This window comes from Eschrichtius robustus, chromosome 4 (assembly GCF_028021215.1).
Source record: "Eschrichtius robustus isolate mEscRob2 chromosome 4, mEscRob2.pri, whole genome shotgun sequence".
Taxonomy (NCBI): domain Eukaryota; kingdom Metazoa; phylum Chordata; class Mammalia; order Artiodactyla; family Eschrichtiidae; genus Eschrichtius; species Eschrichtius robustus.
This window is the reverse complement of record NC_090827.1, coordinates 68901347-69045525: the sequence shown is the minus strand read 5'-3', so window position 1 is coordinate 69045525 and position 144179 is coordinate 68901347. Positions and strand designations below refer to the sequence as shown.

The window sequence follows — 144179 nt, the reverse complement described above, 5'->3', positions numbered from 1 at the left end:
GTTATTTGTAGTGAGGTGGATGGACCTAGAGTCTGTTATACAGAGTGAAGTAAGTCAGAAAGAGAAAAACAAATACCATATGCTAACACATATATATGGAATCTAAAAAAAAAAAAATGGTTCTGATGAACCTAGGGGCAAGACAGGAATAAAGACGCAGACGTAGAGAATGGACTTGAGGACACGGGAGGGGGGAAGGCTAAGCTGGGATGAAGTGAGAGAGTAACACTGACATATATACACTACCAAATGTAAAATAGATAGCTAGTGGGAAGCAGCTGCATGGCACAGGGATATCTGCTTGGTGCTTTGTGACCACCTAAAGGGGTGGCATAAAGAGGGTGGGAGGGAGACGCAAGAGGGAGGGGATATGGGGAAAGACGTATGCATATAGCTGATTCACTTTGTTATACAGCAGAAACTAACACGACATTGTAAAGCAATTATCCTCCAATAAAGATGTTAAAAAAAAAAAAAGAATGCACTACAATGGCAGGTAACGATATGGACGAAACTCACAAACCATGCTGAGACAAATAAACCAGAAATTTTCTTTAAAAAAAAAAAAAAAGACTGTCACTCACTCGTATTCTTTTCATATAATAACTGTGCTTAATAATATAAATTATTTTTTAATCTATTAGTCTATGAGCATATTAGTATTATCGTGATTCATAATATGTATTTTAGTTATAAAATTACTGTTAATAATTGACTCTAATAAAAAGTTTAATTCATAAAAATATATTAACTACAACATTCCATTGAAATGTAACACAGTTGTGTTGTAATTTAAAACCAATCTGAATTACAGATTTAATATATTCTTTATTTAAATGCAAACATTTTAATCATTTAACACATATGGGGAAATGATATCAAAATAAATTAAAACATTCCCAAAAAACTTATTCAGATAATCTGCGGTATAAGAAGACAATTCATATAGTAGATTGTGTGTGTATTTTTAAATCACAGGTTATCAAACAATACTTCCAGCAATTCTTGGGAATCTAAGATAGCCTTTATAAACACACACAAATTCATACCTTACAGTAATTCTTTTTTATTATCAGTTTAATCTTGGAGGTGATTAGGATAATTCCTACCTATATGTATACTGTATGCTTGGGACTCTTATTAGAACCCATTTTCCCCCAAGCTCATAAGCTTAAAGGGCAAGATAAATAAACAGATGATAAATGATAGATAGATAGCAGACAGGCATGTTTTTGAAATCATAAAATTTATATAATATCACCATGAAATGGTTTCAATATATGTCTAATGCATTTATGATCTCAACAAATATTGATTGCTAATATTAAAAATAATGTTAAAAGTCATCTTGATAAACCAGATAAATATTAGGACTACATTGGGAAATAACTCACTTGGTGAGGCAAAATAGGCTTTGAAACTAAACATATACAATGCAAATTAAAGGTTTGGGAATCCTGAATATATTTTTGACAGTTTATATCCAAAAAGTTCCTAATAAAGCAAAAAGCAAAAAATCTACTGGTGTAATGGGACTCAATTTCTGGCATTATTTAGAACCATCAGCTGAAGTTCTTAAGAATACAAACATTGAATCCTCACCCAATTATATTGTGATAAGGTGGATTGAATCAGGCTGCTATTACATGATTCTTTAGCAAACTTCTCAGGTGACAGTGTTCCATACTAAAATTTGGAGAAAAAATCATATATTTACAAATAATGTCACTTATGTAAATTTATATGCATAAATTTATAATATTTATACATAGATTAACAACTGTCTATAATCTTAGGTATTAAAATTTTAAGTATTGATTTCACTAACACACTGGAACTTCAAGTTAAGAACTTCCTCCTAACACTGAGATGGCTTATAAAAATCAATCAGGAATTTATATCAAAATGCAACAGTGATTATGATAAATGTAAACAGAGTCTGCTTCTATCCTCTGAAAGAGATTGTAGAGAATTGTTATAAATTCTTCCTTAAATGTTTGGTAGAAATCTCCAAAACCCGCCTGGGCCTTGTGTTTTCTGTTTTGGAAGATTATTACTTATTAATTCCATTTATTTAATAGATATAGCCCTATTAATATGACATTTCTTCTTGTGTGAGTTTTGGCAAATTGTGTCTTTCAAAGAATTGGTCCATTTCATCCAGGTTAACAAATCTGAGGGCAATGAGTTGTTCACAGTATTCTTTTATTATCCTTTTAATAGCCATGTATCCTTTTAATGTGACCTGTAGAGATGTTCCCTTCATTTCTGATGTTAGTAATTTATGTCCTTACTCTTTTTTTCTCATCTAGACTGGTAGAGGCGTATTGATTTTATTGGTCTTTTCAGAGTTCAGCTTTGGTTATATAGATTATAGAATACTTTTGAGTTGCTCAATACTGTGTTCAAAAGTTACTTTGAGTCAATCTTTGTTTTCTTCCTTCTTTAGAGTAGTTTTCTTATTCATTTGAAATACTATTTGTTTTATTTTCCGTTGATTTCCATTTAGGCCTCCATCCTGGTTGACTTTGTTTTTGTTGGAAGGAAGGGCTGTGGATGTAAAACGTCAACAAAATTACAGAAGTAAGAAAGAAACAAAGAAAGATACTCAGACAAGTGTCATTCCTTCTCAATTATTTCTATAACATCCTTAACACCCATTTCTTCCATCCATTCCCAACCATTCCTTTAAGTGACAGTCTGTTATTGGCAAAAGGAGAGACTGGTTAATAGACCAGTGTTACAGAATAGTGAGTCCAGAAGCAGGAACATATAGGCACACATACATGCATGTGCATGCACACACATATATTTGATCATTTGCGTTACTAGAAAGTTTCTGCTTGGGAATGGTAGGAAAATGATGCTTTTATTAAATTGTGCTAGGTCCATTGAATATCCTTACGGAATAAATCAGGGAACCTAATCTCTACATATATTAGTATAAAAAATTACAGATGATTGCAGCTCTAAGTGAGACAGATACAACAGTAAAATATTTAAAATATAAAATAGAAATATATCTTAATGATTTGAGTGAAGAAAAGCTACTTTCCACTATAAAAAGCACTAACCATATAAGATTGATAAATTTGATTTCTCAACATTTTTAACTTTTGATCATCATATATAATATGAGAGTATGAAAAAAGCAAGCCATTGATTAGGGAATTATATTTGTAAATCATACATTCACAAAAATACTGAAACCAGAATATTTAATGAACTTCCACAAATGAAAGTGAAAACAACTGAATGCCCTCACCCCTAGTCCATCATGGAAAGAAAATTTTAAAAATGCATTTTACAAAATAAGATATAAAATGGCCAATAAATATATACATATTTATATAAGTATACTAAAAATTGATAGGTATAAGAGAAATACAAATTAAATGCAGTATGACACATACAAATTAAATGATATATAACACAGAAAATTAAATAAAAAATCAGGATTTAGAAAGGATGCAGAGTAATTGTGCTTATATACAGTGAAATGGGAGTATAAGTTGCTATAATTACTTTGGATAATGATTGACCCTAGTTAGGAAAGCAGGACAGACTTTGTGAACCACAGTACAGAAATACCTCAAGTGGCCATTAACAGTAGAACAGATAAATTTTATACATTTTTACACTGAAATTTTATACCAAGAAAAATGACTAATTATTGCAACAATAAACAGTATGTTACATCTCTCAGAAAAATGAGCAAATGATGTCAGACACAAAATCTATTTCTGCATGATTCATTCTTTATAAAAAGTTCAGAAACAAGCAAATATAATACATGGTGATAGAAATGAAGAACAATTTGGAGGCAGGAAATGACATGATCGTGGTTTCTGATATGCAAGTAATATATTACATCTTGATATGTTGGATGGTTATTTTCATTCTAAAACTTCATTGAATATATACTAATGAATCATGGATTTTTCTTTAGGTATGTTATTGCTTCAACAGTTTATTTAAACATAAATTCATGAGATAAAACTAAATTAGGACTTAGATAATATAACTTTATATAAACTTAACAGGAATCAAATGAGGTTATAAAGTAGTGAGCTGAACAGTCAACTCAGAAAATTGTAAAAAGAACATCTCAGGAAATCTAAAATAAGGAGAAAGAAATATTAAAGAAAAAGGCCAAAATAAGTGAAATAGAGAAGAGAATAAGAAGTTTAATAAAACCAAATTATTTGAAAAGATTAGTAATGTAGAAATATCCTTGGCATAACCTAACAAGAAAAAATAGCTATAAATATGTGGTATAATTTGTACTATCATTCAATAGAAGAAAAAGAAAGATTTATTAGTATATGTTGCTGGGAAGAATGGCTGAAAATAGGAGGAAACCCAAACAAATAAAACCACTAAATCCTTTCAGAATACCACATATATAAGTGAAATGCATATGAATTAATGATAGATCCTAAATCTGAAAATCAATAAAAGAAAATGTAGGAGAATATTTCTATGATATAGATATGCAAAAGGGCTTCATAAATAATTCTTTATAACTGTCATGGCAAAAAAAAAATGAATTTAGTTACCACAAACAAGTATTTCTGTTTACTGAAGGACACAGTGAATAGAGTTAATGAACATATGACATATTGGAAGATAACTGTAATGTGTGAAAATGACAAGGGAGCAGTGACCAAAATGTATGAAAATAATCAAGTGACATAAAGACCACAGAATGAAATCAAATACATTATGGACTTAAAGTCTGCAACAAGCTAAAAATAATGTGAAACCATGATGAAACTAATTATTAATCAGAAAAATGTGAGAATGAGATATCACTTATGATGCTGAAAAAAAAGATTGAATGAAAAAATTAATGCCAACTGAGAGCACACAGCACAAATAGACATTTCCAGAAGCAGCTTTTAAGGATGCATTTCAGAGTAAAGGAAGATAACTCCTGAAAGATAATTTAAAAGGCAAGAAGGAATGAAGAAAGAATGAAATAGCATGCATCTATATTTATTTAAATGACTCAATGTATAAAATAACAATAAATTTATCTAATTTGGAAGTTTAACATTTGTTTAAAATTCTTGGCAATATTTCAAGTTTAAACCTTACAAAAGGAAGAGTGCAGAACATAAATTTCCAACCAGACGAGTATAAATGTCAAAGCAAATGAAAAATTTGAATAAAGAGAAATTAAGATAAACTTCAAATTTAAAATATAACTCATAAAAAAATATAGGCAAAAGTGCACAAAATTGAAAACAAAATAATTAAGATGATGGAAACAAGCCCAAATATATTAATAAGCACTACAATTGCAAACGGACTAAGTACAGAATGCAGAAAAGTGAAAATAATTGTTTACTGGAAAATAAAATCCAGCCGTGTGCTGGTTATCACAAGTACATACACCTAAAAATAAGAATCCTTAAATATCCATTTAAATGGATATTCTAGGCAGATATAAATGCAAATAAGTCTTACATGGCTATATTAATGTCATTAACATTTACTTCTCTACACAAAATATTATTAATAATGGACGGAGTACCAGGTAAGGGAAAAATAATTCAACAGGAAGAGAGAACAGTATATACTTGTATGCTCTTTACATGATTGTCTTAAATATTTATAAAGCAAAAATTAATTCAACTGCTGATATGGGTGAATAAATGCCTAACTGATTGGCTGTCCCTCATACAATAACTGAAAGTCTAGATTAAATACAAAAACAATTAGAACAACCTTAAGATTTTGGAGAGTGAACCAAAGCTGCCAATTTCTGGAAGGCTGTCAAAACTTTAAAGAAGGGTGGATGAAGAATGAGTGTTAATAGGTACTGGGGTTCTTTCTGGGATAATGAAAATATTCTAAATTTTGATGGTGGTTATGATTGTACAGCTGTGTCAATACACTAGAAACCACTGAATTATGTACTTTAAAAGGGTGAACATTATGGATTATGAATTGCAGTATAACTCAATAATACTGTTATACATATACAAAGAAATATTTGAAGACAGGATTGGCATAGGATGAATTTCTGTTTCCCTTTGATTTCTAGTCTGAAGTTAGGCCTCAGCCACAGCACTGTATGGGGCAGATAAAACTCTGGTATTTTACAGTCTTCTGGCCTAGACACTGCCCACATTTCTAGTAGATACCTGAAAGATACAAGCATGAAGCACACAACAATGAGCCTACTGAAGGGGAAAAAAGAAAAAAAAAAATAAAAAGGAACTAAGCTTTGAGCCAAATATCAACCAAGAATTAAGGAGAAATAAAGACATTTTCAGATGAAAGGAAATCAAGAGAATCTATCACCAGCAGATGTAGATTATAAAAATAGCTGAAGACATTCTTCAGATGAAGGGAAATCACATGAGGGAAAATCGAATCTTCTGGAACAAATGAAGAGCATCAGAAATAACATGTATTGTGGTAAATAGAAAATACTTGTTTTTTCCTCTTAGTTCCAATAACACTCATATATCCTTTCAAAGCAAATTTAATAGCATAATATACATATGGATGTAATACATATAACATAGGTGGCATAAAGGGTGGTCAGACTGGAAAATGTATCTGTAGAGTGGTAAGGTACCTATATTTCACATAAAGCAGAAAAATTTAACTATAAATACATTATGAAAATTTAAGGATGCATATTATAATCCCTAGGGCAATTAAGAAGGAGAAGAAGGAGAGGAAGGAGAGAAAGAAGAAGGAAGAACAAGGAAAAAAAGGAAGGGAGAAGCAGTAAATAGGTATAGTTAAAAAACAAACTAAAAAGAAATTCTAAAAAATATTAGTAATAATCACAAAAGAGGCAGAAAAGGAAGAACAGAAAAAAATAGAGGGAATAAAGAAAGGAAATTTTAAAATGGTAGTTGTAAATCTATTCATATCAATAATTACATTTACTCTTAAAACTATCGAAAAGGACATAAAATCAAGTTCCAACTAAATGCTGCGTATGTTAAATGCCCTTTAAGTATTAAAAATAGTTGTTTTCAAAACAAATAGGAAGGAAAATGTTATACAAACCAAAAGAATAAGAAGAATGAGATGGCAATATTAATATCAGATAAACTTTAACACAAAAAGTGTTTCCTGAGATAAAGAGGAACATTGTTTGTAATGATACAAGGAACAGTACTAAGACAAACTTAGAAAACTTAAACTGCTTCACTTCAAGTCCTATTATAAAATGATATTAATCAAGACAGAGTAGTATTAGCATAAATGTTGATAAATAGATCAGTAAGCTGTAATAGAGAGCTCAGAAATAGATCCTCACTTTTATGATTATCTGATTTTTAGAAAAGGCACCAAATCAATCCTATAGAGAAAGAAATGCCTTTTCAGCAATTGTGCTGGCATAATTGGATACCCACAAAGAATAAAACAAAACAAAATAAAACAAAACGTTGACTCTACCTTATACCATATACAAAAAAAAAAAAAAAATTGAGGGTAATTTAACTATAAATTAACTGTAAAGCTTTTAAAGAAAACATAAGGTCCTAGTGATTTGGAAATATGTAAAATTTATCTAGAAAAATTACAGAAGGAAATAATGCTTATTTTTCTTTTGTTTTAAATGATAAATTAGACCTCATCAAAATTAAAACCTTTTGGCTCATCAACCTACACTATTTGAGAAGTTTTAAATACAAGCCACATACTGGAATAAAATTATTTATAGATAATATATATGATAAATATTTACAGTACATAGTTATATGTACTATGATATATAATATTACTATACTATACATATATATAATACTGATATACAACATATACTTAGAATACTTAAAGTCAATATTATCAAAAGAAAGAATCTAGTCAAATAATAAGCAGTATTTTAACAGATATTTTATCAAGGATTCAAATGCCCTACAAGCACATGCAAAATTACTCAACATGATTAGACATCAGGCAATGTGAAGTAAGACCACAATGGAATACTACTTTACACTCACCAACATTACTAAATGTTGGTAAATTTCCAGTTGCTTCTGGAAATGTTATAGCTTGTTTGTGGGTGTGTAAAAATTTCCACATCTTTAGGAAACATTTTAACCATTTCTTATAAAACTAAATATTTAAATATTTCTTATAAAACTCACCCTATGACCCAGCAATTCCACTTTCAGGTAGTTACCCAAGAAAATGCAACATGCATTTCACAATAGCTTCATACTGCAATGTTCATAGAAGCTTTATTTTTAATAGCCAAAACCTGAAAACTTTGTCATCCATCTGTATGAGGTGGAGAGTGTGCTTACATGGAAAACACACAGCAAACTGAATGACTCTCAAAACCTTATGCTGACTGAGATCAACCTTTTACATAGAGCAAATACTGAATGTTTCCATTTATATGAAGTTTAACAAATGGCCATGTATGTAATAAATGGGTATAGCTAAATATAGTAAATCTAGGGGATGAGTATACATGTGCTCACTGTAAAATTCTTTCAAGTTTAATAAATGTTCGAATATTTTCAAAATAAAAATCTTATAAATTGGTAGAAAAAGAAACAAATTTACTATAAGAAGTAGATATTTCTATACCCATGGGTCATATAAGGATTGCCAAGCAGAGAAAACAGAATATTTGTTTAAATCTCATTAATCTTACTTTACCTATAAGCAGCATTTAACATTGACAAACACACCTCGTTGATAAATCAATACTTTTAACTTGGCTTTTAAGAAACACATGTGCTCTTTCTTTTCTAAAAAATTTAGCAAGCCCTTCATAATTTTCTTTGCTGAATCATCTTACGTTTTTGACAAACAATCATTGGAGTGTCCCAGAATCAAGATATTTTCTTCTCTCTTCTATTTACAAACATTATTTGGGTGCACTCATTTTGTCTCTTGCTATAAAATACTGTGTATATTTTTTCAGCTCACAGTTGTATATCTTTTGGCCATACAACACTTCTAAATTCCAGAGTTTTCCTACTCAATATCTCCATTTGGAAGTCTAATTTCATCCAAAACTTACAATATCCAAATACAGAGCCACTGGTATTTTCCAAAACATTCTATATATGCAGTCCTCCTTACTTAGTTCATTACAGTATCATCCTTCCAGTTGGCCAAACTAAAAAAAAAAAAAAAATCACTGTAGAGTCCTCCTCTTTCTTTTTCTCTCATACCCATTCCTACCTACTAGACTGTTCTATTAAATCTGTCTTCAAAATATATTCAGAGCCTGGCTACTTGTCTCAATCTCCATTTCTAGGACCCTAGTTCTAGTCACCATCATTTCTACCTGGATTTCTGCACTTGCCTCATGATTGCCTCTTTCCACTGAGTGTATTCTCAAAGAGCAGATAATCCCATTAAAACAGAAAGCAGAGCATGTCATAACTCACCATTTCACATGAGTAAAAGCCCAAATCTTACTACATGGTTTAGTTCCATGTCTCTTCTCTGACTTCATCTGCTTTTACCCTCACTCAGGTTTCATTACCTCATTCATGACACAAGGTCATGTTTGCTATTTCTCAAAACTGCCAGGGATATTCCCAAATAAGGGGATTTGTACTGTCTCTTCTGACTGGAAAGAATATCTGTTTGGCTCCCTCCCTCACATCTAAGACATCTGTGTACAGAAGTTGCCTTTCAATGAGGTCAAAGTTAATCAGGTTATACAGTGTTGCAAATGTTATGTAACGTTAATGATACACATTACCTCATGTTTCCCTCATGCAAGTTATCATCTCTAATTTCCATTTAATTATTTAGTTAGTATGTTGATCATTCCTTACCTGTCATTACAGAATTCAACTCATTAAAAGTTTTGTCAATTTTCTTCATTCACATTTTCCAAGCATAAAGGCCAAGGCTCAGGATATAGAAGGTACCAGTAAGTACTTCTTTCGTGACCAAGTTTAAACAGCATAATTTAGTGCGTCTGTGTATTAAAAAAATAAAATGAACAACTGAAGAATATGCATTCTTTTTAACATACAAAAGATATTTATATAATTTAAGAGCAAACTGGACCATTTAAGAAAGTTTGTAAACTTAAATCATTGATATCATGAAATAACATGCTCTGATAATAACAGAATTTAGATAGACATTAATAACGAAGAAAGATATATTTAGAACATAATTATACATTTGGAAACTTGTAAACACCATTGTAAATAACGCATGAGTTAAAGTATAGCAATCAAATTGTAAAATACTGTAAGCTATGCTATAAAAAAATTTACAGTTCTGAATACTATTTGTAAATATCTCATGATTCAAAGAACAAACAATAATCAAATTTTAAAATAATTTGAGCCCTTCCATGAGGAAAATGTATATTCTTGAGTGCTAATATCAAAAAATTTAGGAACACTAAAAATGTATTTTTAAATGTGCTTGTAGGAAGTTACAAAAAGAATGACAAAATTTAAAAGTGTGGCAGATTTTATTTTCTAAAGCTGGTTGAAGAAATATGTGCTCTTCCAACAATATGACTGACTCTTCTCCCAACAAAGGGAAGTGTGGTCTTCATTTGCTTCCCTTGAATCTCAACAGAAACTTGGGACTATTCATTTAAGCAGAGGATATTGGAATGATGCTGTCAAGTCTAAGGCTTGGTCATAAAAAGCTTAGACCTTCCACATGACTTCTCACTCTCTGATGATAGGTGCCATGGGATACCTGAGTGGACATGCAAAAAAGTCCAAATACTTTGAAGCCTCTATGCTAAAGAGGTAACATGTAGACACCACATAAAATAAATATGCCCAAGGAGCTTCAGCCTTACCGGCCCTTAGCTCTTTGAGTTTTCCCAGCACCAACCACCAGACTTGTAAACGAATATGTTTTGAGATGATTCCACGTCCTGGCCTTCAAACTGCAATAGGAGATGCCAAGTAGAGCAGAGACAAGTCTTCCCTGCTGTGTCCTGTCCAAATTTCTGGCTCACAGAATCTGTGAGCATAATAAATAGTTGACAACTTAGCTAAAACTGGAAACTATATTTTCCATATTCCTCTTTCATATATATTTCTAAGTTAGAGTTGACCAAAACAGGAAAATGAATAAGAATTAAAAGTTGGAAATAAAGAAGCATTACTTTCCAAAGACCTTAGGAGCAGGTCAGAGCTAGACATAGAGGTGCCTATTCTGGAGGACTCCAGAATCCAGGTGATCTTTCAGACTACTGGCCCCAGCAGCCAATTGTGGACCCAAGACAGCTGCCAAACCCTTCACTGAAGTTGAAAAATAGCAAATTCCACAGGTATCTCCACCAGATTTCCCTTCATGGTTTCACTTTGACAGCTAGACATGCGTGACTTCCAGGATTTCCCTTAAAGCTCAAATCTGCCCAACTGGTTCCGTGACTCAGGCTGTTATTGACAGTGATTGTACCTTATTACCAATTCCCATCATTCTTATTTCATTTAGACAATTTCACTCACATTTGTGTCAGTCCTAATTTCTACAGTAAACTCTTTAGCCCTATAACATTTTAAATAGTTATGTCCTAATTAAACACTGATTAATACAACCATGAATTTATCACCTATTATATAAAAAAATGTCTTTGGGAAATATAAACCTTTTTTTAATTCTCTAGCTTATATTAGATGCTACATCATTGGATAAGAGATCTTGAACATAAAAAAATTTGCAAAGCAAACAATGTATATTTAACCTTCAAGGATTTTCATACATCTAGAGTGGGGTTGGCAACCTTTTTTTGCAAAGGATGAGATAATATTTTAGAGTTTGTAGGCCTTATAGTCTCTGTTACAACTACTCAACTCTGCAGGTGCAGTGTTAAGTCAGCCATAGACAATACATAAAAAATGACTGTCCTATGTTCCAATAAAACTTTATTTACAAAACAACTGTTAACAGGCCAGACTTGGTCCACAGACCATAGTTTGCTGAACATGGTCTATGGAATTAGGTTGAAACAACTAAAAAGAGGAGAATCTGAGAATCTATTCTACTTTGGATTCTACTTAATTAACTTACAAAACTGCTATGTGCAAACCATATTTTATTACATGTTCCTACCTTAACCATTCATTACTTCCTAATTTCTATCACACATGCATTTTTCTTCTGACACTAAATATCTTAGATATTACACTTTGACTTTTGAAATGTACAGCTCATTTCCAATTAAAGTCTAATTCCACATATCAGTTGACAAATTACATAGACTTGAACTCTCACAATCTCTTGTGTATCAGCTCATTTTATGCTCCAAATATCCTCTCATATTTGTTACGGAAACATGGTAAATGTGTGGGATCCCCCATGGTAAAATGTCAAGGGAAATAGTGGTACATGAAATTTAAATTGATTAAGCCCCACAATACTGAACTTCAGCTTGTAAAACAAATGTGAGGATTTATTCCCTTTGCTCCTTGCAAATAATATAACACCTAAAGAGTGAAAAATAGAAAGAATAAATGAAACACTAGTTCAAAGAGCCTGAAGAACTTGTTAACATTCACATCTTGTGGAGTTTACCTCTTTTAGGCAATGTAATCTCAGATTTATTTGGTTACCCTCAGAAGAAAACAAATTACTGTGACATTCCTGAAACATCTGTAATTCTATCCACAGGCAGCTTAGAGCCTCTCCTTCATTAAGACTCTACATTCTGTAGCTGTTGTTGTCTGTTAAAGTCACAGTAAACATTTCTGACAGCCAGCTGTTTCTTTCTTATACCATAACTGAACTTCTTTTTTTCTCTTATATATATATATATATATATATATTTCTTATTAGTTATCTATTTTATACATATTAGTGTATATGTCTCAATCCCAATCTCCATAAATGAACTTCTTAAAGTAAATCATTAGTTGTATTAAATCCACACACATTTTTGTCACTCAAATGATAAAAATATTCATCTGCAAATATTACTAATGTGAATTTTGAGTAATATGACATGCTTCTCTGAGAGAAGAATTACATTTCGAATTAAAAAATCTATTCTTAATTGTACACAAAAGTTCAAATACTATTGAATATTTATGTCACTATGTTTTGACTTTGAACAGTGACTGATTAAGAAGATTTGTTTTTTCCCCTATGTGAAATGGCATTATTAGAAATGTTAAAGCACTGTCAGTCAACTATAGCTGTTGATTGTTCAGTTTACACTGAGCTTAAATTTTAGGCATTTAAAGTGAATGTCATCCTTTTTCCCAAGTAAATGATGATATTTTCATCTTTGATTTTAATTCAGGCAGGTATTTTTAACTGAGATACATGGACATATTTTGGTGTCCTTAAATCCCCTGAAATTGTATGCATGCTTGTGCATGTGATATTTTTCTGGTGAAAAAAAGTCTATAGATATTAGTAGATAAAAAATGGAACCAGGAACCAAAATGATCATTAACAGGAAAATGATTACTATGACATTAGAATAAAAAAATGTAACTTTTCCCCATTTTTTTCATATAATAATAACAACATATGTTTGAACTTTATTGTGAAAACTTAGACTCTAAAAATAATTCTGTTTCTGGATTTAAAGGCTTTAAATTAACACTTAAAACAATTTTCATATCACACGCAAAAAGGCATTGCCTAAGACTTAAAAGAAATGACAGCAGAATCAGTGCCTTTTGCTGAAATCAGTCAATAACTAACATTATGTGGCAAATATATTGTAAACCAGAATTTTTCACTGTGCTTCTAATAATGACATGTGGCCCTATGATATAGCAGAGCTATAAGAGCTTCTTTCAAGGTTTTGATGTAATCAGGCTTGGGTCTGTGCCAGGGCACCAACTGTTTTCTACTATATACCATTTGTAAAGTCCCAAACAAGTTTTTATTGGTTGCTTGATTTTGTTGTTTAGGCTTTCTCCTTCATTGAAATTTTAAACCACAAAATCATGTCTTTGGAGCATGTTCATCTAAAAAATCGGTCTGGGTTAGGCTAGAAGAGAGCTAGCAAATAGGGCATATTTCTAATTATCCTTACATAACATTCAAGTTAAAAATAAAATAGAAACCAGTTTCAGAAGAATGACTTAAAAGGAAGACACTTAACCTTCCTGATTCTTTAGTTTTATCATTTGTCAAATCTCTTTTAGCTTGAAACTGCTGTGATTTCAGTTTCAAGAAAAGTCTAGCAAATGAACCATGAAAAAACAATACTGCATTGATCAGGATAATGGATTGAAAAGGATGTAATGAGTATCGGTGATACCCTCTCAGTGGAATCAAGCTATTAAACACCTAAGGTCGATTTCAGCCATCAGCTACTCAGATATTTTCGCTTCAGCTACTAGGTAAATTTAATTGAGCAGAATCTGGGCCTGTGTACTTGACTCAGTAATGTACAGTGAAAACACTATGGTATAGTGTCTAATGCTAATGAGGCAGATAACCCATCTATTCCTCCAGGCTTATTGGATTGACCTAAGAACAATACTTGCTAAATATTATAATTGGTGGGATGATCCACTCTTCACTGCCATAGAGCAAGAGGAGAAATAGACCCCAGTGGAGGTGTATCAGAGACATGAATATTCTGAATTGAAATAAATATGTGAATGCTTCTAAACTGAGAGTCTGCTGAAAAAGAATAACACAACTTCTCTTATTTTTTAACTGTATTTAACACTTGGCTATTTATCCAGTATAAAAATGTATAGATATTTTAGTTCTGGAAGCTTTATCTTTTTGCTTATATGATCATACCAGAAGAATTGACCCCTCCTATTTCAGTGAAATGATACAAATAATTGCTCATATTTAGAAACATGATATTCAGCTACAACTGTCAGTATTTTAAAAGTAAGTTCAAGGATGCTAATGAGAAAGTTGCCTTCATCACATCATTTAAAAATAAACATGAGCAATTAAGATTAAGAAATACAAACAATACAAAACACCCAGGGAAAGTAATTATAAATGTAAGAGATAAAAATAACTACAGCATATTTCTCTGTGCAGTCATTTATGGTCAGTTAGAATGTGCTTTTAGATTACCTTTACTAGAAAAATTATAAGATTTTTTGTCTTAATATTAGTCTTTTTAGGAACTTTGCGAAATATGGTTTAATTTTGTGAGGTGGAAGGTATACACAGTAATCATATAAATGAGTATATAAATTGAACATCTAAACGGATTTACATTTAAAATCAGATTTATTTATTGAAGAAAAATGGCAGATCTAGAATGTGAGAAACAGAGAAGATTAAATTGATATTTTTCTGAGAGGAACTACCATTATAAAGAAGCCTTTGAAAAAATAAATGAATGACTTAGATTTTTAGGTGCTTTTGCTTTCTATTATGAGACGCAATCCTCTATTTTGTGCATTTTCAGGGAACCCGGAAAATATGTTGAATAATTTACAATAATATTTAGATATCTGATTTAAGAGTTTTTAAGTAGAAAACCATGAAAATTTTCTTTATGATTACATAATTTTGTTCAAATTACCAAGAGTATCATAAGATCTTGTTAGGAAAAAATACTTGATCTTTTAAAATAACTGATTTAGTTCAAAAGTCTCTATTTATGAGAAAATAGAGATGTAACAATTGTCTTATTAAAGGACAGTATTATTTAACTGAAATAAAAATTCTGCCTTCCATTTCAGTGATTTTCTCTAGTTTCAGGGGTTACCTGTGATTGAGAATCTAATGATTAGATAGGAAGTAGAAAGTGTTATAATCTAAAGCACAACACCCTTCAAATCCTGGCTAAATTGCCTTGATTCTTTTCATATAAGAAAAAACCAGCTTGAAGTACAAATATTTTTGACATAAAAATATTTATTTTCAAAACTTTCCTGTGCAGACAGCAAACCTTTTCATTCAACCCAGTGGACTTAGTTGTGTGGCTTACTAAGTTCTCTTGGCAGAGGAATGCAAGAACATGAACTTCGAAATTTTGAGGCTATAGAGATATTTATTATGTGCTGCATTGTAGTGTAGCTTCCAGACACTCCATTTGGTTAACTTAATACATAATCAATCTTTGGATATGTGAACTGAAGGTCCCAAGCACTCTGAGTTCAATAAATACTTTCTGTAACAACAAGTGGGCTGTGCATTCAGGCAAGACTTAAGACCAAAATAAAATGAATATAAATCATGAATAAAGATGATGCTTATTACATGATTTAGAAATAGAGTGTGGAGGTTAAGGTAAGAGATTAAAACTTGGCTAAGGCTCTGGAAATTTATCAATTGTCAGACTTAAGTGGGGATGAATGGAAAAGTAACTAGTATTATTGAGTTCCTATTATGTGGCAGGTGCATTATGCATATAATGTTTCACTTTATCTAATAATTAGTATCTTAATTCCCATTTTTATAAATAAGAAATCAAAGATATGTTTACTTTAAAGATTCCATGTGCTGATAACAATGAGGACACTTAAAATCCCATCTAGAGGTCAACTTGGAAGGTGTCAATTAAAGTCCTTCTGCAACTGAGCATGTTTGGGGAAGACAAAAATGACATTCCAATTTAAGAAGAGTTTTAAGTGAGTTTTCTTTAAATTCTCAAATACGTTTCTTCTTGGCAGGCCCATCCTTTCTTCTCCAAATAAAAATCAAATCTGAAGCACAAACTCTGTGTAAATTAAACATTCACTTTCCATGCAATGTTGAAAAAACTTGAAAATCTAGTATGTTATCTTTAGAGATTTTAGAAATTTACCCCCAAACTGGAAATATGAAAAAAATATTCTTCTGTTAAAATTATCTCAAAATTAAATAGGATTAGAAAGTACTCATAAATGTAAGATTTGAACATACAGAATCTCAAATGCAAATATTTATGTGTGTGTGAAATTATTAATTACAAAACCATGGATTTTCTATGTAGCTCTATTTAGAAGACTGATGGGGCCCAAATTTTATACAGTGGGCTCTCTGTATCTGCAGATGTGTAACTCGTGGATATGGAGGGCCAACTGTGAGGGACTTGAACATCAGAAGATTTTGATATCCAGGGGGATCTTGGATAAATTAGCAAAATTGATGGATGGCAAAATAAAAATATACATATTATAATAACCATTGTCCTTTTTGACTATTTTAATTTCAATAAGATTTTGGATGTGATAGTAATAAAACGTATACAACCTTGAAATGATGAAAAGACATTAAATTTTCAGCAGAGAAATGGAAACTATAAAATATAACTAAACGGAATTTTAAGATTTGAAAAACAAATACTTCAAGTTTAACAAATAATTTACTAGATGGGTCAAATGGCAAAATAGAGAACTGATGAAAGAGAGAGTACTTGGAAAGATAGATCAATGAGCATTGCTCAATCTGAAGAATGGAGAATAAAGATATTTTTAAAAAAATGAATCAAGACTCAAGGGCATATGAGACAATGTCAAATGATCTAGCATTCATGTCATAGTAGCCTTCAGCAGAGACTTCACAGAGAAGAAAAATGTATGACATCAACCAATTCCCAAATCTTATAAAAGGCAAATGCTCAATAAACAAGAAACGAACAAATATAAAAATACCAAGACATATTATAAACAAGCTGCTGAAAATTTTTTAAAATCCTGAAATCAGGCAGAGAAAAATAAAATATTACATATGGTAACAATAATATGAATTACAGTAGATTTATCACCAGAAACACGGGAGGTAGAAAAAAAGAACAACTTAAAAATATTTTCAAAAAATTATATGACATTCTACACACCAAACTGAAAAGAAAACAAAAGAAATGGTGAATATCTGGATACATATAAAGGACTAATGTTCTTCTTTTAAATAATTTAAAATACATATTACTATTTAACACAAAATTAGAACATTGGGGTTTTCACTTATGTAGATGAAATATATATGGCACCAATAACATAAAGGGGGGGAATAAAAGGACTTATATGACTTTTAAGTGTTGAAATAATAAAACAACTCTAAATAGATTGCAAAGGTTAGTTGTACATATTGTAATCCCTACCTATATGTAAAACAAAACAAAACAAACAAAACAAACAAATCAAAAAACCCACCAAATTTGGAACATTCCACTATATGAAAGCTGAGCGCTTGTTTGCTGCTTGGCAACAGATTCTTCTTCCATATTAGGGGAAACCTTTCCCATTTTCTGGGTACACAGTGAATTTCTTTGTATTGCGTAAGAGTGTGCATTACATGGCTTTTGGCCAGTCTCACCAATATATCTGTCCCTCCAGGAAGGGAATGGTATCTTCACCTGCATCACAAGAGGGGTACATGCTGTCCATCACCCTGAATCGACTATGGGGAGGGCCTGCTGGCTAGTGGGAGACCTGCATACACTACAAACACTGAATTGTTTTATTTATTTTCCTTTCTGTAAGTAAAACATTGCTCCACCAGTGACTTGTGAGTTGAGTCTTCCTTGGAGATTCCAAACCTGTAAAATATGCCGTGGACCTGTATCTGCAAGCACCTACTTCTGGAGGTTGGCATTATGACTTTTGCCATCTTCCACACCATGGGAATCCTCACTTGTGATTGGTAGTTTGGAACTTCCTGCTCAACAGGTAGAGTATCCCGTATATGTCTGTTAGATCTAGTTGGTTGCGTTGTTCAAGTACTCTATTTGCTTGCTGGTTGCTCTACTCATTATTTAAAATGTGATATTGAAACCTTTATTATTGTAGAAATGTCAATATCTCCCTTTAATTCTGTAACTTTTTGCTTCATATAATTTGATGGTTTATTATTAGGGACATAGGTGTTTATAATTGCTATGTCTTCTCAATATATTGAAACTTTTATTAATAGATGATGTCTCTTTTGTCTCTAGTAAAATTTTTGATTTAAAGTATATTTTGTCTTATATTAATATAGCCACGCCAGCAATGAATATCTTTTTCCAACATTTCCCTTTCTACCTATTTATGTCTTTGGGTCTAAAGTGAGACTCTTGTAGATAGCATATAGTTGGCTCATGTAATTTTTTTAAATCCATCCTACCAATATCATTCTTTTGTTGGAAAGTTTAATCAATGTATATTTAAATTACTTACTGATAAAGAAGGGCTTAATTTTGTCATTTTGCTATTTGTTTTCTATATGCCTTCTAACTTTTTTTGTCCCTCATTTCCTGCATTACTGTCTCTTTTATGTTCAGCTGATTTTTTCTAGTGGAACGTTTTAATTCCCTTCTAATTTCCTTTTGTGTATATTCTATAACTATATTTTTGGTTACCATGGGGATTACATTTAGCATCCTAACATTATAACACTCTAATTTGAATTTATACCAGCTTAATTTCAATAACACACAAAAACTCTGCTCATTTACAGCTCTGTCCCTACTCTTTTCACTTATTGATGCCACAAAATTACATCTTTGCACATTGTGTGTCCAAAATCATAAAGTAATAATTTTTAATGCATTAGTCTCTTAAATTATTTAGAAAACAAAACACGGAGTTATAAACCAAAGTTACAATAATACTAGCTTTTAGACCAATAACTTTGTAAGGTATTAGTCTCATATCATGTAGAAAACAAAAAATGGAGTCATAAACCATTGTTACAACAACGCTAGCTTTTATAATCGCCCATGTATTTTCCTTTACTGAAATGTTTATTTCTTCATATGGCTTTCTATTTACTGTCTGGTATCCTTTTATTACAACCTGCAGGAATCCCTTTAGAACTTCTTTCAGAATAAACCTAGCGATAACAAACTTCCTCAGCTTTGTTTATCTGGGAATGTCTTAATTTCTCCCTCATTTTTGAAGGATATATTTACCAGATATGAGATTCTTGCTTGGAAGTTTTTTCTTGTAGCACTTAAATATATCACCCACTGTCTTCTGGCTTTCAATGCTTCTGGTGAGAAAACTACTGAGGATCCTTTGTATGTGATGAATCACTTCTCTCTTGTTGCTTTCAATATTCTCTCTTTGTCTTTGTCTTTCCACAATTTGATTATAACATGTCTTGGTTTGAGCCTCTTTGAGGTCATCCTACATGGAGTTCATTGAACTTTTTGGATGTTTATATTCAGGTTTTTCACCATATTTTTGAATTAAATTTATGTGAAATGGTACTGCCTTTTCAAATGTATTTCATAATTCATATGACCAAAGACATTTCCATTTGTCTCTTAAAAATGTTCTCTTGATTTTTAAAATAGTCTTCTGTACTTCAGAGAAACCTTGTTATTCAGTGGGCTAAAAAGAGAACTAATCAATCTGAGACTATATAGTTTCTAATGAACATATTTTGCCAATAAAGACATGTGTGAAATCTACCTTTACATTTACACCATCATCCTTTGGGAGGAAAAAAAATAATCAACTACACTTCCATGAAATGGAAGACTTAAAAAGACTCAGAAAAATACACAATTCAGATAAAGCTCCCAAAATGAAATATGTTATTTTAATCTCTGGTAGACCAGAAACATCTATCCATAGATTTATTTAACCTTTCCGTTCCACATCACTGATTTCTGAAGGTAAATGTTTAATTGAAGTTTAATTTTATTTAATGCTGCCTAGACTTTCCATTCAATACCACAAACATTTAATAGTATTTTGGCAAATTTTAGTAATCTGTCTAGTATATCCCCAGCCCATTAGTTTATTTAATCTATCAAAACAAATCCTAAATGACTGTTCTCCTTTGTCTACTTTCATTTCTTTTGATGCTATAATTTTTTCGTGTGTTATTGTCTGTAGATTGTATATGTCAACAAGAGAAATAAAATTGTAATTACATTTTCAAAATATTTCTGAAAAATTACATTCCCAGTGTTTCTCAGGGGTAAATGTCTTGTCATCATGTTTTATAATGCACTATTCATAAATAATAGTGTAGAAGCAGTGTGATCATTCACTATACCTACTCTAGGAATGAGAAAATTAAAAAAATTTTTTCTCACATGCTATATGTTTTATAGTCCTTAGAACATAAAACTGCTTGCTTTGCTTTGCATTTCCCAGTAGCCTGTTGCACATGTACAGACGTAGTGTTCTTACATGAACTGAGTTCAAGTAGACAAAAGTGACCATTTTCTCTAAATACTTACTGAATGATAGTCCAATTGTCAGTCTTTTAAAACTGAGCTTTTCCCCATGTAGCAGTTGCCAGAAAAGATGTCATCTGAATCATACTATCGTAGAACAAAAACTGATTTCACATTAAGAACTCTAGATTCAACATTTCCAACTGAGAGAGAAAAAGAAAGGGAAAGAAAGAACCCTAAAATTGAGCTTTTATAAGTGTGTCATCTCTAGATTGAAACCTCTATAGTATTCTTGAATAATTACTCATCACTGCAGATGCACGGATGATTAAAACTTGATTCTTGACTTTAAGAAAAGCAGAGAGTATACTATCTATTAATGCAGGAAGATAATAAGTACATGTAATATGATATAAGATAGATAACCTGCTCTAATAGAGTATATTTGAGTATAACAGAGAATAGTAAGCATATTTGGGTGCCCAAAAGAAACAAAAACCAGAACCTGCCAGAAGAGAAGAGAAACAGAAAGGGTCAGGTTATGGAAAGTTTTATAGAGAAGCTGTCAATTCAGTTCATCTTTAAAGATGATTTCATAGCTTTATGAAATAAAATTTTTCCCCTTTCTGGATAAACACACATGTGTGTGCGTATACACACACACACGCTCTCTCTCTCTCTCTCTCTCTCTCTCTCACACACACACACACACACACACACACAGAGTTAATTGTAATGGAGATGAAGGCTGTTAAAAGTCAGATTAGACAAACACCTTCAAGGGACATTTTGAAAATTAGAATTTGGCCCAATACTGTTTGGTTGGCTCAGAAGCTAGTACTACCCGAAGGCAGAACGTTATTTTCACTTACATTTAAATTTAACTTAAATCCACATGTTAATTAAGTTGTAAGTGCTTAATAAATAGTGACAAGTAATTATAATCAGGGCCTTAACATTTAAAAGTATATATGTACCTATTCTTCTTCAATTAATCACAAGTGTGGAGAATCAGTTGGAGAAACAGCTATTTAAAACAAAATATGTTAAATAGCAAAATAGCTAAAAGAGTCATTTGCTTTCATTTTTTCTCTTGATGAAACTTTGTTGGGTAGTAATGAGGTTAGTTTATTTAGGGAGATTATATGTATTCAAATGCTGAAGGTGCACAAATGAATCAATAAACAGATTTTCTGGACCAACAGAGGATACACTGGTGAATAATGTGGAAATGTTCCAGTTGATACAAGGGCTTGGAGTGTGCAGAAATGAGAAGGTAGATTGTAATCAAGATCTGCTGCTGTTGTGGGATGACTTCAGGTACTGGGTTTAGAATCAGCTTAGCAGGATAATTTATAAAAACTGGAAAGTACTCTGAGAATAACATAGGTTATAGGTATGTAAAATAACTTTTTGCTCATGAAGTGAAAAGTCAAAGTGAAACTGCACAATGGTACCAACATAGAAAGTCACCAAATGCACATGATGTGCCTATTGCTGATGCTTATGAATTAAGTAGTTTGGAGAGATTTTCCAAATGAAAAATTCGTGGATACGGATATCTTTTTCCCCCTTGAATTCTAAACACAATTTGTGATGGGGTTTTTCATGACTATTAAGTAGTAATAGAAGACTATTTTAAAATCTATAATGATTACATTCTTTTTCTCATATACCCTGTAATTAATTTCAGGACAGTTAGGACCAGTTTACTAGTTTGTAATTTCCAAATTATCATCTTTATAGTATTGAAAGACTAACTTTAGTAAATGCTAAATATATTTTTAGTGTTTAATACTAATTTAAACACTAATTTGGTGTGAATTAGATTTAGTATTTATATTTAAATTTTCAAATCATAATTCCTATAGTATATAATATTTTACAGTAGCTTTATATCAGAACCATATCCTGATAAGGCCTATAAGATAGTTATAAGATAAATTTATTTGAGTAAATTAACATGTCTGTGTCTTGTAGAAGAAACTAAGTTATACAGAGGCAGATTATCTACATTGAGACAGATATTGAATGAGAAAAAGTATCCTACTATTTTGATTCCAGAAAATTGTTTATATCACTGACTTATGGTCTCTATTAGTTCTTATTTGGACTATATTTACAATGTCTTTGCCAAAGTTATTTAGTTTGTTATTTGTCCACATATTTAATATATATGAGGACACAATCTGAAGCCTTGTCTGTCTATCTTTAGCTCCATGACTTTAAATACAAAGCAAATAAATAGATATGCACATGATATTAGGGGAAGAGAGAAAGAAAATATAAAACTTACTGGAGAAGAAAAGATTTGGAAAAGAATTTCTAGAGACCATAAACCTTGAGCTGGATCTTGGGTATTAGAAAAACTTGGGATGAGATCAAGTGTATTACAAGCAGGGACAATGCATGAATGAAAGCAGACATATTGAAAATAGGATATTATGATTGAGGAACTATAAATGATTGTTCTGGCTGAGTAGGAATTGAGATAGTTATGGCCTGATTATGGAGAGACCTGTGTACCAATGTAATCAGCTTGCTTCTATACTTAACAATTGCTAAGAGAGTAGATCTTAAATGTCCTCACCACAAAAAACAAACAAAAAACCAATTAAAAAAAGCTTATGTGAGGTGATATATGTATTAACTAACCTTTCTGTGGTAATCATTTTGCAATACATATGTATATCCGATCACCATGTTGTATATCTTAACCTTACACAATGTTACATGCCAATTATAGCTCAATAAAACAAGAAAAAGTAAAAGAAAGAAACAAAAAACCCACAAAGCAACCAGCTTGGTCTTAATTTTAGTATTAATGGAGAACCACTTAATGGCTTTAAATAGGAGAGATATGTCCAGATTACCATTTGATGTAACTGACTCTATCCATTTTGTTGAAAAAATGTATATCAACTAGGAGTAGTTTCAAAAATGCCACAGAGTGTGAAAGTTAATAAACACAAAAGAATATAAGGAGAAGAACAATTTATGACATACTTTTAGGAAATAAGTTTTGAGATACATTTTGAACTAATATATTGTCTTGAATTTCTGCTTCTGATCTTTCTTTGTTAGTGTATAGAAATGCAACCGATTTCTGTGTATTAATTTTTCAACCTGCAACTTTACCAAATTCATTGATGAGCTCTAGTAGTTTTCTGGTAGCTTCTTTAGGATTTTCAATGTGTAGTATCATGTCATCCCCAAACAGTGACAGTTTAACTTCTTTTCCCATTTGGATTCCTTTTAGTTCTTTTTCTTCTCTGATTGCCATATCTAGGACTTCCAAAGCTATGTTGAATATAAGTGGCAAGAGTGGACGTCCTTGTCTTGTTCCTGATCTTAGAGGAAATGAAAGCTTTTTACCGTTGAGTATGTTAGCTGCAGGTTTGTCGTATATGGCCTTTATTATGTTGAGGTAAGTCTCTCTATGCCCACTTTCTGGAGAGTTTTTATCATAAATGTGTGTTGAATTTTGTCAAAAGCTTTTTCTGTAGCTATTGAGATGATCATATGGTTTTTAGTCTTCAGTTTGTTGATCTGGTGTATCACACTGATTGATTCTCAGATATTGAAAAATCCTTGCATCCCTGGGTTAAATCCCACTTGATCATGGTGTATGATCCTCTTAATGTACTGTTGGATTTGGATTGCTAGTATCTTGCTGAGGAATTTTGCAGTTTTGTTCATCAGTGATATTGGCCTGTAATTTTCTTTTTTTGTGGTATCTTTGTCTAGTTTTGGTATCAGGGTGATGGTGGCTTCATGGAATGAGTTAGGGAGTTTTCCTTCCTCTGCAATTTTTTGGAACAGTTTCAGAGGGATAGGTGTTAGCTCTTCTCTAAAGGTTTAATAGAATTTGCCTGTGAAGCCATCTGGTCCTGGACTTCTGTTTCTTGGGAGTTTTTTAATCACAGTTTCAATTTCAGTACTTATGATTGGTCTGCTCATATTTTCTATTTCTTTCTGGTTCAGTCTTGGGAGATTATACCTTTCTAAGAATTTGCCCATTTCTTTGTGGTTGTCCATTTTATTGGCATAGAGTTGTTGGTAGTAGTCTCTTATGATCCTTTGTATTTCTGTAATGTCAGTTGTAACTTCTCCTTTTTCATTTCTAATTTTATTGATTTGAGTCCTCTCCATTTTTTTCTTGATGAGTCTGGTTAAAGGTTTATCAATTTTGTCTTTTCAAAGAACCAGCTTTTAGTTTCATTGATCTTTGCTATTGTTTTCTTTGTCTCTATTTCATTTATTTCTGCTCTGATCTTTATTTCTTTTCTTCTACTAACTTTAGGTTTTGTTTGTTCTTCTTTCTCTAGTTGACTTATAATATATATGTGTATATATATATAGAGAGAGAGAGTCTATGAAAAAGTTGATTTCAGCTCTACTAATTACAGACAGTGTAATTGTGGACAAGTTACCTACCCTATATATCTGAGATTCTCAATGTCAGCTCTATTACCAGTTTTAACTGGGTAATACTTTATTGTACATATGTGGGGGGTGTTGGAGGAGGTGTATCTTGTGTATTGTAGAATGCTTAGCAGGACCTCTGGCGTCTACTCTCTAGGTGCCAGTAGTAACCTCCCAGTCATGGCAATCAAAAATGTCCCAAATATTGTAAAATATTTCCTGTGGGAGAAAAGCACCCTGTTGGTAAGCCACTGATGTATACCCTCTCAAAATTCAATGTCTTCAGTAATACTGTGAAGATTTGGAGCACATTAAATGAAAATATGTAGTTCCCGATTGTCAATAAATGTTAGCTATTCATGTTATTTTGATTTTTTCATAATAATGTTAATATATAGATGTGTTTTTTCTTTGTGAAATATATATCTATAAATTATAGAGGTATATATTTCACAAAGGATTACTTTATTATATATAAATTATGCATATATGTTTTTTCTACCTGTTTGAAAAATAAATTATGAATAAAGAAAGTTGTGATTATGTTAGGTTTTTGTGGGAAATGGAAGAATGAGAAGACGATTTACTCAAGTGGGTGGGTACAGCTCTGTGTTTTGAGATGATGGAGATGGCAAAGCCCCAAGAGGAAACAATAATTATCCTTGTGAAACTGGAAAACTCTGAATAATTCTATTAAATAAAGATATGCTAATTACATAATGGAAATAGGTAGTAAATATAGGTGTGTATTGAATAAATAATTAGGGAAATAAGAATATAGATGTTGGAGCTGGAAAAGAGATGCCAAGAAGAGAGAGGTTGTTACAGTTCTCTAGTTGATATAAACAATACTCCACATTGTTTTTTTGTTTTGTTTGTTTGTTTGTTTTTGCATCTTATCTAGACTGCAGGTGATTATGACCTACCGTCAAAGAAATGGAGCCTCAAAACTAAAAGAAACTCTGTTTTTACCTGTTCTCATTTGTTATTGGAAGGGGTAGCTATATGTATTATGGCTGGGAAATAAGAATTTCAGTGTCTTATTTACTTGGGGCTGCTATAACAAAATACCATAGACTGAGTACCTTAGGGGGGAAAAATATTTCTTCCAGTTCTAAAGGCTGGGATCAGGGTACCAGTGTCATAGGGTTCTGATCAAGATATTGAAAGGGATGAGGATGTCACATACAAAATTAGAAAACTGTGTGCAAAACTACATATAACAATATTAATCTTGCATGTTTTGAGTAAAAAGGAAAAAAAAAGAATAAATTACAGCAATTGTAAAATTAATCTATGTTAGAAGTCATACTAGTTTTAATTTTGGGGAGGTTAGTAACTACAAGGTAGCAAGAAGGGGGGCTTCTGGGATGCTGGAACATTCTGTTTCTGAAATAATCTGACTATATGCAGTTTGAAAAATTATACTTAGCATAATGTATACTTTTTGCTACATATTTTATGTACAGAGGTGAATTTTAATATAAAGTAAAATAAAAAAGATCTTTAAGAGAGTTCAGATTATAAAATGAAGAACATATACAGAAATTTAGCCATATAAAATCACTTGAAACATTCAATACATTTTATGTTGATCAGTTATTATTTAAACATAGGGAGTATGAGAAAATATGTGTGGAGATTACACTAGAGAAAAAATGCAGGAACCAGTCCATAAGGAATCTGTTGTGTTTAATAAAGTTGTTTAAAAATTTATAATCGATTATACTTGTTCATGGAAAATGATCTGGAAAGCATAAAACAGACAGGAAAAAGTTTTTTAATCATCCTAGCCTAAAATCATTGTGAATATTTTGATATCATTTGTGGTATTCTTGCTTTTATATTATGATTTCATATGTAAATAAATTTCTTTTGTCTTCTTTGGTAGGTTTATTTTTTTATTATTTTAGTTTTGTAAAATACCTACAGGATTATTGTTTACCTATTTTTACATTCTATTTTATTTAATCTTTCATATGAGGATTTAATTATGCCAATTAAAATTCCTAGAATATGTATTTTAAAGGCTACATATAACTCCATTATTTAGCTATAACATAAATTGATTTGTTGGATCCATTATCCATTCAGTCCACACCTGATATCTGCCTGAACATTATCATGCATACATATATACATTATCATGCCTGTCTCAATTGTTTCTAGATAAAATTCTTGATACTAAAATAGTGTTTGATGCACAGTGCTAAATTTGAATATAGTTGACCCTTGAACAACATGGGTTTGGGCTGCATGGGGTCCACTTATACAGGGATATTTTCAATAGTAGATACCAGAGTACTACACAGTCTGTACTTGGTTGAATCCAGGGATACAAAAGAATTGCAGATAAGGAGAACTAACCATAAGTTATATGCAGAGTAACCTCCACCTTGTTCAAAGGTCAACTGTGTATCATAATTTTAGGGTGTAATAAGTCTGATTGATTTTGGTGGGAAAATTACTGGAGATTTCTTTAGATCTAAAATCAGAATTTAAAATTTAATGAAGGTTGATGAATTTATTCTACCTCTGAACCTGCTGTAGCACTTTATGTACTCAGTGTGTCCAGCTTTTTATGTAGCAGTCTCATATGGCTAATAAGATCAGGACAGTTTATCTTGATGGTTACACTGTTCAGACAGGTCAGTACATATAAAATTGTTTGTGTGGGGGACTCACCAGAATTGTCTGGAGTGGTATCTTCCTCAAGACCAGTTTGTGTATCTGGAAAAATCAGGTTTTGTGTCCTTTCAGCCTTTTCAGACAGATGCATTTGTGCAGGCTCATAGGCTTTGATAAAGTCCTACATATTCTAACTGAGAATGTTGTTCTGGGGCATTTTTGGCAAATATAGGTATGTGAATGGGCATGGGAAGCTCTTACTAACCCTTCGAGGAGAGGTTATTGACACTGAAGTGGTTTTTGGTCTGCTTACTCAGGGCAATAAAGGGGCTTCTTAAATAAGACTTGAAATCTAGGCCCATCTTGCCCTCACTCCAATCCTTCCCTGTAATCTAGAATGTCCCATAGATGGTGGTGGGGATCCCGTAAATTTTCTTCTCTTTATAACAAAAGCAAAACCCAGAGCATTCATGACAACTAAATGTTTCTCCCCTTGGATATTACTGGATTCTTCTAAATGCACTCCAATGTCATCTCTTTACCCATAACAATTTGTCCAGATAAGAGATGGAATAATACATTTTAAAAAGCATATCAGATTGCATTATAATATTTATTTGCCCTGAATAAAATTTTTTCTTTCGGTTAGAATAAAATATAAATTCTCTACTATCCTCTTGGAAATTATCTTGATGCAATTTCATATGTGTCTCCTCCAACTCCTCGTTTTCTTGTATTCTATGACAAAATTGAATATTCTAAACTAATACATCAAAGTAACATAGATCTAGACTGGTCTAAGAGCCATGCATGACATGTCCTTTCAATACCTCTCCAAATCCAGGATAAATGACTCTTTCTCTTACTCAGTATGTTCCAACCACACTGGGTGACTTGCTGGTCTGCGAACACACCAAGGTTTTCCTGTCTCAGTGCCTTATATAAATCAGTTTTATTTGTCTAAAACATTGTTCCAGTAATCATTCACCTGGCTAAATACCCTAGAAGTGTCACTTGAAAGGTCACCCAATTAGAGAGAAAATTCACAATCTCACCATCTGACTCATCCTGCCCCTCATATTACTCAGTCAAATAATATGAAAATACGTCTTCTATATTCTTAAGAAAAAAAATCTGTTATGATTATATTCATTTTAAAAAATATTTCTGAGCATATTTTTCTTACATGTTTTAAGTACCATTATAGAACTACAGTTAAAAGCCAAAATCCCATTTTAGCAGGGAACTTCTGCCTCCAAAAATGCTTTTGTACATTTCCATGATCAAACCTCCTCTGAAGGAAGGCTAATTATAGGCTTCAATATGCACCTGGGTGAAAATTAACTTTTAAGCAGCCTTTAAAATAAACGGTTTTTAATTATTATCATTATGCAAAAGCTGCATAAATGCCTTTAATTGTACTTATAAAGTAACATTTGCTGTAATCACCTCTAATATCCAGGAGCAACTACAACAGTTATCTTTTCTTTTTTATTAAAATAAAAATATAAGTAACCCTCATTATTGATTCACAGGTCATTTTATTTTATGAGCACAAATGTTATAAATGAAGTACAACAACTGCTAAAATTTAACATGCATTGAACGATAGTTACTCAAAATTGAACTTAAAATATCTTGAAAATATGTTTAATTACTGGAAGATGATTAAAGGTCAATATACAAGATATTCAGCTATAATGTTGAATTTTATGATTTGATTACCCCTCAGTATTAGGCATAATATCTTTTCATAGAGAAATAAAATTGAACATGCACATTTATAAAATAAGAATATATTTCATTTATTTAAAAAAATTTGATGCTACCATATTTGTATTGTCTCTTTTAAGAAATGATATTGCTTAAAATTTCTGTGTCTCTGTCTGCGTATGAGTTAGAGAATAATTTTCCACAAAATTCTTGCTAAAAGACAAACTGTGTTGAGTCTATTTTTATTTAAACTTAGCCAGAAATTACAAAAATACACACATGCAAAAAAACCAAAAACACCTTTAAAGTAGTAGCTTGAGGGAGAAATGTTGAAGGGGTGGGGAAGAGAGGCAAGAGGCTGTGATAATACGGGGTGGTATAGCAGCTGATTCAACTTTTGTATTATTGTTTTTCTTTTGATTTCTCTCCCTCTCTAGCACTTTTTATAAGAAATGTATAAAAGATGAAGATGTGGTATTTTAAAAGCACTGTTTTCAGCTTTTATTTTTGGATAGAAAAAATATCATTCTAGACAATTATTTAAAAATTAACTATCAATGACTAAATTAATTTAACTATGATGCTTCTTTGTAATACTATATGTAATCACAAATCTAGTATCTGTCAGAAAATTCTAATGTTAATTTATTAAATCTTGAATGCTTATTTTCATAAAATTTAAATACATTATTAGCTACCATCCTAATATTTAAATTAATATTTAATTTAAATTGAAGATGCAAAACTATAGCTTGCCAGGCATCCTAATTGTTACATTAAATGATTTGGAGGCAGAAGCTAATATCTGTGACCTGTGATTTTATTTTTCCACTCCTGCTTAAGATTATTTCCAGTATTTGTTTGGAATGGGACCTTTTAAGTTCTACTTGGATGAGGGGTAGATTTATGTGAAAAACTCAATCCCTACTTGGTCCAGTCTACTTTGAGTAATTTCCTCCTGAAGACCCCTTAAACTGATTCATGTGTAAATATGTAGAAGAGTGTTACTAAACACAAAGTAAATGAATGGATAACTCAATCTATGAAGATATCATTGGACATTAATTCATATATCTATGCATTTTCCAGAAGAAAGATTCATAGTATATTTTTATATACCAACCAGTAATGGTATATTTTCAGTTTTTAAACTTTTGAGGGTTTTTTTTTTTTTTTGATTATTAATGGTATGTTCTGCAAAAATGATAGAAATGGAGAGCAAATGCATTCTAATATATTATCATGGAGAAATGGCCTGAGAGAAGACTGATCATGTGAACCAGGACATTTAATACAACCAGGGCAGATAATTTTTAACAGGCATATACAGGTTGAGGTAATATCCATTCCTTTATATCCCATGTAGCCCAAGGAATAAAAGAACAAAGGCTAACTTTAATATTGTCTTCATACATGTTTTAATTAATTTCAATTAATGCTACTAACAATTCATTTTATCTTTAAGAATTATGTTGTCTTTTAACTAAGTAAACTATCTAAAAAGCAAGGGCTGCATTATTTATTCCCTTTTCTAACCTCATCTACTGTTTGTCTACAGTTGACATATAGTTCCTTTAACAAATCTATCAATAAATAGAGTATGAAACTTTGAATGTTAAGTGGCAGTATTTTAGTACTGTTTCCCAGTTGATATGGCTGATCATAGCATTTAACTTGTTCCTTTCCCACACTACAAGACTTCTTTTGACCAATCCCATATGACTTTGATGATGATATCATGCATATACATACCTTATTTAAATTAGAAATAAGACCTATTTGTCTTTCTCCATTGAAAGCAGGGAATTTATGAGTTGCTAATATCATCATAATCTTTACATTGACATAAAAATCACAATTGTTGAAAATACACACAAAAGAACTTTAGAATTTGATAATGTAATTACATCTTACTTATAAGATGAGAGTAGTCACATTTTTCGGGAATATAGTATAATGAAACATATTTGGGATAGCCTATTACATCAACAAATAATTATGATTCCATGCTATTTTGCTGAATGAATATTAGTAAATTAAACTTTGTTGTTGTCTTCCCATGAGATATATTGATACTGTGCATTTGGGAATGATAAAGCTTTTAAATGGGTGCTTTTGTTATATCTTGAAAGTTGGTCACGTATATTAACAGTAAACACCCACAAAATGCATATAGACCTACCTTTACCAAGGATATTTTGTCATATATGTATATATCTAAATGCTTTAATGAGGATACATTGATGTATGTATATCCATCTATCATCTATCTATCCATCTGTTTATCTAGATACATTTATATCTGATAATTGGAAAGGCTCTAGAAATTAACCAATGTAAAGAATCCCAATTTAAATATGAATAAACTAAGATTTTAAAAAATATTTACCTAACATGTATTTAATTTTTGTAATATCATCCCTCTCCTTGTCAAAATATATATGCATATTTACATACACACTCATACACATACCACACTGGCTTTGAGAAGACATAAGAATTTAAAAATATGAAAATAAAGCAAAAAATCTTTCCACTCTAAATCTCAAAGTTCCAATGCACTCTCTCTTCATCATCACATATAATCCATTTGAAATATATATATATTTCTATATATATGCATATATAAACATGATGTATGTATAAATATAAATATATATTTCAATATAGTATATTCAAATGATTTAATAAGTAATGTCTAGAAAATATTTTGATTGTTATAATTTCAGAATGATATACATTGTATATGTTATGAATAAGATGCATGGCTAATTAAAAATATTTAACTTGTAATATAGGAAATTGAACTACTGACATAAGACATTTGATATTTCTCAATAACATATTGAACAATAAAAAAATTAAATTACTATCAAAATAATATGTAAAATTCAAGTGATTTAAATGTTACAACTTTTTAAAATATTTACTTTTTAGAATTCAGATATTCTAAATGGTCTTAAGCAAATAGTTATGAAATATTTAATGCAGTAAGAACATCTCATTCAAGGATCAGTCCCTTGCAAACATATTGGATGCTATTTACCATTAGTTATATCAATAATTTCTACTTTTCATTTACCTCAAGTTTATTACTCTGAATTCAGCTAGATTCTACCATTTTGTATTTTTACTCAAGCAAAAATACTGTTGTTTGTGAATTTCTGGAGCATAATAGGCATCTATCCTTTATCAAGTTTGATTTAGTGAGTTTATATACTGCTTTCTGTATATGAGAAAAGATCACTTATTTTTTCTTACAATATAAATGGAATCATTGCTGATTTCCTATGCATATAAGAACTGAATTTCTTCAGATAAATCTTATGTTTCTTTTGTGCCCACAAAGACATCTGGATACTCATCAGAAGTGTAAAAATCCCAACTAGAAGAAAAAAGAAATAATTATTCTTTATTTCTTATTTTTATTATGGATATAGCAAGCTATATTAGAAAAAAATCATATATAGTTCTTAAAATATTTCTCGTGTTGCATAGTTCTCTGTCAATTTTCTTTACTCATGTATATTGCCTAGCATCATATACATTCAATCAATATTTATTGCATAGCTGAATAAACATAAAAAGTATATAGATCAAAATAAATCTGTTTTTTACATCCCACTGCCACAAAATACTCCCAAATAAGGAATTTTAAAAAGTCCTTGAATTTCTCAATAATAGTTTTTCATATGTGTATAAAATACTTCTACACACACATACACACATACGACAAGCAACATTAATTTTAATCCACATTTTTGTACAGTGGAACAAAGAATTGATGAAAAGGATATAACACATATCCCTTTAATACATACAGTTCATTACAATTTAACTTCCTTGTCTGTTAAAATGACCAGTGTTCAAGATTACACACTCATGCTCCCAGCTTTCCCTTCACAGATGCATATGAACGCTTGAAGACACAGTACATGAAAGTCTGTGCACATGCACAAGAGAGAGTTTAAAATGAAGTGTATTATTATTATTACCACTTCTTTTTAACAAAATCTTGTTGCTTAGTATATTTGGACTACATTTTCTAGCTTGGATTAAGCCACAATTATATAGAGATGCATAGTAAATAATGTTCCAATATAATTTAATACTGCTAAAAAAATCCAAAATAAAAATAAAGGCAAAAAATCCCTTTACAAACATGCCTAATTTTAGTACTATAGCAATCTGTTCTCAGAAACCACTTCTCCTAAAGGTGTATCTACTTCAATTAAATGTCAGTAAACATAGATCTCACCTGGCAATGTTTGCGTCATGACTGTGAAACTAATCCATGATCCAATCTGTTAGATTAAAACATAAATTAACAAATATTTATAGTCAGTCTAGAAATTTGTTCACTTGTGACATTAAATAGGTGATTTAAAAACTAAACAGTAGGAAAATTCTAAGTAGAAATAAATTTCCTAAAGACAATAATTTCATTGTTAAATATAATAAAGTTATTAAACAATCCCATAATACAGTATCATATTCATAAGAAAATGAGACATTATTCCAAAAGTTTTGATAAAAATAAAATCCTGAAGCTTCTCAAGATGTTTTATATGATGATTATAAAATTTTCTTTAAATCTAGATAAATATATGCACATATATTCTATATTCTGCAGGGAAAATTGTGGTTGAACTATTCCAGTTTCCTATGCCTATAACTTAAATTGAAATCTATATCATCATCTATATCTCTGGCTATACCTATATCTACAGACAAAACATATACACATATTATCATATATATATTAATCTATAATACATGTAAGTACATAAATACATGTATTTAGTATATTATCAAATAAAGTTCAGTTATTTTCATACATAGCTAGCATACCTCATAGGTGTAGTTAGGACATGAAACCAGGAAAAACATCCACGTAAAGGGGTTATAATTTGGACTTGGAAAACAGGCATTATTTCCTTTTAAAAAGGAGAGTAAAATGTCAATGATGTTACATATTGCAAATTTGATCACATATTTATTGTATAATTCTAAATTCCCTAGAACAACTATATACCACATGAAATGTCATCATATATTTATAGAAACCTTTTTCACAAATTACTCAGAAGAGACCCAGTTTCAAATGTTATAACCTTTTGACTGAAATAGAATCCCTATCATTTTCTGTCCATGTCTACAGCTATGTTGCTGTAACATTACAGAATATCACCACAATAATCAATTGTTTAAGTTTTAAAATCAAACAATATATAGATATTACTTTATCAAAGTAGAGCAGCAGTATTGCATACTGAGATTCATAAGTGTGTTTTCACAATTGCATGCCTCTTCCTATTCTCCTTTTAGTGTCAAAGAATATATTTTTGGTTGAGATTATTAAATACCTCAAACCTCTTTCTATCAAATTAGTGAAAATCCAAAGGGAAGTTCATAATTATGTCATTTATATCAGAAAAGTATGAAAATCACTCATAAGAGGATTACAGTGAATATCAATAAGTTCATACTCAGAAATACCATATAAATTATTTCTGCTCAGTAATCAGGATTGTTATTTACAGCTCTCATTATACTTAGCATATTGTCACTTGATTTTTGTTAGTTACTTTTTGCCTTTCAAATTTTTTTGAGAAATATTTTGGATAACAAATTTATAATGATTTCAAGTTGAACTTTGAGCTGTGACATTTGTAAAAGTAAATATGAATTATAAAATTACTGTTTATTCTCCATAGCAAGATTTAATCAGATAACACATCAACTAAACTCTTTTAGTTGTAATTCTAAAGTCATAATGAAATGTCAGTATGTTGTTTTCAAAATTGTAACTATTGTTGAACTATCAAAGTGAAAAATATATTAGGCAATGTGCAGATTTCATGCATTGCTCATTTCAAGATAAGGATAAATATGTAAGCCATTTAACAGTACAGATTCTCTTGGTAACATTTATGTAAACACCTTTGTGTAGCATCCATATATTCATCAAAAGAAAGATAATTGAGGAACCTGCCCACGTTATGGTAACTGACTTTCAGATGCAGAATGTGCACACAAGGTAATTTGGGTTAAAGCCAGTTTATGACTGTTCAATTCCTGGAGGTAGTGGAATGGTCAGGATCCACAAACACACATTTCTTCCAGATGTGGTTTGCAGATTAAATAACCAATGTGTCTTGTGACACAGAAAAACCTAGTTTTCTTTCCCAGTTTTTGGACTTAAACTAGTTGTAAGACACTAAACTCATTGATGGAAGAACAGTCTGGGACCCCAGGGAGAAATACTGCAGCATGGAAATAACTGTATATATATATATATATATATATATATATATATATATATATATATATAAGGATTCTCACAATCATTCATTAGAATCACTTCACTAAACTATCTACGGTCATCTGTCTGGGGAACTGTATACTAGTGAGAGTAGACCATCCCTACATTTTAAGGACTGCTAAACACAGTTAGTCCACTGCTTCACAGGGGTTATTTCCCCAGACACTGAATGAATAATTGGGATATACATACTTTGTAGTTTGCATAATCCCATTGTGCATTGATTTATTGGCCTTTGGGGCAAGAGGTAGTGGGGAAATCCAAGTGGAAGCCTCTGAAATTGCACTCATTCTTTTGTAAATATAAACAATCTGCATCCCAGTGAGAGATTAGTGCTACATTTAAGATCTAACGTATGCTTGTATGATATTCTCCATTATATCTCCATTTAATTCACTTCTTTAGGTCCTGCAGAAGCCAGATGTATTTAGGAGGGTGATAGTGGAGTACTGCAAACTTGATCACACATTATCCACCATTGCAATTTATTACCAGATATGATATCTTTACTAAAGCAGATTAACCCAAACTTGGGTCTATGGATATAGCCACTGAATTGACAAATGTATTTTCCATCTCTAGTAGAAAGGGAGGCCAGAATAGTTTACTTTTCTTTAAAATGGGCAATAGCATAGAGTTTCCGTTTTTTGTTTTTTTTTTTTTTCTATAACTGTTTAATACTCCCACCCTTTGCTATAAAATAGCTCAAGACCCAGGTTGGTTGGGCATCTCACTGAAAATCACTAGATCAATAACATTATGCTATTCATACTGAATGAGTAAGAAGTGGCTAGTATGTTGGTGGCCTTACTATGACATGTGTGGTCCACAGAAGGGGTGTTGCTAATAAACAACAAACAAACAAAGATTTAGGGGCCAAATGATTGTGGGGCATCCTTTCCAAAACAGAGAAGATGTGTGGCAACTTGAAACCCATATCATTAAGAAGGAAGCAAAATGCCTTGTAGGCCTCTTCTAGTTTGGCAGGTATCATATTATACACCAGGGAAATCTCCTCTGAACTGCACACCATGGAGCACAAAAAGCTGTGAAAGTTTAGTAGGGAACAAGGCAGAAAATTGCAACAGGTTCAAGTTTTAGTGCAAGCACTCCTGCACTTGGACTTATAATCAGGTAGACTCTACATATTAAATTTATCAGTGGTGGAAAAAGTTAATGTGTGGAACTTATGGTTAGCTCCAATGGAATAATCACAATCCTGAACCTTGGTATTCTAGAGCAGGCCATGGCTTTGTAGCACAGAATTATATCTCTTTGACAAGATAGTCCTGGAATGCTATTGAATCCTGGTATAATTAAGACTCTACTCTAGGGACACCAAGTGACCATGTGGTCCTAACTGAGCACTATAAACTGAGTTCTGTTAGATGTACCAAGTCATAAGGTTAGGTAAGACTAGTAATAATTCATTGTAAGATAGAAGTGATATATTCAGAATGAAACATAAATAGGCAATAGGATACAAACAAGCTGCATTACCAGGCATCCAGACATGTCACACACCACTGTTGAGCCACCATGTCTCCTAACTCACATGCATGAAAACTTTAGGTATCCCTTCATGCCAGCTGAAAAGGAGGAAGACCTTGAGCTTAGTTCAGGGATGAGTTGGCTGGCATGTGGGAGGAAGCCAAAAATGCACAGCAGCTACAATAGAGTCACGTTTAGGGGTCACACCCTAAAAGACAGTAGTGAGGGCTAAATTCTCCCAGTGGGCAGAGTCTCTGTAGTTGAACAAAATACATCCAACCTACAATATACGTAAAATAACAGGCAGTGTCAAATGGACAACTAGTAAGGATTGCAAGACTGCCCATGAATATGAGTGGCTATGAAATATGAAGATATGTGTACCACATGTTAATGCCCAAAAGGGAGCATCAATGATGGAAGAGACAATAAAAAACAGGTAGAAAATTTGACTTAGCCAGTCACTGTCAGCCTGTTTCTGTAATGGATTACTTATTGCTAGTATGGGTGCATGAATGGAGTATGGTGGCAGGGATGGAAGCTATACTAGGCCTCAATAGCATGAGCTCCCACTTACCAGGGCAGATATAACTACTGCCGCTACCAAGTGTCCAAACTGCCACCAATAAAGAACACCAGTAAGACCGTAACAAGGCACCATTCTGCACAGATATGATCTAGTAACCTGATGGCAAGGTGATTTATTGAACACCTTCTATTTTGAAAGAGGCAGCAATTCATATTTGCAGGAAAAGACACATACTCTGTGAATGGATCTCCCTTTTCTTCCTTTAGGTCCTGAAGCAGTCCTATTATCTGAGGATTTACACAGTATTTGATCAATTAACACATCTCTTCCACAATACACTATTTTTTGTTGTTGTTTGTTTGTTTTAACATCTTTATTGGAGTATAAGTGCTTTACAATGGTGTGTTAGTTTCTGCTTTATAATAAAGTGAATCAGCTATACATATACATATATCCCCATATCTCCTCCTTCTTGCGACTCCCTCCCACCCTCCCTATCCCACCCCTCTAGGCGGTCACAAAGCACTGAGCTGATCTCCCTGTGCTATGCGGCTGCTTCCCACTAGCTATCTATTTTACATTTGGTAGTATATATAAGTCCATGCCACTCTCTCACTTCGTCCCAGCTTACACTTCCCCCTCCCCGTGTCCTCAAGTCCATTCTCTACATCTGCGTCTTTATTCCTGTCCTGCCCCTAGGTTCTTCATAACCATTTTTTTTTAATTCCATATATATGTGTTAGCATATGGTATTTGTTTTTCTCTTTCTGACTTACTTCACTCTGTATGACAGACTCTAGGTCCATCCACAATACACTGTTACTTTAAGAAATCCATTTTTCAAAAAGGAGGTACAGAAGTGGGCCCAAAACCAAAGGAACAATTTCTTATATCAAATACAGCATCATCAAAAAGTTGCCAACCTGATGGATTAATTGGCTAATCTGTTGATGGCACAGTTGAAATGCTGACTTAGGGGCAAAGTACACCTTTAAATCTATAAGATAAGGTTTATAGTTGAATGGGAATCTACCCACGTCCCATGACAGAAAATTCCCCACTTGGAAACAAGGATCTTAAAACCTGAAGACCCCAGTGTTGTGGGGAATGAATCACTACTCTTGGCAGAGTAATTGATCCTGATCATGAAAAGGAGGTAAACCTGCTGTTATACAGTGGGGTAAGAAGAGTATATTTTGCCTCTAGTATTTGGACATCTCTGGTATTCCCTTGACCCATGGACGGGGGCGACGTCCATGTCCTGATAAGGATCCTCAAGTGAGGGTCCATGTCATACCACAGATAATCCCTGAGATGTTAAATGTGTCAGTTGAGGGTGACGGGAATCTAGAAGTTTGTGGAGGAGGAAAATGGTGCAAATCAGTTGTTAGACCAAGGCCATGTGCAGCAGTGAAGGCTGTGTAATTTCCCACTAATATGTCTCTTTTAAATTTCTGCTGGTAGCAGAAAGCTTTCACCTATTATACCCTCTGAAAGGATGGCCTTGACAAAAGAGAACTGCCTTATCCTAGATAATGTCCCCATTCCCAGGGAGCCCCAAATCCAACCTACCTTTTCTCTAGTCATTCCAACTTAGGGTAACTCAGAAGGGTTATCCTAGTTTCAGATAACCCTAGAGAAATGACTGAGGCCACCCTTCAGACATCACAACTCAGTTTCCTACTAGGCACAATTCTTCCCTTTTTTTCAGTACTTTGTAATAAGTGTTTTAAAAATGTGTTCTACATCAAATTGTGTTTTCTGGGAAACCACATTTTGTGACATCTTGCTTAAACAGTCAATATAAAATGGTCCCCCAATCCATAATTCATGCCTAAAGCATATCTAAGGTACAGATATTACTACAAACTTCAATTAATATGTAAGTGGGGAAATAAATATCCAAGAGCAACAGAGACTCATTTAGACCTGACACAGGAACTGAGAGTTGGATAAGGATTTTATGTAAGGAAAAAGAGTGCACTGTGTATGTAGAAGAGGGTTTACTCTGAGAAAAGGTCTGAGACCTGAGGTTATCAGGACACTGGATACAGAGAACTGAAATGAAATGATTTTAGAGTAGTGAGTCCGGAGGTTTACATATTAGAAGGCACTGCTTCTAAGAAAGGAGAAAATGCTTTGGAGGCTTAGAGGGGAAGGGAAAGAAGGTAGTATTTCTGGGAATTAAGGAATTTAGAAAACAAAGGAGTGTACAGAGGATCAAAAGACACAATGAAACACCCCATCCCCTCCAGAGCACACTTTATTCTTTAGATACTTCACTTCAATCACCCCATCTGTAAAAACATTTGTTAATTCTCTTCAGGGACAATCTACACACTTGAACATAAGTTGATCAATATTCACATAAGGCTTCTATATGAATAAAAACGAAAGCCAGAATTTTTTCCAACTGATAAAAATAACTCCCCCAAAAATTAAAACAGAGAAAAATTTTAACGCACAGAAGCATTTGCAGATAACAAAGAACATAACCATTAAGAAATCCCAGAACTCAAAATAGGTATGGACAAAACAGGAACAAAAAAATAGTTGATTCTTCTCAAGAATTAAATTGTAGAAAAAGAAAAAAATCACATTACTAATATGGTACATATTTCAGTTTGCCTAAGGGTAGAGTGTTCAGTAGAATAGGGGATATTAAGTAGATGAACAAAAACAGTGAAAAAAAACCCCAAAAAGCTAAAAACAGAAAGTGATAGATATATAAAATAGAAGCAGATGTAACATGTGTGTAACGTAACCCCACCCTCTCCTCACAGTCCACAATGTAACAAAACAAATTTTCAACTATAATACAAGAAAACTTTCTAGAATTTAAAAAAAGACATGAGTCAACCTACTAGATGATACATCATGTCTCTGGGAAAATTGATCTGGAATTATCAAATCTAAGACACATCCTACAAAACTCTGTACAAAATTAATAGACTTTAGTGATAAAAAGTGTTCTGAGTCTAGAAGCAAAAGATCAAGCCAATTAATCAAGGAGGGAAGATTAGATTGGCTTCTGACTTGGCAAGAGCAACATACAAAGCAAGGTAAAGGGTGGAGTAAAAGCATACACACACACACACATAGAAAAGTCTTTCTCACATAAACATTTCCAAAGTTTGACTTTGAAAACATGATGATTTCAAATTTTCATTTTCAAATAATGACTGCATATTCCAGATAGATGAAGAAACTTGAGCAAAGTCACATTGTTAGAGGGTCAGGGTCAAGACTAAAAGTTGTGATATTCATAACTTTGGCAATGTTAGCATTTTTATAAAATTGTATTGTGTTCTGCTTCTATACTTAAAAAAATCAGACTCTCAGAAGTTTTTCATCTGGGCTTCACATACTTCCAAAGAGAAATCAGTAGATCTATGAATTTGGATTAGATAAAAATGGCATTTAACCTCTTAATAAAATGTAAGATTTACTTCAATACAAATGCAGACAACAAAACACAATACTATTTGCATTATTCTGTTAATTTTTTTCAGGCAGAGATATTTTCAAATAATATTACAGTTGTTTTAGATTTCCATATATATAATTTATGGTCATCAATATGGTACTGATCAAAGTGTTATGTAATGTAGGAATCAAAACATTTATGTTATTATATATATTACAGCTTTTTATGTGTTCACAAATATTCTAATATAATAAATTTCTTTTGTAATTTTATGTATTATAGGAAAAAATATTCTGGAAAGTGTTTCATATATTTCCCCAGCCTGCCAGAACTGTTTAAGACAAGAAAATGTTAAGAAATTCAGGTAGATGTTAAAACAAACTTGAAGAGACAGACACAGCTTTATATTTTCAACTAGATTGCTAAAAACATGAAATCCAAATGTTGACCATTGCTATCGGAAATTACAGTTAAATTATGTACAATGTACAATAAGCCATTGTGAATCCCTACCTATAATTTAACCTGAATGAGAGTATTGATTTACCAAAAATACCTTTAAATTATATAGACACTGTAAATTTTTTCAAATCTTTTGGCAAACCATTAAATTCAAAATGTTCTCCCAAACATTGCTATTTCGCTGCCATTGAATTTGTCAGAGAAAATTCACTTTTATTAGAAAAAGTTTAAGAAGTCATTTGAAATACAGTGGGATTGTAACATACTGTGCAAATTAGATGAAGAATTGAAAGTTAAGCTAAGAAATGTGGATATTCATCAAAGGATTTCATACTTCTTTACTTCTTAATCATGTTTGTTTCTGCATATATTTAAATGAGAGAGAGAGAGATTGTGTGTGTGTATGTGTTTGTATATGCACACTTCACTTTAGAGAAACCATAATTAGGGAATATAATATAGTTCAAATATTTTGAAAACTTAGGCATAAAAAGGCAATAATTGGGGAATACTAATCTTAAATGTTTCCAACTATTGCTTTAAAAAATAACAATTAGCATAATTCAATCTAGAGGAGATTAAAAAAAGTGACTAACCTGTGTGATTGGGATGAGCCAACACTACATTGATGAAATGATTTCCAGCTTCACAAATCTGCAAAACATTTCAACCTTTTCAGTGTGATATACTTGGGTCTCTTTTAAAAATACATTTTCAGATATACAAATATCCATGTAATATATTGATTCTAAAGATCCAAAAATATACTATTACTCTAATTGTAAGAAGAAGAAATTTTGTATTTTAACAATGAAAGAAGCTGTTGTGGACATATGTAGAATCAAAGGAATGAGTCACATTGAGGTAGAGATTTTGAAGGTATTCTTGATCCCTTTTGATAGTTATGTTCAAATTGCCTTGTTAATCAGGTCCTGTTGATTATCTGCTTTGTATTTGATACAATAGGTAAATTTTCACAGCATGAAGAGACAAGCCATATCACTGAAGATAGATTTGGCATAGGTTTATATATTCCAGGTTTACTAACACAGTAGCAACCCTTCCACTGCAAGGGTAGTAGTATGGTTCCTGACTGGTTTCAGCTCAGTTTAGAAAATGTATTGTAAGCAGTACTGCCCCACAAAGTCACTTGTTGCTTGTCTGTCACCTGACCTCTTAATCATGTACACTCCACTAGTTGTCCCTGTTTAGTAGACCACTATGAACCTCTAAGAAGCTTCAGGGTTAACAATATCTCCTGGGCTAATACTGTTTGAATTTGCAACATGTAGCCTCTGAAGATAGGACTGTTTCCTTTGTCTGTCATATACACCTTACCTGATTTAATGCAAAGTATGTATTCAATATATACATACTACGTTATTAATAGCAGGTTATGCTATCCAAAATATAAGCAACCCACAGATATTATCAAAATTGCTTTAGTTGTGAAGAACAAGATGGTCTAGATTTTAAAATTGCTATCGCACAACAGTATGAATATACATAACACTACTGAACTGTACACTAAAAATGGTTAAGATAGTAAATGTTATGCTATTTTTCTTTTTACCACAATTAAAAGTAAAAGAAGCCACTAGGTAAAGTGTTTTAAGTGAGAAAGAACATTAGAATGGTAAATGATAAAAATTCAAATAGACTTGTACCTGGTTGCATATGGGTGGCTTAAAGTAAATTTTAAAATATTCATTTGTGCTTGATTTTATAAAAACTTTATTGACTACTTGTTGCTTCACACTAGCATTCATTTGAAAGGTCATTCAATAGTCCACTGTCTTCTTCAGAGTTATCATTAGGTGGATAAATAAGAAATGTGAAATTTCCAGCTAACAGAATTGAAAAAAAATCACAGTTTTTACATGGAAAAAATCATCATTTAAAAAATGTTTTGATTCAGAATGTAATGAAAACATTTTTACTTCTTTCAGCACCCTTTGTACTCTCAGTTCGTTGAGATTACAATTTTATTTTTAATCAGTACACCTAAACATTTAACAATGTACAATGTGGGGAATGTTAAATTTTAATAAACCACAAAGGACTCTGGTTAATATATTAGAAGTGACATATCATGCATCACATTGTACTCCACAGATTTTTCTGAAAATATTCCTGATTAAATTCCACTGTTTGCAGATTGAAAGACATGATTGGATCAGAATATATAAAATTTCAGCAGTAAGATTCTTATTGTTTACTACTAGGCACAGTAGCCCCTCCCCCTTATCTGCAGTTTCACTTTCTGTGGTTTCAGTTACCCACGGTCAATTGAGGTCCAAAAATATTAAATGGAAAATTACAGAAATTAATTTATATGTTTTAAATTGCCCGCCATCCTGAGCAGCATGATGAAATCTCAGGCCATTCTAATCTGTTCTGACATTCTCTTGCTGTGCTTAATTTATAAATTAAACTTAGCCATAGGTATGTATGTTAAGAAAAAATACATGATATATATAGGGTTCAGTACTATATGAGGTTTCAGACATTCAATGAGAGCCTTGGAATGTATCCCCCACAGATAAGGGGAGATGACTGTATTGTGCCTCAGTCATATCATGTTGGCATTGTGGCAAATATGCCAGTGGCCAATGACCAAAACAAAGGTTCCAGGGAGACCAACTTGCAGGGAGATACATATCTTGCTCTTCCTAACAAGTTTCATCATGTTAAGCATTCTCTGCTTTAAATAGTGAAAATGATGTGTCTATAGAAAAACAAACAACAGCAGACAAATGCCCTAATATAGAATTTGTAGCCATCAATCAAGTAGTCAGGCTGTCATATTATCAGAGTAAAATACTTTTAGTTTCCATAGCAAAAACAAGTAACCTTTATTCTATGATCTCATAATATTTTTAGAGGATGACCATAATCTATCTTTTTTCTGCATATGTTATCCCTACATTTTTATATGCATTATTATTAATTATTTGCAGTTCTAATATCTTATAACTTTATCATTTAAGCAATGTGATAATCATTTTACTAATTTATATGAAACAGAATCTGCTAAAATGTTTCTAACACTCTTAAGCTTGAGTTTCAGCTATCTTTTCTCTATAATAATGATAATAACAATAATTATAATTTTGTTATATTTATTTTACCTTAATAAATATTTCAAGAATAAGGAAAATCTAGGCTAAATATATAATTACAAAAAGTTTCACCTGTAAAATATATCAACTCTTCTGATCTTGGGAAGTTAGTTTCTTTTCTTTTTTCTTTTTGGAGAGTTAGTTTCTACTTTAAGGGATAAGGTATATCACACACACTGAAATACTATTTGCTAATATAAGCCAATATTATACTGTCTCAGCATTCATTAAGTCATAACTTATGATAATTTATATTACTATGATCATAAAATTATAGAACTTTATTCTAATACCTAATCTCTACTCTTTTATTATGAAACCCACTTATATGTGATTCCATTTTTTAAAAAGGATAATATACATGTGTTTCAGAAGAAATATATTCAATATATTAATTATTGGTTTAACAGAAAGTACATGAATACCAGCCTATGATTATTTTTCATTAAGACAATTTTTTTAGAGCAGTGTGAAGTACACAGCAAAATTGAGGAGAAGTTAACAGAGATTTCTTACAGACTCCCTGCCAATACATGCATAACCTCCTTCATTATCAACACCCACCACCAGACTGGTACATTTGTTACATTTGATGAACCTACATTGACACATCATTATTAACCGATGTGCACAGTTTACATTACAGTTTGCTTGGTGTGAAACATTCTATGTTTGGACAAATGTATGACATTTATCCATCATTATGGTATCATACAGAGTATTGTCACTGCCTTAAAAATCCTCTGTACTCCTCCTGTTCATCCTTCTCCCTCCAACTTCTGGAAACCACTGATTTTTTTTTTTTTACTGTCACCAGAGCTTTGGCTATTCCAGAATATCATAGAGTTGGAATCATATAGTATATAAGCTTTTTAGATTGGTTTAAATATACATTTAAGGTTCCTTCATGCTTTTTTCATGGATTGATAGCTCTTTTTTTTTTTTAACACTGAATACTCTCCCATTGTCTGGATATACCACAGTTTATTTATCCATTCACCTACTGAAGGATATCTTTACTGCTTCCAAATTTTGCCAATTATGAATAAAGCTGCTGTAAACATCCCTGTGCAAGGTTTTGTATAGACATACGTTTTCAACTCCTCTGGGTAATACTAAGGAGCATGATTGCTGGGTCACATGGTAAGAGTTAAGTTTAGTTTTGTAAGATACGTCAGTCTTTTTAAAATGGCTGTGCCATTCTCATCAGCAGTGAATGATAGTTCTGTGTTTTGGATTTTGGCTATTCTATAGGTGTATAGTGGTATCATGTTGTTGTCTTAATTTGCATTTCCCTGATGACAAATGATGTGGAGCATCTTTTCATATGCTTATTTTCCATCTGTATATCTTCTTTTGTGAAATATTGGTTAAGGTCTTGGTCAATTTTTTAATCAAGTTGTTTGTCTTATTGTTGAGTTTTAAGAGGTTTTTTTAAAAAATATTTTGGATAACAGTATTTCATCAGACGTGTCTTTTGCAAATTATTTTCCCAGTGTATGCTTGTCTTCTCATTCTCTTGACATTGTCTTTGCAAAGCAGTGTTACATTTTAATAAATTACCTTACCACTTATTGCTTTCATGGATTGTGTTTTGGTGTTGTATTTGAAAAGTCATTGCTATACCTAAAATCATCTAGGTTTTCTCCTATGTTATCTTCTAAGGATGTTATAGTTTTGTGTTTCACATTTAGGTCTGTGATCCATTTTGAGTCAATTTTTGTGTTGAGTTTAATTTCTAGGTCTAGATTTGTTTTTTTTTTTTTTTTGGCATGTAAATGTCTAGTCATTTCAGCACCACTTATGACTGTCTTTGCTCCATTGTATTTTCTTTGCTTTAACCAATATACTTTTGAAAATGAAAAACTGAAGGATTTTAAATAAAATTTCAGACATCATATTTATATTATTGTATGATATGAATGATAAATTTTACTAGTTCTTTTAGTAATTTATTTTTTGCATGAGACTAATATTTTATTGCCTAAACTTTGCTATAGGAGAGGATATTTTCACTCATAAATTGCAACTCGAAGTCTGATTTGGAATTGATTTAATGTTTAAAAATAGTTTATTTTATTTCTCTGATCCATCTCATTACCACAATTTTGGGGATATCTGAATTTTTTTAATCCATAGAGCTTTCATGAAATATTGTATAACATAAGAGTGTGCACATATAGCATAACAATATAGTATAAGAATAGCACAATAGAGTAGAATTTTAAAAATAAATATTATTTAAAAAAAATAAATATATACTATGTAGTTAATTATTGTTAAAACACTTGTCATTATTTTGGGGATTCTTTTACATTAGCTTTGATATTATATATTTATATATAATTTATGATTATATATTTTGATAATTATATATCAAGATGACAATTTTTATGGTTATAGTAACTGCTGATTTTATTTTAAATCATTACTATAATTAAGAGTAAGTCAGTTTTAGCTGAAAAACAACAATAATTATAACAAATTATAATGAAATAGCAAAATATAATATGTATTAATTTTATATCATTAATTTCTTAAAACTAGTTTTCTAAATAAGTTATTTAAGAAGAAGTGAGTTCAAATTTAGGTATAAATGTTGATTCCTATTTATGTTATTATTTATGTCAGATATTTCAGGGGCTTTGAGAAGAAGTGAAAATGATGAGAAAACATAGTCCTAGATTTTAAGTCTGCAGTAAGGAGTAAATGTAAATCATTTTATTGGTATCTCTCAAGAGTTGGCAGAGGATCAGAAAAAAATTGTCATGACCAAATCTGAGCAAACTGCTGAAAATATTTAACTTTGGTACATTTTTTTTTCCCTTCATTCATCTCATCCACAAATACTAAATACTCACAAGCACTTCACTAGCCTTTCTGTGGTTTCCACAGCAGGGCCCCACTCTCCTCCACCCTTATTAAAAGCTATGATATATCATTCCCACAATCCTCTCCCCTAATCAAAAATTATTGTGCTATGTACAATGTCCTTTTCAGCTAAATGCTACCAGAGCAGGTGTGACTTCTTGATAAGAGCCTAATTTATTATTTCTCCAAGAGTATTTGCATTTTAATAATGAGAAAACAAACTCAACCTAAATGAGTGAATAACTAATTGTGAGAATGAGGACACAGAGGTAAAACCAGGGAGAAAAATTAATGTCACCACTTTTCAAACCATGTCTTATGCATTATTAGCTATTCCTCCCATTTTGTACATTATTGAAGACAGTACGAAAAGCAAGAAAAAAAATTTCTTTTCTGATGTAATGCTCAATGTACAAAGAATTGACAGTCAATTGCTTCTGGAGAGCAAAAATAAAGTTGAAAGAAAGAGTGGATAAAGGAAACAGGATTATTTTTTATGTAAAATATATATTGCTTTGCAATGGTAATTTTGGTGTTTTGTGGGTGAAGTTGGGTTCAGAAGATAATTAGGGGGGTCATAGAAATATGAAGAGCCTGGATTATAGTGTGTCTCAACAATATTTGCAGCAGAAAATCAAAATTACATCTAAAAGTTTTGGAGAGAGATATTCTAAAGTGCTTATAGAGTTGCATATATTTGACTTTTTCCTTGTAGATTTTGTGATACCAGAATATATTCAAGGGAAGTAAATTGTGTTGAAAGTCAAAAAGAATTTATACAAAAGGAGAGGTGATAAAATACTTCTTAGAACATAGTTTCAACATGTCAAAACTCACCAAAATCAAAGATTTTCCACAAAGAATCATTACCTAACTTTGGAATATATTATGTACACATTGTGAAGTGTCCTGTTTTGCTTGACATATTTTGTTTAGTGTATTAGGGAAATCAGAATATTAGTAGAAAGAAAATGGAGGGAGTAGAAGAAAAAGTTATAACTGTTAATTGTTAGTCCGCAAAAGGGATGATTCATCCATTAATAATTAACTATAATCATATTCAACACAGTGCTAACATATTTTCTTCTTACCAAGTGGTAATCTGGCTCTACATAACTACAGAAGCTAAACCAACTTTAATGAATAATACTTTTCTTCTTCTGTGTTGAAAGAGTGTATAGATCAATAAATGAAGAACATGATGTTTTGCAAACATAACATTTTATTAGCAAAAACATTAGCACTTGCAAATAGGATACACATTTTCCAGTTGAATTTTATATTATACAAGATTGACTCACGAATTTCCCCTTTGTTTCTTCTATATAATTGATTCTACTATATACTGGTAATTTTAATATAAAATAATTTAAAATAGATTGGACTTAAAAACAGTTTGCTTATTCTTTCTAAACTGTTTGCACATATGTATTTGTGATAAAACCTGAAACTCACACATATGTTTTCAGTTATTATGAATGAAAAATTTAACCTTGAACTATAGGGTGTTATGCTCATAATAATATGGTAGGAATCTTCAATTCAGGTGATTATATACAAGCTCAATAAACTCACTAGTTGTTATATTCTGTATTAGAATAAATTTCCTAAAATTCATATCTTACTATCATATTTTATTAGTAAAAGTTTAATGTGTCTTGCCTACATTAAGAAGTTCCAGGATTAGCAGGCCTTATTATTTTATTTACTTATTTTTATTCTTTTCCATTATAGTTTATTACAAGATATTGAATATATTTCCCTATGCCATACATTAGGGCCTTGTAGTTTATCTATTTTGTACACGATAGCTTGCATCTGCCAATCCCAAGCTCCTAATTTATCCCTTCCCCCACCCCACTCTCCCCTTTTGTAACCCTAAGTATGTTTTCTATGTCTGTGAGTCTGTTTCCGTTTTGTATCATATTTTAGATTCCACATAAAAGTGATATCATATGATATTTGTCTTTCTCTGTCTAACTTACTTCACTTAGTATGATAATCTCTAGGTCCATCCATGTTGCTGCAAATGGCACTATTTTATTTTTAATGACTGAGTGATATTCCATTATATATACCACATCTTTGTTATCCATTCATCTGTCAATAGACACTTAGGTTGCTTCCATGTCTTAGCTATTGTAAATAGTGCCACTGTGAACATTGGGTGCATGTATCTTTTTGAATTAGAGTTTTCTCCAGATACATGCCCAGGAGTGGCATTGTTGGATCATATGGTACCTCTATTTTTAGTTTTTTAAGGAACCTCCATACTGTTTTCCATAGTGGCTGCACTAATTTACATTCCTACGAACAGTGTAGGAGGGTTCCCTTTTCTCCACACCATCTCCAACATTTATTTGTAGACTTTTGAATGATTGCCATTCTGAATGGTGTGAGGTGATACATAATTGTAGTTTTCATTTGCGTTTCTTTAATAATTAGCAATGTTGAGCATCTTTTCATGTGCTTATTGGCCATCCGTATGTCTTCTTTGGAGAAATGTCTATTTAGGTCTTCTGCCCATTTTTTGATTGGGTTGTTTTTTGTTTTTGTTGCTGTTGTTATTGAGTTGTATGAGCTGTTTGTATATCTTGGAAATTAAGCCCTTGTCTGTTGCATCGTTTGCAAATATTTTCTCCCTGAACATAGGTTGTCTTTTCATTTGTTTATAGTTTCCTTCACTGTGCAAAAGCCTATAAGTTTGATTAGGTCCTATTTGTTTATTCTTGCTTTTATTTCTACTGCCTTGGGAGACTGACCTAAGAAAACTTTGCTACGAATTATGTCAGAGAATCTTTTGCCTATGTTCTCTTCTAGGAGTCTTGTGGTGTCATGTCTTATATTTAAGTCTTAAAGCCATTTTGAGTTTATTTTTGTGTGTGGTGTGAGGGAGTGTTCTAACTACAATGATTTACATGACGCTGTCCAGCTTTCCCAACACCAGTTGCCAAAGAGACTTTCTTTTCTCTATTATACATTCTTGCCTCCTTTGTCGAAGATTAATTGACTGTAGGTGTGGGAGCTTATTTCTGGGCTCTCTGTTCTGTTCCATTGATCCATATATCTGTTTTTGTGCCAGTACCATGCTGTTTTGATTACTGTAGCTTTGTAGTCTTGTCTGAAGTCTGGGAGGGTTATGCTAAGAGACCTTTTATATTTGTCATCACAATTTACAATTTTAACAGAGCCACAGTGGAACTTATGTTGCTTTGAAATGTGGAATTAAAGTTATTACGTTTACCTAGTACGTCTGTATTGGACATAGTCTATGCTACTATTAATTGGTATTTGTGTAGTTTGGTGCCTTGGCTCCTATAAGACAGCAACTGTGGTAAAGTTTTCCTATTTGCCTAATTCTTCTTGTTATTATTTAATAAATGTTTTCCAGTGGATAATGTATAAAATAGCACTGACTAATAAAGGCATGTATGAGGAGGAAGAACTAGTATGTTAATAAAAAGGGCAGAGTTTTAAAAAACATTTAGGGGAAAGTGTACATAACAAACTATTCGAATTTTGATTATTTCCAGTTATGTCTCTTTTCACTTTTTAAGAAAAATATTATAACTATTATGACATATAGTGTTTTAAAAAGTTACAATTTTTCTTAAAATTTTTCTTTCACACCAGAGCCATGGATTTATAACCGTATCACATTTGAAAAAAGGGAAGAAGTCAAGAATATTATATAAAATGGGAGCTGTGTAAATATTTACAATGAAATAAATGACAGTAAATGAGTTGCAAAAAAAAGTAGGAGATATCTTAAGGAGGAAAAATAAAACAATCAGATATTAATCTAAATACATATCTGAATAAATACCAAGTGTGTGGTTATTATTTTTTTCACTCATCAATTTATTCTTCCATTTGCTTACATTTACTGAGTAGTTAATATACAGAGAACATTAGACTTGGTTCAACATAGGTTAACAATGAAGGCATCAAAATAAATGAATTGCAAGATTGCTGACTATAAACAGTATACACACATGGAAAATTAAAAGGCAGTGATATATTTACAAACTATTTGCTTTAAAATTCTAAATAAAATAATTTGTAATTTATTCAAGCAAGTGGTGAGTACACTTGTACAATACTAGGTGCTAAAATGATAAAAGCATAACCTGCCCCTCTCACAGCCAACACAGTAGTGGATGTAATTAACTAAATTATTAATTCTATATACATATATATCTATGTGTATATACACACACATACACATAAAGGTTCATATGAGAGCTTTTTACAAAGTGTAGTGTATAATTTGTTCCTTGTATGAAATGGTGGGATATAAGTTGTTCAATACAAACTTCACAAAGGATCTTGTCATGTACGTGAATCATGGGTGCTTATCAATGTATCAGGGACAGGAATAGTGGGAGTTAATCTATCAAGGGCAAGAATGAGGGAAAACACGACTAAAGAATGAAATCATGGAGTTATATGGCATGTGGAGCTAAATATATATCTAAGAAAATAATTAATGCATTTCAGAAATAATAAAGAATCTTGTAGTCAGATTGGTTTGTATCAGATTCAGACAATGCATATGTGAAGTTAAATAGAATGATCTAAAGAACTGGACTGAGGACAATTAGTATAGAGCCCTGTTTCATTCACAAAAGTATACTTTGTTTTCATTCAGAATTACTTAACAATTACGCCAAAGTTTTCTGGATAATCATCAGGTAGACTTGTAAAACTTTCTGCTCTTAGCAGTTTGTAAGTTGGTAAATGTGCAGACAACTGGAAGAATTACTAAGTTTAATTTTTCCCCCAAATTTTACTATATTTCAAATAATTCTAATCATCCTTTATAGATGAGTAGAACATTATGATGAAAAGATTTAGAGAGCTAATGACTTGATTATGGGAAGTTATTTGATTTATTTCATTTAATGCCATTATGCATATAATATAAAAATAAACCATATTTTCTACATGACAAATCCTTAAATGCAATCTATTTGAATGCTTAATAATGTCACAATTAGAGCATGAATAGCAAATAATATAAATAATACATACCAGAAAATTGATAGCAGATACTGTGACTTGCCTGTTACCAAATGCTAGAAAGCAAAAGAAGATGTTATGTAAACACTCATTTTTTTGGATTGACAAACTATAGATATAATTCAGGAAAGATTTATTGGATATCACTACCCTCTAATAAAAAGTACTATGTGATATGTGATATGTACTATCTGACCTTTTGGAATGATACTTTTGCAATCTAAAGAGATGACAATATTTTGCTTTCTATATATACTTTTCTTCCAGTGACCTAATGATATTTAGAATATAAATGGAGTCTATTTATAATTTTTATTAGTAAACTCTTTGAAAGCAGATTTAATTTACCTTGTTCGTCATTTTAAAAGCATATTAGTATGACCTAGTGTGTAATTGCACTCAATAATGTCTCTTCTTTTTTAATGTTCAACAATAGAAAGAAAAATGCTAATAATAGTAATTTTTATTTTTGCATTGATGTTTTGCAACAGGCAATATTTTAAGTGTTTTATATATTTTCATCATAAAAACAAACACATGAAGCAAATATTATTGTTCTCACCTTACAGTAAAAAATTATACTTTATATAACTTGCCAAATCATATAAAGAGTAATGAACAAAATGGAATTTGAAACAGAGTTCTAAATTCACCTTGTTTATAGTGGAGAATTTGGAATATACAAAAATAATGAAAAATAAAATTATCTAATAAGCTCATTATCTGTATTAACAGTTGCATTTCTTCTAGTTTTATGTAAATTGCATTTATTTATATAAACACATCTACAAATAAAAATTAATATAATTACTCATTTTGAATCGGGTTTTTAACGTAAGAATATACTTAAAGACTTTTACGATATTATTAAATATTCGTTGTCAAAGGTATGGTAGAAACTACATCATAATGTATAATGTGGCTAGTCTTAAAACATTAAATATTATCCAATTGCTGCATAATTAGAATTACTTTAATTTTATAAATAATAGACAGTACTGTTTCAAACATCTTTCCATATAAATCTTTTATTTAAGTTCTATTTCCATGGGCTAGAAACTTAAGAGGGTAATATAGTTAAATTTTATATAAGTATTTATGCATAGATATATGTAAAACATGTACATGTATTGGAAGTTTTGTTTTTATAAAGTACATATATATTATTATAAAATAAAATATATTAATGGACACATTTTTGAAAGAGATAAAAGTGTAAAGGGAAAACAAAATTCATCCATGGAAAAGCAGTTAATATTCAGATTTTTCCCTTTGGAAATATACATATTTGTTATATACTTTTACCATATTTGATAGAATTATTTTATAATCACTTATTCCCTTAATATTATGTTATACATGTTTTGCCATATAATTAAACATTTTTCTCTAGCTAAATCATAATAATTAGCTGGTATTCATCCCTATAGACCATAATTTTTAAAAATTTGTATCTACTACTAGACTAAACTTCACTAATTCAACACCAGTTTTTAGAAATTTATATGGCAGGCTGTGTGATTGTGGAGAAATTAATTATAAATAAACACAAATGCAACCCTTATCTTAATAGAAATTATTTTCTGACAAGGAAACAAATACTCATCACATGCTAACAAATGGAAGCATGCAACTTTAATGTGTTACTGAGAAGGATCTATGCAATATTTAATATTCGAGCTAAAAAGAAGGATTTATTGTAATCAGGGAGATCAGGGAGAACTTTGCGTACATGACTGAACTTTTATCTAAAAAGATGAATAGATATTAACACAAGGATGAGAGGGTTCAGAACATTTCATGCATCAAGACTGTGAAGATATGCCTTGTTTTCATTTTTTAGTGAGAATAAATAATGATGTGATAAAAAGGTACTGGGCCAAAGAGTGTAATTTTAAAGTATTTTTATATTTATTTCCAAAAAAAGTTGCAGATAATATAATTTGAAACAAACTTTCTAGAAAAAAATGTTAGACACCATTAAAACTTCCTATAATGTTTTTATAATTTGTATAATATTTCAGATTTAGATAGGCAAAAATGTAGGTCATTTTTCCTTGAATGTTTCTGATACTAAATATTTTTCTATTAAACTTCCTGAACATATGCATTCCAGTTTATGGTTAATGGAATATTCTTGCCATTGGGCAGTCCAATTATGATAATATATTTTTCTTATTTATTTTAAATATTGTTCAAGTATGTAAAGTGACCTCCCTAATGGTATATGTGTTGGAAATACATACCAATATGTTGTTTTTCATTTAAGTACTTTGTGTGTGTAAATGTGCAGATGGTATTTATTTTGTGCAGTCAAATCTGTTGAGAACAGGGCTATAAAAAATGTGAAATTGTTAATGCAGAGAATACAGAAAGAGGTGAAAAAAAAACCCAGTTGATGTAAAGGGCAAAGCACAATGTAAATTATGACAACATAAAAATAACGGAAAATTAATTATCATATCTGTAGTAAGGACAAAATATCCCGAATTAAACACTTGAGTATGTAAGTCAAAAGAACATATACAAAGTGAAAGCACAGAAAAATATGATGAAAAAATTAAACACACATAAAAAATACAACCACTGTTTCTTTCTTTCTTCTAATTGTAAGGATGAAATGAAGGAAGATTACATTGTAAGCATTCAGGTTTTAAAGAACATTTTCAAGGGAAATAATTTAAAAATTGGCTCAACTATTCTACAACTTTTAAGTACCTGAACTTAACGCAGCATATAGTTTGAGTACAGTGTTTTAATATAAAGGAATTTTTAACTTGTTTAATTAGTATGTTTGTTTCATTTTCCTTAAATATGATTATTTAATAAGATTATAACTACTTGGCTAAAAAGCCTTGATGTGTACTGTTTACTCTTTTGTCACTTTGTCATAGTCTTTGCTGTAATGTTAGTATTTTTACTTTTAGATTCAATAGTTATTTAGGAATAGGTTTTTAAGTATCTAGTTTTAAAATTTTTGTTTAAAAATTTTTGTACTTATCTATGTTTTCAGGTTTAGTTCATCTCATCTAAAGATAATGTAGTTTGTACCTTTTTTTTTTCTTTTTGGATTCCACATATAAGCCTATTTACAAAACAGAAATAGAGTCACAGATGTAGAAAACATACTTATGGTTACCTAGGGGGAATGGGGGGAGGGATAAATTGGGAGATTGGGATTGACATATATACACTACTATATATAAAATACATAACTAATAAGAACATACTGTATAGCACAGGGAATTCTACTCAATACTCTGTAATGACCTATAAGGGAATAGAATCTAAAAAAGTGTGGATACAGGTATGTGTATAACTGATTCACTTTGCTGCACAGTGGAAACTAACACAACATTGTAAATCAACTATACTTCAATAAAATTAATTAAAAAAATAAAGATAGTGTAGTTTGTACTAGTTCTACTTTGAAGGAACAGCATTTACAATCTAATATATAATCAAAAATTTTAATCTATAAATTCTAATCAAAGAGTTATAAAAGGGGAAGAACAATCTTTAAAAATCTTAGGCAGAGATAATGAATGCAAGGATCGAACTTTTTGTAGCATTTAGCAGAAAAGTGAAATTCTAAGGAAAAAATAAAACCTAACAAATGTCATAATCACATGACAAATTAGATCCCATTATTTGCCTGCAATGTGGGCTAATTATCCTAGGCCCCCCACCACTATTGCTATAGACTAAATGGTGCCTCCCAACATTTAGATGTTGAAACCGCAACCTTCAATATAATGGTGTTTAGAGATGGAGCTTTTGGGAAGTAATTAAGTTTAGATGAGGTCATGAGGTTAAGGCCCTTTTGATGGGAATTAGTGTCCTTAATAGAAGAGATGCCAGAGAGCTTGCTTTCTCTCTCTCCACCACGTGAGCACACAGAAGGGAGCAATCTGCAAGTCAGGAAGAGAGTCCCCACCAGGGAACCCCATCTGCCAGCACCTTGATCTTGGACCTCCCAGACTCCACAATTGTTCCAGTTATTTGCTGGTTGTGAGTGAAATGAATAAGAGATGTGCAGTTATCAACCACCATCAGATGTCACTGACCATGATGTGCATCCGTTATTTATAGAGTGATATGTGGACTAAAGAGCTAGCTGCAAAATTTGTACTTTGTGCAATTGCAATTAGCATATGTGGTAACTGAATTTGAAGCATGGTTTTAGGGGCTGGTATTATTTAAATAAACCATAAAAACTGAAATCCATGCATATCAGAGCCATGCAAAGCATGCAGTGCCTGTAGATGATATTCACTCTCCACTTGGAATAGGTATTGTAATGCTCTATATATTTTCACATTGTTTGAGTCCTACTTACATCATATTCATTTAAGAGTCTTAAGCACAGTAAAAGTAAACTTTCAGAGCCTTATTTTCCTAATATATAGTGGGGAATATTAACACCTACATAATAATATTGTTTCTAATTACAAAAGAAATAGCAATTTTGCAGTTCTTGACAAACAATAAGTTTTCCATAAATATTTTGCATATATTAACACAGTTAACCTCTATTATTTTGTATCAGTTATAAGAATGTAGCATTTTTCAGAGGCTCCTCTTTTTAAACATACTATGGATAAAAAATATCTTTAAAAAAATTTTTCTGTTCATGTTCTAAAGTTAGAATGTACATCTTTTGTTAAAATATTTTTAAAAATCAGTTAGAGTTTTGTGAGATCAGGGAATTTTCTCCTTCAATATTCATAGTTAATTTGTTAGTATTTAGAAGAGTTAAAGTTCTGAACATTGCAATCATTTACTGTGATTGCTGAACTAGATTTGCTGATTTTGGCAAAAACCCTGAATAATGTAATTCTCTGTGTCAGTGCTTCAAGAAAAGATATTAATTTATTTTAATGTCTTTAAGGTTTATGTTATTTTATAAAATCTAAAATAAAGCTTGAATACATCATTTATATCCATTTATCTTCAAACTTTATAAACTAGAAATAGACCACAAAAAATAACTCTCAGTTAAATATGAAATGTCAACACATAACACTAGGGCTCTGCTGTGTGTGCCTTGTGAGCTGCAGTAAAAGCTGAGAAGAGAAAGGTCCACAGAAGATAAAAGAAATGGAATTCTTTGATCAGGACAGGTATGTTTCCCCCAAGATTAGGAATTGAGGATTTAGATTTGGTTCCAGTGTGCAGTTCACTAAATTGCTTCATCTGAGTCAAGGGACAAGATTTAATAAAGTTATAAATAGGGAACAATATGCCACAGGAAAAAAAGCCTCTATTTTTTTCTTTTGAAGTTATAATTAAAAGAATAATTTAATTATTTATTTTAAAAATCCTGATGGTTGTACATGATTATGTGATCATATGGCATGTTTCTTTTTCATCTTTCCTCTTTCATTTTACTATCTGTCATTTTGAAGGTTTATAATCAACTTACATTTTTTGCTAGAGTTTCTATGGAAAGAAAATAAATCAAAATATGTCAGTCAAATATGGTCTTTTAAGCCTACATAAAAATTTAATGGAGTATTATGAAAGCAATTTAAAATTGACATTTTTTTCATTATTTTCTTATTCCTTTATATGTTCCATGTCGTTCATCATCTCTATGTAGTTTAGAACAGAGTTTTGATGTTGGCAATTTAGTATGGGTATAGTTAAGAATAATTTCTACATACATGGTGGTGTATACCGTGGGTGATTAATGTAGTAGGCAATCCAAGAAGTGAATCCCCAATAAAAGGCACAACTCTACAAATAAAACAAAATAAAAGTTAGGGAATATATATATATAATATATATCGCATCATTTGAAGTCACCCCATACATTTATATGCCACACTGCAGCATTTTGGTATAAAAACTGTTATAAATTTTCTAAGCTAGTTAAATGGAATGCTTCTTCATTCAGTAAAGTAGCATTTTAAAAGTACCTATTTGATATCACTCAGAAAATGCATTTCTTTGCTCAACACTTGTCAATATAAATGAGTATTTAGGATATAGAGAAATGTAACAATGTATTGTATGAAGATTTTTCAAGAATAGCTTTTGTCTATCAAGTAGTAAATAGGAGTGAAGTAATAAAAATAATAAATAGCTATTTTCCAACAGTAAATGAATAAAAGAATGAATTATTTAATCATTAGTAGTAATGTTTCTTGATTGATTATAGAGGGAAATGGCCTGGTTTTAGGTGTACTAGGCTATGATGCTGATCTTACATGACGAATTTTAATACCTTCTCTCAAAAGAGAAGCTAGTCTAAATGATTTTTTGAGGTTTGTAAAAGTTCTAGAGTTTACTGTTTCATTATAATGACAACAGTAGAATGTCTGCTTGTTGAAATTTTTAGAAAACAGATATTTGCTAAAACTCAGGAATATTTTAGTAAAGAAATCATTCATTCTGAAACTAAATTTTAAATTGGAAAATAAAATAAATTTTAATTTGAATTGGAAAACTGAATTGCACCATGTTATCTAATGTACATTTCCATTTTAATGTTCCAGAACATTTCCCGTTTTCTTGATAGTTAACTGATGGTTAATAACGTTTGTATTTACCATTTTGGGGAAGAGCAAAGATATTGTCATTACACTGACACCCATCACAAGTATAGGATGTAGCATCATCATTTTAATCACACAAATGTATATTTATAAGAGGGTTTATATATGAGATTCTTCCTCTTCAAGTGGCACTTAATCTGAATTCAGTGCTAAGTATTTCCAAAATTAAAGGTGCCTAAAAGTATGTAACTTGTAACGTAAGGTCATGCCAAATATTTTATGTGATGTTATTGGTTGAGGGCAGCTCCAATGAACTAGATTGCTCAGGAAATGGCATTTCAGGGGCAGAATGTTCAAGATATACTGATACAGCTGAATAGAAAAATCTAAGCTTGAGAGAAATAAACATGATTTAATGATGATGCAGATGATCCAATACATAAAATTTCTCAATAACAATTAAAATTACAAAACATATCAGTTCCCACCTTTATCAAATTTTTCAAAGGTGTATGTCCTGCGGAAACCTTGTGAACAAATAAGGTTTCCAAAAGGTATCGGATATAGTGTATACAATGACAGAAGCAGGCCAAGCTAGAAAGAGAATAAAACACAAACACATTAAATTCCCTTCCAAAAATCTGGGTCGCCTTATACATAAGATGTTTTAATTTTTTTTTTTTTTTTAGTTTACTACAACTTTCTTTTTCTTATTTATTTTTATTTTGTATTTTATTATTTTTTTATGTGGACCATTTTTAAAGTCTTTATTGAATTTGTTACAATATTGCTTCTGCTTTATGTTTTGGTTTTCTGGCCTCGAGGCATGTGGAATCTCAGCTCCCTGACCAGGAACTGAACTCACATCCCCTACATTGGAAGGCAAAGTCTTAACCATTGGACCACCAGGGAAGTCCCTTTTTCTTATTTTTGAAGTTACATCTTTTTTTAAATTAATTTTTACTGGAGTATAGTTGATTTACAATGTTGTGTTAGTTTCTGCTGTATAGCAAAGTGAATCAGTTATACATATACATATATATTCACTCTTTATTAGATTCTTTTCCCATATAGATCATTACAGAGTATTGAATAGAGTTCCCTGTGCTATACAGTAGGTTCTTATTAGTTATCTATTTTATACATAGTAGTGTGTATATGTCAATGCCAATCTTTCAATTTATCCTTCCCCCACTTTTCCCCCTTGGTAATCATAAGTTTGTTTTCTACATCTGTGACTTCATTTCTGTTTTGTAAATAGGTTCATTTGTATGCTACAACTTTCTATTTATCAGGAAATATTGTTTCTGGTAACCAAAACGCAAGTTTTTTTGATATTTTTATTTTATTTATTCTAGAAAATTTCTAAATTTATTTAATAATAAAAGTACTGTAACAACAGTTTCTATAAATTTATTTCTGATGACTCTCATGATATTTCATAATAACAGTCATAAACTGTATGTTCACATCTGCCCAAGGAATATATATATCAATATAATAATTGTAAATATGCTCATATCAAAATGGCTTAAGATTGAAGCAGAAAATTTACAACTTTAAAAGTATTCAAAAGATACTTACAATGCATTTGACATTTTATAATATTCAAAATACTTTTTTCATTGTCTGATTGTCCTTTAGCAAGTACCATAGACTGAAAAAGTTCGAATTTCCTTTCCTATGGAGTCAGTGCAGCTTTTGTTTTGTTTAGTTTGTTTTATGTTTGGTCTTTGACTGCCTAACATATTGCAGTATTATGTGTTGCTTTGGTTGCTTTGTTTTTGTTGCTGTTCTAACGTATCACCTCTTCTTGTCATTTATATAACTAATATTTAAAAAGTAAATGTCAAATATGATTTATAGAAGCATGTTTTCTTGTTTATATTTAAAATATATTTCTATTAAAATACACACCTATTTTATTATAAATAAACCTGTAAAACTTCAAAAACTATAATTGTTATTCAAGAAAATCAATAAGAATCAAAGATTGTATACTTAAATGTATAAAGGTTAAGCATAAAAATAAGCATTTCATTTACAATATGTAAAATCAAACATTGAGTCTACACTGTAAGTTTATATTAAACACAATGAATTAATGATTTCTGGTATTAACAAGAATGACTTTAGGGAAAACAAATAATTAATCAAATAAAAACAAACCAACCTGGCTAAATCATTAGGGAATATATCATTATTCATTAATTCATAAAAATATAATTGTGCACCTATTATGGGAGAGACATGTTCTGTGTGATGTGTATATCTAAGAACAATAGACAAATTCTGAAAGAAGTGAGAAAACAAAGTGTAGATATTTGGGGACAGAGCTTTCTAGACAGTAAGAGAAGCAAAAACAAACATCCTGATATAGAAGTTTGCATGTGGGTTCAAAGGACTGGTAAGAGAATCAGCATCTCTCTTAACTTGTTGGTTCTTTTGCAGAATATTTATATAAATACCTGACTAGTAGAATTTTCCATTTTGTAAGAAAGCAGAAAAATTATCTTATGCCCAGCAATGTAGCAGAGAACTGAATGAGAAATTTTAATTTAAACTATGATGAAATTAGTTCACATATTTAATTTATATTACACCATTAGGGCATAGATATTAGCATAGCAGCTAGCTATGACTTAATATCTGGATATATACCACTTTGCACATTATTGGACTTTGCACTTACCAAGTTTGATTTCATTCCAAAATATTCTTTCTATTTAATTATGGTTGACTTCCCTTCAAACATCAACTCTTTCTCTTTCCAGTACTAAACTAATTGAACATCCATAAATAGGCTTGGGTCTCTTTTTTCCAAATGTAATATTTGAAAATATCTTATGTTTCATCAAGTAAGTTTCAAGGTATGAGGGCTGTGAAAGAAGACACTTTATAGAGCTGCAAGGGAGGCAGTGTACCAGGTTTCTGTTGAGGAAGAATATGAAGGCAATGTTCAGATAAAAGGTTGACGATATAAGAAATTTTGTGAACAGTGGACTTTGAATTTCAAAGGGCACAGTGGAAGGATTCCAGGAGTTGAGAAGGGCTCAGTAAAGGCAAAAAATAGAAGATTTTAGAGTTTTTTTAGATGGAGTGTGAGATATGAGGGATGACCTGACCTCTACTAGACACTTAAATTTCAAAAGTAGTTTATGTGTTTGTGTGTATCTCCTCTGAATGATTTAATATAAACTTAACATATTTGCTCCTTAGGAAGAATGTGGCACAGATACATTTATCACTGAGATGTTACAAAACATGCTGTGTTTGTGTTTAAGAATAATAACCAACTATCGGTCAATTCCTTTGAGAATGCTGCTGGGGAAAAAAAAAGTGTTCTTTTTTCATGCTGTGATATATATCTGGTACACATTATATATTTGATCTAAAAAATGAGGACAATTACATTCTCCTATGAACACTCCACCCCAGACTCTTTCTAAATGAATTGGGCATTCTCTTAACTTAAGAAAAAGAAAGGTAGGCTTTAACATTCCAAAAGGCCCTGAACAACTTGCCAGGTACTGACCTGACTATGATCCCTGAGATCCAATCTCCCCTTGCTTCTCTGTACCTCTGCTCTACTAGCTTTCTCTCTGCTCCTACAAAGCATCAAACTGCTATGTACCACAGATAATTTCCATATGAAGATTCCTCAGATTTACTAGTTAAAATCTGACATGTCCCTTCAGAAAACAAAGAAAAAAGTTCAAACATAACTTTCATAGAAAAGCCCATCTCAAAACTCACATCCAGATCAGGTTCCTCTGTTTTTATACTATAAAAGTGCCTAATGTAAAATAAATTTTCATGTAACTGGTTCATGTATTTATCCATTCAGAGCATTACTATTGAGTATTTTTTATAAATCAGGTAATGCGTTAAGCAGCAAAATTGACTGAACACCAAAAGACACCCATTATAGAAATTAAACTCTATAGAGGGAAGGACACAAATTACTATGTAAATATATAATTTTAAAGTAATAAGTTGTATAAAGGAAAAACATTTTAGTAACGTATTTCTCATTGAAGGAATAGGAATGGCTAATACTAAGTAATATTGAGCTCTATTTGAAGTTTGAAAAAAATAAAGAAGAGGGAGGCAGTGGAGGAAGGATGGAGGAAGAAGGATGGTGTGTAAGGGCATGGTAGGTATCAGGGCAAGAAGGGTGGTAATTGTGTGGCTGGAGTACAGAATTAAGAGTGAAGGAAAGACAAATCTGAGATGAGAAATCCAGGAGTCAAATTATTCTCTGTCTTCTAGCATCCTTATGACCTGAATTTTGCTTCTTAATTCACTTAGAGTTTAGTCATTTGCCCAGGTTCCTTTTTTTTTTTTTTTTTTTTTTAACAAATTGCTAACTCTACATGTCACTGTAGCATCTTGAATGATTATTCTTTCTCTTTAATTTGTTATTTGATATGAAGAGAGAGAGAGAGAAAGGGAGACTATTTTCACAATACGTGAAGAACTATAGTTATATATTCTGCTTTGATAACTGTCCTGGTTAAAAGTAAAATTTGATTTTGGAATTTTTAAAACCTTTTTCTTCCAGTTTATTAGTTCAGTCATTATTTCTTTTCTATGCAATGTTGCCCATGTTTTTAGAGAAGTATTAATATTTTGAGTCCTATATATGGCCTCTCAACTTTGTAATATTAAGGTTTTCTCTTGTTGATTGTAATCATAATTAATTGAAATTACCTCTGTTTAAGGTATACTTAAAGTGTTAAGTATATTAAGTAATAGTTCCTGTTTATAAACTTAAAAATTGGCATGCATACATTATTTCTTGTTATCTAAAATATATTACCCTAAAATTGAATCCACTATAATTGCGTTTACAAAAAATATTTATTAGCATAATATCTGTGTACTAGTTTGTCTCCTCCTTAATCTGTATGTTCCATGTATATGTATTACTTACTGTACCACTGGGTGACGTAATCTTCTAGAGCTCTCTTTCATGTCATATATATATGGGATCCTCAAATAAAAGAGGAGATATATTAGCAGAGGTCCTGTGTATTCAGCCAAAAATACCTAAAAAAAGAAGGTGATTTAGATTAAACAGTACATTTTATAGATATGATTAAGATTTACTTAGGACCATAATAAGCATGTCCACAGACTTAGCCTGCTACGTAAATTGGTGAAATGGACAGGTGAGCATCTATTCTTGAAAAAGAACTAAATTAAGTGCTATCGCAAATAGCAAGAAGTCTTCCTTGGAAGAATTAGCCAAGTGTTAAGGAAAAGGACAATCATAAATGGTTAATTTAACTAAAAATATTGAACATAATGATTTCTTCATAAATAGTACACAGGAATTTTTATTTAATCAAACAGTCATAAATGCATTTCTCATGTCTCTCCAGGCCCATACAAATGAATCTTCTGTGTTAACTGTCTTTGTCATTGAATGGAATGGGAAATAGTTTCTCTTTCTTTCTTTTAATCTTTTTATGGCCATGTCATTTTGAACTCAATTGATTTGACACTTATTCAGATTGAAATAATTTCTCTCTTTTGGAAATTTTAGATTAATTCTAATGAGTCTGAGTGAGTAGTTTTATAAGATTGACTTCTGAATTCTGGAGCTAAGTGGCAACCATGTATGTGGAGAGAGATATCCAATCTACAGAGAGACAATCATAAAAATTGGAAAGATAATTGAAAATGAGACCTTGTGATTGCAGAAAGATAATTGACTTGTTTTCTAATAGTTTTCTGAATCTGGTGACTGTCAGTTATTTGGTTTTGTTTTGATGCTAAAACCAGGTTAAAGTCACATTCTGAAAATTTCAGACAGAAAAGCGAAAATAATTTCCCCTACAGGTGTTCAAAGAGAAGAGAAAGAATACAAACATGACAATGATAAATTCGACTGCCATTACTACTTTGCTTTGTCTTTGCCAATTTTCCTCATTTTTCTAAGGTAGGAAACTTGAAGTTGTACATATTTTGCTCAAAAATACGGGTGTTCACATTGGTTATTAATTATGCTCTTATCTCTGGTGAGAATTTTGTGTAGTTACATGGTTAAGATATATGATATATGCACATACATATATAATTACATATATATGTATATATACACACATATAAATAGCTATTTATACATGCAGGTTTCTTCAGTTATACTTTTTCTAAATGATATTTATTATCTCATGAGGCAAGAAGGACGTTTATGTGAGGATAAGAACAGTGCAACATCCGATAAATTCAGTATTAAAGCAACATTTTTACTGAGAGAAGAGACTATATTAATTTATGGCATACAACATTCCTGATTATTCAGATATGGAATAAAAATGTTTACCATTTTTGAATGTCTGATAATAGAATCTAGTTAATAATACTCTAGAATAATTAGGATAGTGATTGTTTTATTACAACAAAAAGTTTAAAATATCTATTTCAATACCTCTGACCTAGTCAAGTCAAGTTTGAGCAAGTTCTATAGTAATATGTCAGAAATGAAAAGTGTTGTAAACAATAGTTAACCTGACCAAATGTCACTCTTTATTAAGTTATTAAAAATGTTATCACAAATATGAAACTTTTTTGGATCAGAGAAAATTAAACTACAATCTTATCTCCATCATCTCCTAAAAAAAATCAGGGGAGCCTGCTAGCTTACAATAATATGTTCTAGAAGACCCAGCATTTTATCACAAATATTGTTCATGCTGAAACTTGGGGGTTAAAAGAGTACCAAAGTATGAAGGATACATCCGGACCTGAAAGAACTGGAGGATAATAAGAAATAACTTTTAGACAATGCATCTTTCAAGCAAAATGTCTATTTGGGTGCAGATAGAAGGAATAGAGATGTTTGATTATATTTAGGAAGTAATCAGAAAATAGATTTAGAGTAAAGAAAAACAAGAGCCATGTAGAGAAATATTAATACAACAGACTTCTGAAACAGGAATTGCTCTTCTTCTACCACAAAAGAGAGTAAACAAAATAAACATACAAACATATATATTTACAGGTATACAGCCTAAGCAAAGCAGGTGAATTTACAAAGACTGGGAACTCCATAATCCAAAAGTTTAATAGAGATTCTATATTCAAAATAAGCAGATGCACTTTCTTTTTACTTTGAAGATATATACTACTTTTAAATTCCAATTTATTTCTAACATCAAGTTATTTTCATGCTTCTCCTTATAGAAAGTTCTCTGTTTTAAACTTAGGTGTTGCTTTAAATGTAAAATCCATTATTTCTACTAGGCAAGCTATATAATTGGGATTTTTGGAACTTCTGTGGAATATTCAAATTGGTATATGTCTAAATTGAAAAGGAAGAAGGCAATAAGCTGTTTAGAGAATATAAATTGAAACATTCAGCTGCAGTTGTTGTGAACTGATTAAGACCCTTGTACTCAGACTGCACTTAATGTATTTCATTCTCCCTTAAATTTATTTTTAGTCCTGTCATTATTAGGGTGGTGTTGGCTTTACTTATTTTCTAAAATAGCAATTGACAGTCAAAAGCAAAATAAATTGCACATTTCACAGTTGTTAGAAATTGCTGACAAAAATAAAGTAGTGCCAACCTTAATTTTCCAAAGATAGGAGAGCTACTAAGTAAAATTACAAAAACATTTCCCAGTAGTAATATCACTTTTTACTCAGTGAATACTATTGAAGCTAATATGATACTAGAAGGGTTTTTTTTTAAAGAAAAATTAACTATTATATGCATAACATATAATGGAGAATTCTATTCCCATGTTATTCAAACAAACCATCCTAATGAGATCAGCAAGAAAAATTGATCGAAATGTTTTTCATGCTCCAAAGAGCTACTGAGTCACTGAAGAATTAGAAGGTCAAGATGTTTTAAATGGAGCTCCAGAGTAGTGATTGACCTGGGATATGAAGCTTGGTAACAGCCTGATAAAAAGACCAAATCTTTTGAGGGTGCCTGAGAATGGAAGTACAAAAATTATTGCTTGGTATCTTTCAAAGACAGAGGTGGCTCTATAAAATCTCCAGGATTTGGGCTGGGATCTAAAAGAGTTACAATTTAGGAGTGAAGATGAGGCAGAAATAGATCTGTCTTCATAGATACTGAAGCTCAGTCTGAAATCATTTCAATCATGGATTGGAATGAGATGACCTGTACACAATAGTGCCATTAGTCCATCTGCAGAATGATAGATTATCTTTGAAAGACAATAACATCATCCTAGGCCTCAAGTTATCTTTAAATTTATTCACATAAATTCACTAAGTCAGAAATATGCAGGTATACAAGGAGTGAAGATATTGTGACCATAACCGAAGGACATTGAAAACAGGAGAACTAAAGATTCACATAACAGAATTATCAGTTAGATTTAGAAAACAATCTTTTAATGTTCAAAGAAAAATAAAAGGTTGAGAATTTAGGCAGATATTTGAAAACTCTGGAAAGAAAAGTATGAAAACATAATATGAATCCCAGAAGGAGAATACAAAGAGAATAATAGAGAATCAAAAGATGACAAGATTATGCTAATTTTTCAAATTAAATATATGTCAAACCGTAGACTCAGATAACACATAAACCCAAAGCAGGATAAATAAAACCACAATCATAACTATGTACACCATAATCAAACTTCTGATAATCAAACAAAAGTAGGATTTTAAATAAGCCAGGGAAAAGACTTGAGTACAGTAGACTTTTCAACAAAAACAGTGGGAGTCAGAAGTCAAAATAATGCAGTTCTGTGAAGTAAGGACAAAACTAACTGCCAACATGTATTTTTTTCTGCAAAAGTATTCTCTAAGAATAGAAGTTAAATAAGTTCAATAAATACATTTTAAGATGAACAAGAATTGAGAGAACTCATCAAAGACAGGACCAGAATAAAGCATTAAAAGTGTTTTTAAGGAAGAAGGATAATGATACCAGATGTAAGCTCAGTATTAGAAGGAAAAATGAAATTGCAGTAAAAAGGATAAATCTAAATAAAGATTGGCCCCATGATATTATAGTAGTGGATTTTAACTTTAAAGTATATAATTAAAATATATCACAGTAATAGAAAAGTCAAGAGGAGCCTAAATACCTTAAAGGTATTCAACTCTCTGTGAAGTATTTTCACATTAATAAACAAACAATTTTTATTAGTATTTAATATTTTAAAGATGCACATTGTAATCTCTTGGGTAATCACTAGAGTTAGTGAAAAATAAGATATAACTACCAAAATACCAGAGAGGCTAATAGAAAAGACAGTATGACAATTAATCCATATGGAGTAAGAAAAAAAAAGATTATAGGACACATGAGGCAAATTAAAAATAAACATTAATTTTGACAATTAAAAAATAGATAATTCTTTATAATAAAAAACTATGATTAAAACGTAAAATATGAAACTATTAAACTATTAGAAGAGCTCATAAAAGAAAAACTCCTGGGCCTAAGGCTAGGCAAAAGTTTCTTACATATGATAGTGAAGGCAAGATCCTTAAAAGAAAACATTACTAAATTAGGTTGCATTAAAATTGAAAACTTTTTGTACAGCAACTAAAGTCCTGTTAAGAGGGTGAAAAGATTAGTTAAAACTGAGAGAAAATATTTGCGAACCACGTATCAGACAAAGGACTTGTATGTAGAATATAAAAGTTCTCTTAAAACTCAGCAGTGGTCCCAGAGAAATAAAAAACTATGTTCATACCAACACCTACACTCAGATAGGTAGTAGCTTTATTTGTAACAGCAAAATACTGACAACCACTCAAATGTCTGTCAGTGGGTGAATAATTAAACAAACCCTGTTACATACATACAACTGAGTACCACTCACCAATAAAAAGAAGCTAAGTTTTGATATACATGCAACAGCCAGGATGGATCCCAAGGGCACTATGCTTAGAGAAAAATAAACGTCAATCAAAAAATATTTGATTCTGTTTATATAGCAATTGCCACATGACAGAAATATAGAGTTGAAAAACAGATTGGTCGTTGCCCCAGGATAGGAAAAAGAGTGTGTGAATACAGAGGGGTAATATGAGGGAGTTCCTCTGTGGGAATGAATAATTCTGTATCTGATTTTGGTGGTGGATACATGAATCTATGCAAGAGATAAATTGCATAGGACTATATACACACATGAATGAATATAAAAATGGTGAAAACTGAATAAGATCTTTAGTTAATAGGATTTATATGATGGGGATTATTATATTATTATAATAAGCCTTTCTCCTAAGTCTTCCAATAAGTTCCATGAGGCAAGAATTTTCTCAGTATTCTGTAACAAACTCTTATTTCATGAAAAATATTATTAAAATCTTAATTTTGACTTTGCTAAATTAAAGAGATTATTTCTCACAAAAAGAATACTTATGATAATGCTTTTATTGTAGGAGTACATTTTAATATTTTATGAATGTGCAAGAATGTTATGTGTGGTAAAATATTGCTTTTATTGTATAATTTGGTTGATATAAAATGGGTGTGATTGCAATATAATGTGTATATTTTTAGCATTTAATGGGACTGACTCATTTGTAGCAAAAGAGTGTGTGAACCATAGGGTTGATTTTACAATATCCAGACTATTTTCAGAGTTCTCTTTGTCACCTAAATGACTTTCTTCCCAAATAAGCTATAATTTTCTAGTACAATTGTCATAGAATTCTACCTTAGCACTTGTTCTCCTCAGTGCTTATCCAAATGCTGCAGCTGGAATTTCTTATGAACTCACAGTTATTGTCGCTCACTCTGATACTACTTCTGTAGACAGAATTCCCTTTTCATCATAGATGTGGACAAAGACTCTGTGAATATTTTAACCTTTGAAAATCAAAATCTGCTAGTCTAAAATCTCTTTTAGCAAAGGTCTGTAGATATCACATTTAAGCATTAAGCCCTTTGCTTATATGATGTATGTATTAGTAGATTGTTTTGTAAACATTATGATATACTTCACAAGGATTCAGGATACTATAAACTCAGTTTTTAGTGCAACAAATTAGTACTCAAAGGCCCAGAAAATCTTGGAAACTAAAGGAACCATTTAACCAAACACACTAAAATAATTATCTAAATACAGGAAGATAATGTATGTTAAAGGAGAAATTGCTGGAAAAGTAAAGCATGTGACAACATTTTGATTAATGAATGGAAACTGGAATTTCTCCTTTTGAGAATTAAATAACAATGTATAAATTATCCTGTGTCTGTAATAATTTTAAAAATTGATTGTTTAACTATAAAGGGAAAACTCAAAGCACTATGCTGGCAAAAGAAAGCCATTTTGAATAGAAAATATTAAAAGTAATCATATCACAAATATGAAATAGAATGTAATCAGAAAAAACTTTAAAAATCTGAACAATATAAAAATAGGTTTAATTTAATTGAATAATAGAATGATTGAACTAGTCAAAATTATTTATCAGATTAACTCCTTCACTGCCTGTCACTAAATATCACATAGCTTCATAGCTTCTTTCTACTGAAGATCCATCTATTCCGTTACTCATGAATACGTCAATACTTGTGAAGTAGTGTCAAGTATTTTATGTTTCTTATTCCTCCTGTTTTTTAATATGGTCTTCATTCTTCTAATGTTATTGGATTCAGTTGCCACCACTTTGAAAACACCTCCTTCAAGAAAGTCAAAAGAATGCCCCACCCCTGACAACACAAAGAAGGCTTACTACTTCACTCTCAGTCTTTAAAATGTCCTCCCCACTGCCTTGGAACATTTTTTATTGAATATTATCTCTCCCCTCTTTCCAAACAAATGGGTCTTCATTATCCCGAGGCTCTTAGAAAGAAAAGTTGAAGAAACACTATGTAACTGACAAAGCACAGGGAAAGCAGAAAGCCATCGGTCATAAGATAGAGTGACATTTAAAAAGGGATTTATCCTCCTTCTTTCAACCATGTATTTTCATTTCTCCAATTCTTGAATGGAAATTTGACCACTGATCATAGTAAGAATGGAAAATTTAAAATACCTTTAGTACAATATTTTGTTTCACTGTGAATTTATTTGACAGAAAATGTCCTCTATGTCAATAAATTACGTCAAAATGTGGGACATGTTTATTGCATTTCAAATCGATACTTACTGTAGTCCAACTGACTTGTTGACCTAGGTCTGTAAAATAAAGTGTGACAATGGAGGAAGATGCAACACTTTGAATGGTTATGTAGTCCTTCAAAAAGGGCCCACCTTAAACAACAAGGAAATATCATTTTAATACAATTTCAAGGCATAATGATAAATAATTTTAACGTGAAACCAGTGAAAGCTAAGGATGAATTTTACATAGAAATTGCAATTTACAGTAGATCTTTAAAGTAAGATAACATGAATAAACCCATTTTATAAAATATATCTGGCAAATTTTCAAATACACAGTGGTTTCCCAATGCTATTTAAACAAAGTACAGACTACCACTAGCTACTATCATATTGTGTTCTGAGAAAATGTAATATTAGGTGATATAATCAACTATGATACAAGGTATTTTTAAAGTATAATTTTGTGTGCCAGTAGATATACATATCAACTGTTCTATAAATGACTTTATTATAAGATAAATTATTTGGAGTAGAATGATTTTAAAAGTCATTGCAAAGCACCTGGGGATAGGCATGATTCACCTTTTTAAAAGATGGTTATGGGTGCTGTGTGGTAACTGGGAAGAAAGGGAGCAAGATTACTTAGGAGGAAGTCAAACTTCGTCAGTCAGGGTATGAGGTTTGTTTGGATTAAGATGGCACTGGTGGAAATGTTAAAATTTCATCAATCCCAGACGTATTTTGAACTTAGAGCAGGTTCAACTTGAGAGAAAAGGATTCAGTGAGATACAGGCAGTGCTTATATTTTTGACCTGAGCACTTAAGTGCATTGTAATCTCATTAACTGTCATGAAGAAGATTGAGGAAAGAGCGGGATTTGGGGTGAAAATGTAAATTCCGGTTAGGGTGTACTTAGTGTGTGGTATCTATTAGACCTGCAAGTGGGAGCTGTCAAGTAGGTAGTTGGGTAGCTCTGTAGATGATTTAAAAGTCATTAACAGTTAAAGCCATGGGGCATGATGAGATTATTCATGCATTCAGTTTGAAAAGAAAAGATGGAAACTAAGACTGAGATTTCTAGCACTCCAGGCTTTTGAAGTAAGAAGACATATATACCGCAAAGATTACTGAGAAGGAATTTCTCATTAAATAGGAAAAAAAACAGAACATGTACGGAAGATGTGTAAGGGAAATGTTCTTAAAAATAAACACTAGGTAAATCTGGCAAGTGTGTTCTGAAAAATATGTACAAAGATGTCCTTTTTAGCACTGTTTGTAATAGCAAAACATTGTAAAAAATCTTGTGTTCATAAATGAGATATGGATAACTAGATTCTGTTTTATTTAAACAATAGTATACTGTACAGAAAGAAAAATGAGTAGATTAGAGCTATATGTACCAACACGGATGTATCTCACAAGTATATTGCTATTAGTGTTGCTGTTGTTGTTTTTATTTATATTATAGTTTATGCTAATCTATTTGTGATTTATATTATCTCCAGTCGTGTACAAGTTTCATTTTATTCTCTATTATTGAAAGAAAGAGTAAGATGTTAATTTATGACTATCATTAGATGATTTTCAAAATCCAAGACATAGATTTACAATTACAATTATAGGTATTTTAACGTAAGATAAAAATATAAAATTGTTATATATTAATTTTGATAAATACAACATGAATATAATAGGCTATCACTTCCTGGATTAGGTTATGATATATGGCTTCAAAAGAGATCATCTAGGTGGGCCTGAGTTAATAACAAATTCTTTAAATCTGCATGAAGGAGTCAGAAAGAGGAATACAGAACTTCAATATATTCACACTAGTTTTACCGACCAGGGTTCTGGCCTCCTTAATCACTAGAAATTGATCAGAGGCCAGACGAGAAATTCAGGTGAGGTTTGATTGGGACCCCTGCTACAGCAGGGGGAAGAGAGAACAAACAAAAGATTTCCTTGCTTGCCCGCTCCCTGAGGTGGGGGCGTGCTTGTCCCTTATATGGGGTGAGGGTAGGGGTGTGTCCAGATATAGGGCCAGAGGGGTGGCTTAGGTGTTTTGCCCACCTCTTAGGTGGTGTTGTGTGCAGGGGGCATGCGTAGTACCCTGCTCTTGCTCCCGATCCCCCCGCGTTTGCTCCAGGCTCTTCAAAAGTAGCAGTTGGGTTTTTTGGTCTCTTTGTATCTTCCGTCCAGAATTTGTCCCAACTGCACATACATGAATTTATTTTTAGTCCCATACAGTTTATTTGTATTCTGTTGCTTGAGGAGAGGTGTGTCCAGGTGCAAGCATTGCAGCACTGCAGCAAAGGATCCCAGGCTCCAGCCTGTCTCACTAGGAAGAGTCACTGTACAATTGCTGGCTTAAATTTTCCAGTGGGAGAGGAATATGTGGGCCCAGGAGACCATGCCTAATGGAAGCCCATCCATCTACATGATACTTTGACCATTTAAGACCACTGAATTTTCTGCCTGAATTAACTCAAGTAATACATCTTTTGGGGGCATTTTCTCCCAAGAATGGGCCAGGCACTAAAGTGCATACTTCTAACCTTACGGGTTTGTCAAGGCTGTTGTATAATGGGTATGGATGGTTGGAGTCAGGGATGGGAAGAGAAGGACCAACTCTACCCATGCTTCAACTTTCTATTGAACAAATCTAATGGTTCTAAGAATTAGAAATTCAACCCTGTACTTCCAGGACATTATGAAGTATATTAATCGCAGTAATAAGAGAGAGCACATTTTAGTTACCAGTTTGTATGACAGATTTATTGCAATAATGACTGCAATTATTCACCATTACCATAACAACAGCATTTGCAATATAACTTTTAGTTCCTTCTATTAAGAGTTGGTGTCTATTTTCCCTCCCCTTGAATATAGTCTAGCCTAGTGTCTTGCTTTGATGAGTAGAATGTGGGACAAGGGATCATATCCCAGTTCTAAGCCTGAATCTCATGAATTCTTGAGTGCTTGTGCTCATTTATTTGCACCTCTGATGCCACCATGATAACAAGCCCAGAATATTCTGATGAAGCATAGAGCAGAGAGGAGTGACTGTAGTCGTGGCCATCCTAAAACGGTCAGTCTTCAACAATGCACCAGTTGACTGTAGCTATTTGAGTGAGATTAGCCAAGCAAAGCCAAGTCCAGCCCAGCTCAGCAGAAACACTGAGCTAAATAAACCTTTGCTATTTTTCACATAAAAATCAATCGCTCACTCTTTTATTTGTGTTTTAGCAGTCTTTTGTGTCAGGAAACTGTAAAGGACTCTAAATTCACATGGCGTCATTACTTATAGTGCAGTCATTCTGGCAAATATATTCTGGCAGCAACTATAATGTAAATATTCATGCCTTGCTTTGTTTTGGTGTTAAGTCTTTTTCCTTAATATTAATAGTTACAACTATGTTCAATGAAGCATCTACCGTGTACAAATCATTATAGCATTTTATAAACATAATTGTATTTAATACTTACAAACCTCCCCACCGCCCCCCACACACAAAAAAACATAAGTTAGGTTCTTTATTAGCTCTACTTTATAAAAGAAGACTCTAAACATAAGTAGAAGAGTCAGGTTTAAAATTCTGCATTACTGCAAATAACCTCTTCTTTGCACCATGTCCTGCTTGTATTACTAAATCCATTGATTCATTTTTAAAAATATGCCATCATATTCCTATCAAAGAACACTTGGAGAGTTATACTTTATTCAGATCACACCCTGGAACACTCAACCAGGTATATAAGTGAGGGGAAAGTAAAAAGTCACATTCACCAGAAAGGGTGAAGTAACAGAAATCCCCCAGTCCCATATAGTGTCCTTCAAATTGAAGTTACATTTGACATTGACGCCTGTGGCATTCTCAGTTTTCTTTATATAAGAGTCAAGTTCAGAAAACAAAACCACTATTTCATTTTATGTTATTTCAGTATCCGTGTGTTGAAAGGTATTTATGTGCCTGGCACACACTATGCCCTGCAGAGGCAAAAATAAACAAGACAATGATTCTCTTTTAAACTCTAGCCAGATGGGAATTTGTCTTGAACAACTGAGTTTGGAAAAATGTGAGACCTTAAGAAAGTGTGGCTGTTAAGAATGACATGGATTCCTATGTTTTCAACATAGAAGTCTCATAGAAAGATGGAATATTTAAGATAACAATGAAAACAACAGAATATCTTAGAGAAATCCAAGAAAATCATCATTTGTCCTTAAGTGAATGTGATATCTAAGAAATGATACCCTGAATATTAGGAAAAGCAAAAACTGCAGAAAAATAAAATGCAGTTCACGATTGAATGGAAAAATTTAGATACTGAAATTCCTTAATAGATGCCTCTTGTAGATTTACTATCATGGACCTGAACTGAGTATCCCTCCCAAATTTACATTCTATCCACAGCTTTTATTTAACAAGTCCAAATTTAAGGTCAAGTTGATGCAATGTCAAAAACAATGATTCTAAGCAGGGTTCGCTTTAGTGTGTATATTTATAAATTTTCTGAATGGAGAATAGGGTTTGAAATTTTGAAATACTTGAGAGTTATTAATGGATACAATACTTTTCCCTATAATTCATTCATTCTGTTCCTCCTTACCTCCCTTATTCTGCTTTTAAATAGAAAAAAAAGGAAACAGAGCTAAGCTGTATCCCTGAGAATATATTAGGAAGCAGTAGATTGCAGGAATATAGCAGTAAAAGCTTTTGAGACAGAAGGATGTTAGTTCAGATCCTGTCTCCAATACACACTGACAGTGAATGTGTGAAATTTATTTCTGTGAGACTAAAATTCCTTGCCCATAAGAGGGGAACACTACCTTTTTGGGAGGATCAAATGAGATAATATATTTAAAGTATTTATTACAATACCTGCCATTTAGTAAGTGATAAATAAATATTATCTATTGAGACAGCAAAGGGACTCTAAATTAAATAAATAGATTTGTGAAATTGGTTCTTACCACGTTCTAGCTGCAGGCCCACTCGAGAAGGGCACCACTTTGGACCTATTCAATGAAAAATAACATTTAATTGTAAGCACAGGTGTAAACACATTTTATTTACTTATTTTTTAAATAAATGTATGTATGTATTTATTTATTTATTTATTTATGGCTGCATTGGGTCTTCATTACTTCTTAGGGGCTTTCTCTAGTTGTGGTGAGAGCGGGCTACTCTTCGTTGAGGTGTGTGGGCTTCTAATTGCGGTGGCTTCTCTTGCAGAGCACAGGCTCTAGGTGTGCAGGCTTCAGTAGTTGTGGTACGTGGGCTCAGTAGTTGTGGCTTGCGGGCTCTGGAGAGCAGGCTCAGTAGTTGTAGCGCATGGGCTCTGTGGCATGCGGGATCTTCCCGGACCAGGGCTCGAACCGTGCCCCCTGCATTGGCAGGCGGATTCTTAACCACTGTGCCACCAGGAAGCCCTAAACACATTTTAAAAGCAATAGTTTCCATTGGAAGACAGATTAGATCTCAGGAAGTGAATAAAAATTATCATCCAGTGCCAGAAATGGAGATAGAGGTTATCCTTTGCAGGGTGCTGAGAAGCACTGTGGATAGTTCTGGAAGAAAGCATGATGGGAGCTTTAGGGGTGGTGTTTTTCTGCTTTTTGATCTGGGGACTTTTTAAGTAGTTGCATTCGATTTGTGGACATGTTCTAAAATAAGTGACCTATGACTTGTGTGCTTTTTGAAAATTATTCTTCAGAAAATAGTCTTAAACATCTTCATTTAAAACTGGAGAACTCTGACTTCATTTAAGATTTATTTAACATTAGCATATGAAATTGGGTTATTTTCTCTATCAGGAGTAAGGCACTCAATCAGAATAATATATACCATTGACTTTTAGTATTATGGGCATATTAATTATAGCAGAATCATCACTTTAGTATCTTCTACTTATACTACTATTAGTAATACATAGATTACTAAAAATTCTATCTGGTTAGGAAAATCAAAATACCTTTATTACACACTGCCATAAAAAAAAGTTGGTTCACAATTACCAGAATATAATTACTTTCTCTTAAAACGAATTCTATGTTACTATTTTAAAGTCTCTATTGAAAATTTAATTCTTAACTTTGAAGTACAATTTTAAGCACATTCAGTTAATAAAAAATAAATTAAAAGAGGAGTATCATCAAAAGAATATTCCACAGTTGTTATTTCATTCTTAAAACATTACTTTCTAAAGTGTCAGAGTAATTAATGATAACATGGCATAACTAGACTATTGGGATCAATTCTTTCTAAATTTACTGCAAAAAAGACAACTATACATGCAGGTTCTCATGGACAAAAAAACTCATAAGTCAAAACTTGTAATCACAAGTTAAAAGCTATTTAGGATTATATCTAAACAAAATTTAGTAATAGCGAGGCAAATGAGGAAGACAAACATTTAACTCTGACATTTGATTTTTTTTAATTAGAAAATATGCAGGTAAAGAGACTTTATTTTTGTTTTGTATTTACTAATAATTGTTATTATTTATATAGCCATTTGTTGTTCTGAAATGCATGTTAACATTATCTGTTGAAAAGTATTTATAAATAGCTACCTTTATTATTCATACTGAAAATCTGCTGCCAAAGAAGCATGATGGAAACAAATGCAAAAAGATGTCTACAGTTTTAATTGTTTCCGATTATGGATATTGAAGAAAAGACAAAACTTATGACATCCCATTTATATTTTACAAATAGTCATTGAGCACTTATGATTAGTGTGCATAAGCTGTCAAGTTCTGTCCATTTTAACAATATTCATGTAAGACATCATTTTCAATAGCACTTTATGATGCCTTTAATGGTGGAAATGCCAATGCAAAACTAACTCTATCATTCTAGGCAAAGAGATCTGTCTATGAACTAGATGAATCAATACTGGCTGAATCCACAATGATCAGTCAGAGGAGTTAGAAGCTCTGAACACCTTCAGGGAAAACCATGTCCTTCCAACTCTCTCAACAAGGATAAACTATAAATCTACTTATGAAATAAACCCGGCACTTAATTGTTCCGATCTTTGAACACTGTGTCCTAGTGAAAGAGAATTAATAACTGCCTATTAAAGCTATAGATTAGTTTCAGTCATCTTTTCAAAGAACAAAGCATACATTTCTGAAATGCTCTGATTGTTGGGGTGAGATGGAATAGGCTGGAAGAACAGCAGAGAAAAAGACAGTTTATAAAGGATAAAGGACCCATGTTGTACAAGGTTTTTTAGCATATATGAATGGTCTAGAATATTATTTATAATGCTGAGTACATTTGAACTTGGACAACTGGCTCACAGCTGAATTATGACTATGTAGTAGATCTAATGCATCTGCCGGTATCTTAAATTACTTAAGATGTTGAACTTGACTTGTGTAACTCCTGTCATATTCTAGCCATGACTTCGCGTTCTATCCTTGATGAATGGAAGTGTTCATATCACTATGTAGTAACATCCTAAATAAGTAATGTCTGCATGTAATTCAAATATATTTATTTTAATAAGATAGGGTTTTCTAATCTGCTGGTTGTGACCCATTAGTAAGTTGAAAAATAGAATTAATGTTATTTTCAGCATTATATAAAGGAGTAGAATAGAATAGAATAAAGCAGAAATGGATTGTAATGGCACTGGATATCATCTATTAGAATAAACTCTGGATAGACAGGTTCAGTATTGTTTCTTGAACTTTCGTTTCAATAACTTAAATTGTAGAGATACATTTGTGTTTTTATATGATTAATGCACATTCTTTATTCTGAATCATATGGATCTAATATATATATTGTATTTTATTATAAAATAAAATACATTTCCTAAAGCTCTGTATTATAGAGCTTTTTCATAAAAATTGGCATCAGTGATTGAATTAAATCCTATAAGATAAATAAAACAGATTTAAAAGGTTTGAATATTTTCTTTCTTCAAAAAGATTTGTTTTAAAATTTTGAAAGATAAAGGAAGAGGGCAATAATATAAATTATACTGGATATAAATCATCTAAAATATGTTATAAGCTACATACACTCAAGTACATATGCCAGATGCCTGTCCTTACTTTCTTTTAACCTAAGAACATGTTGACTGCCATCATTTTTATTATGATTGGAATTCCTCTTATAGAATATTGATCAACAGTATAAATTTTAACTGAAATGCACCATTCATATTTCCAGATATTCAATTTTAGAAATGATAAAAGTCAGCAATAGAGAAATATTTTATTCTTGACTCACTGACAGCATGTATTCTATCTTTGTGTATATGAAAATATAGAGCCAATTAGTAGTTACAACATACAGACTAAAGCATACATAGATTAAATTATTTAGTGTGGTATAGTTTATAAGGTATTAAAATTATTCTTGATAGTTCTTGATTACACATGGTATTGAATACTTAAATGAAACATATGTGTCATATTAATACTGAAAGAGGAGAAATTTAGAAGAAAAAGTACTGGAGGAACTTTTCAGAAATAATTAGTATCCTTCATGACCTAGAACTTGACTCCCTTACATAAGACTCTAGGTAAATCTTGCCCCCTAACCTCTACCATTTTCTTGATCACCAGTCCTACTAGGAGGGAGAAATTCTGAGAGCAGTTAAGGATTAATTATAGAAACCACTTAATTAATGTGGTGGAATATTCATAGCGGACCACAGAGACGTTTGGGGAAAGAAAGCAGTGATTTATTTTTGTTGTTTATATCTTGGGTGCTTTGTGGCTGGTGCGGTGAGATGGAATGAAGAGTAAAGAGAAATAGAATACAGTTCTTAAAAATATGCTCTGCAGAGCTGGCTGTGTTCAAAGTTTAGCAGAAGTAAGATAAAACAATGTTGTACAAGTTTCTATGTGGCTCAGATCAGTGCCTCAAAATTCCATAACTGCACGTAGGAGAAAACAAGTGAATTTGTCTGGATTGTTCACTGTGACCTACCACTAGATACAAGTGTTGCAGTCAGAGTTAATCTGGGAGATGACAGTTCCAGAGAGGAAGAAGCAAAGAAAGCCCATATTTTCTAAATAATTGATATATACAGGATATTAGGAAATACATTTGAAATGTTCAGAAAAATAAATATGCCACATGTCAACAAAACCTTTAGGTAATAAAGCCTCAAAAATGTAGCATCATAAATTTAAAGTGTATTAATTGTTATTTTCAATAACCCATTTGAAAAGTGAACTATATATAATTAATGTGTTTATATGTAATATAAATATATTATATATATTTACTTTTTTCAAATACATGCACATATAAAATGACTATATATATATAAAACTATATGTATATATACATATAGTCATATAAAATGACTATATGTATATATATATATAAAACAATGCAGATTCATTTTAAGGTTAAAAAATATTAAAAAATGGAAAAAATAGTTATATGAATGGATGAATAACAAGACATTAATACAAAGGAACCATTTAGAATTCTATCTGGAATAATAAAGTCTGGCATAATGTGAATATGTACTAAAAGTTAATATAATGCAAAATCTCTTAATGACATTCCCTATATGAAAATTAATAAAGGAAGGATATCATCAATAGTTGATGAAGAGGTTTTGATGGTAAATTTCTGAGCATAGAACATTGCATTTCACCTTCAGTGGACTTTTTTCTTACCACAGAAAATGACAGTAATACTATAAATGCTAAAATAAACATAAGTTGAAGGCCATTAAAATCCTATAGGAAAGAAACAATTTTTTAAAAATCTCTAAAACTTATGAAATCAACTTGATTTAATCTAAAATGATTTCCTGAAATGAACTAAAATAACTGCAAGTGTAATTGAAAAACAATTGTGAACCAGTAGCTGCTAAGTGCATTTCAAATGGCATCCCATTTCAGGATGATCTTGTAAGGCAAGCAAATAAAACCAGAGTGTAATGAGAAATAAATTAAAGGAACTATAAGCACGAGGTAAAATAAAGAAATTAATTTTCCAGAAGAGGGATGGTAGTAGTCTCCTGTGCTTAAATTCAATGAAACCAGATCTGAGTTTTGAACATACATCTATACACAACACTTTGAAGAAAAGATAACAGGCAAGAGGCCATTTGTAGAAAACATCAAGCATGATGATTGGTCTTGAAATGCTGCTTTTCATGAGATGATTCTGAAACATTGTATATATTTTATCTAAAGAAAAAGATCTAGGGGAAAATGAAAGTAATTTTTAAATACTGAAAAATTATTAAGCAGAATAAAGACAAGGACTATTAAAAACACCTTTAGGGTTAACTGGAAGAAAGAGTATTTGTGCAAGGTAAGAATTTCACTGAAAGTGGTTAACCACTGGTTTCCTCTCATAGATATGTGTAATGCGAATATTTAAAAGATAATGTGGCATAAATTCTTCTATTTGGTGGGGAGGTGGACTGAAAAACTTTTAAGATACATATCACTTCTCAAAAAAGCATTTATTAATAATTCCGTATTATTAAAAAAATGAATACCTGAAGCTTTGCATCAGGTTTTGTCAATCATCCTAATAATATATAGTTTTAATCCTTGCTTAAGGTAAATTAAATTAAGAAAAATGACTGGCATAATAAGCATAAACTACTACCCATAACATGCATAATGCTTTTATGCATAATAAGCAGACTAAATTTTTCATCATAGAATATTCATACTGTAAAATTCTTCAAAATATATCTACTATTAATCATAACAATGAAAAAAATAAGGCCAAGTATGATGAAATTATTTGCCTAAATTAAATCAATGATTTAATGGTTAAATCTGGTCTAGCACCCAAGCCTCTCAATTCTCAATTTACTAAACTTTCTAATATACCATGTGTTTTTTTTTCTGATTCTTTTAAATCAGTAAATAGCATGTCAAAGAGTAGTAAAAGGAAAACAATAAGTGAAGGAAAGGAAAATGAATATATGTAGCCACTTTTATTCCTCAATCCCTTGATTGTTCTAAGCCTTAACTGGGACTTTTATTTTATTTATTTATTTCTTATTGACATATAGTTGATGTACAATATTATATACAAATGTACAATATAGTGATTTGCAATTTTTAAAGGTTGTACTCTATTGATAGTTATTATAAAATATTGGCTATATTCCCTGTGTTGTACAATATATCCTTGTAGCTTATTTTATATATAATAGTTTGTACCTCTTAATCCTCTACCCCTATGTTGATCCTCTCCCTTTCTGTCTCCCCACTGGTAACCACTAGTTTGTTCTCCATATCTGTGAGTCTGCTTCCTTTTAGTTATATTCACTAGTTTGTTGTATGTTTTTAGATTCCACAGATAAGTGATATCATACAGTACTTTTATTTCTCTGTTTGGCTTATTTCACTTAGCATAATACCCTCCAAGTCCATCCATGTTGCTGCATATGGCAAAATTTCATTCATTTCTATGGCTGAGTATTAGTCCATTGCATATATCTATATCACATCTTCTTTATCCATTCATTTGTTGATGGACACATAGGTTGCTTGCATATCTTGGCAACTGTAAATAATGCTGCTATAAACATTGAAGTAAATTCTTGTTTCCTCTTATCTTTTTTTTCTGTTATGCATGTTAATGTCTTTGAAATTGAAACATTTCAGTAGCAAATTTAAAGGACAAAAAAATCATGTCAGTTATAAATAGTTTAAATGACATATCACTGTTTGTATTGAATAATCTGTGGAGTCTCTCTGGATGGAAACTTACTGCAAGTTTGCCAAATGTATGATCATTTATCTATGTCTTGTTTATGCAGGAATTGAAATGCACTGCAATGTTATAAATTATATTTAATATGTACTAAGTGCACACTTATACACTATCAGAATCTATATGGCATGATTACCATACTTCAGTATTTTATAAATTAAAGAGAAAACAACTGATGACTCAGAATGATGCAAATAACATATTTTACAGTGTCATTTTTAAGAGACATTGGAATTCAGAGAAGGCTGAAGTGACTGAGTACTAGAAAAGCATGGGAGTATTTCATGGGCAGAGACTTTATTAACACATAATATATAACTAATTAGAAGAAAATAGGAAAGGTCAGGTGAGAAATATATGTGGAAAATTAAAAAGATACATTGAATCATTTACCTTCCAATATGTGTGTGTATCTTCAATACATGCACTGAAGTAAATGTAACTTTGTAGAAAATATGTTATTTCCCTAAAAATAACAAATTAAAATAGCAGATAACAAAGCTTATGGATTCCATTTAGGGATAATTAGTTTTGTGACTTTCCATAGTCAATGATTGCATTTGGTTGGAAACTATATTTCCATGATCATGATTCAATGTATTCACACGGATAATAAATAAACCTTCCAAGGTATGTTTATGATATGAATAGTCAAATTAATATACTCAATCACCAGTACTTTTTTTTTTAAATTTTTATTTATTTATTTATGGCTGTGTTGGGTCTTCGTTTCTGTGCGAGGGCTTTCTCTAGTTGTGGCAAGTGGGGGCCACTCTTCATCGCGGTGCACGGGCCTCTCACTATCGCGGCCTTTCGTTGCAGAACACAGGCTCCAGACGCGCAGGCTCAGTAGTTGTGGCTCACGGGCCCAGTAGCTCCGCGGCATGTGGGATCTTCCCAGACCAGGGCTCGAACCCGTGTCCCCTGCATTGGCAGGCAGATTCTCAACCACTGTGCCACCAGGGAAGCTCCATCAGTACTTTTTAAAATAAGCATTTGAAATGCAGCATATAATACAATAAATGATCAAAGACCAAGATTAAGTCCAGAGAGCATCGGATATATAAAGTGTCTCATAAACTTAATCACCTAAATTTATTAAAAAATGAGTAAAGATGTAAAATAAAGAATCAAAAACATGAGAAAAGAATATGGCACCATAAACATTTAGAGTTTTATTTGATAAAATACCAAATAAAATTTATAGAAAACAAAGTTAATTTTATAGTCATAAAAATATAATGGAATGATGACATAGTCAATAAGACAAGGCAGAAGAGAGAATTTGTCAATTGGAAGATGAACCAGAAGAAATTACTCAAAAAGTAGAAAATTAAAAGGAATAAGAGAATATAAAAAACATTAAAAGAAATAGAAAATTGAATGATATTCCATACATTAGACATCCTTAAGCATATGCAAAGAATTACATTAACTGCAATAGTAAACTATATGTTCTACCCAATTCTTCCTATTGAGGACAACTAAGAAAGTATGGCAAAATATTTTATCAAAATCTCCATAGAGTTAATAATAAAAATGGAGTATTATGAAGCTAATATCTGGGAGAAAGGGAATCCCAGAAAGCTGAGCCCAGCAACTGAAGCCACATTCCTCTCAGGATATCTGCTTATATTGAAAGAGACAGCTGAGCAAGGCTTTGCACAGACTCACAAGCCTGAGGAAACAAAAAAGCAGATTTTATTCTCAATCAACAAGGAGAAATCCTAGTAAAAGCCCACTTTTTCAACCGGTATCACAAAATAAGGACAAATCAGAAACACAAGTTCTCACAAGGAATGAAGTTGAATTTTGAATCATCTTAATACTTGTTTGGATTCAAGGGATCTGTAAGTTCCAAAGTCCAGCCCTACTGCCTGAGGAAGCAAAAGTAAATCTCTGGAGAGATACAATTTTATCCAGAGTCTTTAATTACCTCACATTTTTTGATATTTTCAAATTTCATGAAGGGCAATTAGACTGAGAACAGATTTCAAAATGATGGCAACAAGAGATATTGTCCAAATAGCTTCCAAATGGAGTATTTTTTAAAGGAAATATAAAATAGTAACATTATTAGTTAGACTGACAAATCTTACCATCAATAGACCCTTGTTGTCTGTTAGTAGATGAACATCCAAAGGACCAACTTTGAGAAAAAGAAACTGATTCTAGGACTGAGATGAGATAAACTAAACAATATTGAGCAAAGAAACTAGCACATAAGTAGATGTTTTATATAAGATAGCAGAATATCTATATAATTTGAATATATAAATTAATAATGATAAATAAATAATAATTTACATTCATATACAAAAACAAAATACTGGACAGCAATAATGTACAAAGTGGAAAGTATTCTTTGGATTTAAGCATTCTGAATACCTTATAAAATTTAAGAAGGATGTAAAAAATAGTAGTTAATCTCAGATTTTGATAAAAGGTTTTTAAAATTTTTGAGCAGTTTTATTAGTAAAATTTTATACATCTGGGAATCCAAACTTTTTCTTAATAATGGCCAACTATTTTCCTTATTCTGACATCCAGAGATGTACACAACTTTCTCCTTTCCTGTCCAGCAAGAGCCCTGCTCCAATGGGAAGTTCTCATGTGTAACAAAATTAAGGGACAGGAAATATTGACCAGGCCATGGAATGCTAAATAGGAAACATGGTAGCATTACAGAATGTCCTGTGTACATTGAATTATCACTTTAGCTACATTGCTTTAGTAGTACTTTTATACTCTTTCCAAACAGTAAAAGCCTAAAAGCCTGAACAAAAGGGCAAACACATGAATTCTGTTTCTTTTTTCATTGGAAATAAACAACAAGTATCATACAAAACCCTTCCTTGATGTACTAAAATACTTTCTGGTGATTTAATGTTGTTGAATCAGTTGTTTTATTTGTGAGAAATGATTCCTTCCTTATAGTACTTCACTAGAAATAAATGAACCATTTTATTCCCTGTACACCATTTCTTTGCAGTCTTATAAATGCCACCTACGCAATTAAGTGAAAACACTAAAATGGAATCAAGGAAACCAGTAAAAATATGTGTGATGGTGTTTATGTATCTGAAAAATAAGAGAACAATTTCCTATCTTATACCCAATAACAACAACAAGTTTTAACACTGAAACCAGCATCAACCAATGTGTATAATTTTGCTGACCTTGAAAAGAAAATGCATCTGCTAGAGAGTTTGCTATTACAAAGTTCTCAAATAAGAAAGACAAAGTGTTATAATGCTGTATAATCAGCAACCACAAAGCAAGCCTTCTGTAGGAAAACAGACATGGTTCTAAAAATATTTAGAAGTTGCATAAACAAATATTCAGAATTATAAAATAAAGAGTATGAAAGCAAGAGACATAAAGTAACAAGCCAATTTCACAGTAAAATACAGGGCACAAATCAAGAAAATGTGGGACAGGAAGAAGAGCATACAGAGTACAACTGAACTATTTCTTTGTCTTCCCTGGTTTAAGTTTATAACCAGTTTGTTCACGTAATTACCCACCATACTTCTAAGGAACCACCAGGATTGATCATCATGCCTATACTCCCATTTACTTTAGATATCATTTAGTTGTTCAAGTGTCTCAGAGCATCCAGCATCAGAGTGATACTTCTCCCAATTTGGCTTTGTACAACAACTAATCAGACCTAACTGTCCACTTCTCCATGTTTTCTCAGACTCCTCCAATGTACTTCAGGGCATTTATAGTCTGTCATCAGCAACAACTTTTAAATCAACAACTTCCACTCAAAAGATCCCTCAATCTTCTTACTTTAATATAAAACTTTTCTGCATCTTCTTCAACTGGTATTTATTCTTTATGCCAAACCCAATTGTGTGCCTAAAAGTATATTAGGAATCCTCCTTGCTATTAAATCCAAAACATTTTTTCTCCATTCTCCTCAGGTAATGCCTATCAACAGACTTTACTACCTAGCATTATTTCTTCTTGTTGCCATCTATGATCCACAGGTATTTCCATCTAAGTCACTGAGGACTTAACTCAGAGCAACCTCTCTACCACTACTCATTTACCATTGTACCATTGTAGGTGATTTTAATATCACTTAAATTCCCTGTCCTTTAGTTCCTTGATCTACTCATCCAAATATTCTCTGTCTACTCTCTCACTCTTTCCCAGAGTCTCATGCTCACCAATAAATGCATTGCCTCCAAAACACATATTTCCAACATCCTACTTCCTCATCATCACTACCATTCCTTCCTATTTAATTAAGTTAGTATTTCTAGCTCAGATAATTTTTGATTCTCCAAGGACTTCCCAACAATTATCTTACTATTTTCACTATGATAAGTTTTTTATTTCTCCCACATTTAAATTTTTCTCTAGGCTCAATTCTAGTATCCATAATTGTGATCACACCTAATCAATGATATTAACTACTTCGCTACTTAGAAAATGCTAAACCTTGTTATATTCAACTATTCCATTCTCTGTGTCTGAATCTGAGTTTTTGAATGGTTTTCCTCTGATGCTATCACTTCCCTGGTTTCCCTGATACTATCAGAATGAGCAGATCCTAGTACTACTTCCCAGTTACTTTTTCCCATTACCTTGCTTTTGGATCTTTCTATCTGAAATGATTTTATGTAGCTATTAAGATGCTTAGTATACATTCCTCCTTACTGTTGTGCAACATCATCAGGATACGTAGCTATAGTCATTTGTATTACCACTATATAGAGAGATTAGAAGATTACCTGGCACAGAGGAATGTGTGAATTTATAAGATTTGAATAAACATATGGCCTCTTATTGAAGAATAATTGGCAGAAGATATGCACCAGAGTTTTAATAAAATGTAATATTAGTTATTTATAATAAATTATTTTCCCTGTATAATGAATCAGTGTCTTGTTACTAGTTAATTGCAAAGTCTGTGGACACTGACTGGGTTTAAATCCTGAGACTATAATCTACTAGTTGTCTTATTTATCTTGAGCAAGTCACCTTTCTGAATCCTATTTTTCTCATATGTTAAGCAAAATTTTTTGAAAACAAATAAAGGAGGGGTAACAAAGTTATCTAACTCTTAGGGATGTTTTGAGACTTCAACAAGACAATGCATGCAAATAACCAAAAACTCTTAATAACTAATTGAAAGATGTGAAGTGTGTAGGAAAGATTTGTGACTGCTGAAATTAACAAAGATAAGGGGGAAATAGATGGTAATCATTTCCAAGACAGAGTGCATGGGCAAATTGAGCCAGGTAAGAAATAAATACTGTGATACAGTGTCTATTTGCCTACATCTTCTTCATGTGTTCATGTTATTTACTTTGCAGTAAGTTACTGTTTCTCAGTGGTGCAAAGTGATCATGCTCATAAAAAATGTGTATGAACAATTGTAAATTTCACGCTATGCTAATATAATTCTCCTATTTATCAATCATATACGAACTCACTAGAGTTACAGAAACAAATAGAGCAAATAAATAATAGAGTATGAATAATGTCACAGTCAAAACACAGTTGCTCTTCAACAGGGACAAAACCAAGGAAATATTCCTCACCCCACACCTCAAATTATACATTAAATAGATTTTTCTTTGCCTCCACCAAGATAAACATACACACATACATGCAGAGTATGAGGACATTATGAGAATCTTCTGTGCCATAAGAAGCTTGAACCTGATGCTGGAGGTAGTTAGGTAGTAAGGACAAGATACTAGAGCAGGTCAATATATGAGAAAATGTATCCAACAGGAGCCTATGCAGGTATCTAGATTAAAAATTACAAAGACTTAGACTGTGGTTATGAGAATTACGGTGATTTGCAGATTTCAAATATACCAATGGTATCAAATTTGTAATTTTTTCAGTAGTATTTATTTATTAATCAGAGGCCCCTTTCAAAAAATCGCATTGCAATTTCTGAACACAATCTAAGGATTTTAATAAATATACTTGTAATATGGCTTTATATACACATGCCTACACAGCCATACCTATATACAAACAAACACAAATAGTTGCTCTTATAATTGAGATACTTCACCTTTTTTGGGATTAGGAAAGTTTACATTAATTTGTCATTCCCCAAACCCAATAGCTTCAAATATGAACAAAATGCTTAGGATATATATGACTTCTCATTATCAAACTACTACAATTACTGAGAAATCCAAACACAGTTTTCAGCTTAGGCAGATAAGCAGTTCATAAGGTGAAAATCTTCCATGTCAATAAACCCTAGGACTTTTTAAATGACATTTTTACATCACAAGATGATTGAATATGAAGTACATTTTATTATATATTGTCCCAAAGATTACTTCTTTTCAGTTTTCACCAATTCTTAGGACTTGGAAAAAACCTTGAATGTTTCCAGATTGAGTCTATTACCCCAGGCGTGTGTGTCAAAATTCTAATGAATTGCTTTTAGGTGTTTGCAATATGTACAAGATATTGAGATGCCAGATTGGCTGTTTAATATACAGTTGAAAGTTCTAAGAAGGAGACAGTTTTGATTTCATTTATTCATTAGTGATGTTTTCTAAGCCATGGGAATTGTTGAGAACATAAGAGAAAGAAATGTAGAATTAAAAGGGGAAATTGTTGAAGATAGAATCTGAGAAGTAATGAATATTTAAGAGGCCAAAAAATGATGAGCGGTCCTCAAAGGAGTCTGGGAACAAGAAGTTAGAGATGACAAAAGTCAAATATAATATCTTAAAATCAAATGGGCAGAGAGTTAAAATCAAACAAACAAAAGAAGACAGTCAAAGAGAAGAACGGTGTATTAGGTCAAATGCAACTGAGAGTTCAAGTTACACATGACCAAAAAGGATCCACCGCCTCAGCAAAAAAGAAACGGACAGTGACCTTAGATAGGTCTTTGGCATGCTGACAAAGAAAACTATTTTGAAGTGAGTGCTAAGTGATGGACAGAAGAAGGAGTGGTGGTATTGCTAGAAGTGGTTTGTAAGTTGAGATATTCTTTTTTATTATTTTTAAAATTTAATTTATTTACGTATTTTATACAGCAGGTTCTTATTAGTTATCTATTTTATACAGATATATATTTTTTAACATCTTTATTGGAGTATAATTGCTTTACAATGGTGTGTTAGTTTCTGCTTTATAATAAAGTGAATCAGTTATATATATACATATGTTCCCATATCTCTTCCCTCTTGCGTCTCCCTCCCTCCCACCCTCCCTATTCCACCCCTCTAGGTGGTCACAAAGCACCGAGCTGATCTCCCTGTGCTATGTGGCTGCTTCCCACTAGCTATCTATTTTACATTTGGTAGTGTATATATGTCCATGACACTCTCTTACCCTTTCACATCTCACCCCACCCCCTCCCCATATCCTCAAGTCCATTCTCTAGTAGGTCTGTGTCTTTATTCCCGTCTTGCCACTAGGTTCTTCATGGCTTTTTTTTTTTTTCCTTAGATTCCGTATATATGTGTTAGCATACTGTATTTGTTTTTCTCTTTCTGACTTACTTCACTCTGTATGACAGACTCTAACTCCATCCACCTCATTACAAATACCTCCATTTCATTTCTTTTTATGGCTGAGTAATATTCCATTGTATATATGTGCCACATCTTCTTTATCCATTCATCTGTTGATGGACACTTAGGTTGCTTCCATGTCCTGGCTATTGTAAATAGAGCTGCAATGAACATTTTGGTACATGTCCCTTTTTGAATTATGGTTTTCTCAGGGTATATGCCCAGTCGTGGGATTGCTGGGTCGTATGGTAGTTCTATTTTTAGTTTTTAAAGGAACCTCCATACTGTTCTCCATAGTGGCTGTATCAATTTACATTCCCACCAACAGTGCAAGAGTGTTCCCTTTTCTCCACACCCTTTCCAGCATTCATTGTTTCTAGATTTTTTGATGATGGCCATTCTGACTGGTGTGAGATGATATCTCATTGTAGTTTTGATTTACATTTCTCTAATGATTAATGATGTTGAGCATTCTTTCATGTGTCTGTTGGCCATCTGTATATCTTCTTTGGAGAAATGTCTATTTAGGTCTTCTGCCCATTTTTGGATTGGGTTGTTTGTTTTTTTTGATATTGAGCTGCATGAGCTGCTTCTAAACTTTGGAGATTAATCCTTTGTCAGTTGCTTCATCAGATATTCTTGATAAAAGAATAAAGAAGAAGCATTTGAAGATATAGGGAGAATGAGATTAAAGGAATAAATCTCATTTATTTTAAGGATGTGGAGAGAGGATTGCACAGTGGAGCTAAGAATTTGATATGGATCAACCAGAAAGAGAGCAGTTTAGATAAAGTACAAAAAAAAAAAAAAAAAAAAAAAGAGCAGTGTTAAGCTAGATGATAAATCCAAAGACAGGTGGTGTTCTAGAGACTATGTATCTCCCTGAGTTCCAGAAACTGGAAGTCCTGAAGCAAAAGAGTGAGATGTTTAGAATAATAGATGGTCAAGAGACTTGTTCAGAGTTTCAAATATTGAAATTAACTTCTAACTAATGACAAATCTAATGGTATTGATAAGGGGGTAAGTAGCTAAAGCAGAGTGGAAGTGAAAATAACAGAAAATCAAGTAGTTCTGGAACTAGCATACTGGATGGTTATTATTTTAGATGTAATTTTCAATGAAATGCCAGAACTTCAAATGAAGGTGTAATTTTAGTCAGATTCTAGAGCCATCAAAGAAAATAGAGAAAGGTTATGTAGGTAAGTACGAAACAAAGAAGAATGAAAGGTAGTAAACTAGAATAACATGAATCTTACAGAAGGTGAAGTTTTATGTGAAAGAAAATTTAATGACTTACATTTTAAAAGTTAACTAGATGAATGATGTACTGTGGATTATGACAAAATATAGGAATTTTGCTTGATGAACATACAGTCAACCTCAAATTATACTATAGATATATCTATCTAAAATATTCTTTTTAGGTTAAATCATTTTACTTTTGACTCTCCTACATTATTTAGGTACAGCTCAGAAATGACCAAGATAGGCTTTTAGACTCAAGTGATACTTTAATAGGGAATTAAGATATTCTCTTGTTAAGAACATATAGATATAACAAGTAGTAATGTGTTTATCATAATATATTTGTATTATATATACATTATTTGGGGTTTCTGAAAATCTTTTGTCTATACTAAATAAGTTAACCAGGAAAGATTGCTTAATTCATACAAATGCATTTGATAATTTTCTGAAAAGACTTTGGAACATCTCTATACTTTCCCAGCTCTATGGTGGAAAAGGTAAATATTTTAACAATATGTTCAATTGATGATATGCCTTGCCCTAACATCTAATCATACACACAGACACACACCCCCGTAAGTTCTGTATACTAAAATGCACAGAATACTTATATAATACTGCATAATGCTACCCTATAATCATTTAGATGATACTATGAATAAAAGCTGTTTCAGTGTGGCTTTATTTGACAAATAGTTTACTCTAACTCATTTCAAGAGAGAACTAGTACTCATTAAAATATATGGTGAGGGCTTCCCTGGTGACGCAGTGGTTGGGAATCCGCTTGCCAATGCAGGGGACATTGGTTTGAGCCCTGGTCCAGGAAGATCCCACATGCCGCGGAGCAACTGAGCCATGCACCACAACTGCTGAGCCAGTGCTCTGGAGCCCGCAAGCCACAACTGATGAGCCTGCTTGCTGCAGCTACTGAAACCCGTGCTCCTAGAGCCTGTGCTCCACAACAGGAGAGGCCACCGCAATGAGAGGCCCCTGCACCACGGCAAAGAGTGGCCCCTGCTCGCCACAACTAGAGAAAGCCTGTGCGCAACAATGAAGACCCAATGCAGCCAAAAATAAATAAATTTATTTAAAAAATAAACTATATGGTGAAAAGATAAGAGTGATATTCAGGGTGATATTTGGTAACTATTAAAAATTAAATATTACTGATTTATATAAATATTGGGATTATAATTTTGTAAAACACTATGCCCCTGAAAATGTTTAGAATTCAAATTTATAGAACCCTAAAAATAAATGAAAGTGATATCAAGAAGTTATCTTCTGAGAATTATGAATGAAAAACAGAGAAATCATGATACAAAATAAATGACCATGGGAACATTTTTAAAGTAGAATTAATTCTCTAAGATTTAAATATCTAAGATTTAGATATTTAAAAAAGAAAATATGTTAAATATCTATATGAGAGAAAATAGCTATATAAATTTATTAATAATATGTGAGTAGAATCTAAAATTTTAAAAATGACAAAGACAATTGAAATGGTGAGAATCCTATATCCATTCCTTATACCAGGATATATTCCAGATACCAAAAATATTTTATGTAAAAACAAAACCATAACTTACAAGTGTGAAAATAAAACATCAATAACATTTTTAAAGTTTGGAGGATGAAAAAATAATTCTAAGCTACACAAAACAGGAAATATGAAATATGTAATTGGCAAATTTAGATTTATAAGATTTATTTTTTTCCAGAAGAAAATAAAAAACAGTGACTGTGGCCTGTACACCAATTCATAAAGACATATATTATTAAGGCAATAAAAACATCTAAATAAACAAAAATGTGGGTAAAGACCTTGAATGGGCAATATCCAGAAAAAATACATATAAATCACAAACAAGAGTATGAAAAACTTCTCTAGTGATCCAATACATGGAATCTAATACTAAATGAAATTGTTTTTCCAATCCTTAATTACTAAAAATTGATATCTGTGAATAGCCAGGGTTATTGAGAAAAGGGAAAAAAGACATTCTGAAGTACTGTTTTGAGTCTGTAAATTAGGAGGGTAAATTTTGCAATACAAAATTAGGATTTCAAATGAGCTTATTATTCTTACAAGTATGACTAAAGTTCACAAACATGAATACATAATGAATAATGTATTACATCAATAATGAATACATCAATGCATAGTACATGGTAAATGTTCAATAAATATTTTTCAACATTCAACAAATATTGCTGAATAAACAAACATAATATTGCTTTATTATGGAAACAGTTAGGTATGTATCCAGAGAATGTGTATTGCTCATCCAAGCAAAAGTATATCTCCAGTAATATTGACCATGTAGATCATAAACTATTTACACAAAAATTTATCTAGAAAATATGCTGACAGAAAAAGCTATTAGAGAACAATGTGTAAAATACGTGAAATTATGTACATAGACATAGAGAGATATCAGCATCATATTAGTGAAAATGTTAATAATAGGTGGATAATGCTTTATTCTTTTAAATTTTCGTATTTTTGGAAATTTATCTTGTATACTCATCATTTTATTATAGCAAAAAGTGAAGCTATTATTATCTTGCAAAAATAATCTTATTCATTGAATCTGTTGTTTTGCCAACAAAGGATATACAAATTAAGCAAAAAAATCATACATGAAAATGAGACATTGGCACACTACTATCTTTTGAGATTATAGAGAATATTGTCCTATAATTTAGCATATCTAAATTTAACAGTGAGATTATTTATATTTTCAAGAGATTTATAACAGGATCTGAGTAACTATTTGAATATGACCTGTTTTGTGGAATGTGGAAAATGAAATTGTTTTTCACCAACTAGATAGATGAGAAAATGTATATGAATAAATAAACCACTTTATGACATTTTCTTACAATAATGAAGCATTATTAATAAAACATTTTAAAAGCTCATGTACTTGTTTTTAGATTGTTTACATAGAATTCCACGGTGATGCATTCCCAGTCTTTTGGAACATTTCCTTAAGGAAGAAAATCCCAGGGAAGAGAGAAGACTAATGCTGCCTCAAGTTATGTCTTAATAGGCTCCCTTGCTTTTTTACATTACTTATCATACATTATTTCCATAATGCTGCTAATGAATACAATTTAATCAGAAACAGTAGTCGCCAAAAACAAAACAAAACAAAGTTTAGAAAAAGAAAGAAAAGAAAAAGGATCTCTTTGAAATTTAAATGTTCTCACGTAGTCTCGTATTCAAATATGAACTGGGAATCAATAATTTTCTGTCGATAGACTAACTCTTCTAATAGTTGGTGCATCTATAATATAGGTACTTGCTCAAGATCAAATATTGCTAACCCAACCATTTTGGTGCTTGGGGATTATAAAATAAAATATTTCATAATATCAGACTCAGGAAACATCAGCATGTCATGAAAGATGAAACAAAATAACCCTGACACTGCAAGCAATACACAGGCTTAAATGCTGCATCATAATGAGAGACAGAACAATTTACACAGGATCACACCTCATGCACTTTTTGAATTGTTATTAGTTATGACAGTTTTATTACTTGAACCTTGACTGGCAGAATGGCCATCCCTTAACTGGTCGATTTCCTAAGATTCTGCAAACAATCCTGTCACATATATAAACAGAATTCTCAACACTTATGTGAGTATCCAATGACATTAAGAATACAGCAGTGTAAATTTGACTAATATTTTAAAGTAGCCACAGTGAGAAGTGGTCCATTTTCAATACCTGGGATATTAATATGTGCCAGTGGTTTATACTGTGGTTTAGATTGAAACCCCAAAGTAATCACTGGCTAAAGTAAGAAATTCAAGAGATGTAAATATGGCAAGGGCCTGTAAGTCAGCTAAGAAGACTTAGAGACAACAAAATTGCACTATTCTTTACATCATTAGTTGATTTTCAAAATAGAAAACATAAAACATATCATAAAAATATGTTTTGAACATTTTATTATACTTTGTGACTTACAGTACATATCACATAGCATAATAAGATAGATCTGAAATAGAGTTTCTTCTCAAGATATTGTTTCAGTATGTTTGCAGCTCTTAATATGTTGATGGATTATATATTATTTAGTTGTTTATTTTTTATCTCAATATGTCAATCTTAAGAGCAAATAAATTATAATTTTCCTGAAATTTCAAGATTATGGAAGCCGTCTTCATCTAGCATCACTTTTTAAAAAAGATTTAACATTTCTCTTTATTAACTTGTAAGTTGTTGACCTATTTTGAAATTTGCTTAAGAAAAAGAAAGGTGGAAATATCCTGTCAACTACTTTTGAGGATCAAGAGAGGATCTGTGGATAAACAATAATATTGATTAACATTAATTTAAGGTAAAATTTTTGAAATTTCTAACTAATACATTCAGTATTAATCAATATTAGAAGGTTATTCAATTTGTGTGTGTGTGTGTGTGTGTGTGTGCACACGTGCATGTTTCTGCATGCTAGAAAGGCCTGATGGCTAGACTATGAATATTCACCTTTTTAGTAGTATAGCATAGTTCCTGATTATTTAACTTGCTTAATAAGTATCTGATGAATTAAATTGAATTAAATAATTATCTTTTGTTACTCAAGTAGCAAACAAAAAGTGTTTTTTAAGGATAAAATTTAAAACAGAAACAATTTAAACTATTATGTTGTGAGGTAATCATGTGGAAACAGAAAACATCTGTGAAATAAAATTTTTTAAATTACCATATACACTGGCTTCAAAATTATAATGATTCTTTCTCTAAAACTGAAGAAAAAGAAAAGTATGTGGCATAAAATTGTAAATAATACAATAGCATACAATATGCTGAAGAAGAGATATTTTGAAAATTCTGTCAAATTTTAAAATGAGTGAAATATGATTCATGAAATTTCACTCTCTTTTCCTGAATTTTTTTTTTCTGAAGGTCATCAGGAATACAGCTAACTGATGGATATCTTTTGTTATTTTCAGTTTACGGGGGCCCATATAATCCAGTTTCTCTTTGTCCAGTGGCACATTTGTTAGCATTTCTTCAAAGACCAGAGCATCAGCATTGACAAGTATTATTAACTTATCTCAGTCTTGAAATATACATGTAACATGAAAAAACTGGTGATATTGCTGCCCACTTGTAAAAGGGTCCTATTAGTGATTAAATTTCTAGAAGGCAAATAGCCACTTAATTCCCATAGCTTTCACAGAATATAACCTTGACTGTTACCAAAGAATAAATAAGCTGCCAAATTACTGCATTTCTCCGTGTAATTTATTGACAAGGCTCATAATTCCTTTAGCTGAGGAAACTACTAGAGAAAGAATATTAGCTGCTTCTTGAATTAGCAGTAGAGGGCTTTTTAAAGAAAAGCATTCTGGCACTTCTTTCTTTGGTGGCATTTATCATTTTTCTAGCTTCTTTTATTGAGAGATCAGGGAATTCTACAGCCTTGTCCTGGAGGCTCCTTTCAGATTGCCTGGAGAATGCTCATTATTTTATCCTATATGTGATAAATCCTTCAACTGTGTTATCTTTGTTTGGAGTTACTCTCCTTGAGCCTTTCAAAGTTTAGCATTGATTATATCCCCCTGACCTTTTGGCAAAGATGTATATGCATTTATACTGTCACAATAAATTATATATCCCTTCATCTGGCTGAATCTACAACTGGATTGCTAATTCCATTGTTCCTTCTCTTGCTTTTTTTCCCAGAGCTCTTTTTGACAGCTGCAGAGACAAGTGGTCCAATAGATTACAAATATCATTGAAACTTCTTATGATGTTGTCAACTAGTTGATACCATGCAAGTCATGGGCAAAATGATTTTTCTTTCAGAAATGAATTTTATGACTTAGAGTCAGTGTACAAATTACACCTCAGCTGATTGTAGTTCTTTTTTTTTTTCACCTCAGTTTATATACTACTAATTCTTAGATTAGTTTCCCAGTAGAAAATTCGATTAGCAATTTTAAGCCATATTTGCATTCCTTCCTTTTATTCATATTAATAGGTGTTTTTAATTTAGTAGTTGGTCTTATGGTGTCATATGACATTAGACAGGGATTTCAGTTATTATAACAAATTGAGAACTATGCTTAGACTGATAGCACTACTATTTATTACATAATTTCTAAAACCAACTTTCTACCTAGTTCCCTACTTGCCAATGGGGATTAACAATAGCCTTTCCCATGTAAAATAAATAGGTATTGTTTGGATTTCTGCCTGAAGAAATTAACAAATATATGTCTCAGTAAAACAGAGGCAATGGAGGTTAGTGGTTAGAGTACAGGGTATAGAGTCCAGTTTAAATTCCAGCTCAGCCACTTAGCTATATGACCTTGGGCAAGTTACCTAATAATTTTTTTAAGACTTTTATCTGTAAAATGAACATTATATTACTACTAGATGATCATAAAGGTGTTGTGAATATTTTTTAAAATTTGCTACATGGGAATATCTTAGGGGATTCATGACATAAAGTATTTGATAAAAGCTAACTATATTTATTTTTATTATTATAAATGTTAATGCAAGGTAGCTAGAGCTTGACATGCAAAGATACTATAAGGCATAGTATTTCATAGCAAGTGCTGAACTTTGATGTTGGCTAGAATTATAAACCACAAGACAAATGTCACAAGAAAAGAGCTTTCCTTTTCCTTCTTCATGGTTTCCTCCAATATGCTTATACAAGTGTTTATCAATTTTGACAAATATGTTGCTAGTCCATATAAACTCTGTGAATAGAAAAATTCCATAGATTGCTATTCTAATTTCATGCTGGTATTATTTCTGATGGTTTTCTTTATTTAATTTTTAAACATCTATTTTGGTTTCTGCACCCAACTGCAACAAGTGTGTGGTAAGGCAGGGTTCCCCCCTACACCAACAAACAATGCTCAGGACACCACCGTGGTATCCTACAATTTGATTCATTTCTAATGCTATCTACCTGGAGATAGCATCAGGTTCCACAGGTTAAATGTTCAATCCTACAAAACTGCCCTACCCCTCCCCCCACACTTCAGATGCCAGTTGCAAGTCCAGGTTATAACCTGCGCTTCTGACCAACTTCAGAGGCTTCAGAGGTTCTCATGACCCCCTCCTTGGGCTCAATTAATTTGCTAGTGCAGCTCACAGAACTCAGAGAAACATTGTACTTAACTGTATAATGGGTTTCTTATAAAAGGATATAACTCAGGAACAGCCAGATGGAAGAGATGCAAAGGGCAAGGTGTGGGGAAAAATCACAGTGTCCAGGCTCCCTCTCCAAATCTCCACCTGTTCACCAACCTCTCTGAACCCCATCCTTTGGGGATTTTATGGAAGCTTCATTACATGGACATGATTGAGTAAATCACAGTCCATTGACAATTGATTCAATTTCCAGCCCCTCTGAAAGTTGCAACCCTCTAATTATAGCTTGACAATCAACCCCCATTTTTTGGTGTGGTCCAAAATTCACCTAATTAACATGACAAAAACACCTTTACTGCTGTTATCACTTAGGAAATTCCAAGGATTTTTGGAGCTCTGTGCCAGAAAAAGGGGATGAAGACCAAATATATATATATATTTTTTTATTATAAATCACAATATCACAGCATCCTAATATATTTTGATAAGAAATATGAGCTAGAAACACTAAAAAGCATTTACTACTTAAAAATTTCTAAATAAAAAAGTAATAAAACTTTGTTTCAAATAAGGATCCAAAATATTTATGGTGAATTATCTAGAAGCAATTCATCAAGTGTTTGGTACATATGCTTACATGAGTCAGAATCTCATACAGTTAATTTTGTAAATTATGTATAAGCTTTGATATAAACTTTGAAAATATGTTTTGATATAACTTTGAAGTTATTTAGTAAATGTTATATGATCTGTTACTGCAAAAAGATTGAATCTCATTCAATATTCTTGAAATATTCATTGGAATTTACATCTCAATCACCTTTAAAACTATGGTTTTAGTTATATAATGAGGGTATTTACCTACACTAAACAATCATAAAAGTGGACATTCATAATAACTGTTTGGTGGCTACTTTCTTTTTAGATATTCTGCATGATATTGGAATGCTTTTTGGGGTAACTTATCTTGTGATTGCAAACCATTTGAACTACAAAACCTATAGCAGTTTTAAAAAATTAGAACAAAAGTTGTTTTAATAAAATTTATATGAAAACTATCTCTATAAACTTTTGTACAGCAATGGTATTTTTCCAATTTCTGTTAGAGATTCCTTGGTTTTCAACAAGGACACAGTTCCTAAAGCATACATTCACTAGGCCTTTGCTTTGAGAATTCTTTAAATTAGTTTTATTAAAATAAAATAATAATTTTATCAGTGCCAACTAGCACATTCATCCCTCTTCTGTGGAGATATAGACTGTAGGAATTTAAATAATTTTGAGTATGATAAAGCATAACAAAATAACTTGTAACATTCAGGCAGAATTTGTTTACTGGAATTTATTTGTTATTCTGGCAAACATTTTGATTGTTAATTAATTAAACCCACAAAATAGAGTACATCATTACAGATTTAAATTAATAAATACCATATTTCAAAAAGACATGTGCACCCCAATGTTCATTGCAGCACTATTTACAATAGCCAGGTCATGGAAGCAACCTAAATGCCCATTGACAGACGAATGGATAAAGAAGATGTGGTACATATATACAATGGAATATTACTCAGCCGTAAAAAGGAACGAAATTGGGTCATTTGTAGAGATGTGGATGAATCTAGAGACTGTCATACAGAGTGAAGTAAGTCAGAAAGAGAAAAACAAATATCGTATATTAATGCATATATGTGGAACCTAGAAAAATGGTACAGATGAACCGGTTTGCAGGGCAGAAATTGAGACACAGATGTAGAGAACAAACGTATGGACACCAAGGGGAGAAAGTGGCAGGGGGGCGGTGGTGGTGGTATGAATTGGGAGATTGGGATTGACATATATACACTAATATGTATAAAATGGATAATTAATAAGAACTTGCTGTATAAAAAAATAAATAAAATTCAAAAATTCCAAAAAAAAAAGAAACAAAGCTAAAATATGTTACAACTTTAAAATAAAAGTAATCTTTGTAGTTACTTTCATAATAAACATATAGTGAATTTGAAATAAATACATAAATAAATAAATACATGGTTGTGGCTCTTTGTGAGTTCTATTATTTTCCAAAAATAGTAACGATTATTATTCTATTAAAGTTATATTGTATCCCAAGGGAGGAATAAATTACTTTTGGAATAAAGAATATGTGGAATAGGTGTTGAATTGAGTAACATGAAATAGGATAATCCTACTCAACTAGCATATGTAATAGTATACATACAGGAAGTTTTTTTTAAGTCTCTTGAAATCTTAAAAAAGATTCACATAGTTTTAGGCAGAGTGTCACGTGGACTTGTATAATTCTTTATTTTTCATCTCAGTTTTCAAAGCAAGGTTTAATTCTTCTGTGAGACCTTTGTGAGAAGATGAGAATGACTAGAGTGTGGTATATAGAGACATGAGTATGAAAACCACTGAAGCTCTCCAGGAGAGACTTCAAGATACAAACAAGAATGATAATTACAAGTGTTAATGAATAAATAGCTGGAGATAAAGAAAGACTAGTGGAGGATTTGCAGCTGAGGGCTTTTTACCATTTTGGTACATGAAATAAGAAGAGGAGAAATAGGCAAAAGTATATATTTATGTGTGTGTATGCATATATATAATTTATAATTTTATAGGTATCTCTTTTTCATGAAAACCATTGCTCTTTCCCTTTTGCCTTAACAGCTAATATTATGACTGTAGTTTCCTCCCCGTTCTACCTCTTCACCAGCCCGATTGTTATGGTGTCACCGGGGCAATCTAAAATATGACTCATAACAAAGCAGAACTGAAAAATTATGAGCCTTGGAAGAGCATAAGATAGTCACTTTATAGGACAAGAAAAATCACAGTAAAGAAAGTCCTAAAATAGAGCTAAGAAAAATGTTACACTGACACAAGTCAGAGAAATAGGAGGAAGACAAGAAATCAAGTTCAGTCAGAACACCTAAGAGAAGAAAGGATAGAGATAAATGACATGTAGGGAAAATTTTCCCCTCAGGAAACCTAGTCTTCTGATATATATATATATATATTTTTTTTTTTTTTTTCTTTACAAGATTAACAATTCCTATTATAACTCCAGGGTCTAAAAATAAACATCATCCAAAACATCTTAATAAAAAATGATTTGGTGTCAGAAAGTAAAGAAGTAACTGTAAAAACCTTACTGTTACAAAACTGTAGTTATAAAACAACTGTAGATATAAAACTACATATATAATATATATTTTTATTGTTAAAATAATTTATGAATTTGAATAAACTATTCAGTATTGGTCAATCTTAAAATATGCTAAAAACATGAAATATTAAGGCAGTCAACACATAATTTTTTTTTACCATTATATATACAGTCACATATTGTTAGATTTAGCAATATTTTTTTATTTCCTTTCACCATTTGGCGAATGTATTAAGCATAATGTCCGATTTAATTCATTTCTAGATATTTCTCTGTAATGTGATACAGAAAAAAATGTTTTTGTGTTTCTGTACTTTGTAAAACCTGAAGACCAATACGTTTTTGAAATACACTATAATAAATACAAGATCTTCTGAATATTATTTTTCTTTAAGTGATGGGTATACTATAAAGTAAAGGTAATTTTGAAAAAGTAGAAAAAGTTACAATTTATTTAAAGCTGATAAAGTTTAGAACTGTGCTTCAAAAAGTGAATAAAATAATAGGGGTCAAGAAATCCTTAAGTCTTGATATAGGTATTAAAACTAACCATTTTATCGTCATATTTTCAACCGTCCAGTTCTGAAACTGGATGTTACTAGGATTTTTCACAAGCTACTACACCTCACTTTCCTAATTACTAGAAAAGGCTCTAGACCACATAAATGTAGAACTGGCTCTAAAATTTTAAGTCACCGTATAATTATGTCTATATGTAGATACAAACTAACATAAAAATAGTCATAATATCACACATCAAGGTGACTGCACATTCTTTCTAAACATACATTAGCTTTTGATTAACTTCCTTGTTTCCAGACAGTGATAGAAATAATATATTCTTACATTGTCATTATTAACTTACATGAAATAATTTTGTTGTATCTTTTGGCTTTATAGTAAAAAAGTCTTTTTCAAATGTCTTCGCACTTATTACTACAATCTAAACTTTCTGAAACCACTTTACTAGATAAAATTACTAAGTCTTTCAAAGGATGGAAATTCAATTGCTAGCTTAACAAAACAAATGCATTTAGAATGTAAATAAACTGGAAATACTCGTGGAAATAACCAGGGTAACATCTTTCACATATGTTATGTACTAAGATACACATTTTGAGTTTTCAATAATTTAGAAAATATTGGCATAAATATACAGAGAATTTGATTACTAAGCTAAAGGTTAGAGAATTAATCCCTACAGATCTCTGCACTTACTCTTGTTTTAGTCTTTTTTCTCTACTATAATGCACTTCTGGTTCTCTTCTGCATATCCAAATCCTACATGTCTTCATGGCAAAATATCAGAACTCACCTGCCTCAAGAATTTTAAACTGGCTAAGCATATTTCAAATAATTCTATTTTATCCTGTATCTGCTTTATGTTCCTATTAAAAATTCTAAATAGAGCTTTCCCCAAATATTTATAAATTTTATATACATTGACTACTTGGGTTTTATTTTTATATTCTCTCTCTCTCTCTCTCTCTCTCTCTCTATATATATATATATATATATATATATAATCTTCTTCATGAGCAAGTTTTTGAAAGCTAAGATGTCTTCTATCTTCATTTGATTATTCATTATGCCTAGCATAATGTCATATACACAAAAAGTATTCAGTAAATAGTCTACATTTTTCCTGAAATAAAATAATGAAAATAATAAAACAGTTCTACCAATTTTACTCTCAAGCATTGCTAAACAATTTGATGTATTAAATTGTGAACTTTAGCTATTTTCAGAAAAGAAATGTTGTTCAACTAAATCCAAAAGTATTGAAAATGCTCCTTAGCAAAATCCACAGACTGTACAACACCAAAAATGAATCCTAATGTAAACTGTGGACTTTAGTTAATAATGATGTGTCAATGTAGGTTTGGGGGGTGTAAAAATGTACTTCTCTGTATGTTTATGGTGGAGAATGCTGTACCCCTGTGGGGCAGGGGTATATGGGAACTCTGTATTTTCTGCATAATTTTTCTGTGAATCTAAAACTGCTCTAAAAATTTAGTTTCTTAAAAATTGTTACCTAATAATTATAGACATTATCACTATGTTAACAATTATAGCTAAACTAATTGAAATGTTGTAAAAATAAAAATTTAAATCTCATATAATTATTTCCCGATAAATAGTAATAGGAGATCTCTTAATGAGATCTCTTAAATTTAGCTATTAATAAAATTAAATAACAATTTAAATGCATTGTTTAAAGAATTCCTATGTGGAAGATATTTGACCAGTATAAATACTGAAGTAAAAATTTTGCTCTATATTTGCTTAAATGTAAAGAAATATCTTGTATTGATTAATGCCTTTCACATATAGGAAGTTTCTTGTTAGTATGAAAAAAGTTCAAATAAAAAACTGAAAGAGTGTTGAAGATTAAAATGTGAATTAGAAAGTTAGATATGAAAATGTTCACAATGAAGAAGTATTTAGCATAGTATTATTTCAGACTTCCATGTAAAAATATGATTTCCACACACTCTTTCCATCATAATATTGAACTTATTCTTATAGGTAAATCTTAACCAGTTTGAGAAAAAAAAGACTGTAATATAAATTCAAAATTGTATATAAAACTTACATGCTTTGTGAAATTTTTGTTTCACATCATGAATAGTAGATTTTTGTGTCACCTGAAAAAGAAAATAGAGAGAATTATAAGGAAAAAGGGTTCATTTGTTTGCTATATATTTGTTTAAGAAGAAAACATAATTTAATATATTTAAAATGTAAAATAAGTACAAAATAGCCTGCTTGTTTTGTTTAGCTCTTTAGGCACTACTGCTTTGACAACCTTGAACATTTTCATCAATATAGCTTTTCCAAAGTTTTATATTTGTATATAATAATAATAGTGTAATTATGTGAGTTCATCCAAATTTTTATCTCAAAATATATTTTTGAATTTTCTCTGCCCATAATATTCAATTTCTGGTTTCCAAATTGATGAGACTATCAATTAAAAGTATGAGTAAATGCAAAAAGAGAAAAAATATATAGTAAAAGAGTTTATCAGAGGAAGCCAGGAATATAAAATTGATTTACATGGACAAAAGAGGGAAATGTTTACTTCAAAATATTATAAGAAAAAAAAAAAATCCTATCTAAGCCCTGTCGTTAGTTATGTTTTTACAACTTCCATCCAAAAATATAATAGGTCCATCAAAAATCTATGTTAGATACCTTTTTATTTTGGAATCTTTAAGTATATTATTGTTATTTGATCCTAATCTACTAAAATTACCTCTTTCTAATGTTAGAAAAGTGAATAAGGGAAAAATGTTTCTTCATCTAAATAAGAAAATTCATGAGGATAAGAGCTTTATCCAAACACCTCAAGCCATCACAGTACTTTTTGACTTTCTGATTTTGTTCATATCAAACTTGCAAACTGAAATTCCCCTCTGCCTCTGATTCTTCACTGGCTTATGAAAAACCCAACAATCCTTCAAAGTCTACATCAAAGACATTTTCATGATCATGCAAGTCAAATTTATTTCCTTTCTCTAAACATGTACAGAATATTGCATACATAATTTTATTTTTTGCTACACTAAAAATCTTCTTATGGCTATTTTGGAGGACAAAATGAAAAAAAAAGTGCATAAAGGGATGCCACTCCAGGCAGTTCTTATTTACATTATTATATTATATTTAATATTGTCTTATATATCAGAAGCATGATGATGAATACATTTCTTTTACTATATTCCACTCCTTCCCATAACCAAGTGTGTGATATACCATTCAGAATTTTTTTCTTATTTTTTCTATGTATATAGTTTACTAACAAGAAAGTTCTAAGATTTGGGCACTGAAAAATGATATTAATTTCCATTTATGTTATGCTTTAAATAACAAAAGAACCGTAAATGATTCTGTTACTATGAAATTTTAAATTGTTCATAGCACTGTCCTTTTCTGGAAGATGTTAGGAAATATTTGAAAAAGTTTTTAGAGAGGGTAATATAAATTTATTTGCTTGAACATGTCATATTTCATTTTAATTTTGATTATTGAATTTGATATTTGAATTATATTTTTAAAAGGGGATGATGTGTTTTAACAATGTTCATTGCTTTATCTCACTGTTACTTAATCACGAAGCACTATTATATGTTGTGTCCTCTGACAGGGATGACTAAAATCCACGTGCTATCTCTAGAGTAACAAATACCGGTCCATCAGTCTTTTCAAGGGCCATCTAATTTTTAAAAAATAATAATTTTCTTGATTAACAACTCCTCTGTTAGGATTTGCTATATGTTCAGCTTCCGCTTTATGAGGGCACATAATCTTGTGTTTACGCGCTGGCGGTTCCAACAATCTATCAGGTCCTTGAAAACAATGATCTGGTGTATTGCAGTTTGTGTTTCAACATGTAGCACAACATATAGCATATAAGGAAGTGTTAAGTCACTTTTGTTGAAGTCAAAAATAAAGCTGTGAATGCAGTCACGTGAAAACAGAAGCTCCTTGATCTGATATGAAGTGTTTCACAAGTAGATTACTATGGAAAAGCTGTATGCTTTTTTCCCAAACCAGCATACATTAAATGACAATCTTCTAATTTACATATGCATACTTTTTTCTGAATTTACAAACTTTCAAGACTAAGATTATGTTCTCCTGAAAATACCTACATGTGGGAAGTGGGTTGTTATTAAAAGCTTTCTCACAAAGTTTTAAATTTATTTTTTATTTTTTTAAATTACATTGGACTTTCACTTGTTAAAATGTTGATTTTGCATAAATCTTTGAGAACTGACCTTTCTGGAGCAATTTTAGTCAAATACAGCACAAAAGAATATAATTAACCATTAAATGATTCAGACAGTGTTGCTCAATTAGCCACAAGACTATGCTTGATCAACTCTTTCAGTACTTTAGCTGTACTCAGAGCACAAAGAGAGGAAAAGATGATAATTAACAGAGCATATAGGACTTTCTGATTACTAAATTGATGACTCTGTAGCTTCATCAAGAAGTTTATTCGTAATAACTTCTACTTTTTAGCCAGTTTTACCTCTTAAAAAGGACAAACTATCATTACAATAATGTGTTCACTTTTATAAATCACCATTAATTGTGCAGATGGAAGAAATAAGTATTCCGTCATCTGAAATCCTGAAATTCTCATTAATGTTTCATTCTAATTAGAGGAAATTAATCTTAAAATGTTAAGTACACAAGGTAAATGATGTTTGAAACAGAAATTTACCTCTGAATTTCAACTGATCATAGTTGAATTTTGGGCCATCATTACTTTATTCAACACTTAAGTTGATGGACTTAGAAAAAGCTTTTCACATTCAAGTGAAATTTAGGATTTGCTTGAATTTGCCCCCTGTGAAGATACTGCAGTATTTCACAAAAAACTTTTTTTTGCACTATTACTAATTTTTAAAACTATATTTTAGCCACTTTCTCAGGAACTCCTTAAAATGAACAGATATCTCCAGAATACTGTTTATCCTGCTTAGAGAAATGAACATTAAATGGTAAGGAAAAATAACAAGTTGAAATTTGTTTGACAGAGTAATTGCAAAGTGCAAACCAAAAATTGTTAATGAACTTTGTAAAAAGATGTGTTTACTAAAGACACAGAGAGAATATATAGTATACATAAAACAAAAAGACACATAGTTGAATATACATTACTCAGAATGGACAGGAAGTTTTCTGAGTAAAAATATATTATTTTACTAGTGAATAACCTTCAGATTGTAACTAAGATACAAATAAGCAATCTATATGAAAACATTCTTATAAATTCCAAACATGTTTGGTATTTTATAGAATATCAAGAATTTTTGCTATGAATGAAATTGACATGATACTATAGATATGCAGAAATATCAGTTTTAATAAGGTTTAAACGTTTTAAATTTAACTGGATTTCTTTACTATTTAAGAAATTCGATAATTGTTTTTTAGCCTATCAATTTTATTTCTTTACATACTACACTGGATTATTTAAAATGAGTTTTTGTTATGTCAAAATAATATATGTACATATATACACATATTTTTCAATTTTTAGTATCATAACAAATGGTTCTTTATATGTTGCAGTAATGCATTTGGTCAATTCATTTTTAATTCAAAAAGAAAATAAACATTAATAAATTCTTTAAAATTTTCACCATAGAAATTTTCAAAAATATATTCTTCTGAAATAATATGCTTTTTTTTAAAAAAAAGACCCTTTATTATTATCCTCAAGTTTCATAACTGGAAAAACTCTATTTGCACATTGTTTTAATACAACATTACCCTGATGATATTGATTTAATTTAATTTATTTATTTATTTATCTAATTTTTAAAACATCTTTATTGGAGTATAGTTGCTTTACAATGTTGTGTTAGTTTCTTCTGTATAACAAAGTGAATCAGCTATATGTATACATATATCCCCATATCCCTTCCCTCTTGCATCTCCCTCCCACCCTCCCTATCCCACCCCTCTAAGTTGTCACAAAGCACTGAGCTGATCTCCCTGTGCTATGCAGCTGCTTCCCACTAGCTTGAATAATAAGCTTTTAAATAAATACTTTACTCCCCAGTAAATTATGTGTAAATATAAATTTTATTTAGGAGTATAGCCTAGATATTATTTATTTTCTTATTACATATACATATATCTCATATAAATATAATAAATATGAGTAGAGGGAAAATATGGTGAAAAATATGACTGAATATCTGATTTTATTGTATATAATTTTTGTATAGTTATTATATTATTTCAACATTGCAGACATAAATAAAATCTCAGTAACCACTCTAAAACTAATATTTAATTTTTATAATCCTTCAATAAAATTAAATGTCCTTTAGTGACTAGAATATTTATTTATAGTATTTATTGCAAAGCCATTTCATTTCTATTCAATATGAAAATGGTAGTCTTTATATATTATGTATTGAATAAATGGTTATTTCTATACACTTGTTTTCTGTCTTATGACTTGAAATTCTAACATATGGAAAATGTGAAAGAAAATTAAAGATTGCAACTAGAGATTGATACCCTATCAAAATAAAGAAAGAAAAAGAAATATGTTTTATTAAAGTAGAAAATAATTCTGGTTTTATAGAACACACAATTTTCCATGGTGAATAGTCTTTCTGGAATATTTTTTAGCATGTATGATTTATAACCTAGGAGAGAATATTTTAGGACTAGAGAGGATCATGAAGACCACAAATTAAAAGCATATATTTAAGAATAAAATAAAGCCTGGTGAAATTAATGTGTATGATTACTTCTTAGATGACTTTGATTATGCTTTCCTATTGCAGGTTTGTGAGGTCAAGAAAATAATCCTTGCATTCAGGAAAGTTTAGACTTAACATGATATTACTGAAATAAGGAAGCTCAAATCCTATTTAAATGAAGTGGTTTCTGTATAAATACTGAAGGACTATTTCAAATAAAATAGTATTACCTATGGGTAAACTAATAAGTAATCATTAAGAAAACAATCTGTTAAAAACACTATGATCAGTTTTACTTTTTCTCTTCCAATTGTATTCCTTTTATTTCTTTTTCTTCTCCGATTGTCGTGACTAGGACTTCCAAAACTATGTTAAATTATAGTGGCAAGAATGGACATCCTTGCCTTGTTCCTGATCTTAGAGGAAATGCTTTCAGTTTTTCACCATTGAGAATGATGTTTGCTGTGGGTTTGTCTTATATAGCCTTTATTATGTTGACGTAGGTTCCCTTTATGTCCACTTTCTGGAGAGTTTTTATCATAAATTGGTGTTAAATTTTGTCAAAAGCTTTTTCTGCATCTATTGAGATGATCATATGGTTTTTATTCTTCAGTTTCTTAATATGGTGTATCACATTGATTGAGTTGCGTACACTGAAGAATCCTTGCATCCCTGGGATAAATCCCACTTGATCATGGTGTATGATCCTTTTAATGTGTTGTTGGATTCTGTTTGCTAGTATTTTGTTCAGGATTTTTGCATCTATATTCATCAGTGATATTGGTCTGTAATTTTCTTTTTTTGTAGTTATTTGTATGGTTTTGGTATCAGGGTGATGGTGGCCTCATAGAATGAGTTTGGGAGTGTTCCTTCCTCTGCAATTTTTTGGAAGAGTTTGAGAAGGATGGGTGTCAGCTCTTCTCTAAATGTTTAATAGAATTCACCTGTGAAGCCATCTGGTCCTGGACTTTTTTTTTTGGAAGATTTTAAATCACAGCTTCAATTTCATTATTGTGATTGGTCTGTTCATATTTTCTATTTCTTCCTGGTTCAGTCTTGGAAGGTTATACCTTTCTAAGTATTTGTCCATTTCTTCCAGGTTGTCCATTTTAATGGCATAGAGTTGCTTGTAGTAGTCTCTTATGATGCTTTGTATTTCTGTGGTGTCCGTTGTAATGTCTCCTTTCTCATTTCTAATTTTATTGATTTGAGTCCTCTCCCTCTTTTTCTTGATGAGTCTGGCTAAAGGTTTATCAATTTTGTTTATCTTCTCAAAGAACCAGCTTTACGTTTTATTGATCTTTCCTGCTGTTTTCTTTGTTTCTATTTCATTTATTTCAGGTGTGATCTTTATGATTTCTTTCCTTCTACTAACTTTGGGTTTTGTTTGTTCTTCTTTCTCTAGTTCCTTTAGGTGTAAGGTTAGATTGTTTATTTGGGATTTTTCTTGTTTCTTGAGGTAGGCTTGTATAGCTATAAACTTCCCTCTTAGAACTGCTTTTGCTGCCTCCCATAGGTTTTGGATCATCGTGTTTTCATTGTAATTTGTCTCTAGGTATTTTTTGATTTCCCGTTTGATTTATTCAGTGATCTCTTGGTTATTTAGTAACGTATTGTTTAGCCTCCATGTTTTTGTGTTTTTTACGTTTTTTCCCCTGTAATTGGTTTCTAATCTCAAAGCGTTGTGGTCAGAAAAGAGGCTTGATATGATTTCAATTTTTTTACATTTACCAAGGTTTGATTTGTGACCGTAATCTATCCTGGAGAATGTTCCATGTGCACTTGAGAAGAAAGTGTAATCTGCTGTTTTTGGATGGAATATCCTATAAATATCTATCTGGTCTATTTTGTCTTTTAAAGCTTGGGTTTTCTTATTAATTTTTTGTCTGGATGATCTGTCCATTGATGTAAGTGAGGTGTTAAAGTCCTTCACTATTATTGTGTTACTGTCGATTTCCTCTTTTATAGCTGTTAGTAGTTGCCTTATGTATTGAGGTGCTCCTATGATGGGTACATATATATTTATAATTGTTATATCTTCTTCTTGGATTGATCCCTTGATCATTATGTAGTGTCCTTTCTTGTTTCTGGATGACATGATACTATACATAGAGAATTCTAAAGATGCCACCAGAAAACTACTAGAGCTAATCAATGAATTTGGTAAAGTTGCAGGATACAAAATTAATGCACAGAAATCTCTTGCATTCTTATACTCTAATGATGAAAAATCTGAAAGAGAAATTAAGGAAACACTCCCATTTACCATTGCAACAAAAAGAATAAAATACCCAGGAATAAACCTACCTAAGGAGGTAAAAGACTTGTACTCAGAAAACTATAAGACACTGATGAAAGGAATCAAAGATGACACAAACAGATGGAGAGATATACCATTTTCTTGGATTGGAAGAATCAATATTGTGAAAATGACTATACTACCCAAAGCAATCTACAGATTCAATGCAATCCCTAGCAAATTACCAGTGGCAATCTTTACAAAACTAGAACAAAATATCTTAAAATTTGTATGGAGACACAAAAGACCCCAAATAGCCAAAGCAGTCTTGAGGGAAAAAAACGGAGCTGGCGGAATCAGACTCCCTGACTTCAAACTATACTACAATGCTACAGTAATCAAGACAATATGGTACTGGCACAGAAACAGAAATATAGATCAATGGAACAGGATAGGAAGCTCAGAGATAAACCCATACACCTATGGTCAACTAATCTATGACAAAGGAGGCAAGGATATACAATGGCGAAAAGACAGTCTCTTCAATAAGTGGTGCTGGGAAAACTGGACAGCTACATGTAAAAGAATGAAATTAGAACACTCCCTAACACCATACACAAAAATAAACTCAAAATGGATTAAAGACCTAAATGTAAGACTGGACACTATACAATTCTTAGAGGAAAACATAGGAAGAACACTCTTTGACATAAATCACAGCAAGAGCTTTTTTGATCCACCTCCTAGAGTAATGGAAATAAAAACAAAAATAAACAAATGGGACCTAATAAAACTTAAAAGATCTTACAAAGCAAAGGCAACTGCAAACAAGACGAAAAGACAACCCTCAGAATGGGAGAAAATATTTGCAAATGAATCAATAAACAAAGGATTAATCTCCAAAATATATAATCAGCTCATGCAGCTCAATATTAAAAAAACAACCCAATCAAAAAATAGGCAGAAGACGTAAATAGACATTTCTCCAGAAAAGATATACAGATGGCCAAGAAGCACATGAAAAGCTGCTCAACATCACTAATTATTAGAGAAATGCAAATCAAAACTACAATGAGGTATCATCTCACACCAGTTAGAATGGGCATCGTCAGAAAATCTACAATAAACAAATGCTAGAGAGTGTGTGGAGAAAAGGGAACCCTCTTGCACTGTTGGTGGGAATGTAAATTGATACAGCCACTATGGAGAACAGTATGGAGGTTCCTTCAAAAACTATAAATAGAATTACCATATGACCCAGCAATCCCACTACTGGGCATATACCCTGCGAAAACCATAATTCAAAAAGAGTCATGTACCACAATGTTCACTGAAGCATCATTTACAATAGCCAGGACATGGAAACAACTTAAATGCCCATCAACAGATGAATGGATAAAGAAGATGTGGTACATATATACAATGGAATATTACTCAGCCATAAAAAGGAATGAAATTGGGTCATTTGTAGAGACGTGGGTGGATCTAGAGACTGTCATACAGAGTGACATATGTCAGAAAGGGAAAAACAAATATTGTATATTAACACATATATGTGGAACCTAGAAAAATGGTACAGATAAATCAGTTTGCAGGGCAGAAATAGAACACAGATGTAGATAACAAATGTATGGACACCAAGGGCGGAAAGCGGTGGGGGTGGTGGTGGTGGTGTGATGAATAGGGAGATTGGGATTGACATAGATACACTACTATGTATAGAATAGATAACTAGTAAGAAAAAAATTGTATGCTTATTTAAACCGAAGTACAATTCTGACAAACTTTTTGATAGCAACAATAATTAAGTTCTGTAATATGTCAGCTTAAATATAATTCCCAAGACCCTTAGTTAACTTTAAAATCTATTATGAATGGTAAGTATAATTCTGGATATCTGGGTAATTTCTAAGTAATATAGGAGGCTCAAACATTGGTCATGAGGTGTAGTCTATATCTAGCTTTGCTTCTTATTTTTATATGTCATGAAGTAGGTAGATCTTTGTGTCAGTCAAATTGCCACTAAGAAGGTATAAAAGGTATGTGTGCAGTGGGGGTTATTTCATGTGTTCTTATAAACTCTTTTGGTTTGTGTGAAATTGTGATTTATATTAAGAAATATATATTTTGTCTTCCTCTTGTTTCTGTCTCCTAAAACCCTTGGAACTTCCTAAGTGATGAGAGTAATAAGGTGTCTTTTGTTATGTTAAAAAGAAAAACAACAAGAACAAAAAAACCCTGTAGTGATCAAATGACAATCATATTCCTTTCCAAATAGTCACACATATTATTACATGAAAATTAACTATATGAAGAAAATAGTTAACAAATGAATGATATTCTACTACCTACTGATTAATCATTCAGCTTCATAATCATAGGGAAAAGACTTAATGTATCTATGCATAATCCAAATTAATTTATATTCATTTCTTTGAAAAAGGTGATTTTTCCATAAGTAAAAATATTCTACATCAATAATACTGTGCATCAAAATATAAATGCAGATAAAGGGGAAATAAAAAGTCCATGTGATATATTTTAAATCTAGTTTGAATTTTCTTAATTGCAGTCTGTAAAATGTTTCAGGGCCATATTTAAGTGATATAATTGCCTAATGATAATCAGAATAAAAAGTCTTGGAAGAAGTAAGGATTTATAGTCCATTGAAAAATTATTGCTTAAAACATAATTGGTTTCTATTTGTTGATTTGCAGTGACAATGACAAGAACATTTACCAAAGTTGCTTTGCTTTTAGTTGTAAATGGAAAAGGTGATGTTTATGAATACTTCAATTATAACTTATAAGTGCCATGAAATGTATTTTGAATAAAGGCTCAAATATAGTGAAAATAACAATGAAAGTGATAAGTAATAATGGGCTCAGTATTAGTAGTATCTATCAATCTGTTTTGTATATATGTACATATGTATATACTATTTATTAGTAATAAAAGTACACATTATTCTATACTATTGTGGTGATTGTAAAATTGGCCACAATATTTTGCAGATCCTCCCATCAAGAAGTAGAGTTTATTTCCCCGGACGTTATATTTAAGCTAGCCTTATGATTTGATTTAACCAAAAGCATGTGTTGAAAGTGAGGCTGTGCAAGTCATGAATCTAAGACTCGACAGGCCATGTATTTCTATTCTTTCTGCTAACACCCTCACATAAAGAAGCCTGAGTTAGCTTCCGCAGTGATGACAGACACATGGCCCTGTTGCACCCTTTCCTAGAGCTCACTCCCAGATCAATCACCCAGCTACCTGGCAGCGGGCTTGAGCCCAGCAGACATCAGCAGATCTGCTGAACAACTATAAGCTAAATCACCAAATAACAGAATAATGAGATAAATAAGTGGCCTTTGTTTTAAGTTGCTAAGTTATTGCGTATTTTCTCTCAAGTGGTAAAGAACTATTAAAAACATTAATCATGTAAGGAGGACAAGGAAAAGAAATTTATCGCTCAATCATTTCATTGTACAGATTACAAACAAATTCAGAAGGGTGATGTTTACTTTTTAAAAATGTGCATCAGGTTTGTAAATCACCTGCGATGTTAACTCTGTTGTGTAATTAATTTTTGGCTTTTTTCTACTGACGATGTTAAAGAGATATGTCAATTAACTTTAAAAAAATACATTCAAATGTCAAATTCTATATGCAAAAATGAAACTAACATGGTACCACTGTGAAATATGTCATATGTTTAGTTTTATAATAAATCTGAAACTATTCATGACTCCATAAATATTTAACCTTAATATTCAAGATACCTAGTATTTGCTTTTGAAAGATGCACAATGCAGTTAAACTGAATTTCAGCAAAAACCAAAACAACAAAAAACAAAAAAGAGTAACAAAAAATATAACCAAAATTTTATACTGCATAAGATCTTAAAACATGAGGTTGTTTTTTCCCTGGTGATTCAAGGAAATCCACAGTTTAAGATTCACAGTATCTCTTGGGAAAAGAGTTATTATGGGTGGCCAGTTTTCTAGAAATGTAGGATTTTAACTACCTCTTTATGCATCAAATATTTAAATCCATCCACTTTGAATAGTTTTCTTCCTAAAATATATTATATTTATTGCCCTACCAAAAGAAGGATAATTTTAATGGTTCTTAGAAACTGTATATCTGTGGCGTATTAGTTATTTTAGCAAATATTTGTTCTATTCATCATTTCCACTTCTCTAGAAAGTGATGCTCGTTGTGTTGGACTTGGCTCTTTGGCTTGCTTTGTACAGTGGAATGTGGACAGATGAGGCAATGTCAATTTCAAGCCTTAGGTCCTAAAAGGCATTATGAGCTTTCACATGACCATCTAGGAGCTACTGAATTCTACCATGACAAGTACATGTTCTGGAAGCTGGCTCTCATTTCTTAACTTTTCCCTTCATTCTCTTGCTACAGTGTCACTTCTCTTTTTTGCTTATAAACCAGGCATCCAATATTGTTTCAACTAAGTAAATCAGTGAGTAGAATTTGAATGAGAAATTGGGGCTCCATATATGATTAAAGTGAATGAAGTTTGGAATATGAATTTTGGAATAAATAACTTCATTGCAAAGAGTCTGCTTACTCTGGTAGATTTATAATTGCTCAAAATACTTGTTGTCCTTCCCAGGGCAGGCCTTCTAGAGGGAATAATTGGTATCTCTACCATGTTGAACTCAGCCCTGACACAGATTGACCAGTGAAATATGAGAGGAAAACAAATGTTTAATGTCCAAGCAGAAGCTTTACAAGCCAGAGTTTGGCTCACCAACTGCCATGGACTGAATGTTTGTGTGTCCCAAAATCCAAATGCTGAAATCCTAACCCACAATGTTATGTTATTAGGAGCTGGGGGTCTTTGGGAGGTAATTATGACATGAGGGTGGAGCTTTCATGATGGAGTTAGTGCCCTTATGAAAGAAACTCCAGAGAGCGTTTAGTCCTCTAAATAAAATAAGAGAATGACAGTCTGCAACCCAAAAGGGGATCCTAACCAGAACCTGACCATGCTGGCACCCTGATCTTGGACTTCGAGCCTCCAGAACTGAGAAGTAAATTTCTGTTGTTTAAAAGCCACCCCGTCTATGTCACTTTTTATAGCAGTCGAAACTAAGATGCCTCCTCTCTGTTCACTCTGCTTGGAAACTGACATGATAAGGACAATGACAAGAGCTGCTTCATCAACCTCGTTACAGAACAGAGAGCTCAGAGCACAGCCATAGCTCATCCACACTGGCATGCCACAAGTGAGAAGTAAACCTTTGTTATTGTCCATCATTGATTAGTTGGAGTCATTGCTTAATCTAGACTGAAGGTCACTCTTACTTGTTTTATAAAATAAATTTTACTTGTTCAAAAAGTCGTGGGACTTTTTTTAGATAACTAGATTAAACCTATTGATGTGGAAGGACTCCATATCTTATAACCTTGGTAGATAGATTTAAAATGGCTTCCAAAACATCAGAGATCACTTCAAATTTTGAAGTGATGGTCATAAACTTCTTTTTAGCTACTTCAAGATTTATGTTACAGTTTTTAAGATGTGGAGAACGTGAAATGAGTTTCAAGCAAAAATAATTAGGGAGAAAAACCAACTTTAGAAAGTCTATATTATTAATTAATTGTTTGACATCAAACCACAGAAGTAGATGCTACAATTATTTCTGCATCACTGGCTCACTGCCCTCATAAATGCTACTACAGAGTGCCAGCCACTGAAAGTGATAGCATTACTTTTCACATTTCACTGTGTATTGCATGTTCATGGACAAATTCATCAACAGTTAAACAAATTCTGAGTATATTTCATCTTAGAACAATGAAAAATTTATTATTTAATTAATATGCCTGAAAATCTAAAAAATGTTTGATGATTAAATGAGCCATGAAGCTTCAATACCTTCATTACATCATTTTACATTGCATCCTGGGTAAAAATAAGACATGCTTTATCTGTAAAGCTGATCTAATGCATTCTCATGACTTTGAATGCCATATATTTTCATACCCTCAGGTGTATATCTCCAGCACTAACTTGTTTTCATAGCTGCAAACGTATATATACAACTGGATATTTAATACATTTACATGGATATCTGACAGTGATCACAAATTTAAACATCCAGAACTGAATGCTATGTGGGTTAAGCCAAGAACTGTTTCTATTCTATTAATGACACCAATATTCAAAGAGTTTTTCAAACTAGAATCTTTTTTTATAAACCGTGAATTTTCAACTTCATTATCTGAGAAATTTCAGAGTTCTATTGATCCAACCTCCTATATTTAGAATCATCCCCCTTCTGCTGCCTATTTTATTCAATATCTCCTACTAGAAATACACTAAGTACTCATTAAACATTCACTGAAGAAATTAATATCCAGTGAATAGGTGGAGTATCTAATATAGTCAATTTATTGAATTATCTTCTTTGTATAATAAGATATTTTATTAACCCACTTTACAGTTTTCTGTACGTGTTTATTAAAATTTTTTATTTAAAATTTGTTTCAGGTTTATTGAGGTAAAATTAAAAATTAAATGATAAGATACTTAAAATGTACAACACGATGACCTGATATACGTATACATTATTAAAGAACTCCCCCAGTGAGTTAATTAACACATCCATCACCATACATATTTACTTTTTTGGTTTTGGTGAGAACGTTTAAGTTGTACTCTCAGCAAATTTCAACTATACGATACAGTGGTGTCAGCTATAGTCATCATGTTATACAGTAGATCCTCTGGCCTTATTCATCTTATAACTGAAATTTCATACCCTTTTAACAACCTCTATTTATTTCCTCCAACCCCCAGCCAACAGCAATCACTTTTCTACTCTCTGATTCTATGAGTTTAACTTAAAATCAAAATCCACATATAAGTGATAACCATGCAGTATTTATTTTTCTCTGTCTGACATTTCTCTTACCATAATGCCCTTTAGTTTCATTAATATTGTTGCAAATGACAGAATTTCCTTCTTTTTAAAGGCTGACTAATATTTCATTGAATATATATACAATGAATATATATATATACACAATATATATACATATTTTCTTTATCCATTCATCTGTAGATAGACACTTAGGTTATTTCCATAATACTGGAAATAATACTTCGTAAATAATACTGCTTTTGTAAATAATACTGCTTTTGTAAATAATACTTGGCTTTTGTAAATAATACTGCTATAATCATGGGAGTACAGATATCTCTGAGATAATGATTTCACTTCCATTGGATATATACACAAAAGTTCAATTATTGGATTATATGGTAGTTCTATTTTCGATTTCTTGAGGAATATCCATACTGTTTTCCATAGTGTCTGTGCCAATTTGCATTCCCACCAACTAGTGCACAGGGGTTCCCTTTTCTTCACATCCTGGCCAACACATATTATCTCTTGTAGTTTTGATGATAGCCATTGTAACAGGTTTGAGGTGATATTGTGGTTTTGATTTTCATTTTCCTGATGACTAGTGATTTTGAAAATCTTTTCATGTACCTGTTGGCCATCTGTATGTCTTTGGAAAAAATCTCTATTTAGATCCTTTGTTTATTTTAAAGTTGGGTTATCTATTCTTTTGCTATTGAGGTATATGAATTCCTTATATATTTTGGATATTAATCCCTTGTTGGATATATGGTTTGCAAATTTTTCTCCCATTTCATAGGTTGTCTTTACATTTTATTGATGGTTTTCTTTACCATGAAGAAGCTTTTTAGTTTGAGTAGTCCTGCCTTACTGTAATCCTACAGTTTTAAATGGAAGAGGAAACATTACATATATATATGTATATATATACATATATATATGTATAACTGTTTTTCCTCTCTCTCTTTCTCTTTGTTATATTTTTCTAATGATGAAAGGATCACTAATATTGAAATGACAAAATCATGAACCTCATCTTTAATTCAAGTTTCATTGAATGCACCTGTCAGAATAGTTTAGGTTGTGTGGCAAAACTCATTGGTTTGAAACAATATATGCTATGTTTTCACATGCACTACATGTATATCACAGGTTGACTGATGCAACTACTCTGCATTTTCCTTAGTCTAGGATCTATATTGACATAACAGACAACATATGGAACATTGCTTGTTTCCAAGGCAAAAGTTAGGGAGAAAAATGGTAGTGAAATTAGATTAGGTTTTTAAAGCTTCCCTCAGGAAATAAATACATGTCTTTCACTCCCATTTCACAGAACAAAATCCGTTACTTCGAAGAGGTAGGCAAGTTTAATTCTACCACGTTTCTGTGTGAGAACAAGAAAAAATCTTAATAAACAATACTAATATTTACCAGAGTTTAATATTTACCTTCTGATCAACTAGTTGGTCCCCTATCCTTTACTCATGAGTATCCTTTACTCACCCCTATCATTTACTCAAAATACAACACCATGTCCTCACAGAAGCAATGAAAAATTATTTTCAATTATGGTATCAATCTCAATGTCCAAGATGTCTGAATGATGTGAGGTATTATATACTTATGCAACTCAGAGACCTATGAACTAAAAGACAAGGTATCTGCTCTCCAAGAGCCCACTTCCTACCCATGGATGTTGAGAAACCAAAAATGCTTTTAATGCTTCTAAAGTCAGTGTCCAAAATGATTAAAATTTTATTATCTAGAATATTCTAGAAGACCATAAAACCAGGCACTATTTCCATTGTTTCTCTGTGTGTCTTAAGTAAGAATACACAATGCATGTTATTTTACTCTCATGATAGATAGATATAGGTATATAGATATAATGTTACATATATATTTCAAACATTATTTTATACATGCTAGATAGAGAGAGAGAGAGAGAGAGAGAAGAGAGGGGGGGAAGAGAGAAGAGAGGGAGGCCAGATAATTTAGTTTTTTTCAGGTTGGGGAGACAGAATAGAAATATAATTCATTTTCCCTGCTTTACATAAGACATAGGCTTTCCGTCATTGACCAAGAAAGACATTAGTTTCCTAGGCACATGACAGAAATAAAATATAGTCAGCTCATCAGCTATTAAATAAATAGAAGATCAACTATTTTGTTACATGAATTACAAAGTTACCTCTATCACCAGTGTGATCTTATATATAGTGTCCATAAAATCATGATAGCAAATAATAATCAATATTCCTTCCCCACTGCATATGTCAGGCAGTTTAGTCTCTGTTCCTCATGGTCCAGAAGTGGTAGCTATTAGGCACGATAACATTATCGTTCTCTTCATTGTTGTACAGTTAACATTTTTTTGAAACTTTTATCAGTTTCTTTTGAAACTAGAAAAATTAGTCTTCAGTAGTTATGCAGGGCATAGGCTTCTAGAGTACACTCATCTCACAGGCTTAAATGTAGAAAAGGCAAGCACAGAATTTGTAGTCCCAATTGACAGTTTTAAATGTAAAATGTTTTCATTAAATACACCACAACACGAGAATAAGAAGTATTTTACAGGTAAGGAATCCTACCTCTGGACATATGTTTTCTGGCTTCTGTAAATTGAACAGACTCTAGGTGACAAAGTGATAATGCAATAACAAAACTATTTCACCTGCAATAACAAATGCCAAATTCTATTTCACCTGGCAATATTGTGGAAACTCTGTGGGCTGTAACTACATCTGATAGAAATAGTATATTTTTAGTGTATATAGTATATTTACTCTGTTTTGCTACATATACTGTGGGTGTTCAGTGAAGAATCATGTAGAGTGTAGATCAGTCCGTATGTTAGAGATAATGGTAATTTAAACTAGGATGGGTACAGTTCAGTAAGGAGATATATTGTGTATGGAATGAAGTGATTTACTGATTGATTGCATGTAGTAAAAACAGGGAGAGATTCTAGAGAGTCAGCAGCTTGATAAACTGGCTAAGGTGAGACTTTCTCCATCAGTTCATTAAAGAATTATATTCATAGGTGAATTCTCTATTGATGGGGACACATTGATCATGTTGCAATCACTTGCTGATTGTTGGCCTCTTTAACCTCCAAATGAATAACTTTGAGGCAATGAGCAGATATGGAAAAATTGCACATTCCATCACATACACATTATGCATCATATTAATGATGAGTAGTATGTGTAAATAGAAGAGCCATAATCAGGTAAAGGGGAAATGGGTGTGTTTCTGTACAAAAGCAAAACTAACCTTTGAGTCCAGATTTTTTCTATTATAATACAGAATAGCCTCAATATCAGTTAACTAGAAAATTAGGTATTTTAGCCAAATTGTACTTACATACTTAAACTATGACATGGAGCATTAAGTTATTGAATTCTATTATCAACAAAGACCTAGGAAGACATTATGTCTATACAATGCCAGAAATGCCAATTGAGAAGTAAAAGCAAATGAGTAAATTTATGGATCTATTTATTTATAATTACAAAAAACCTATTTGATTTCTTTCTTCCCAGTTTGAAATAAAGCCAGTTTTATTTTAGCAATCAACACCTCAGGGTTTGTGGCTATACTTGCTGTTTGTGTTCTTATCATGTCAAGAGTTAAAAGAATTCTACATAAAATAGCTCTTTAGATAAAAGTAGTTTCTCAGGGATTTTAGAGTGAGAGCTTTTTGAAACTTTTCTATCTATAAAAAAGTAGTAACAGCACATTAAAAAGATCATACACCATGATCAAGTGGGGTTTATTCCAGGAATGCAAGGATTCTTCAATATACGCAAATCAATCAATGTGATACATCATATTAACAAATTGAAGGAGAAAAACCGTATGATCATCTCAACAGATGCAGAGAAAGCTTTCGACAAAATTCAACACCCATTTATGATAAAATCCCTGCAGAAAGTAGGCATAGAGGGAACTTTCCTCAACATAATAAAGGCCATATATGACAAACCCACAGACAACATTGTCCTCAATGGTGAAAAGCTGAAACCATTTCCACTAAGATCAGGAACAAGACAAGGTTGCCCACTCTCACCACTATTATTCAACATAGTTTTGGAAGTGTTAGCCACAGCAATCAGAGAAGAAAAAGAAATAAAAGGAATCCAAATAGGAAAAGAAGAAGTAAAGCTGTAACTGTTTGCAGATGACATGATACTATACATAGAGAATCCTAAAGATGCTACCAGAAAACTACTAGAGCTAATCAATGAATTTGGTAAAGTAGCAGGATACAAAATTAATGCACAGAAATCTCTTGCATTCCTATACACTAACGATGAAAAATCTGAAAGTGAAATTAAGAAAACACTCCCATTTACCATTGCAACAAAAAGAATAAAATATCTAGGAATAAACCTACCTAAGGAGACAAAAGACCTGTATGCAGAAAATTATAAGACACTGATGAAAGAAATTAAAGATGATATAAATAGATGGAGAGATATACCATGTTCTTGGATTGGAAGAATCAACATTGTGAAAATGACTCTACTACCCAAAACAATCTACAGATTCAATGCAATCCCTATCAAACTACCACTGGCATTTTTCACAGAACTAGAACAAAAAATTTCACAATTTGTATGGAAACACAAAAGACCATGAATAGCCAAAGCAATCTTGAGAACGAAAAATGGAGCTGGAGGAATCAGGTTCCCTGACTTCAGACTATATTACAAAGCTACAGTAATCAAGACAGTTTGGTACTGGCACAAAAACAGAAACATAGATCAATGGAACAGGATAGAAAGCCCAGAGATAAACCAATGCACATATGGTCACCTTATCTTTGATAAAGGAGGCAAGCATATACAGTGGAGAAAAGACAGCCTCTTCAATAAGTGGTGCTGGGAAAACTGGACAGGTACATGTAAAAGTATGAAATTAGAACACTCCCTAACACCATACACAAAAATAAACTCAAAATGGACTAAAAACCTAAGTGTAAGGCCAGACACTATCAAACTCTTAGAGGAAAACATAGGCAGAACACTGTATGACATAAATCACAGCAAGATCCTTTTTGACCCACCTCCTAGAGAAATGGAAATAAAAACAAAAATAAACAAATGGGACCTAATGAAACTTAAAAACTTTTGCACAGCAAAGGAAACCATAAACAAGACAAAAGACAACCCTCAGAATGGGAGAAAATATTTGCAAATGAAGCAACTGACAAAGGATTAATCTCCAAGATTTACAAGCAGCTCATGCAGCTCAATAGCAAAAAAACAAACAACCCAATCCAAAAATGGGCAGAAGACCTAAATAGACATTTCTCCAAAGAAGATATACAGATTGCCAACAGACACATGAAAGAATGCTCAACATCATTAATCATTAGAGAAATGCAAATCAAAACTAAAGTGAGATATCATCTCACACCGGTCAGAATGGCCATCATCAAAAAATCTAGAAACAATAAATGCTGGAGAGGGTGTGGAGAAAAGGGAACACTCTTGCACTGTTGGTGGGAATGTAAATTGATACAGCCACTATGGAGTACAGTATGGAGGTTCCTTAAAAAACTAAAAATAGAACTACCATACGACCCAGCAATCCCACTACTGGGCATATACCCTGAGAAAACCATAATTCAAAAAGAGTCATGTACCAAAATGTTCATTGCAGCTCTATTTACAATAGCCAGGACATGGAAGCAACCTAAGTGTCCATCATCGGGTGAATGGATAAAGAAGATGTGGCACATATATACAATGGAATATTACTCAGCCATAAAAAGAAATGAAATGGAGGTATTTGTAGTGAGGTGGATGGAGTTAGAGTCTGTCATACAGAGTGAAGTAAGTCAGAAAGAGAAAAACAAATACAGTATGCTAACACATATATATGGAATATAAGGGAAAAATTAAAAAAAGGTCATGAAGAACCTAGTGGCAAGATGGGAATAAACACACAGACCTACTAGAGAATGGACTTGAGGATATGGGGAGGGGGAGGGGTGAGATGTGACAGGGTGAGAGAGTGTCATGGACATATATACACTACCAAATGTAAAATAGATAGCTAGTGGGAAGCAGCCGCATAGCACAGGAAGATCAGCTCGGTGCTTTGTGACCACTTAGAGGGGTGGGATGGGGAGGGTGGGAGGGAGGGAGACGGAAGAGGGAAGAGATATGGGAACATATGTATATGTATAACTGATTCACTTTGTTATAAAGCAGAAACTAACACACCATTGTAAAGCAATTATACTCCAATAAAGATGTTAAAAAATAAAAAAGTAGTAGCCTATATCTGAATGATGGCCTCAGGATTCTATGTTAAAGTTGCAATTAAATTAAATTCAGACTATTACAGAATTTTATTAAATAAAGTTTATGAGAAGCAGATAATAAATATATATTTAATGGCACACAGATTAGTATTGACAACTAAGGGGCTCAGTTAGGCAGTAATTCATCAAATGTCTTGCAAAAAGAAATTACTAACTACATCACATTTTGATTTTTTTAAAAAATCAAATAACCAATAATTACAATTCAGAGGCACCCAACATGAAGTAATATTACATGGTTATTTGGGAGGCAGTAAAAATGTGTAATGAGAAAACTTAAACTACAATAAGAAAAAAAGGAGAGGTAATAATTAATTCAGTCTTTTTACAATATGATGTTAGAATGATGAGTTTATAAGAAGGCAGAAGTACAGCATTCCTTGGTTTAAGAGTAAGATTAATTCTGAAATAAAATATATGTTAGCTAGATGTAGTACGCAGTTCAAAATAAATCTGTCTAAAAGAGAACTAACTTCTCATAGGAAAATAAATGTGTGTGACATTCATAGGCTTTATGTGGTGACAGACTGGTGGGCTCAGGTTACTTAGTTGAATCCCAGTAGATAAACAGGGATTGAAAATTATTTAATGACTGTCAGTTTAAAAATTCACTAATAAAATATAGTATACTAATGGTATGGAGCCTGAAAAGTGTGCACATTTGAAATTCTTAAGTAGGTAGGGAGTTCATCTTTGCCTTCCTTCCTAAATTCTCCAGAGGTGTGCTTATAGCAATATGCTTTCAGTTAAAGCCTGAAAGGCCGAGGATGTGAGGCATTTAGAGGAGATAATTTCTACTTTAGGAGATTGCCCTTTACTGTTTGAGCCATCCCCAGGATGATCCTTCAGTGTGCTGGGACTCCTTGTAACTGGAAGAGATTTCTAAAGCCGCTTTCTTCAATAGAAGAAAAAAAATCATCCATCTGTGCTCAGCACCTTGTTCTTACCTCTAGCTTAGCTTAGGTTATATTATCTTGTGTTGGACTATTTACATGTAATTATCCATTACAATATGGTGAACATTGGAAGAGGAGGGAACAGATTTTTTGTGGTTTGGATTTGTTTCTATGCTGATGTTCCTAGTGTCTATTAAAGGGCCTACCAACTGGAAGGCTGGTTTCTTCAACGTATATGAAGAAAAACAGGGAAGAAGGAAAGTAGGAAGGAGGGGAGGAGAGAAATGGAAGGCAGGTGCTGTTCTAGGATTATGCCCCTGCAAGATATTCTTGTAGGTACTTGATAATAGTCAACTGAAAACATTTTAAGGGTAATATCACTTCAAACAATGATTGCCTCCAAACCTTTGAGCTCATATCATGTAGCCATGCAAATAACATAGCTTTTACAGCAGAAAGTAAGATGCAATGTAAATATACATAAATCTAAGATCACTTACATTTATGTATAATTTAGGACCATGTGGAGCTTAGATACTGCCATTATACAAATTCTAGCAAAAATATAAATTTCATCACTCTTATTAGTATTAATTTCTAATACTAATGCAAACTGAAGGCCTCAAGGAAGCACACACGTTCCAAAAAACATGCGTCATGAGGATATTAAAAATCTTAATGTGATATAAACATCAGTTTCCACTTGCTGCAATATTGCCTCTTCAGTCCCCTCTCCCTTAAGCCTTTAGCTAATTTAAAATATATTTTAAAAATGGAATATTTATTTCTTAACGTTGCCTTAAATTATTGCTCATTTGTTAAATACTTATGAGGAATAGTTACAGAAAGGAAAATTGTCACTAGATAACTTTGAGCACTGAGGTCAGTAAAAGGAACAATTTTTTAAAAGTCTGTTATATTTTAGTAACATTAAGACCATGGCAACAAATTCGGTAATGATTTTGATAGTTCTTTGTCAGGCTACCAAAAGGTACAGTAAAATGTTAATCTGGACAAGTTACATGCTTAAAATAAATTTCCTTTAATTTCTTTAAAAAAAATCTAATAAAAACATAAAAAGGTCACACCAAAAATATTTCCCAGAAACACATTTTGTAAGCACAGTCTTTATCTTTTTTGTTTGAACAGTTGGATTGTGAAAGAACTAAGAATTGCTTCATTGTGAACCTTCTGATAATTAGTACAGCATGCACATCTTCAGGTTTTGTACTTTAGCTAAGCCACTCCATGATATTGCTGCCTGGCTTCACTATTATTTGACCAACCAGCCTGCAGTGACCTTAAACTGCCCTGCCCCTCAGACAAGAATGCCCTTAATAGCAGCCCTCAAAGTCACAAGTAAATGTAAGTTTCTGATATGACTCCCCAACTGCTCTTATGATCACAGTTTCACCTGCCTGCCAAGGCCTCCTCCTTATATGCTCCTTAGATAAGACTGCCACAGGTATTACCAAAACCCCACTCTTTTGGTTTGAATTGGCCAATCTGGCCTTAGCCCAGAAACCCCAAAGCACTCCATTCATGGACCATAAGGAAGGCATGTGTCCAGGTCCTGTCTCTCTCTGTCTGTACTCTGCAGTGTAGTCCCTTGAAGCCTGCTGGATACTTCCTCCAGGACCTGTGAGTATGAAACTCAATTTCAGTTTCTCTCTGGTGTGTTGTTGAATCTCAGCTTACCATCTGGCACCATGTGCTCCACTTAACAAGTGTTAATTTGATAAATTCATTACAAATCCAAAAAGCAAAATCCCAGGAGAACAAAATTAAACTGAAATAAAATGGCAATGGAATATCCCTTTCACCTGTAATACCACATTCTATTCTATTGAACCTGGATACATATATTTGTCTAACCTATGTGGGCTGTAACTATATTTGATAGAAACTACTGTATATTCATTACATAATTATTCTGTTTTGTTATATACTTGGTATTCAGTAAAGATTAAATTAGAAATACATATATATATACATATATATAATATATTTACTTAAAGATTCAAATGTATCCTAAAGATGTGCCCAATGATTTATATTTAATTTGAATTATTTTATACTTATTCCTCAAACTTTGATGATACACACATACATACAAGAAAAAATAATTTAACTTTAATATTTTTATTACAATGTAAACATTTTGTTAAACCTTCCTTCATTTTATAGTTCTTTAGTATATTTAGCTGATTTGAGAATTCTCCTAGTATTATTAAATTTGTAAATTTTGTTAGCCTACTTTATTCAAGGCTCTGGGCCTTAGCCATTTCCTAGTGGAAATTCCTCATGGAAGGTGGTATTTGTTCAGGTGCCTCCAATGAGATAACTTGTGTCAGTAAAATATAAGGGCAAAGAAAACAAAGTCATTGCCCAGTGTCACAAGCTGGTTAAGTGTGAGAAGTGACTGAGTATCCTCAAAGCCTATGCAGATCCTCTGATGTCATGTTGCCTCCCAATGTGTTGGTCCTGAACAGGCTCACAAAAGATTCGCTTCCCAGTTTTACTGAACTCTCTGTCTTCAATCTTTCTAATATTAATTCTATCTTCCACATGGTTGCCAGATTTAATTTTCTGAATGGCAGATCTGAAAACATTACCCCTCTGGTTTGAAAGAGAATTAAATAGTCCAGATGCCTTTGCAAGGCATGTAGGCCCCCTACCATCAGTCCCACTCATACCAACTATTCTCAGTTCACTGAGTTCTGCAGCATCACACCATGGACTTATTTACATCTGGCCAGAAACCTTGTTTGTTACTTTTCTGTCTCTTTGCCTTTGTTATGCTAATTATTTTTCTGAGAGGATGTTTTTTCTACCCCACATGTGGGAACGTATTGTACTACATATTTTTAAAGATCTTTTTGAGTCCCTCCTTCCAATGAATTCAGCTTTCTCATCCTCATGCCTAAACCTCTGTTAGATAAAAGTATTCTTTCCCCAACCTTCTTAGTATAATTTGTATTAAACTCTCCTATGCTTTTTGCCATATTATAAAATTTGTTTTAAAATGTGTAATCTCTCTTTCCAATTTGACTCATGCATATCTGGGTAAAGAAATGTGTTTAATTTTCAACCCCATGTAACCTAAAATACAGTAGCTCTTTGTCTAATTTGAATAACAAAGTACACATAACCTTCTCACCTTTACATGTCTATCTAGGATATAGTCACCAATTCACAACACTTCACAGCTACGTTCTTTACATGGAAAATATTGTCTAAGTCTTATGTATTTTTTAAACATGTGATTCCAACTATTAACTTTCTTCATTCAGTCTTGAATTAATAGGAAACAGGTTCTTTTTTTTTTTTTTTTTTGATGTGGACCATTTTTAAAGTCTTTATTGAATTTGTTACAATATTTCTTCCATTTTATGTTTTGGTATTTTGGCTGCGAGGCATGTGGGATCTTAGCTCCCCGACCAGGGGTCGAACCCACACCCACTGCATTGGAAGGCAAAGTCTTAACCACTGGACTGCCAGGGAAGTCCCAACAGGTTCTATTTTGATTGCACAATATAACCCTCCTAATTTTCTTCCTTTAATGGTTAGCTTTCTTTTTTCACCTCATCTTTAAATTTCCAAGGGAAATATGATTCATTTTAAATTTCCAAGGGAGATATCATTCACTTTCATTTGTCTAAAAATGTGTCATTTTAGTTATAAGTTTTGTTCTATATTTACAACACAAACTTTGAGAGTTATTACTTTATTGATACTTTGCCTTTCAAGAAAATGCAATCTTTAGAATGAAATCCAAGAGGAGCATGAATATGGCATGTTCTAATTTTGCATCCAAGGTACATTTATTGTACAAGAGCATTTAGGTCATTTGATCTGCTTGAATCGTGGCAATGTTGAAAAGGTCATTTTCATGTCATCTAGTTTAGTGCTTCCCAAACTATGTAGGGTAAAGTATAATTTTGGAAAAATTTCTATTTTGTTGTGAACTAATACATTTGTAAAATACAATGAAAATAAATTGCTAAAAAAAAAAAATACTGATACACCAAATAAATCCTAATTTTAAAAAGATTATTTGATTGAACAAGCACAAAATTACTCTTTCAAATTGTTATGACAGGTACCAATGCTCATTCCCAGCTACTAGATTATATAATGTACATAATGGAGATTTCAACCAATTATTGATATTACTGGGACAAAGAACACATCTGCTTATAGGGGATAATACTGGCACACGAAAGGGTTGCCATCTCAGTTGGACAATGAAGAATGAACATGAATTAGACATAAGACTGTGACAGAACACTGCAGGCAGAGGAATCAAATTTGATCAAAACTGAAAGAAATGCCAATTACAAGACTCTTTGGGACTAATGAGTATTATAGAATATTGAAACATGGAGTAATAAAGAAAAGGTAGGAGATAATCCCAAATATGTGAATCGGCTTACCTAAGAGTCAGAATAGAGTTAAAGAATGAAGAGTTTGGGACAAGTTTGTGTTTTCAAGACTCCTACCTACAAAAGAAGGGCCTTCCAGGAAACTCAAATTTCTTATTCTCCATTGCTTGTCATCGCCATGCTAGACTAGATTTCCCTCCAAGTCACTGTACCTAAAGTGGTCTCATTAAATTCAACAATGAACGCTGCAGCATTCAATTCAAGGGATACTTATAGTATTTCTCTGTTTCTTAGCTGCTTTTGACTCTACTGATCTCTCACTTCTTACTCAAATATTTTTTCTTAAGCTTCTGTAATATAACATGTGCCATATTTCTTCTAACACTCTGGGGCCTTCTCCTTAGTTTCCTTTTTCATCTCTTCTTTATTTGAAATCTTTACATTTTAGAATTCCTCAGGTTTCTATAGTTGATTCTTTTCCCTTCCCATCCATCTTATTGTTCTCTCTTAATTTTATCTTCTCTACTCCAATGGCTGCAGAGGCCACCTGTATTTTTTAAAATTTTTATTCGAGTATAGTTATTAGAGAAATGCAGACCACCTATATGTTTTTGTTTTTGTTTTTTATTTATTTATTTATTTTTGGCAGTGTTGGGTCTTCGTTTCTGTGCGAGGGCTTTCTCTAGTTGCGGCGAGCGGGGGCCACTCTTCATCGCGGTGCGCGGGCCTCTCACGGTCGCGGCCTCTCTTGTTGCGGAGCACAGGCTCCAGACGCGCAGGCTCAGTAGTTGTGGCTCACGGGCCCAGTTGCTCCGCGGCATGTGGGATCTTCCCAGACCAGGGCTCGAACCCGTGTCCCCTGCACTAGCAGGCAGATTCTCAACCACTGCGCCACCAGGGAAGCCCCACCTATATGTTTTTAATTCCCAAGTCAACATAGTTCATTATGACCACCTTCCTGAGTTCTAGATCTTCACAATCAAAAGCCTACTGGTTATCTCACAAAGATCTCCAACTTAAAATGAACAAAACTGAGTGTTTGTGTCCTCTCTGCTTCTCTACTTGTCTGAAAAATAATAGGAAAGAAAACTAATAACAAACATAAGAATCCACAAAAAAAATTCAGCAAAGTATAGCATCCTCAGGATCTACAGTTGCTCAAACAGCAATTTAACATCATAGTTACATCCTTCGTGTCCCTCATTCTTGACAACCAAACAACATGTCCTGTTATTTCTATCTCCTAAGTGTCTGTCATATCCTCCTACTTCTCTTCATCTTATTCACTGTCTGGGCCACACATAAACACCGTTTCTCCAGGGAGATTTTTCTGTTCCACAGACCAGGTTATCTTCCTTTGTTTACCACCCCAAATTACCTCGTTTTTCCTCTCACAATGTAGATATCTTTGCACCTAAAATTACTTCTACACTATTTGTCTTCCACAGGAGAGAATAAAATCTATGAAGATAGGAATTGTATCTGTTTATGTTAATGCGTTATCTCAAACAGGTAATAAAACATTGAACACATCTCTCAACAAATATCTTTTGAACTAATAAATACTTGATTGTGATACTATAAAATGTCAAAATAGAGAATGGGAGAATGACTGAATCTGATAAGTTTCGACTATTTTCTTTCTAGAGGCATCCTCCAAAACTTATCTATGTTGACCTTCTAAATGGAGTATCATTGCATCTTATATATTAGGAGATAGAAATGACATCTTCTTAGCTTAACTGTAAACAAAAACGGTTTTCTTAGATGGTGATACAATTGGAAAGTAGAAAAATATAGACATAATTTAGTTGATTATATGTAATACTATATATTAGTTTTGTAAATGCCACTCATGAATAGGTATCTAGAGTATATTTATTTTTTTCTCTACTATTAAATTGACATGCAACGTTTGTATATCCATTGGTATCTTTCATGGTATAACATAGTATAAGTAACCAATGCATATTATTTGGAGTATGAGAGTTGGTTATAGAATTCTAGAAACTGATGTTACAAAGATGGGTCCCTGTAACTATGCTTTCTAATTCTAATGCTTCCTAATCATTTCAGAAAGGGATAATAGTAACTATCATTTAAAAATGCCTAAATTTTTATAGTCATAATAGAAAAGTATCAATTCAGTTATTTTCCCACTTTAATGGAATAATAATATTTTAAAATATATTGCCACTATCTAAAATACAATGTTCATTAGCAGAAAAATAACCATGTGGCAGACAAGGTGCTACATTTTGCATACAAATATAAAATCCTTAGATACTCCTGGAAGATAGATATTTACCCTACTTTGATTTGTGATTTACCCTACTTGGAAAACCAAGACTCAGAGTAGTTAAGTAATATGTTAAGGTGGTAAGCAATTAATGATTTGCAAAGCTCAAATGCAGACACAAATATGTCTGACTTCAGAACATAAACAATTTTACCACATTGTCTCTCATCACATTATATATTTGGACTATATATTGTGACCAAATATATATAATAGGTCCACCTTTTCTGAGAGAAATATAAATCAGAGCAGATAATATTAAACACTGATTTTTTTGAAATTAGAACCACATGCTGTATTATGGAATTCTCAAGTATATATAAAAGAGAGGTTGACATTGGGGATCCTCTGGGTTCATAGAAAATGATTATATTAATTACCTCTTTTGGGAGGAACTATTTATTTTAATTTCTTAATTTTTAATGATGTAAAAATTTGAGCACATTTTGTCTTTATTATTAAAAGGAATTTAAAATATTTTTAATTTCTAGGTTTGAATATGAACTAATGCTATTTTATATTTATATATATAAAATAGAATGCTTAAGATCCTTCCTACCTCTGTCCTGAAACACATTGTATTGGAAGTCAGATGCCCCAATCATGAAATTAAACAGAACATGAGAATTTTGACTAATGGAGGTCATTAATCTTTCACATTATAGTGTATAATAGTTAAGAGCAAGGCAGAGAATGTGTATTAGCCAGGTTCAAAGCTTGGTTCTAACACACACTAAGTTCTTCTTTTCAAGTCTCTGTGCCACCTTTTCTTCATCTACACAGGGGAAGAATAATAATATCTAAATCCTTTTATAGAAAAAGATAATAAGGGGCAGAGGTATTGGACCATATCCAAGGAAAAAGAAAAAGCAGGCCAGACTTATATTAAAATTGTAGTCTATGTAAATCCAAAGGTCATAAACTTTCAATTATATCATGCTGCATCATAAGAAATAGGATGAAGGGGATGGGGGTGGAGAGAAGAAAGGGGACTGGTATGGGAAGAAGAGAGTAACAAAATAGAGGAGGAAAAGAGGAATAAAAAACAGAAGAGAAGGAGAAAGAAGAGGAGTAATGGAAGAGAAAGAAGATATTGTTACTTGCTTATACATGAAATTCTGAAAACTGCCATTAGGCCATTTTAAGGCAGGTGCTATTCTCTTTTTACAGATGAGCAAATTAAGGCATAAATATGCTAAATCGCATGCGCAAGGTGAAATATTAAAAGTGGCAAACTCAGACATTAAGAATTCTCAAATTTTCTAACTGAAGTATTGAAAGTACAGTTTTTATGTCTTACTACCCTATTATTCTCTCTACAGTTTTCTGGTGAACATTGGTATTTTTATCATTAAAAGGATAGGAGAATTATTGAGTACTTTATTTTATTCATAAGAAGCCTTTAAAAAACTTTTGAGAATTTTTACTTAGAGTATATAGGTGATAGAGGGCTCTTGAGGTCAAGTTCCTTGAAGAAAAGATTAAAGAAAAAAGAATGTGATGATATTGGAAATGTTTATCAACCCTAGCATTTTAGAGTTCTTTCCTTGCTCTTGAATCATCCACTTGTCACTAGATAAGCTTCTGACATTTTAAAAAATAGAAGTGAGGGGCTTCCCTGGTGGCGCAGTGCTTGGGAGTCTGCCTGCCAATGCAGGGGACACTGGTTCGAGCCCTGGTCTGGGAAGATCCCACATGCCGCGAAGCAACTAGGCTCGTGAGCCACAACTACTGAGCCTGTGCATCTGGAGCTTGTGCTCCGCAACAAGAGAGGTCGCGACAGTGAAAGGCCCGCGCACCGCGATGAAGAGTGGCCCCTGCTTGCCGCAACTGGAGAAAGCCCTCGCACAGAAACGAAGACCCAACACAGCCATAAATAAATAAATTAATTAAAAAAAAAAAAAAAAATAGAAGTGAGACAGGAATAGTTAGCAACTGGAAATTATTCCATTTTACACTGTTAAATTTTTAAAATGTATTTTTCATATACATTTTTGATGTTCCAAAAAATAATTAAGGTGATATTTAACAATATTTAAAAAAAAATCTGCTCTCCATTTTCATCATTCTTTATAGTTATATTATTTTAATTATTCATGAGAAATAACTACGTCAGTTAAATATTCCCATCTGCATTTCCTTCTTTATGAAGAGCTTGTTTAGCCTTTGTAATCAGAACATGACTATTTGTTAGTAAATTATACACAGTACAAAGTTGAATTCTATACATTTTTGTTGGGAGCAAGCCAAGAGGAATTTGGGCATTCAGTGGAATGATTTAATTAAATGTCCTTTTATGTGAATATATTTACATTTATTTGATTTATAATTAGATTTAGAAAATAGTAAAAAGTACTTTCAAATATCATACTCCTCCATCCAGAAACTGTCGCTGCTAAACATGAGTGCATTGTCAAATCCATATATCCCTTGAACAGGCATCGATTTATTCAGTAAATATTGGTTAAACACTTTCTTTGGGCCAAGCACTGTTTTAAATGTTGGAGATACAGGAGTGAAAATACCCAAAGCCCAGATTTTGTGAAACTGGCATAATAGGGGTAGGCCAAATAATAACCAAAATTTAAAAAAGGAAAATAAGCAGTATGTTAAATAGTGGTAAGTGTTAGTAAAGAAGTAGAACAGGGAAGAGTAATAGAGGATACTGGCAGATTTTGCAATTTTACACAGGTAGTCAGGAAGGGCCCCAAGGAAAAAGTGACAGGTAAGTAAAGACCTAAAGGAAGACACTGACTAGTTCTGAGTAGGGAATGATATTATCTGACATGATTTTAACAGGCTAGTTCTGGTTGCTATGTAGAGAATATATTGAATGCGCTAAGGACAGAGCAGAGGAAAGATTTAGGAGTGCGGGCATTAGAGGTGGTGAAAATTTGTCAGTTTGGATATATTTGAAAGTATCACCATGAAGATGGATTGTATGTGGGCTTTGAGATTAAGAGATGAGTCATGATGCCTCTAAGTGTTTGGTTTGAGCTATTTGAAAGATGTAGTTGCTACTTGTTGATTTGGAAAACTCTGTAGAAAATTTTTTTGGGAAGACAAAGTGCTCAGTTTTAGATACACTGTTTGAAATGCCTAGTAAACATCCAAATAGATGGATAGATAGATGGATGAATACATAGATACATAGATAAATACACAGATAGATACATACATAGATAAATGGATTTGTATTTCAGGGGAAAAGAATAAGCTGTAGTTTTATGTTTATGAGGCATGAATATGCAGATGATATTTAAAGCTATAGGATTCCATAAAGTAAATGATTAAAGATGTGGAAAAGTCCTGATGACTGAGTTGGTGACAGTCCACACCTAATAAGTCAAATAATGAAGAAGCAGCAAGAGAAAAGGGAGAAGCCAATGATGTGGGTTTTTTAAAAATGTGTGTGTTATTCTGGAACTCAAATAGCAAACATGTTTTCAGGAGAAGGATGTGCTTAGCAGTGGCAAATATTGCCCATATACTGAGTAAGTGAAGCATGAGAACTGACCTTTGGATTTAGCAAGGTATTTATCACTGCCTCACTGGTGACCTCAGCAAGTTCATATTCTGAGAAGTGATAGAGGCAAATGCCTGAATACAGTGGGTTCAGTATAGAATGAGAAGAGGAAAATGTGTACAGACAACATGAACACAATGAAAGTAAGGAGAGAAATGGGATAGAAGCTGGAGAAGATAATGAAGGCAATAGAAGGATTTGTGGTTCTTTGGGGTGTGTGTGTGTGTGTGTGTGTGTGTGTGTGTGTGTGTTTGTAAGTAAAAGAACATGATTCAATATGTTCTCTTTAATCCAAGGAATTCATTTAATGTTTTTGTCTTATGAATATCTTGAGTAAATACTTTGTCCATTCTGAAGTTAAAGTTATAATATCTAGATGCAAGCAAAATTTATGAGATCAGCATATATTACTAAAATACATACATCCTACTCATACTTGAAAATTCATATCTAACATAAGCATTATACCAGATCATGTCAATAGGTAATTGTCAAGAAGTCAAATTTACAGACTGTGCCAGTATCACAAGTTTCATCACTTATTTTTTCTTGGATTTGTATGCAAATTAAATTTCTCTTTCCAAGTGATTATTGAATTAAAAAAATTATTTTCCCTATTACGTTCAAGACACTATGCTAAATGTGTTACATATCTTACTCTTCACTTTAGGCTTACAAAATAGATTTTATTAACCTATGTTCTAAATAAGAGTCCTGGGGATCAGCAATTCAGTGACTTTCCCGAGCCTTTGATAAATATGACTGATGTAGCAGGGATTCAGTCCAGGTATACTTAGTTCCAAAATATATGACCTTGAACTTTGACTACTTTATAACATTATAGTTACTGAAAGACAGGGACTAAGTTATAAGCAACACTTCTTTTGTATACTGGGTAGAACCAAGTCTAATGAGAGGCAATTAACATGACCTTACTCTTAATATAGTTGTTAATTTGTCCAAGAAAAAAAACAATATATTGGACAACAAACAAAATTTTTCTCATGTTTACAATCATTAAGCAAAAAAAAAGTAAACTGATCCAGATTTTTTTTTCTTTTAAATGTCTTGCCATTATTATGAGACAATTTACCAAATTACAAAGCTAAAACAAGACAAAACAAAATTTGTGCCGCTGACAAGTCAGAGATTTGGATGCAGTAAGTTGCACATCAGATGGTGTTGATTGTGCAATAAAGGCTGTGAGGAATCCAAAATTAATCCTCTAGCTAGCCTACTGAGTTTCCCTAAAGGTTTGCCACTGGAGATGCAATTACCAGGACTCTTAAAGTTCAAGTGTAACCAAATCCTTACCTCGAAAGAATGATGGCTTTCTGCATGCTTAAATTTTGTGCAGTTTAATTAATATCTAAAAATGTAAAGCTCCGTGTCTTAGCTTCAAATAAAAACTCAAAAACAGAAATTTTAAATGTACTAGGAAAATAATTAGGAGCCCAACATTTTCTCATTACTTTAAAGTAGATTTTGTGTTAACGTTTAGACACATATCAGAAAAGACACAACCAGCCTCATTTTAGAATTTTGGTCTTTGGAAATCCTTGACGAGTATAACATCTATTCCATTTATTGTTTTATTCCCCTTCATTTCATTGTATTTTCCTTGTAAGTTTTAAATTTTCAGTAGTGAGAAACTGCAAACATCAACAACCTCTGGATGATAATTTTATTTTTAAAATTCTATGGATGTAGAAAAAAAACTTATGGTTACCAGGGGATGGGGGGGAGGGATAAATTGGGAGATTGGGATTGACATATACACACTACTATTTATAAAATAGGTAACTAATAAGAACCTGCCTTGTAGCACAGGGAACTCTATTCAGTACTCTGTAATGGCCTATATGGGAAAAGAATCTAAATAAAAAAGAGTGGATATATGTATATGTATAACTGATTCACATTGCTGTACACCTGAAACTAACACAACATTGTAAATCAACTATACTTCAATTAAACAAAATTGTCTTATTCCTGTATGATATAAAAAATACATTTTACTGAGATACTTAAAATAAATGGTAACTTGCCTGAAGTTTGTAATTTAAAAGTCTATTATACATAATTCATATTTATCATTTATACATGGCCCCAGTGGTACTATAGAAAAGAATATGATTTAGAGTTGCAAAGAAATGGTTTTGAATTTCATATAGTCCACATATGACCTGCATGAACTTGTAAAAGGTCTGTATTTTTCATTTCCATATGTAAATAAATGTTAATATTACACGAGTAATAGGCTGGTCATAGTGTTATAATTACTAAATAGGAAAGTATATATTATCTTCTTGGCAATTAGAAGCAAGTAAACAATTTCTTCTCTTTTCCTTTTATCTAGAAACACAGCTAGAGCATAGATAAATGGAATCAGTGATTGAATTTTAATTTTAGAATAACAGAAAAAAAACTTATTCAACCTGTCTGTAAAGCAAAATAAAGATATGTTTTATTAAAAATGTCAATCTTTCTCATAATAAATTGAAATACTAATGTTTTTTCAAACTTTAGAAAAACTGAAAATGACTAGAATATTGTACATACACATGTATATCTACAATACACACATATATTTGTTTTTTTAATTTTCTAACCTAGGAAGTATTTATCTTATCTTTCCTTAGTGAAACATTGATATGTGATATGAATATAGAGGAATAGCATATTAAGCAAGACATTCTTTTTAAGAACTTAAACACTGTAGTTTTGTTTTTGTTTTTGTTTTTGTTTTTTGTTTTTTGTTTTTAACACTGTAGTTTTGAAATGAGTTAACTTTTCATAAAAAGTGAAATGGTTATATTTCAAGACAGTTAAATCGATTATAAATAATTTTCAAATGACTAGATTTTATCACATATGCTAAATATTACTTTTAATAACTTTGGGGCCTTTTGCTTGCTGTTTTCTACAAACACTATTAAGACTCTATGAAAATTTGAATATGCAAGGAAGTACATGAAGAGAAAGACATTTTGTCATGTAGGCTGAGAAGGTGAGCACTAAAATTTTACCTCCTGCCAATGGCCAATGTTAGGAGGAAAACCAAAACCTAATAATTATTAGGTACCATTTAAATTGAGTATGAAAATTCAGTGAATATTTTCTACTGAAACAAAGTATATAAAGTATACTTTAAAGTATATTATAAAGTATCCATCCCACTCATCTTAAAATTAATATTAAAATCCAGAGATACATTTTGGTATTGTCTTATCAGCATTAAGCAAGTGATCAATAATCTTTGGGGCAAAAAAGAGAAGTTTAAATAAATAAATAAAACTCACCTTGTCCACAATACATATCTGCTTTCTGGTTTGAGCATCAAGTATTTCAATCTCAAAGTGAGTAGTTTTTGAATGTTTAACTGCTGGAGTTGATCTTAGAGGGCCTGCTGAGAGTATAAATTGCGACAAAGAGTGAAAATTTCTCAGGTCATTCTTCAGTATGGACCGTGTAGCTCCTGGGGAAATTAATTCTCTCCTGCGTTCTGAAGCAAGGAACTTGTGCCTTTTGAACATTGTGTGAACTACCAGGAGAATCTGTCTTGTCAACAGGAGACACTTGCAAGTGTGTTCCCTTCAAACAAGTTAAATACTGCTGGTGAAACCTGGAAAGGTCAAGTGGCATGCAATTCCAAGAGTTCAGTTTTATTTAGCAGGCTTGAAAACAATGACTGATCTCTTTCTATATATAACACACTATTGTGAATTGCTGCAATGTAGATTACTTGACCAGCATTCAAATTATTTCTAGCTTTCTCCTTTTATCTCTGCTTCTTAATATGGCCAGTAGTATCTGAAATTCCAAAGTAAGAAAAGAATAGACAAGAGTTTTATCTCTGAATTCTGGATACACTAATCTTTAAACACATATATTATTATTCACACATTCACATGTAGATGTATTTAAAATTAGCATACTGCTTATAGTTAGATTTTAAAATACCTAGTACATTATTACATAACAACATTTTTTGGTAAATGCTGCCTAGGATAAAGATTTGTGCCATGTTTTGAATACACACATATACATCTGATAGAAAACAGACAAGTTCTTCATTCCATACAGGGAGTAGAAAAATGGCAAATCATCTATGAGATTGGAATATATAGAGAGGAACTTTATAATTTAAGGAAAAGGAAGTAAACCTTATTTTAACATTTTTATGCCCATTACATCATAAGGAAATCATTAAGTTTGTATATAAAATCAGTACTGAACATCACATTTATCACAAAACTAGGTTATGGCAAATTCAAATAATTCAGAATGAACACTGAAAAGTGATAAACAAACTGGAAAGAAGGGTTTGTGAAAGATTCCAGGTACTCTGAGACCTGTAAATCTGGTGAAGGAACAACTGACAAAAATCCAAACTATAGTGTCACCGATTCAAAGGAATATTACAGGAAAGTATTCTGGGATGTTATTTTCAATGAAAACATGAAAAAGAAAATGGCTACAATAGTAGAGGGGGAAATCTAAACATCTACATGAAACTAATCTTAACTTTTATAATTAAATAAAATAATGTAGTTTTAAAAATTTGGACTGCACATTATGTGCTGGAGATTCACTTACACATTGTTCAGTTATCATTTTCATACTCTAGACCACCAGCACACTAATATTTATTATTAAAAATAGAAGACAGGGATGTATGTGTATATATATTTGTGCACACACACACACACACACATTGTCAATTTTATCACCCCAGTTGTTCAGGACTTTAAACTTGGGATTACCCTTAACATTTCCCTTCCTCCCACACCTCAGATCTAATCCATCAGAAATCCAGAACACAATCCTATCACCATCTCCATAGCTAACTTCAAAGCATCAATCTCACCTGTATTGCTTTTCCAAACTGGCCTCCCTTTGTCAGTATTGTCAATTTATAGTCTCTTTTTAAGGCAGCAGCTAGTGATCAATCCTTATATTAAAACAGGTAATGCAGTTATCTGCTTAACACACTGCTTGGGGATTCCTATTTTATGTAATGAAAAAGCCAAATTCCTCTGAAAAGGTCTACAAGGCTCTGCATCATCAGCATTTTTTTATATCTCTGATCTCATCCTCTTATCTATCCACAGTGCTCAGAACAGTGTCTGGCACACAGCAGGTGCCTAATACATATGTATTAAACAAATAATCAACTAATAAATAATCGATCAATAAATGTATCTTAACGGTGTAGGCAGAATGATGTAAATTAATTGTATGCTGAGGTAAACTACTAGCACATTATAGCAAGGTAACATAACTGTGCAACCCATATAATGTAATCTTCAGAGATAGTTTCTATTTAAAAAAAAAGGAATAGTTGAAGGACACAGGTGCCAAACTGCAAGAGCTCCCATTGCCAACACTGGAATAATTCAAGTAAGAACATAAATACTGATGATAATATATTCTAACTCAAAGAACAGTGTAAATATCTGAGTCCATACTGTTATAAATAAGTGATTGAATAAATAATAGATAAATAAATTGGGACAAGGGGTGAAATTTTCATACACAAGAATTGCAAATTATAAAAATCTCCCCTTGAATGTGGGTTTCACTTAAGTAACACAATGAATGGAAGTGGAAAATAGAAGCTTGATGGTGGAAAAACCTGGCAGGCAAATAGCATTTTAACCTAGAGGCCAAGTCTAATATCACCATGAAGAGTCATGCTGATATCATGTACCAACTGATATCATGAGATGAGGGCACTTCACCTCTGGGGTATTCTTCCAAAAGTTCATTACCTCAGTCTAACCATGAGAAAATATCAGACAAACACAAATTGAGGGACGTTCTACAAAAATACCTAATATTCTCTCAAACTGTCAAGAATATAAAAAATGAGGAAAAATTGAGATACTATGGCAGATCAAAAGAGACTATGTAAAGACATGAATAAAAATGCAATGTGGTATCCTGATTGTTTTCTGGAAGAGAAAATAAATGAATAGAAAATCCAGTAAAATAAGAATAACATCTGAAGTTTAATTAATAGTATTATACCAATATTAATTTCTGAGTTTTGACCAAGGTTATGCAAGATGTTAAGATAGGGGAAACTGAGTAAAAACTACACAAAAAACTTTCTTTTCAATGTTTTTGTAAAATTATTCTAAAGTAAAAGGTATGAAGTAAACATATACCGACACATGCAAAAAAAAAAAAAAAAAAAAAAAAGGAATGGAGAAAGAAAAAATGGGTGCAAAATGGCATTATTTAAAAGGAGAAAATTGTAGATTTTTGTCTGTGCTGGTCACCTAAGTTAAAAATTTTGGAAGAGAATAAAAAACATTTCAGATATTATGCTATTCATTGTTTCATTTTGTATTTTGAAGTAGCTTTAAAAATAAAATGTTTTATATATGCTAAGGTGTTCTTTTAAGATTATTGCTAAATACATCATAATGAAATTAATACCATGAATTACTATTTGTTTAATACTAGACCTGGCATACCACTTTAAACTAGATTGCAGTTTAAATATATTTATAATAGAAAACTATTATAAAACAATGCACTATAAAACAGGAATCTTTATTCCAATTGCATTTACTTACAGTAAAATGTGAAGGGGGGGCTTACAATATCATTTTTCTTTATCCTCATATTTTTCATTTCTTTTTTTTTTTTCATTTCTTTTTGACAGAAAGCATATCATTTCCGTTTATTTTCCATTTGAAGTGCTACTTCTTATGAGATCATTTAAAATAATTAATAGACATTTTTAGAGCAGTTTTAGTCCAAACAAAAATTGGGCAATTAAAAGTGCGGAGTTCCCATATATTTATTCTCTTCCCTCCCAATACACTATACATCCTATTATTAATATCTTGCATTAGTGTGAAACATTTGTTACAATTGATGAACCAATATTGATAGATATTTATGAATTAAAGTCCATACTTTATTTTAGAGTTTAGTCTTGGTGTTTTAGGACTAAACTAAACTAAAGTTTTATGACTTTTGACAAATGGATAAATTCATGTATCCACCATGATAACAACATACAGAATAGTTTCACTGACCTGAGAATGTCCTGTACTCTACCTTTCCATCCCTCTCTGCACTCCTCCTGAATTCCTGGCAACCACTGATATTTTTACTGTCTCTGTAGTTTTGCCTTTTCCAGAATATCATTAGTTGGAATCATACAGTATGTAATGTTTTCAGACTGGCTTCTTTCACTTAACAATATGCATTTAAAATTAGAGCTTTTTTAAAAATCACTGAATAATACCCCATTATATGAATGTACCACAGTTTACTTATTCATTCATCTATTGAAGGACATCTTCGTTGTTGCCATGAACATTTGTTTTCAGGTTTATGTATGAGTATAATTTCAATTTATTTGGGTAAAGAACTAAGAGTGTGATTGCTTAATTCAATGGTAGGCCTATGTTTAGCTTTGTATGAAACTGTCAGACTGCCTTCCAAAACGGTTGTACCATTTTGCATTCCTACCAGCAGTGAATGAGAGTTCCTGTTGCGCCACATCCTCTACAGTGTTTGGTATTATCACTGTTGCTGGAATTTGGCCATTCTAATAGGTGTGTTGTGGTATCTCATTGTTTAAATATGCAATTCTCTAATGACGAATGATGTAGAGCATCTTTTCTTATGCTTATTTGCCATGTGTACGTCTTTGGTGAGGTGTCTGTCCAGATCTCTTGTCCATATTGTAATTGCTTTTTTTTCCCCCTACTGTTGATTTTTGAGAGTTCTTTTTGTATTTTGGATATAAGTCCTTTATCAGATATGTGTTTTCCACATGCCTTCTACCTGTTCGTCTTGTTTTCTAATTCTCTTAAGAGTATCTCTTGCAGAGCAAGGGTTTTAAATTTTAATGAAGTCCAACTTACCACTTTTTCTCATTCATGGACTGGGCTTTTGGTGTGTTGTTTTCTGTAAATTGTATGGTTTTGCATTTTACATTTATGTCTATGATCCATTTTGAGTTAATGTATGTGAAAGATAT

The 144179-nt window shown here is 31.9% G+C and overlaps 1 protein-coding gene across 1 annotated transcript; it reads right to left on the bottom strand.

The window, feature by feature from the left end:
- Positions 1 to 32985: 32985 nt before the first annotated feature.
- TECRL (trans-2,3-enoyl-CoA reductase like) lies at positions 32986 to 139707 on the bottom strand. Its single transcript, XM_068542192.1, has 12 exons — positions 139474 to 139707; positions 104948 to 104999; positions 76515 to 76559; positions 71583 to 71686; positions 64414 to 64529; positions 59966 to 60071; positions 58644 to 58716; positions 52990 to 53033; positions 42559 to 42616; positions 34580 to 34665; positions 33987 to 34032; positions 32986 to 33113 (listed from the first exon to the last, which is right to left on the bottom strand). The coding sequence occupies exons 1-12, from the start codon at positions 139705 to 139707 to the stop codon at positions 32986 to 32988; spliced, it is 1092 nt and encodes a 363-aa protein (XP_068398293.1).
- Positions 139708 to 144179: the final 4472 nt, after the last annotated feature.

Coding starts and splice junctions, on each gene's coding strand:
- TECRL (XM_068542192.1), bottom strand. CDS start 139,707: ATGTTCAAAAGGCACAAGTTCCTTGCTTCAGAACGCAGGAGAGAATTA. Junction 64,530..71,582: donor AACAAGTCAGTTGGACTACA/GTAAGTATCGAT, acceptor TTCTTTTTTTAG/GTATTTTTGGCTGAATACAC. Junction 34,033..34,579: donor GTCCTAACTACACCTATGAG/GTATGCTAGCTA, acceptor TTAATCTAACAG/ATTGGATCATGGATTAGTTT.